Consider the following 121,896-nt stretch of genomic DNA (forward strand, 5'->3'; position numbering starts at 1 on the left):
TTATATATTTTCCTGTATAGAGAATGCTGCACATGTTGGGCATTGGAAAGAACACACAACTAGCCACAGCCCTTGTTGTTCAAGATAGTTGTTGTAAAACCCAGCACATAATAGTTGAAATAAAATAAAACATTATATCTGTACAGTGTTATACACATGGACTCTCATATACATAATATTGAATGAAAGGAACCAGACACAAAAGACTTCATACTCCATGACTTCATATATATGAATACCTAGAGAGGGTGAAGCTAACGAGGACAGAAGTCCAAAGAGAAGTTACCTTTGATGGGGTAGAATTGACTGAGGGGGGAAGCACCGACTGATAGAGGGATAAAGGGTGTCTGGGATGCTGGACCATGACATGGCTGGTGGTTACATGGGGGCAAAGGCATTTAAAAAGTCCTTAGGGGGCTAAACGTAAGAAAGAAAGAAAAAGGGTGTCTTCCTGCTTAGATGGTTGAAAAGCATATTCCAAGGAGAGGGAGTAACGTGAGGTGGGGAGCTACAGGCCTGTAGAGAGTGACAGCAAACCAGTTTGTTGAGGAAAGAGTATGGGTGAACAGCAACAAGCTGCAAAGGAAAATGGAAAGAGCTTTAAGTCTGCTGGAAGAGACTGAGGCGAGGAGACCCAGCCAGAATAATTATCACACAAAGGACTGCACCGAGGCAGGGGGCCTAGCTCCCAACCCAGCTAAGCTGGAGCTAGGACAGGAGGCTAGGGAAGCTTCGGGAAAGGTATCCAGTCATGAGTCAAGGATTCATCTGCCATTTGCTTTCATCTGCACAAATCCCCACGAAATGATTGCGAAGTTTCCTATTAAAGGAAATCCAAAAACCTAGAGACAGGATCCTAAGATCCACTTAGGAGCAAAGAAGGGGTTAACAAAGCAGCCGAAAGCTGCCTGACCCAGGGGGGAAAGAACCATACAGGAAAGTGGAGTTTTGTGTCCTAAAGTTGTCATCCGTTGGTCCTTTGGCATTGGAGCAGTAGGAATGTAAAGGCTTGGGGTCAGGCTTGAAGCTGTCAGAATTTAAACTCTTTAACAAATTTTGTATATTTTTCTTAATGCGGGGCTCTTTATGTGGTGGATCTAAACCTTTGAATGTATTATTTATAAAAATCTATTTTTAAAAAGAGAAAAATGTAAACCCTCGAGATAAGAGCTTAGCTGGAAAGGAAGGAAAACAACCATAAAAAATGAAAGAAGATAAAGAAAGAAGAAAAGGGTGCGGGTGGGGGGACTAGAATAAATGCAAAGGACAGTCATTTGTAGAACTGGGGCCCTTGAAGAAGAAAGCAAACAACGGGACACAGCTCACGTTTGAGTGCTCACTCCAGCAGCACATATACCAAACACTGGAACGGCACAGAGATCAGTATGGCCCCTGCACAAGAATGACACTCAAATTCGTGCAGCCTTCCATGTCTTAGAGAAATACATAAAGCCCTGGCCGGGTGGCTCAGTTGGTTAGAGCGTCATCCCAATGTCAAGGTTGCTGGTTTGATCCCCAGTCAGGGCACATACAAGAAGCAGCCAGTGACGCATAAATAAGTGGGAGAACAAATTGCTGTATCTCTCTCTCTCCTTCCCTCTCTCTCTCCCCCCCTCTCTCCCTTCCTCTTGCTCTCTCTCTTTCAAATCAATAAAAAAAAATTATAAAACTGTAATTCAAGAAACATTTTCAGAAACAAAGGAAGACCTGAATCTACATATTGAAAAGACCTACCGAGTACCTGAGAAAACTAACTGGAAAGGATTAAATCTGAGACGTATCTGGGTAAAACGATCAGATTTTAAAGACAAAAAAAAGAAAATCCTTAAAGCCTCCAGGCAAAAAAGGATTTATAATCCGCAAGTGCAAAACGATGAGGGTAACATCACACTTCTCAAAAGCAACGTCAACGCAAGGCAAAATGGAGCCGCATCTTCTAGAAACTGAATGAAAATAGTGTAATCCAACACAGCCTAACTATTTTTCAAGTGTCAAAAAACACACAATTTTCAGCAGGCAGGGACTAAGGCCCCTTCTTAAGGAATCTCTTGGAGGTTAAGTTTTATCCAACCAAGAGATGACTTGGAGAATTTTAACAAAAGGACTGATGGTAAGTATTTTAATATAGATAATTCACATCAAAGACTGAAAGAAAGGTGAGAATGAGAGTAGAAGACCAATGTACAAATGCAATATATTGTGACAAAGTAGAAATAATGCAACTGAAAAATGGCAGAAGAAATGGGAAAGAGGGAAGTAGAAAAAGTTGATTGTTGCATACGCAACAGGTAGGAGTTAAAGGATGCCATTAAAACTGACGGTCTTACGGATGTATGTGCAACTTTCCACCCTGAATATGCCTTCTTGTGTATTCAAAAAACATTCTTAAAAATTGATCATACAGGCCCGGCCAGTGTGGTTCAGTGGTTGAGCGTCGACCTAAGAACCAGGAGGTCACGGTTCAATTCCCAGTCCAGGCACAGGGGCAGCCAATCAATGACTTCTCATCATTGATGTTTCTATCTCTCCCTCTCCCTTCCTCTCTCTGAAATCAATAAAAACATTTTTTTGAAAAATCGATCACATAGTAGGGCATGAGAAAAACTTCAGTAGGTTCTATGAGATGGACATTTTACAAACAACAGTCTCTGACCACCGTGTGATAAAACTAGAAACTATTAATAAAAAAAATTTAAAGGAACCTATACCCAGAAATTTTAAAAACTTTGTATTAAATAACTTAAAAGTGTAAGAGGAAATGCAACAGGATATATTGAGATATAATTGACAAATAACATTGTGTAAGTTTAAGGTGAACAACATGATGATCTGATACACATATGTTGTGAAATGTTTACCACAACGAGGTTAGTTAACACATCCATAACCTCACATAGTCACTTTTTTTTTTTCTGGTGGAAACATTTAAGATTACTCTCTTAACAAATTTCAAGTAAACAATATAGTATTATTTAGGTGCAAATTATTTTATTCAGATTATATATCAAAGTTGGTTAAAATTAAAAAAGGCAAAAACCTTCCTCAAATGTCTGGTAGCTTCACTATCTGCTCATATCTAAGAAAGGAGCAGCAAGAAATTGCAAGTTCTGTGGTGTGAGGGGAGCTTTTCAACTGGAGGTTTCATTGTAGCATGACCTGGATGGGCTGTTTTGTGGGGAACTCTTGATGTCAATATCTTTAGGTCTTTCTTAAAAAGGAGACAGTAAGGCAGTTATTAAGAGTATAGGCTGAGGCCTGATTACTTAGGTTCAAGTGCAGGGTCTACCATTCATTTGCTAAATGCCTGATCTCTCTGGGCCTTAGTTCCTTTACCTGTAAAGTGAGGAGGATAATAGTGCTTACTCCAGAGTTAATGTGAGAAGTAAATGAATTAATGTATACAAGACAATATCCGGCACATTGTCTTAAGACATAACAAGTACTAAATAAACACTAGCTATTGGTATTATTGTTGTTCAGGCAGGACAATGCCAGTCTCCTGCCTGAAAAACATAATCCTGGCTGTCACTACTCTAGGGGGCGCAAGGGAAGGGAATTAGCTGGACGGGAAAAGGGTTTCACCTGCTCTCTCGGCCCTTTTCTTGGGGGTTAATGCCCTCCCACCCCTTATTGTTTCTTAGTGGGACTGAGGCAGAAGCAGAAACTGGTGTGTGAATTCATCCCACCATCTTTTGGGAAAGATTTGCTAAGCAAAAGAGCAATGGAAAGTCTCAAAAACTGAAGAGTTGAGTAGATCTGATTACATTATATTTTAAACCATATATGTTAAAAAGCATCATAAACAAAATCATAACATCATAAAAAAAAATCAAAGATAAACAATCAAGTGTAAAAGGAATTTGCAACAAATGTGGTGTGGAAATGGACACCTACCCAAACGAGATTTCAGAGCTTGCTCAGCGAGGGAGTTGCCACGGCCACACGCTTTTGGCGGTGATTCAAAGCTTGTCAGCCGGTGGGAAAGCCTTGTGGGGAAAAAATAGGTTTCAGGTGTATTCTGATGGGAGCTTGTTGGCACAGAGGAGCTAGAGGCAGGCTAACTAGAAGCAGGGCATCTTCGGTGATAAGTTTGGGGAGCATATTTGGCTTTCTCTGGTTGGCCCTTAGTTGGAAATTGGGGAGAGGGAGCAAAGAAATAGAGAAAGTGACCGTCGTTGATGAAATCCTGACCATTCCGGGCTGGTTGCTGCAGAGGTGTGTGGGACAGAATTCTATCATGTATGGGCTGGCTGTTGTCTGTTTTTATATATTCGATCTTTCAACAGTGATGGTATATAATGTGAGAAGTTTATACAAAAGCTTAAAACAAAAGGGATAAAAAAAACCTTAGATGTCCTCAACAGATAAAACAGTCAAAGGAAATAAACATACGATTTCTAGATTTGAAATGAGAAGAAGCTAATTCAGTAGATTCAAATCATAGTTAAGTTTGATTTGTGCAAATCTGATTGCAAATGTTCAAGAAAAAAGAGAAAGGTGATTCAAATCTCTTACTCCCCACAGTAAGCACACATCGCAGGTAACGCCGAGCACTGTCCGGATAGTCTTACAAAGCGGGTTGGAAATGACTTTGTCTCCAAGAAACAAACTGCAGAATTAAGTATGATCCACAGAGAAACACTCACTGACTGAGAGTTAGGGGAACTGATAATATCAGCTACAGAAGATACTATTAATATTTTATGAATGATTTAAGGTAATGTTTTCTAATTATGGGTTATGATCCATTAGTGGATTGTGAGATCAATTCACAGGGTAATCAGCATTTTTTAAAAAATAGAATGGTGTCGAATAGAACAGAATATTGTCTTTTGCTTTAGTAGTTAACTTTCAGAGCCCAACATTTGGGTGAAATATGACTCTGGTGTAAAATAATTCAACCTCATAGGAGAAGTAAGTAGGTATAAAACAAGATACCAAGACAGGTTAATAAGCCAGGACAAGTGGAATAGGGAAACTGCGACAGGTAGTTAAACAGCAGAGCAGTTTATAACCATCTAGTAAATCGCAAAATCCTATCTTCCCTAACCAAAGACTCTTCATAGTAAATGGTTTACACTTCTCCTGCCCAACCAGAGGGTAAATAGGTTAAATCACCCTACTCAGGGAGACAGATAAAAGAAATCCAATTAGAGCCATTTGTGCCAACCACACCCAAGGATGGATGAAGTCAGGGAAATAAATCTCACGTTGGCTTATCAGCATAAAGCAGATGACTATTTTATTGAGATCCTCTTCTAAAACCTCCCCTAAAATTCCCACCTTTAGAAAATAGTCCTGGCTGGGTAGCTCAGTTGGTTAGAGCATCAACCCTATACCCAAGTTGTGGGTTCAATCCCTGGTCAGAGCACATATATGAATCAACCAATGAATGTACAAATAAATGAAACAACAAACTGATGTTTCTGTCTCTCTCTTCTTTCCCCTCTCTCTGAAAATCAATAAATAAACATTTAAAAAGAAAACAGATAACCCTCAAGACAAAGACCCATTTTGGGCTCTCTCTGGAGCACACCCACACATTTCTTCCCTTTCAGGTGTGCATCTTTACTTTTCTCTCCTAAACTCTAAGGGTCCCCACAAGACTTGCAACCAGGGGAGCAATGGGCAGCAGCAACTCATTCCAGGCTTACCCCCTGAACCTTCTCCAAGGCCCCCTTTTCTCTGACTTTTCAGTGAGCTAACAGCAGCCCCACTGTGGCTCACTTCTTTCCTATAACATTTCTAGGGAGCCAAAGCAGAGCACTACCTAGGCTCTCTCCTGTTGTTTCTTCTATCCTAAGCCCTTCCTTTGTTTCACTGTCCCCAGCTTTAATAAACGTACTCTCAAAATCACCTGGATCCCTGTTGTGAAATCTTTTCCTGCATGAAGTCAAGAACCCACACACAACCGGTCGCCCAGAGGTACACCTACTCTGGGCTGGTTCCTTTCCCGTGACAATAGATAATAGAGACCACAACTGGACAGAATGAAGCACTGTGGTAGGCGGAATAATGCCTCCCACCCCAAAAGATGTTCACATCCTAACCCCTCAGAATCTGTGAATGTTTCCTTACATGGCAAAAGGGATTTTGTAGATGTGATTAAATTAAGGTTCTTAAGATTAAAAGGTTATCCTGGGCTATCCAGGTGGCCCGATGTAATCACAGGGTCCTTTTACATGAAAGAGGGAGCTGGTGGTGGATCAGAGCCAGAGAGAGATTTGAAAATGCTTCAGTGCTGGTTTTGCAAATGGAAAAAGAGGCCAAGGAATGCAGGCAGCCCCTAGAAGCTGGAAAAGGCATGGGAACAATTCTAGGGATTCTCCCCTGGAGCCTCCAGAAGGAACAGCCATGCGAGCACCTTGATTTTAGTCCAAAAAACAACCACCATTTTGAACCTCTGACCTCCAGGACTGTAAGATAATACATTCTGTTTTATTTTAAGTCACTAAATTTGTAGCAATTTTTTTACAAGAACAATAGGAAACTAATACAGGAACATACAAGAAAGTGGTCCAGTCTAACTGAACCATAGAGTGGAAAGTGGAAAGAAGATTGGAAAGGTCAGCAAAACTGGGCAGAACTTCCTAGGGCTTGTTAAGGGTAAGGCTAACGTCCACTTTATCCTTGGTATGTCCTGAAGGATTTTAAACTGGGGAATGAGAAGATGAGGTCTCATTCCAGGAAATTATATTTGATCTAATCCAGGGGTCGACCAAGTTTTCCTGTAAAAAAACAGATAATAAATACTTTATACTTTGTGGACCATATAGTCTCTGTTGAGTATTCATCTTTGTTTTTTAACAACCCTTCAAAAAATATAAAACCCATTCTTAGTTCAGGGAATATAGCTTGCCCCTGGTCTGAACTAATTGTAGCTTTCTTGTGTCCTATTCTCTCAGCTACCTTTGCAGCTAGGCGTGGTGATGGGAGCGGGGTATCCAGCTCTGGCTCAAGAAACAAGGGACTAGCCCTGGCTGGGTAGCTCAGTTGGTTAGAGTCTCGTTCCGATATGTCAAGGTTGGGGTTTGGTCTCCAGTCAGGACACATACAAGAATCAACCTATGAGTACATAAATAAATGGAACAACAAATCTCTCTCTCTCTCAAATCAATAAATAAAAATAAAAAAATTTTAAAGAAAAAAGAAACAAGGGAAAATCTCCCAAAGAACTTGTGACTTGTGGGAAAACTTTTGCTTTCCTAATAAAAAAATCAGGCACTGTCTTTATGCTTTCTTCCTGATTTAAGCACAGATATAATACCTTATTTTATGAATTGAATGTGACACTTAGGACTGTCTTAACTCTTGTAATTCCTTGGGATTTAAAATATTTTCCCTAAAATTCAAACCTGTATTCAGTTTAACTGTATGTCCTACGGCTAGTTGCTCAGCCACACAAAGACTGAATTTTTTAATATCTAAAATGAAAGTACTAACAATACCTATTCCATAGTGTGTCAAGAACATCAAATGAGAATCTGCATATGAAAGTCCTTTGTAAACTGTAAGAAAACTATGTTAAGGTTAGCTGGGTGTTTATTTACACGTGCTTTTGCATGCACTCACTTTTTGTAGAATGGGTAGAAGTTAAATTGGCAAAGAAGAGAAGATATGAGTCAGTATGTGGCAAATATGGTATCGGATGGTAAAGAGCAATTAATCTAAACTAAATACAATTAAAGGAGAAACATGAGAGGCATTCCTTTCAAAATAATGATGCCACCATTAATATCATTATCTACTAATTTGAAAATTCTTCCTAATGTAGTAAGATATGAAATAGAAATAAAAAGAACATCAAAAGGAAGAGACAAAAATTATTATTTGTAGATGATGCCTTTTTAGTATTAGAAAACTGAAAAGAACTGGTTAAAAGTATTGAAATTAGCCCAGCCGGCGTGACTCAGTGGTTGAGCATTGACCTATGATCCACAAGATCATGGTTAGATTCCCAGTCAGGGAAATGACTGGGTTGCCGCCTCGATCCCCAGTCGGGGGTGTGCAGCAGGCAGCCGATCAATGACTCTCTCATCATTGATGTTTCTATCTCTCTCTCTCCCTCTCCCTTCCTCTCTCTGAAATCAATAAAAACATATTTAAAAAAAAAAAAAAAAGAGCATTGAAATTAGCCCAGTCGGTGCGACTCAGTGGTTGAGCATCAGCCCAGGAACCAAGAAGTCAGGGTTTGATTCCCAGTCAGGGCCCATGCTCAGGTTTCAGGCTTGATCCCCAGTAGGGGGCCTGCAGGAGGCAGCTGATTGATGACGTTTCTCTCTCATCAATGTTTCTATATCTCTATTCCTCTCCCTTCCTCTCTCTCTAAAAATCAATAAAAACATTTTTTAAAAGTAAGCTTTAAAAAAAAAAAGTATTGAAATTAGGAAGTGGATTTGTTAAAGCTAGAAGCACATTAATATATAAAGAAGCAATAGCATTTCTCTAACCAGTTGGAAAGGAATGAAATTTTGCCTACATGTGATTCTTTAAAAAAAAAATACACCTTTTTTTATTGATTTCAGAGAGAGGAAGAGAGATAGAAACATCAATGATGAGAGAGTCATTGATTGGCTGCCTAGCCCACAACTAGGGCATGTGCCCTGACCGGGAATCAAACCCTGATCGTCGGGATCCTAGGTCGACTTTCAACCGCTGAGCCACGCCCAGCCGGGCTACATGTGATTCTAAATACGCTTAGCCTTGACCTCCCAGTCAAGTTCATTGTCCAAACCAGTTCTTCCCAGTGTCCTTCTCCTTCCTTCCCACCACCATCCCCTTCAGCCTACACTGACACTACCCTGGGGACAATCTCATGCATTACTTATATTCATGTTAATTAGTATTAATAAGAATAAATTTTATCTTAAAGATTCTGTGTTAACACTTTGGGTGGACTAGAATTCTCTAGAAATGTGCTTAAGAGAGCCCCTTCGTAAAATGTTTGGGGTTTTTTGGTTGCTTTTGTTGATGCTTATCTCCCTTTCAGTTTCTTTTAGGTCTCGATTTCCTTCCATCCCTCCAATAACTGTTTGCTCTGAAATATAATAACTTGTGGACTTTTGTGATAAGCTGGCAATAAATGCCAGTCTGTCTGCACGTGGAAGTAAGTAGTTACTTCTCTCTCTTCTCCACCCATTTATCACCCAGACACAGGCTCTGGGGAAGGTTAGCAGAATTACAGAACCACAGCCTCTCGGCTGGAACACTCCTCTCCCCAATCTACCTGCCTTGCCCACCAACACCTGCTGAGGATTTTATGGCCTTAACCCGACTGCCTGCAGCTCTCTGCATTCAGATAGGCAGCACGCTCAGGTACTTGGTATGGAAAATTCTACCCTTTCTCGCCCCAGGGGGACTTTGGTCCTAAATTTAATTCAAAGTTGAGGAATGTTACAGGGGCTAAGGTTGTGCCTGAGAGAGCTGAGTAGCCAGAACAGAATGTGGGAGATGAGGGTGAAAATGCCCCTCTGTTTATTGTCCTCAGGGCCTTCTTCCTGGGCCAAATCCAGTACCATCAAAGGTATATGGAAGGGCCTAAGCAAGGTTTTGGTGAGGGAATGTGATTCCTCTTTTTTTTTAATTAAATATATATAGTTTTTACTTCAGAGAGAGGAAGGAAGAGAGAGAGAGAAGTCCTACAACAAGTAAGTTTAATTTGGTTTAACAGAACTTTTCTCAATTTTCAGGGTTTTGTGTACCACCTTCATGCCTTTTGCCACATCTGCAGACAATCTGTGCTATTACTGACTTAATATTTTTCTTTAAATCCAGTCACTTTTTACAAAGAACATTCATTCTTAAAGGTCATCTAATATCAATGGAATATTAGGATCATTTGCCAAAATTAATTAGAATTATAAAAATGTTAATTTCAACTAAGAACTTCCTAAAGTCATCTTATCTAACACCAGTGGTTCAGATATGACAGTTTGGGAAATATGGGTTAATAGAACTCGTTTTTCACTAACACCTGTTAACATCCCAGAGAGACACTGGGGAATGCTGTTCTAGTTGGTCTACCTTTGAGGCCCAGAAGATCAGGAAATGTATGCAGGAAATTAATGGTAAAGCCCAAACTAAAATGGAAGACCCCTACCTCTCTCTTGTGCTCTTCCCACAACCTCTGAAGAGCCTCTGAATTTCAGACATTTCCAGGCATGACTGAAAGAGGTTCCACCAGGGTCAAAGTTTGTAACACAAGCCCTGACCAGAGTTGCGGGTTCCATCTCTGATCAGGGCACATCCAATAAGCAACCAATGAATACACAAATAAGTGGAACAACAAATCAATCTCTCTCAAAAAGAAAGAAAAAAGCTTGTAACACAAAAAGTTGAGGTTCCATGTGGTCATGTTTTGATCCCACAGTTGGGATTTTAAACAGATCCCCACACCCAGTTCTGATGGCTCCCTGTCTTCTACGTCAGGGGGAGAACTTGGATTCGATTTTTGTCAAAGTAAACAGGTACGAAGTGCCTTCTGATTCCCAGCTATCATTGCTGCCTACACTCCAGCTCCCACCCACAACCCAGGTATGTGCACTTTGTACAGCTCTTCCTGAAGTCATGCTATTTTAAAATTTAATAGTGTTTGAACAAAAGGGTGTGGCAAGAGGGGTGCCCGCTGTTAATCAGCAATGGAGAGCAACAGATAAACACGGTGCTTCCAGCTGGGCCGAGCACTGTTTGGCTCTCAGTTCTCCCCAAAGTGGCCTCTAAATGTGAGGACTCGATTCAACTTATGCTCTTAGCTGTCTTCTCATCCCAAAAGGCTAGACCACAAGTGTCACTCTCTTCTTCTCCATTTGGCCAGCTGCTTAATGCCTTGAGTGGAGTATACAACATAGTGCTCACTAATCCCACCCTGGCTGTTTTCCAACATTTGGACCAGACGGAAGCACCACTGGGCTTGATAATGTTCCCTGGAGTCATTCATTCCTTTCCTCATTCAAAATACCGGCTGATGCTCAGTGGTTAGGGCACCGGCCTTTGGACTGAAGGGTCCCAGCTTCGATTCGGCCAAGGGCACATACCTCGGTTGTAGGCTCCATCCCCAGCCCTGGTCCGGGAGCATGTGGGAGACAACCAATCAATGTGTTTCTCACACATGGATGTTTCTCTCTCTCTCTCTCTCTCTCTCTCTCTCTCTCTTTCCCTTCCACTCTCTCTAAAAAGCAATGGAAAAACTATCCTCAGGTGAGGATTAATACACACACATATGACACCTAGAATAAGCTAGTCTATACTGTGTTACGAGTAGTAATACAGAGCTCTTCCTCATGTGTTAGGCACTCCTTGTACATTATCTCACTTAATCACAGGACAACTCTTTGGGGAAGAGATTCTTCTTCCCATTTTAAGGATAAATAAGCCAGCAAATTAAATACCTTTCCAAATTGTGCATAATTATAAAAGGTCAGATCTGAGATTTGTACCCAGGTACTACTTAACACCAGAGCCTATACTCGTAGCCATTACCCTACGTTGCTTCCTTGGAAAAGGGCATGGTTTTTACCCTCAAGAAGTTCATGTGTTTACAATAGCTATTGTGAGGTCCTTTAAAAATCTCTGCCATCTCTGGATATGTTTCTATTTGTTTGTCTTTCCATCCTGATGATTACACATTCTCCTCTTCACATTTAGTAATTTTTATTGAATGTTGTACATTGTGGATGCTACACTGTAGAGCATCTGGATTTTGTTGTCTTCCTTTGAAAAATGTTAAGACTTGGCCTTGGCTGGGTAGCTCAGTGGGTTAAAGTATCATCCTGATATGCCAAGGTTGTGGGTTTGATCCCTGGTTAGGGTACATACGAGAAGCAACCAATGAATGCATAAATAAGTGGAACAACAAATAGATCTTTCTCTCTCTCCTCCACCCCCCCTTCTCTCTTTCTCTCTCTCAACCAATTTTTTAAAAATGTTAAGACTTACTATTTTCTTTCCCTGGAATCAGTTTATTTAATTTGGATTAGACTGATTTTATCAAGCTTTTTTTTTTTTTTTTTTAACTTTTTTAGAGCTAATCTAGAGTTCCTTTATTTGACAACTAAAATAGCTCTGTTCCTAAGTCATGGAACTTTTGGGGTCCAAACTCAAGCCCCAGAGTAAACATCAAGGTCTCTCTACTTCTTCTGGTCAGAACTCTAATATCTCCCAGTACTCTGTGACTCTAGGGATCTCTGTTCTTGCAAGTAGCTGTTTTCTTCCAGGCCTTGTTGGATGTTTTCCTGTGCACATGCAGCTTAGCATTCAGCCAAAGATTGAATTTTCATTAATAGAATCCCTTCGTATACTTTTTGAGCTACTTTTTTGTGCATATCTCTCTCCTGTTCTACCCTGCCTCACAAATTACAGCCAGTACAGTAATCTGGAACTCTGATCTTTGCTTCCTCAGCTCAGCAGGATCTTAAGTTCTGCTTAGAGTCCACCCTTGCTTTTCTCCTTGCATCTTGTCAGCAGGTATATGATATCAACATGACCTATCATAAGGTTATGCTAACTTTGATCACTTCATTAGAATGACATCTGCCAATTTTTAATTATTTTTTTAATATATCTTTATTGATTTCAGAGAGAGGAAAGGAGAGGGAGAGAGAGAGATAGAAACATCAATGATGAGAGAGTCATTGATCCGCTGCAGCCCCAACCAGGGCATGTGCCCTGACCGGGAATCGAACCCTGATCTCCTGGATCCTAGGTCAATGCTTAACCACTGAGCCACGCCCGGCCCGGCCTCCCAATTTTTTAAATTCATTTATCTGTTGATGGACATGTAGGTTATTTCCAGTGTGGGGCTTTTATTCATTGGCTAGGGCTGCCACAGCCCAGGTAGCTTAACTACAGAAATTTATTTTCTCACAGTTCTGGAGGCTTCCCATAAATTTTTGTATGTTGTGTTTTTAGCTTGATTAAGGTCAAAGTTTTCTAATTTCCCTTTTGATTTCTTCTTTGATCCATGAATATTTAAAATGAGGGTCAGAGAACTGAATGATTTGTTGAAGGTCATAAAGCAAATTGATTACCAAAGAAAGTGTCCAATAGATTTCAAAGGTTTAATAATGACTGTGATCCTCAACTTTCTGAAAGGGCGATAGATCAAAGAACTGACCGATAGACTTTTCCAGAATTAATAGTGTCAGACAGTATGAAAGAACACTTGCGCAGCAACATCATTATCTGTTTGGAACACCTAGAGTTTATTGGCATCATTAACACTGCATCTAGGAGAGCGTCTGTCAAGAAGAATCTGACAGAGAGAATAAAAGCTTTCAGAGAGATGTACAGAGTAATTTTCAAGAAGAGTTCTAAGGGGGAATTTTTTTATGCTAAGGTGACATCAACTGTAAGCAACATGTGGAGATTACGTTTTCTTTTTTTAAACTAAATGTGAGAAAAAGATTGACATGTCATTCATCACTTTAGTGCACTTACCCTTCCTCTTCTGAATATGAGATGTCACCCGTTCCATGAATAGATGAACTGTTTTTTGTTTTATGTTGTACACAATCTACAGTATTTCAAGTACTCCACAGTGTGTGCCTTGGAATTTGTTACTTCTGCATTTCAATCGACTTGGGAAGAACTGTTATTGGATCAATAAGACCAATGCTTGAGAAGAAATTATAGACCTGTGCTGCCGGCAAAATAATGAATCATAAGCATATGTAATTATATAAGACATTCAGCATAATACAGCTTTAGTGACAAATAACAGTGCTTGAATTTTTGAAAAGGCATTTACCTTGATCTGTGAGGACAAAAAAGAGAAAAACCAAATTACTACAATCTCTTGAGTTCAAATTCTTCCATCTACCTATTGTGTGAATTTGAGTAAGTTATTTAAACTCTATATGCTTTATTTTCCCCATCTCTAAAATGATATTTTAAAATATCTTACAGAATTGCTTTAAGTATTAAATAATACCAGGAAGGTAAAGTGCAGAGCTCAGAACTTAGTTTGGAGTCCTCACTCAATAATAGTAACTGCTATCATTATTCCATAAATTCATATGTTACTCTGATTTTTTTCCTAAATTGATAGGTACTTAAGATGGCTGTATTACTTTTTACAGTAATAATTACTGTGTTATCTACAAGGAACATAATTAAGATTTACTCACAATGATGAAACTACTCTTTATGATAACCTAGTAGTATATAATATTTAATACTACTAGAAGCCAGTGTTGGATGACCATCCCATTAGGAATGAGCAGATGTGAATTCTATGCCCAGTTCTATCTGTTCTGCTTCTGTCCTTGAAGCTGATCTAAATCTTCTATGACTCTGCACGTGTGTCTTCAGACCCATGAAAATGACTTGGCCTTGGAGTCTTATGTATCGCTTCTGCTCACAATTAGTTCATTGACCAGAACCAGTCACCCATTTGTTTGTGTAGCTGGCACAGAGTAGGCTCTGAATAACCAAGCTTTTAAAAGATTAAATGAAAACAAGTTAGAGTGGTTGCTCAGTCATTTTTGTTAGGTGGGAAAGTTATCAGATTTTTTATAAACTTTGAAATGCCCTTTTTGCTGAAGCTCAACAAAGATATGTAAGTATTCTCTGTGATTTTACTAAACTTTCTTTTACTTATTTAAATTTTTCCTGAGGACTTCCTTTGGTTTTAAACACTCATTTTCCCTAACTCAAATGCATTTTATACCCTTTTGGGGTTCAAAATGAAAACATATTTTCCATGGAAACAACCTTCGTTTGCTGCCTAGTTATATAAATAACTCCTTTCTGGTGACTCTTTTTTTTTTTTTTTTTCCTTACAGTTACCTAACAAAGATAATAGTGAACTGTTTGTTTTTTCCTGAAAACCAGATGAACAAAATACCATGTATTTAGATAAATATGGATCGACACAGAATATGATACCGAGGGCTTATGGAAAAAAATACTTTTAAAAAATCAAAAAATAATGCTAAAGATCTTCAAATTTTAGTCAACTAATATTTTGAAACTGCTAATATTTTAATTTGTCAATTAATGCCATTTGGGAAAATATCTCATAAACTTAAAAATCCCACTTAACAGCAGTGGCATACACCACTCATGCCCGTATTCTGATGGCCAGACTGAAGCAGGATTACCAGGTAGAGCAGATTCTGTTTTAATGCCTCTACTCAGATGACCTTGGAGTTTACAATTTGGTGTAGAGCTGACCAAGACTTACTGCCACTCTGTACCTGAGGGCTTACTCTGGCTCCCGGAGCCTGCTCTGCTTATGAACAGAGTGGGCCGGAGTCTGGACGCAGAGTAGCTCTCAACCAGTGACTGAGGGGACGCAGTTCCCTCTTTCAGGTGGGTTAATCTAAGACACTGTGTTTTAGATTTCCCCACAGAGATGAACTCCAGTTGCCTGCAGTAGTAATTTGCTTAATAATGCACCCTTAATTATCTTCCTTCTCTTCTGTCTCACTTCCTTACTCCCTCCTGATGTTTCTTGGAATGAGCTCCCTAAGAGATGCTCAAATTTAAATTCTTGTTTCAGATTCTAAGATCCTGGATCATGGGATGTATGTAGACCTGTATGGCCAGTTTGCTCTCAGTAGCTGCCATCATTCACACTCTCACATAGGGTTCCTACTTCTCAACAGCCTTGCCCATTTGGGGATTCATCTCACAGTTTTATTTTGTGTTTCTTTGATCGCTAGTGAAACTATTTCTTCATATACTTGTGAGCCATATGGTTTTCTCACCTTTTGATTTCTTGATTATGCTTTTATCATTTTTTAAATTGGGTTACCAATCTACAGGATCATCCTACAGAATAAAAGGCCTGTTTTCAAAAAACTGTCAAGGTCATAAAAAAACAAGGAAAGGCTGAGGAATTGTTCTAGATTCGAGCAGACTGATATATGACAAGTTCAATTGTCATGGGTAGGATTTTGGAGCAGAAAAGAGAAAGAGACATTGTTGGGACAGGTAGTGAAATTTTAATGGGGGTCTGTGTTGTATCAATGTTGATTTCCTGACTTGGAAGGTTATATCATGGTTATAAAGAAGAGTATCTTTGTTTTGTGAACATACACATTGAATATTTAGGGGTAATAGGAAATCAAGTCTGTAGCCTTCTATCAGATTGTTGATAAAAAGACTCGACAACAATAAAACCATATATAGATATATACACAGAGAGAGTAAAAGCAGTTGTGGTGGAACTAACAACTGAAGACTCTGAGTGGAAATATGAAAATTCTTGCAACTTTTTTGTAATTTGAAATCACTTCAAAATAGATACAATACACATTCATATTTATATTTTTTAAAAACCATGAAAATGTATGTTCACATAAAACCTTATACACAGCTATTAATAGCAGCATTACTTATAATATCCTAAGAGTGAAAACAATAAAAATATCCATCAACTGGAATAAACAAAATTTTGTATATGCATATGATGAAATATCATTCAACAATTAAAAAGGAAGTATTGATACATGCTACAACATGGATGAACCTTGAAAACTGTGCTCCGTGCACTCTCCCTCCTGGGAGCAAGCCCACACCTTTCCCCTCCTCCTCTTCTTCCTCCACAGGCAAGCATCTCTTCAACTCTAAGGGACTCCACGAGGCTTGCAACCAGGGCAGCAATGGGCAGCAGCAGTTTGTCCCAAGCAAACCCCCAAGGCCCTCTTTTCTCTGATTTCTCACTGAACCAAAGCAGACCAGTGTAGGCTCATTTCCCCAGCCCTTTCTTATCTCACTGTCCCAGCTTTAATAAACATCCTCTAAAATAAAAAATAATAAATAAATTTTAAAAAGGAAAGAAAGAAAACACTGTGCTCAGCGAAAGCAACCAGTCACAAAAGACCACAAATTTTATTGTTATAGAATAGTAAGAAGCTAGAAAAATTCCAGGATAAGCAGAATAGAGAAACTGAGACAGTTAAACAGCAGGGTTGTTTTTTTAAATTAATCTTTGTTGTTAAAAGTATTACAAATGTCTCCTTTTCCCCCCATTGATCCCCTTCACCCTGTACCCCTCCCCCCAGGCCTTCACCCCACTATTGTATGTGTCCATGGGTTATGCATATATGCATATAAATTCTTATGTTAATCTCTACCCACCCACACACCCACCCCCACCTTCCCTCTAAGATTTGTCAGTCTGTTCCATGCTTCTGTCTCTGGATCTATTTTGTTCATCGGTTTATTTTGTTTATTAGATTCTTACATGTGGAATCTAATGAACAAAACAGCAGCTTTTGACTACCTAGTAAATCCTATCTTCCTAAACTAAGAACACTTAAGAGTAAATGGTTTGCACTTCTCCTCTCCAACCAGAGGGTAAATAGCTTAAATCACCCTACACTGGGAGACATATAACAGAAATACAATTAGTGCCATTTGCCAACCATACCCAAGGACAGACAAATTAAGAGAATAAATTTCATTTTGGCACATCTGCATAAAGCTGATGAATTTTCTGTTGATCCACCTCTAAGACCTCCCCTAAGTGCCCAGCCTTTAAAACCCCTGAAACTGAAGGTTTCAGGATACTCTCAATCCAGGGAGGACGCCCCCGCCATTCCCTCCCCTCTCTCCTTCCCCCAGATCAACTATAACCCATCTGAACTTGGGCAAATTACTTAACCTCTCTGTGCTCTGTTATTAAATGGGGACAATTGATCGGGCTATTGTGAAGAATAAATGACATAATCCATAAGAAGTTCTCTAAAATGTGTCTGTCATTTGTTGGAATTCATTAGAAATTGTTGTTGTTTTAAAGTCTTCTATTAGCACGCTTTTTCCTCCTTAGAAGGCTCCAATTCATTTCATCCCCCCATTTATCTGTGGTCATTTCCCTATTACATGCCACCTCCAACTAATCAGGCACAAGGTTGCTGTAATGTTGGCCAACTATCCCATGGTTCAGAGTTTACTCCCCAGTCTCCAATAGTCCTTCTCTGTGTTCCATTTCTCCCATTGTGAGAACTGCAGTACACGACTCAGACGATGTTTTCACAGGCCATGGTCTCTGCTGTCCTTCCTTCATACAGTCACAGATTGACTCCAAACTGTATAAGCACCTTGGCTTCCTGCAGACTGGTCAAGCAGATGAGAACTTAAAAAGGCCTAATCACAAGAACTGATATTTATTTCTTGCTAACAATGTGCCAGGCACCACACGTGATTGTTTCATTCCATCTTCATATCTATGTGCCCTCAGTGCCTAGGACTTATTATAGAAACTTAAAATGTTTGTCACATTGCTCAACTGTGTGATGAAACTGAATGTGAGAATGGAATTAAATGTGAGAATGAATCGTCTGCATGCAGTGTACTGCTTCTAGTTGCAGAACAACTCAGCAGATTTGGGAGTCAGAGAGATCTTAGTACAAATTCTGCTTCTGCCATTTGGTAGCTTTGTGACCTTTGACAAAGGCACTTAACCTCTCTGAGTCTTGAATCTCTAATATGGAAAATGTAAAAAGTAGGTAAAAATAATACATACTCTGGCATTGTTAGTCAGATGGAATGAAATCAAGTTGCAATGCTAAACATACAGTAGATACTCAATAGATGATAATTATTATTATTGTCCCTTTATTCTTTCTTCCAAATAGGCCTTTGTAAGAAGTCAACTGTATGTTAGTTCCCAAATGAAAATAAGTGAAGCAGTAATTGCAATTGAAAGTGGAGTAGCAGAAACGGCATTGAATTGGGGCATGGGAAACCTGTGTTCTGGCTTCCGTTGCACTCCCTCTGCAGCAGCTATGTAACCTTGGTGAAGGCACTTTAAACTGTCTGGGCAAGTCCATGCTTCAAACGAGAGAACCCATGCCTCACATTTGAGTTGATCCTTGAAGTCTCCAGGATCCTCTTAATCTCTCTGAGACTGAGAGATTATGTTGAGGAAGTATTACCTTTGGTTTGATTATTTTTAAACACAATATATGGGGTCATTGGAAAATATGTTCATTATTAACTTGTTTTATAATTACATGTTGTTCATTTATTTCAAATTTTATGAAACATACTTCCTCCAAAAACCAGAAACTTGGTTAAAAGCTACAAAAGACTCAAACCTACCACCTAGCGGCAAAGAAAGGAAGTTTTCCATCTTTTATCTCATATATGTCCTCTCCCCTCACCACTCAGGACAGCTTTATGTACACAGAAATTCAATACTTCACGACTTAATAGCTTGTTCATTTGAAAGTACTCGTAAGCCAATGAAATATGGTGGACTTTTGAGAAGTGTGGAAAAATCATTGGTTTTTAAGATTGGGGAGCAGAAAGTGCTTTTCTATTCATACATCTCAAACCACTCCTACCCAAGAGGCCCACTCAATCCATCTCTTTATGGACAGACACCCCATTCCACAAGTGCTTGGTTCAGAGAACCAACACCACTGACCTTTGAAAGGCAGAAATCAATACACCAATGGGATCCCTGACACCAAGTACTTACTTAACGAATTTGTTTTACCGACTACAGTAATTAAAATTAAGTCTTCAAATTTAAATTTACATATCTAAAAGCAGGAATGCACCGTCCTTAATCTTAAACCCCAAATGTGAGGAAGAGCCAGCATTCCGGGGTATCCTGGGCCTATTGTTACAGAGGGATCTATTTTCCATCTCCTTTTGGTTTTGTGTGCCCCTCCTCTCCTCTCCTAGCCTTTTCCTTCCCTCTTTCATTCTTTCTTCTCTCTTTTTACTTTCAAGTAACAGTCAAGTAATTAAGATCAGCATTATGTCTGAATGGAACAGGTAGTTCCTTACTCAGAATGATTTTACTGTTCCAGGCTTTCACCTGAAAACCCCCTTCGAAAATACTTTTCTTCCAGTCTTTTTTTGAAATGCGGAATTAAGCCATTTCCAGTACTGTTTTTACGTATTAAGCCTTCTTTTCAACTATCATTCTCACTTCAGCACAGTTTTCTTAAACTCCCTTCCACACAACACAGAAGGGGTTTTGAACCTGTCATCCTGAGATTTTCGCCTCTGGCCAATCTTGCTAATAGGAACTTGGTTTTTTACTTAAGTTAAAACGCTTGGTTTTAATTTTTACCGGATTTACGAATGTTGTCTAAGCCTTCCAACGACTTAGTAAAATGTATCCTTTCACCTTTTAAAACTTTAGGGTTCAGTGCCTCCACGGGCGTCGAGCATGTATTCTTAACTTTGCTTCTTAAACAGGCTCGTGGGAGGAGCAGTTTCGACCGAGAAGTCCAGAGAACCAGTTACCACGAAACTTGCAACAGTTGGTGCCCGGCGATAGGCAGCTTAAAAGTGATAAATGGCTCTGGTTTAAGAAACAAAAAGCCTCGGGGAGGGAAAGGCAGGGGCCGCCGCGGCCTCGGGGGAGAGCGCGGCGGCGGTGCGGGGTCGCCGGGACTGAGCTGCGGCCGCGGGAAGGCGCCTTCCCGGGCTGCCGGCGGCGGCGGCCACGGCTGAGGACGCGGGGACTGCGCCCGCCGCCGCGCCGCGCCGCGCCGCGCGCCGGGCGGGTGCGCACCCAGGTCGTCTCCCGGGCCACGCCGGGGCCACCGCGAGGTGAGACCTGCCCTGCCCCCGCGCCGCCCCCGGCGGGAGGTGCGACGCCCAGGCCGCGGGTGCGTGCGCGGCCCCGGGCGACGCGGCTGGGCGTGCGCGGGGCCGCGGCGGAGGCTGGGCCGGGCGGGCGGCAGAAGATGGCGAGGGTGTGTAGGCGGCAGCAATGCTCCGTTGAGAGACGCGGCTTTCGGCAAGAACTGGACTCGTGGCGCCACAAGCTCCTTCACTGTGTAGGTGAGATCCTGCCCCGGCCACCTCAGGCCCTCGGGTCGCCCCGCCGCCGGCCACCTGGGACGTGGGAGGGAGCCGGGGAGCGGGCAATTGCTGCTCCGGCCCACCCGCCCTCTTTGGCTCGGGCGTCCCCCCTCCCCCACCCCCCGGAGTGCGGGCGCGCGCGACCTCCGGGCGGGCTCTCCTGGGCCCGGGCCCGAGCGCGCGCCGGCCCCTCCCCTCCGCTCCCCCTCCCCGGGGCGGGCTCTCGGGCGGGCGAGCGTGTCCCTCCGTCTCCCCTCCTCGCCCGGCGTCCCGGCGCCGCCGCCGGGTTTTGGTGGAGTCTCTCCCCGCAGCGCTGCCACTTGATGAGAGGCGCCGCCGCGGGTCTCGCGGAGCCCAGCGCGGGGCCCGGCCGGGGGGCGTGCTGGGCCGCCGCTCCGCCTCATCCTCCGCTCCTCGGGGCTCCTTCCCCATCCCGCGCCGCCCCTCCCCCACGCGCACCAGCGGCGCGCGCCCCGGGTCCCACGTGCACGCGCGGCGGGCCGGCGGGCGCTCGGGCGTGTGCGAGGCGTGAGGTGGAGATGGGGGCGGAGGGAGCCGGAGCTGTCACAGGCCCGGGGTCCGCCTGACCGAGCCAAGTGGGGTGTCATGGCCGCGGGGGGCAGCGGCTGCACTTCCTCAGCGGGCGGCGGCGGCGGTGGCGGCCGGGGAGTTAATCCTCGACGCTCGGGTCGGTGTGTGTGTGTATTTGTGTTCGGTGTGTGTATTTGTGTTCGGTGTGTGCGCGGCGGGGAGGAAGGGGGTGGGACCGGGTCTGACCGAGGAGACAAGTCGCTCTTGTCCCCTCCCGGGGGATTTGCCGGAGCCGCCGCCTCTCCTAGAGCCTAGTCCTCCCCGCGCCTCCCGGACCTTGGGCCGCCCCGGGTGGCATTTTCCCCGCGGGCAGGAGGGAGTGTGGACGGGGGCGCCCCGGGAGGGGCCGGGTCGCCGAGCTGCGCCTCTCACACTATGTGTTTTGTCTGTTTTTCTCTCCCAAGGTCCCGTTTCCCTCTGTGCGGCGGCCGGCGGGACCATAAGGGCTTAACTCATATATTTAACCCCCCTCCAAAAAGTAAGTGGCCCGTGTGGTGTCTCCGCTGTGCCCGCCGCCCCCTAGCCCCAGTCCATCCTTGTGTCTGGCTCTCCTGTCCTCCAGTATTGTTATTTCCCCATCTTTTCCTCGGTGCTGCTGATGTGCGGGGAAATGCTCTCTCGCCGCCCTCCGTCGTCCCCCACGCCCAGTCCTCGGGGAGGCCCAGAATTCCAGCCCCCACCCCACCCGTGGGGAATACGCTTAGGAACCAGGTCTTCCCCAACAGAATCCGGGAGATTCTATCCGTTCGATTGGGCCCCTCATCCCCTCCTTCCCGACTGGGTTTCGTTGGAGGAATTATGCAAATCCTGCTTTCTGGTGTCCATTCAGCGGCAATTTCATGCGGTGAGAAGTTCTCTTTGTTGTGCGAGGGGGAGAACAGACACTGATTTAATAGACATATCTGTTGGGGGGAAGGGTGAGGGGGTGTTGGAGAGGCTCAGTTTGGAAGAATTACTGCACTTGGTTCGCTCAATGTCTTTGTGTTTGAGCTTTCTGGCTTGACAGGAGGGTATGCCCTTTACAATGTCCCACAAGGGATGTTTTCTGTTATAGATTATAAAGCAAAACTGAAACTTTAAACAAGCCAAAAATAAGGTAACCTTTACCAAGAGGATATAAGGTTTTCCATTTCTGCAGTGTTTCATTAAGAGAATGTATGTGAATTTTGTTAAAGATTTGGACTGTAACATGAAAATTAATATGAGCAGTGCTTTAACGTATCTGATATCACTTTTGTTGTCCAAAGGTTAAAAGTACATTTTAAAACATATGCTTGTGTAAGTAATAAAGGCATGAATCAGGTTTTTGGTGTAATTTGTCTTGTGGATATATTTTAAAATTTCCCTCCTGCGGGTCCAACCCCAGCTCTGCCTTCCAGGAATCAGCCTTTGGTTCATCAGTTATCATTTGCTCTGCTCTGTTTCTGCTTGTTTTATTAATACTTTCAAACCTACCATACACTTGCTGAAATGTTAAGTCTGCTTAAGCACTTCTAGAGTTATGTATTATTTGTAACCATCATATAAGAGCTTACAAAAGGCATTTAGAAGGCTTTGAGAAGCATGAAATTAAAGAGTTTTCAGAATTGTGAATTAATACAAAATCCTGAAATTTGAAGAATTTTTAATTTGCTTCAGATTTTTAGTGATTGGTTGTTGTCTTTAAGTAGGGCTTTTTTGTTTTTATAAGATTTTGAAATTGATGACTATAATTCTGTAGATTTCTTAAGTTACTGTAGCTTTACTTTAGATGGTTTTAATGAGTTTTTTATCTTATTTTAATTCTCTTTGCTTTGAATCCTAGTCTTTTGCCTCAGGCCTCCTTTTTATCAGTCATTGCTAGTGTTAGTGGTTAGTTACTGCTGCTTGACAAAGCTTTTTAAAAACTGACTAATAAATCCTTCTGTAAATATCTGAATTGATTATCAAATTTTAGATTCATTTTTTGAAGGAGGATATTAATCTGGTGATCAGTTTTCTTAAAGCATACTTTTAAGTCCCAAATTTCCACTTTCGAGGTAGTAAAGTTCAGGAGATACTTAGAGTCCAGAGTGCAAAGCAGTATTTTAATCTGAACAGTAATATGTAGTTGATAGTCTCCCAACTAAAATCATTTGGGTCTCATATTTTCTCTTTTATGATGCAGGGTGTGGCAAAAGTAGGTTTACAGTTGTGAGTATGCAAAATGCAGAGTTTATTCTTGTTTTTTTATTAATGTATTATTTTCAGTATGAACAACTGTAAACCTACTTTTGTCCCACCCTGTATGTAATTTAAGAGGAAAGTTATAAGGAAATCATTTGTAGTGTTAACTTTCTGTATTTAAAAGGACTGGCAGTGATCCTTATGTACAGTCCAAAAGATAACTATGTATGTTGTTTGTCACTAGCAGATGTAATAATCTCTTTTATTTTAGTGGGATTGGTTCTGAACAGTTAACCTTCTGTTTGATTCTCTTGAGTGATTATCGTAATACTTTGGGGTCATTTGGCTTCTATATTTAACTTATAGCAGTTTTAGGATTCAAAATAAATTATCATTTCCAAAATCTAATTCTCCCTTCTACTTTTTTGGCGGGGGAGGAGGACGGGTCTGGATTGTGGAGGTGGAAGTGTTGGTTTTTCCATTAATTATTAGGATTTAGTTGAATTGGGGTTAGTAGCAGGTTCATACAGTGATTATGGTCAAGATGAATATTTGGTCACCAGGTGATTATTGAGGTGTCCTCTGGAATGAAGATAATCAGTTCAGATTCCAGGAAGATTAGGTTCTAGACCTAAGCTGCCCGATCTGATGTAACCTATTGCTTGGCTGCTCCTCATCCTTGCTGTATTCTTGAGAAGCTCTTCCCAATGTAGGGAAAAGTTGTGAAAACCTATTGCTTGGCTGAAGGATAGCAGGATGAAGCTCTTTGACTTACACAGTTATTATTTCAAATTGTCCTAATTCCCTCAGATGTGCTTATAGCTGGAGCAATTCTAGGCAGCATCTGAATAATGCTTTTTTTAGCCTTATGGGACTACACAGGATGACCTGAAATTTTTTACAGAGTGAGAATTAGGTGTTCAGTGTCTATGGGGACTTGCCATTTCTGAGTAATTGCCTAATCACTTAGTTGTTTAGTAGTGCTATTTTTAGGAACCAAAGACAGTTAGGTAAGTATTTCAGTTAAATATTTATTAAACATCTCCTTTGTACCAGGCACTGTGGGCAAGCAAAGATATTGGGGAAGTTGCCCCAACCTTCAGGGACTTTATAGTCCTTAGAGAAAATGTAGTGTATTCAGTTATAGTACAAGGCAAAATGCACCTTACCCTGGTGCAGGCAAGTGCTAGGGGTGTTTAGAAATGAAAGAAATCTCTTAAGGTGATGAAGGAAAACTTCATGAAGAATGTGGCAGATTTTTTGCTTCATTTTGATGAATATGGAAAAGACATTCCTGTCATGAAAAACAAATGAGCAGATGTACAAAAGTACAATAATGTCTATTTAAATTGCAGTCCATGATTCATCTAGGGGACATATAGGGGATATGTTTGCAAAAGTAGGTTGTATGATTTTTTAATGCAGGTTAAAAAATGGAGTCTCTTTGTTAGGCAACTTGCAGTTTGCCATACATTTTGATCCTTAGCTCAGGGAAGGAATGTTTCCTTTATTTAAGGATTCCATTGTAGAACTCTACAATAATGACAGCTTGTTTTTTAAAATCACCTTTACAGGGACAATACTGTCATCCACAACAGTGTCTCTTCTAAGTAAGGTCATTTGGCGGCTATACCTTATTCCCTTGTACAAAACCTATTTTTGAAATTGCCTAAAGTCCGTGACATTAATTCTTTGTATACCCTTATTGTTGACAAATTTTCATCCTTAAAGGTTGGATTTGGTATTTGGAAACACTCAAAAGTTTTTTCTGTGGCAAATAAAGGTATATATAAAATAATGAGATTGTCTTTTTTTTCCTGTTTTCCAAACTGGCCCTGAAAGCCCAGTAAATGGGGCTTGATTTGTTTTGATGTGCCTCAGAACTTCTCTGTTGAATCTTATTTTCTTTATATCTACCCATCTGCTCCATGGAGTCTGAATAATGGGTAGGTATGAATAAAGAAAGCTATTATTTTGTAGTTTCAAGTTAAAAACTTGCTATTACTACTCTCCAAATTATCTGGTACTCTATTTGCCAATATTTTAAAACTATTCCTTACATTTGCCCATTGCTTTTGGGATAATTCCAGTGTGAACTATTAGCTTATTTTATTTACTGTCTTTTGTATATGGGAAGTATCCAAGTACAGTTGTCCATACACTGAATTTTTAAAAGATTGAAATATAATTTACAAACCATAAAATTCACTCTTTTAAAGTGTACAATGAAGTGGTTTTAATTTATTCACAAGGTTGTGCAAACATCACTATCTAAATCCAGAATACTTTCATTACCCCAAAAAGAAACCCATACCCGTTAGCAGTCATTTCCCATTCCTCCTATGACCTAGCCCTTCGCAAGCCCAATCTTTGTTTCTATGGTCTTTCATATAAATATAATCATACCGTATGTGGCCTTTTTTGTCTGGCTTCTTAGCTTGTTTTCAAGATTCATCCATGTTGTACCATGTATCAACATTTTATTGCTTTTGATGGCTAAATAATAACTGTATTCTATGGACATCCTATACGTTGTTTGTTCGTTCATTAGTTGACAGACATTTGGGTGGTTTCTGCTTTTTGCCTATCATGAATAATGCTACTGTGAACATTAGCAGCATTGTTTGTGTAGACATTTGTTTTCATTTCTCTTGGGTATGTGCCTAGGAGTGGAATTGCTGGGTCATTTAATAACTATGTTTTAACTTTTTGAGGAACTGCCAAACTTTTCCAAAGTGGCGACAGTATTTTATATTTCCACCAACAATATGATTCAGTTTTTCCACCCTCTTGCTATCACTTATTGCCTTCTTTTTTTTTTTTTTTAAATTATAGCTATCCAAGTGGATAGGTATGATGTCTCTTTATGGTTTTGACTTGCATTTTCCTAATGGCAGGTGATGTTGAGCATCTTTTCATATGCTTGTTGACCATTTGTGTATCTTGGGAGAAATGTCTATTCAGATCCCTAACTCATTTAAAAAATGAGTTGTCTTTTCATTGTTGAATTTAGGAGTTTATTCTGGATCTTAGACCCACATCAGTGTATGATTTTCAAATTTTTTGTTTTGTTAATCCTCACCCAAGGATATTTTTTCCATTCTATTGATTTTTAGGGAGGGAGGGAGGTAGGGACATTGTGAGAGAGAGGCATTGATGGTTGCCTCCCTCACTTGCTAGGGATTGAACCTGAGACCCTTCCTTGCTTGGGCTGATGCTCTAACCATTTAGTCACACTGGCCAGAGTGATTTGCAAATGTTTGTTCTCATCATATCCTCAATTTGAGAAGATAAACTGCAGTATACAGTAAGCCCATCAGTTAAGGTTGTCAATAAGTTTTTCTGATTTTAAGTGAAACAGTGTATAATGTCACCAATTTTACCATAAGTTAATTGATATAAACAAGAGTTACGTTCCTGTGCCATCTCATCAACATTCTGATGAAATAATGTTGAATGAAACATTATTCAAGGACCTGCAGTATCTGTGAAGGGAATAATAGATAGAGTAGTGGAGTAATTGGAATAAACTAGAATTACTCAGGAAAGGCTTCATTAAACATCCTTTTCTATGAATTATTAAAATTGTTAGTTATTTGATGGAGTGGTGTAACAACTTTGCTATCCAAATCTTCTAAATTCCTGCTTTTCTATAGTGAGGGTTCTTATATCAAGTTCAGATAATAGCATGGTAAATTACATTATTACAATCTGTTCTATGCCTGAATTTTGCATAGGAAATAAAGGTTTGGATAAAGAAGGATACCTTTACACTACATAGACATTTTGTCTGTATCTATCCTGTTTCTAAGTTTGATAATGAGAGAAATCTATATAATAGCAGTATTTTTGAAATTTCAGATTACTTTTTTCTTTGCATTTTATAAAACCCAGGTACCTGACATTATATTTATGGCAAGTTAGTATGTGATTTTATTTTCTGGTGCTAAACTAAATATGCTGTTTTCAAAAGACTTGAATTTTGCCATTAGTCTTAGTTTCTCTGATTTTTGAATTGGTTAGATTTGGTCTGTCACAAAATGTCAGGTGTAGTGATGTCTTAAGGATGAAATTGAAATCTTATGAGGTAGGTGGCAGTAGTCTGAGAATCCTTTACTTATTGGATTGTCTCTGAGGGGCAAGTTAGAAAAGCTATACAGTGATGGTTGACAATGATTTTTGTCTTGTTTTTATTTCTTTGTTCCACATGTTTATGTATATTTATTACAGAGAATTATGGATTCTTTTGGTATATCACTTGATTAATTTTCTCAATTCATTATTACGCAGTCCAAGGAAGTTACATGTGTAAAGTCAGTTTTTGAGGGTTTTTTTTTTTGGTAAAGCCAGTTTTTGTTGAGTGCCTGTATTATAATGAAATTTTTGTAGTCTAGTTTTGTATGATGTGTATTTTTTCAAAGGGAGTAGATAAAAGAAAAAAAATATGATGTAACCAGTGATTTAGACTTACATTTCAAATTTTGGTATTGAGAAACTATTAATGAATATGTTTGAGACATTTCATACTACTAAGGAGAAAAAAGAAATTCTCCTCAGCTGTACGTATTTTACAATTGTATGAAAAACTGTTACTATAACTGTACTTTACCACTTGAAGTAAAGGAGTATGTTTTATATCTTATAACTCATTAAAAGTTTGTCCATCACAGTTGTTTTAAAAAGTTTGAAGGGGATCATTTAGAAACCAAATTGTCTGAGGAGATCTTTGGTTAGCATAACTGGGGAATAAATTCTAAAACTTGACATTTAGAAAACAGGAGGTGTCAGAAAAATGTATTAATTGTGTCACCATTTTATATCTGCATAGCACATTTTATACTTTCTGGAAAACTTTCACGTACATTATTTTGTCTTTATTTAGAAATGTAGAAAGATAAGGATGGGTATTAACAAAACAATTGGCCAGTTAGGAAACATTGAGTAATAACTCTTGTTAAAGCAGTCAGGAGATTTTCCTTAGCATAAATGCTTCCATTTATCCACAGAAATTATTGTTTGATATTTTAATGTTTGAAACATTTACCTAACTTCTCAGGTAAAAGTAAAACATAACAACTCTTCCAGAAACAAACTTAATTTAACTTGCTCCAATTGCTGTATGAAATTACATAGTAATTTTCTCCCTCTTTTAAAGATGATACACTTTGAGACTTACTTTTGGGGTTAGAAGATTTGAACATCAATATTATTTCCCATGGGAATTATTATTATTGGAAAAACTTGTATGAAGAGCATTTTCATTCTCATTGGTAATACTTGATAGTCTCTGACTATTATGCATTCTCACGATTAACTTATTTTTCACAAAGTCTGAATCATTTTATTATGGTCATTATTAATAAAGTATTGTGTACATTTCTCTTACTAGTTGAATCTTTAGAGGTTTCCAAAGGGTGAAGATACATTCTCCCTCTCCTAAATTTACAAAATAAAGGGGAAGAAAAATTAATTTGAAAAGATCTCTAGGTTTTATCTTGCTTGCTAAAAGAAAATCCCACATGTGAAAATACGAATTTACCACAAAGAAATATATTTCATTTTACAATAGAATTCACATCTGATTTAATATAAGTACATGCTATACTAGTACGTTTAGAATTGTTGGTTTATACAAATTTTAGAGGAAGGAGTTGTTGAATTTGTTAAATTAAGACATGCTTACATTCAGTTTGATGCTGTCTTGTATTCCACATTTTTTTTATTGTTCCCAATGCGTGGATATTTGTCAGCTTTTATGTGAATACTTCCCTTCCTCCCAATATAGGTCATTTGTAGGTATTTTCTCTAGACCCACCCATGGATCTTCTTGTGTTCTCTCTTACCTTTCTTTCCATCTTTTAGATTCATTTTAGAGGTAGAAACGATGCTAGAACTTGTTTTCTTGTCCAATCATATTAATTAAAAGGGAAGGAATTTTAAAAAATCTTTCATTTAGGAAAACTTCAAACATACACAAAAATATAATAGTACAGTGAACACCCAACTTTTTTCAACTAAAGGACATTGTTTCATTTCCACTAGATTATTTTGAAGCAAATCCAAGACATAATATTTAGTATTGAATCTTTTTTACAATCTTTTGTATAGTACTGTGTCACTCTTTCTACCTCCCATCCCTATGTAGTGGTTGATAAATTTAAAGGAATGAGATACCTAAGTATGGAAAAGAGAAGTTTTTGTTTTACTAATATTTATTAAAAGCTACCACATATTCAGCATTTACTATGTGCCAGACAAGAGTCCTTTGATATTAATATCTGTTTTACAAGTGGAGAAACAGATTTGGAAAGATGAAGGATTTCATTTATGGTCACTTAGCTAAAGAGTGGTATACCCGAGACTGAAATTCAAAAGCCTGTGCTCTTTAATCTTAAACATTAAAGCAACACCCTTCTTTTAGACTTTCTATTTGGTTTTGCAAAATTGCCTCCCCCCCTTCTTTGTTTCCAACTACTGATTGCTTATTTGATTTATGTTACATTAAGGAATTATGGTTTCTATGCCCATAATCTTACATAAATGGTAGCATAATTAGTCTTTAAATTCTCTGGCCTAGAATGCCTTGTCCCCTTCTCTTGAGCAGCATTATGGTCCTGTTTTGTCTTTTTCTTCTTGATTTTTTTTTTTTTTTAGTTTTGTCAGTAGTATTCAGAGCTAAATGGGTTTCTGAGTTGAATGTTTCCACTGGCTTAGTTTTCCTTCATATGTTGCTAGACTGGCCTTCACCATTAGCTGAGATTTGAGCATAGTTTAGAAGAGGAAAGAGCAAAGAATATCCAAGTGATTCTAGACCTTAAGCTTGATGAACCTTCCATGCAGACCAGATTAGTTCACAGGAGACTTTGAAGTTGGTAACAAAAGCTTTATAGTAACAGTGTGTTACTATATATCCTTCCCAGAGACCTCATGTGGGGGTGAAGGGGGCAACCTGCATAAAGTAGATTGAGGTCAGGATTCAGGATTCCTGGATTTTAGCCAAATGTCTTCGCAGTTCTAACCTAACTGTGACTTAGATTTGGTGCAGTTGGCAATAAATATTTTAAAATGTGTGATGGAAAGGGAAGTTGTCGAGTAGTGTATAATTTCTGAGAAGGGGAAGAAGCAATTTGGTAAATTTAAAAAATTATACCCTGTTTTGGTAATTTCAGACATCATTATCTTAGATAAAATGCTAGTTTTTATTAGTAGATACAGAAGGGTGTTGTGACAAAGGTAATAGAAATTTCCATCAAAATAAAATGGGGCCCGGCCAGTGTAGTTCAGTGGCTGAGCATCCACCCATAAACCAGGAGGTCATGGTTTGATTCCTGGTCAGGGGACATGCTGGGATTGCAGGCTTAATCCCCAGTATGGGGCATGCGGAAGGCAGCCGATCAGTGATTCTCATCATTGATATTTCTATCTCTCCTTCTCCCTTCGTCTCTCTGAAATCAGTAAAAACATATTTAAAAAAAATAAAATGGGAAACTCCTTACCTAAGAATAAAAAGTGACAGAAACATAAATGTTTGTGATTATGTTGCTGTGTTGAAATGTGGCTTTTTTATTGAATGATTAATGATTTAAATACTTATCATATGTGTTAGGTTATGTGAATTTTCATTCCGCTAATAAGGAAGCTGACAGAGTTTAACTTATATAAATGGGCATTGATTAGCTTATCTGATCACAATAAAATGATTAATTATAAAAGGGTATTAAGAAGTTGATAGCCCGGCTGGGCGTGGCTCAGCGGTTAAACGTCGGCCTAGGATCCAGGAGATCACAGTTTGATTTCCGGTCAGGGCACATGCCCGGGTTGCGTGTTCGATCCCGTCAGGGATGTGCAGGAGGCAGCTGATCAGTGACTCTCTTATCATTGATGTTTCTCCCTCTCTCTCCCTTCTTCTCTCTGAAATCAATAAAGATATATTTTAAAAAAATAGTTCATAAATCTTTGGGAATAGTTATTGAAAAAAACCTTTAAGCTGGTCTTTTTTCTATCAATGATTAATATAACTAATACGTCTTTTTAAAATGGTTTAGTTAATATATCACCTATGGTCAGTGGTCAGTATATTAAAATTTTACTTACTGTTTACCTGTTGCAAACCTCACAGTTATCTTTAGCAATAATATTTTTATGATGATATGTTAGATTCTCTATTTGGGTCTGTTTTCTGTATTGGAAAGAGAATACATTAAGATAAAAATAATGAAATAACATGGATTTCTAACAGTTTTTTGAGAGTACTAGAATTTTGCTGTGACTTCTTAAAAGAAAAATGGGTATGATTAAAGTGATAAAGCCTTTTGCCATGTGAGACTTGTACAACCAATTTTTGTGTGTATATACTATATATAGCTTTTCACTGTGGAATATTTATTAAAATAGATTTTGGCATGTTAGAATCAATAGATATATACAGAGAGTCAGAAATCCACATATATCTCCTGAAAGCAATTTCAAGACTCATCGCTTATGGTTACCAATGTACAGTCTTATCTAAAAATAACATTTCTTGCCGGACTGGTGTGGCTCAGTGGTTGAGCATCAACCTATGATCCAGGAGATCGAGGGTTGATTCCCAGTCAGGGCACATGCCTGGGTTTCCGGTTTCGGGCTTGATCCCCACTAGGGGGCATGCAGGAGGCAGCCTATCAGTGATTATCTCTCATCATGAATGTTTCTCTCTCTCTCTCCCTTTCCCTTTCTCTGAAATCAATAAAAAGTCATATTTTTTAAAAATTTCATTAAAACAACATTTCCTTTTGCCCCTTTCTCCTTAGGCAAAGAACTTCCATCTAATTTTCTATAACATGTCCAAATCAAAGATTAGTACATTTTATTGGGGAAAGGTAAGGCTAAATTCGTAAATGGGGGAAAAGTAGAGAAGAAAAACTAGAACTTTCTACATTAGTGAGAAAATTTTAGGTAGGCCTTATCTGGAGCTGCAAATCTGTGTGGGACTTAATTTTTCTAAAAAAAAAAAGTAGGCCGCATAGGTGACAGTCCAACTTGAGTGAGTTGTTTTGGTCAAGACTGTTAAGCTGTTAAGAAAACTGAATTATTCAGAGATTTTGATCTTTTAAAAGCAAGAGAATATAAATTAATGGAGAAGAGTATTCTAATATAGTTACATTGATAATAAATAAATTGACATTATAGGCAAGGACAAGGAAACAGAGATGATCATCCAGGGAATTTTTTTCCTTTTGTTTCTTTTCCTGAGGACTTAAACTTTATTTTGGAAAAAAGTGGAAGGGTTTTTCTTGTTAAATGATTTATTGTTTATTTATTTTCTCTCAGACATTACATGATAGAAATTATTTCTCAGAACTATATGAAGATGTTTAGGTAAAAATATCTTTAGTAATCACTGTACCTAAGTAGCCAGTACATATTTTATCTGATGTTCTTTATCAAGTAATCCAGATGAAACCAATTCATTCAATATTGATGAATATGAATCATCAATCAGTATTGATGAATATGAATATATATATACAGTTACAAATAGGAAAGAAGGTAAAAAATAAAGACTGTATTAAGAAACAGGAAAGTCTGTTGTGAAATTATTCTGCTGCCAGTGTCTGGTTCCTGTGAGTCAAGAACAGAAGCATAAGCAGTGATAGTAATGATATTGGTTGCTGTTATATTTGAGTGGATTATGAAATAAGCAACACCCTTCAAAACCGGATGCTGGCCCAGCCAGGCATGGCTCAGCAGTCGAACATCGACCTAGGATCCAGGAGATCGCGGTTCGATTCCCGGTCAGGGCACATGCCTGGGTTGCGGGCTTGATCCCCATTCGGGGGCCTGCAGGAGTAAGCCGATCAGTGACGACTCTCTCATCATTGATGTTTCTCTCTCTCCCTCTCTCCCTTTCCCTTCCTATCTCTGAAATCAATAAAGATATATTTCAAAACAAAGCAAAACAAAAAACCTAATGCTGAAAGGATCCTTGTTTTCAGATGGCAGAGTATAGAATACACAGGATCTTCAGATGTTTGGTCCAATAATGCAGCCTAGGATTCTGCCAAGAATGTTCTTTCAGTAATGAGTAATTTGCTTATGCATGAGACAGCTTTTCATTCATCATCCTTCTCTACTCTATATCTTCACCTTTTCTTTATATTTTTTCTTTTTGTGCATGTAAAATTTATGTGTTTGGAAATACATTAAGAAGCAAAGTGAATTTTTAAAATAAATGTATATATGTATTTTATTCTGGGGAAACAGATGCCTTCAGAAGCTCATGGAAATAGGCATGACTTTGGAAGTAGAACCAATGGTGGTTATAGTTAAGAAAATGAAATTAATGAGAGTTCAGTAATGAAATATATTCAGTGAAGTTTTTTGTTTTGTTTTTTGATCTTCAGCCGAGAGTATTTTTTCCATTGCTTTTCCAAGAGGGAGGGAGAGAGGGAGGGAGGGAGGGAGGGAGGGAGGGAGGGAGGGAGGGAGGGAGGGAGGGAGGGAGGGAGACATCAATGTGAGAGAGACACATTGATCAGTTGCCTCTTACACATACAAGGATTGAACCTACAAGCTGGGTATGTGCCCTGACTGGGAATCAAACTAGCAACTTTTCAGTGCATGGGACAATGCTTAACCAAGCCACATAGGCTGGGCCAGAGAAGTTGTAAAAAAGGTTTTAAATAGACTGAACACAGTGCAATTTAAGTTCCAGAGAGAAAAATCACTGTTCTATATTATAAAAATATTTAAAAGAATTGTGTTATTATTTAGAAATATATACAAAGAACAAATTTTATGAATCAGCTTCAACAGATACTTTTTCTTGTGACCTATTATTTATTAAGCAAACATGAAGTTCTTTGCCTCTTAAGTCAATTTTTACAACCCTCCTACACAGTATTTACTATTAACACTATTATATAAGAATAAACTAAATTAGTTCTCTATATATACTCCATAGCTGGTGAAATGTCAAGATAAAATTCATACCCAGGTCTGCCTAAATCAGAGCCACATTTTATTGTTGCATTTCCAGAATGGGCCTCAGAATGTGGTAAACTGTTGGAGAACTGATGAAGAGGAACTAAACTTCTGAATGCAGAGTACATTTAGCAGCCTCTTCCATCCTATCAAGATATGATGTTTCCCCAAATATAAACCTTAGAAATTGAGTCTCTAATGAGCTTCCCTGGTAGAGAATACTTCACATGGTTTGTCACAACATTTTCCTGGGGAAATTCAGTATGACCTGGTGACTCCACTGGGAGAGTACTCTTGGGACTTATGCTTGGTTTCCTCTGGACTTTGCCCATGTGCCTTTTTCCTCTGCTTATTTTGCTTTACACCCTTTCACTGTAATAAATCACAGCCATGAATGTAACTTAAAAAGTTTTTTAAAGGGTTCGCTAGTCAGGTTAATATTTGAAAAGCATGCAAATCAGGTCTAAAATTATTTTTGTGCATTATGTGTATTCTCTAGGAGTTCATCAAATGTTCTTCATGTAACCTGGTGTTTTAAAAAAATGGAAATGGAAGAACCAATGCTTAATTTCAAGAAAGGTAGCATCTCAAGTTTTCTTAAAACTCATAGACAAAAGCCAGAAGAGACAAAACCGCTTGTAGTATATAAAAACAAAAATTAATTGCCCATTTATGCATAAGTTTATTTCTGGGCTCTCTGTTCTGTTGATCTGTGTGTCTGTTTTATGCCAGTATCATACTATTTTACTTACTGAAGCTTTGTGATATGGTTTGAAATCAGGAAACATGATGCCCCAATTTTGTTTTTCTTTCACAAGATTGCTTTGGCTATTCACGGTCTTGTATCCGTTCCATAATTTTTTGCTCTATTGTTGTGGAAAATGGTCATTGGAACTTTTTTTTAATCCTCACCCAAGGATATTTTTTTCCATTGCTTTGCAGAGAGTGGAAGGGGGGGAGAGAGAAACATTGACTGGTTGCCTCCCACACGCGCCCCGACCCGGGCTAGGGGTCAGGCCTGCAGCCGAGGTATGTGCCCTTTTCTGTAATTGAACCTGGGACCCTTCAGTCCGCAGACTGATGTTCTAATCACTGAGCAAGACCAGTTAGGGCGCTCATTGGAATTTTGGTAGGGGTTGCATTGAATTGTTAAATAGCTTTGGATGGGCATGGACATTTTAACAATATTAATTCTCCCAATCCATGAGCACAAAATATGTTTATATTTACTTGTGTCTTCAATTTTATTTTTCATTAATGTTTTCAGTTTTAAATATATAGGTTTTTCACCTCCTTGGTTAATTTTCAGGTATTTTGTTCATTTTGATGCAATTGTAAATGGGATTGTTTCTTAATGTCTCTTTCTGATAGTTCTTTATTAGTGTGTAGAAATGCAGCAGAGTTATATTCTGCAACTTTACTGAATTAGTTTATTCTAACAATTTTTTGTTGGACTCTGTGTTATCTGCAAGCAGTGAGAGTTTGACTTCTTTCCAGTTTGGAAGCTTTTTCCCCCCTTGCTCAGAGTAGGGTTAATAATTCAGTCATGTGCTGCAAAATGATGTTTCAGTCAATGAAGGGCTAGCATATGTCACGGTGGTTCCATAAGATTAAAATGGAGCTGAAAATTTTCTGTTGCCTGGTGATGTCCTAGCTGTCATAATGTTGTAGTGAAATGTGTTACTTATGTGTTTGTGGTGATGCTGGTGTAAACAAACTGCTTCACTGCCAATTGTATAAAAGAAAAGCACATATAATTATGTACAGTACATAATACCTAATAAACAACTGTTACTGGTTTATGTATTTATTATGCTATACTTTCTATCATTACTTTAGAATGTACTCTTTCTACTTATAAAAAGTTTGCTGTAAAACAGTGTGCTGCGTTTCACCACCACCATCCTCATACATCTTGTGTTTACTTCATTCTTGATTGCATCATTTTCTCTTGTATTTGATTTAATTGCCTGTTCTTTTGTACAGCGTCATGCTGTACAGGCTTTTAGCCTAGAAACAATAGCTATACCATATTGCTTAGGTGGCAGTAGGCTGTACCACCTAGGTTTGTATAAGTACACTATGATATTTGCCCAATGACGAAATCGCCTAGCGACACATTTCTCAGAACATATCCCCATCATTAAGTGGTACATGACTGTACCATGTTAAGTAAACGTAGTGAGTCTTGTTCTTGATCTTAAAGAAAAGCTTTTAGCTTTTCACCTTTGAGTATGTTAGCTGTGCACTTGTCATATGTGGATGGCCTTTATTTTGAGACACATTCCCTCTATACCCACTGTTCAGAGTTTTTTGGTGTGTTTTTGTTTTTTTTGTTTTTTAAATCATAAATGGATGTTGAATTTTGTCAAGTGCTTTTTCTGCATCTATTGAGATGATCATGATTTGTTATCCTTCATTTTGTTACTGTGGTGTATCACATTGATTTGCTGATTTTTGAGCCATTCTTGCATCACTGGAATAAATCCCACTTGTGATCATGATGTCTGATCCTTTTAATGTATTGTTGAAGTCTGTTTGCTAATACAGTTGACACTTGAAGAATATGAGTATGAACTGCACTCGTCCACTTATACCCAGATTTTTTTCAACATGTTTTCCTTAATGATTTTTTAAATTACATTTTCATTTCTCTAGCTTAACTTTATTGTAAGAATACAATATATAACAACGTAGTACAAAGTATGTGTAAATTGACTATGTTATCAGTAAGGCTTGTGATCAACAAGGGGCTATCAATAAGTTTTGGGGGAGTGAAAAATTATACACGGATTTTCAACTGCATGGGTGGTCAGCATCCCAAGCCCTGTGTTGTTTAAGGGTCAACTGTATTTTGCTGAGGGTTTTTGAATCTGTATTCATCAGGAATATTGGCCTGTAATTTTCTATTCTTGTAGTATTCTGATCTGACTTGGTTTTGGTACCAGGGTGATGCTAGCCTGGTGAAATGAATTTGGAAGAGTTCCTTTCTCTTCTATTTTTTGGAAGTTTGAGAATGATTGGTATTAATTCTTTGAGTGTTTGGTAGAATTTATCAGTGAAGCCATCTGGTCTTAGGCTCTTGTTTGTTGGGAGGTTTTTGATTACTGATTCATTGTCCTTATTAATAATTGGTTTGTCTAGATTTTTTATTTTATGATCCAATCCTGGTAGGTTGTATGTTTGTAGGAATTTATCCATTTATTCCAGGTTGTCCAATTTGTTGGCATATAATTATTGTTCATAGTCTCTTGTGATGATTATTTTTATGGTATTAGTAATGATATCTCTTTTCATTTCTGATTATATTCGAGTCCTCTCTCTTTTTTTCTAGGTGGATCTAACTAAAGGTTTGTCAGTTTTCCTTCTCTTTTCAAAGAACCAGTTCTTCGTTTTATTGAGATTTTCTATTGACTTTTAAGTTTCTATTTCATTTATTTTTGCTCTAATCTTTGATGTATCCTTTCTTCTAATTTAGGGCTTTGTTTGTTCTTTTTCTAGTTCCTTGTGGTGTAGAGTTAGGTTGTTTGAGATTTTTCTTGTTTATTCAGTGTAGGCATTTATCACTATAAATTTCCCTCTTAGAACTGCTTTCCCTGTATCCCGTACATTTTGGTATGTTACGTTTCCATTTTCATTTGTCTCAAGGTATTTTTAAATTTCTTTTGTTATTTGACCCATTGGTTGGTCAGTAGAATGCTGTTTAATTTCCACATATTTGTGAGTTTTCCAGTTTTCTTGTAATTTCTAGTTTTATATCATTGTGGTCAGAAAAGATGCTTGTACAATTTCATTCCTCTTAAATTTATTAAGAATTGTTTTGTGGTCTAAGATATCATCTACTTTGGAGAATGTGCCACATGAACTTGAGAAGAATATGTATTCTGTTGTTTTTGGATGGATTGTTTACCTGTAATTATCTGTTAAGTCCATCTGGTCTAATGGGTTGTTTAAGACCAGTGTTTTCTTAATGACTTTCTTTCTGGATGATCTGTCCATTGATATAAGTGGGATATTAAAGTTTCCTGTTGTTAACATTACTGTCTCTTTTTCCCTTTAGGTCTGTGAATATTTGCTTTATATATTTAGGTGCTCCTATGTTGGGTGCATAAATACTATAAATGTTATACCTTCTTGTTGGATTGATCTTTTTATCATTATGTAATACCTTTCTTTGTCTCTAATTACAGTCTTTTTTAAAGTCTATTTGTCACATGTAAGTATAGTTACACTAGCTTTCCTTTGGTTTTCATTTGCATGGAAGATCTTTTTTGATTGTTTTATTTTCAGTCTGTGTGTGTCCTTACATCTAACGTGAGTTTCTTATAGACAACATATAGATGGATCTTTTTATTTGTGGCCATTAAGCCATGCTATGTGTTTTGATTGGAGAATTTAGTCCATTTACATTTAAACTAATTACTGATATATATGTGCTTATTGCCATTTTGTTAATTGTTTTCTGTCTGTTTTTGTAGTTCTCCTCTTTCTTTGTGATTCTTTAGTACTTACATTCCTTTCTCTTTCTCTTTTCTGTATTTACTGTAGGTTTTTCTTGGTGGTTACCATCAGGCTAACATATAATATATAGCAGTCTCTTTTAAGTTGATAACAATTTAAGTGTGATCCCATTGTAAAGGCCAACATTATTACTCCCATCGGTTTGTGTTTTTATGTCAGATTTTACATCTTTGTATCTTGTGTATCCTTTAATTTTTGCAGTCACAGATATTTTTATGACTTTTGCCTTTTAACCTTCGTACTAGTTTTATAAGTGATTAATCCACCACCTTTACTGTATACAGTACTTACCTTTCCAGTGAGATTTATTCTTTTGTATGTTTTTGTTTCTAATTAGCATTCTTTCTTTTCAGCTTAAAAAGTTCTTTAACATTTTTTATATGGTTGGTTTTATGGTGATTAACTCCTTTAGCTCTTGCTTGTCTCTTTAATCTCCCCACTTCCAAATGATAACTTTGCTGGGTAGAGTATCCTTTGTTGGAAGTTCTTTGTTTTTTCCCCATCACTTTGAATATATTGCGCCACTCCCTTCTGGCCTGCAAAGTTCCTGCTGAAAAATCTGCTTATAGCCTTATAGGGGTTCACTTGTATGTAACAAGTTGGTTTTCTCTTGCTGCTTTTGATATACTCTCATTGTTTTAACTTGACATTTTAATTATAATGTGCCTTGGTGTTGGTCTCTTTGGGTTTCTGTTATTTGGAATTCTCTGGGCTTCCTAGATCTGGATCTGTTTCCTTCCCCAGGTAGGACGTTTTCGGCCATTATTTCTTCAAATAAGCTTTCTGCCCCCCCTTCTCTCTCTCTTCTCCTTCCAGGAGCCCTATGATGTGAATGTTAGTCTGTTGCTGTGCCATAAGTCCCTTAAACTATCTTTGCTTTCTTTTATTCTTATTTCTTTCTGCTGCCCTGAGTTAGTTCTGCTCCCTTTTCTTTGAGATGACTTATCCTTTTTTCTTAAGTTTATTTATTTACTTTTTTTAAAATTACAATTTACATTCAGTATTATTCTGTATTACTTTAAGGTGTTCAAAGTGGTTAGACAATCATATATTTTACTGACTTACCCTTTCTTCTGCTTCATCTAGTATGTTGTTGAACGCTTCTGTTAAATTTTTCAGTTCACTTACTGTATTAAACATGTAATTAAATCTTCATAATAATTGTACTAGGTAGGTATTATTTTATTTTATTTTTTAATCTTCACCTGAGGATATGTTTATTGACTTTAGAGAGAGAGGAAGAGGGAGAGAGAGGAACACATCAATGTGAGAGAGAAACATTGATTGGTTGCCTCCCATACGTGCCCTGACTGGGAATCAAACCTACAACCTTTTTGGTGTACGGGATAACACTCCAACCAACTGAGCCCACCTAGCTGGGCCCTACATAGGTATTATTTTAATTTATAGATAGAAAAATAACTGTGTGGATTGATGCTACTGCAAATTTATGGTGTCCAACCTCAACTAGAGTCTCAGCAGTAGGAATTCTTTTGTGTATTCTTGGTCAGTTCCTGCAGTTTACCATAATGGCTCTCTTTTAATCCTGTGTACTCCTACTTTTCTCTCAGCTGATGATCTTATCACCTACAGAACAGTGAAAATTGAGGCTATTGAAAGGGAATATTTTCCCACAATTCTTCTTTCATCCCAACGACTACTTGGAAAATTTGAGAAAAATATTTACTTCTAAAACATTGTTTCAAATATTGACCACCTGAACAAAACCACTGAAATATTTATAAAAATTGAAAATGTGAGGTCTTACCCCAGGTCTGCTGAATTAGAATCTTCTTAGGTGGGGCATGGAAATCTGTATTTTAAACAGTTATCTCAAGTGATTCTTGTATACACTGAAGTTTGAAAACCACATGCATATAGAACAAAATTACTTTAACCAGCATTTAAGGGCCTCTAAGATATCTGATTCTGGCTGACTTCTTCAGTCTCAGCTCTCTGTGTTTCCTGTCCAATTCTCACTCTGTAATCCCTCAAGTCCTCTACCCACAAAATATAGGTCACTCTTTTTCTAGTGTGCAAGCATTATTATACTACTTTATTTACCTTCCCTTTGTTTCTCCAATTCTACCCCTCTTGCTTTGCAAGACCCTTGAAGTCAATGACCATGTCATGATTTTTAAATTTTTTTTGTTTTTATTTTAAGCACTGGCACACAATGGATGTTCAGTAAATATTTGTAGAAAGGTAGAAAACAGTATTTTAAAATATTACAGACTAAACAAGTGACTGAAATTAAGAAACAGTGTTCTATTTATAGTGACTCAAGTTACTTAAGCAAAACCAAAATTAGTATGAATAAGAGGGAGTGTAGGTATTTTGGTCACAATTTGTGGTATCCTTATGGCTTTAACCTAGTAATTTTTAAGGGAGGTTGGTGGAGCAAGTTGCCCCTTTGAGAACCACTGTATTAGAGATACTAAGAACTAGTTTTCTATGCACATGAATTGTATGGAGACATAAGTGAAACCTGACCTTTAACAGGTAAAACATTATTTATTTTGTCTTGTTTCACCTCAAAATGTAACCTTTTCATTCAGAATGTGTGTATTAATTTGAGGTTTCTGATTTTGCAGAGACAACTGGGTAAAAGTTGAAGGTGGGTGGCAGGTGAAAGAAGTGTTTAGATTGTATGTGAGTCTAAAAATGTTGGTGCTCTTTCCAGAAACCCAGGGACATTTATTGGCATACTGTGTGTGTAGCACAGTTTGCTTGAAGTAGAAACAAATGAACCATGAGCAATGATAGCCATACTAAAGGGCAAGACTGTCATGAATGTTCTTGATATGGAAATTTCAGTGTGACTTTGTCACCACTCTAGACACTGTGTAGTGATGTTGATCTAGGACTGTCATTGCTTTAGGGATGGTGGTGATGTGGCGGCATGTTACTGGGGAGTAAACGATTTTATGGATGCTTTGTTTTTAGGTATTGATACTTAGGTTTTTATAACTCTGAGAGTTCCTTGTTCATAGTTTGCTATCAGGAGCTCAGAGATCCATACTTTAACAAGCATGAATGAATTTGTAAGTTTAGATTCTAAAACCCTTAGTTGCAGATGGCTTGCTGGATAGGGAATAGATATGGATACAAACTATTCTTTTTCTACTGGCTCTTCATTTCTCTTTGCCAAGTTTGGGAGAAAGAACTGAAACAAAAAAGAGGTCCTGTTTCCAATCATATGGCATGTTGCAATATTCCACCTTTATCAGAACTCTTCAGAAACCCCATGCAAATCAACTTAAGTCAAAAAGGTTGTTTTGTAGGTTTCTGAACTTGGAAGTTCACAGAGTAAAAAGCTAAAGCTAGGTTCTGACATGACTGTACTTAGAAGTTTGACTGGTGTCATCAGGAATGTCTCCTGTCTTCATATCTAAGCATTACTTTTATCTTTTGGTTTTGTTCTTCGGCAGATATGATGGTAAAGATGATCAGTGGCAGCTCTAGACTTAGAGGATTCTTAAAGTCCACGTGACTCTTTCTTGTAGTAGAACAAGCCAGATTGGGTGTATGGAAGAACTCATTGACCAGACTTGGGTCATGCAACTTATCCCTGAACCAATCACTAAGGCCAGTGGAGTGTGATTCTTTGGCCCAACCAGGGGTTGGTTTTGGAGAGAGGCTATAAGGAAGGGCAGATTGATTCTTGAAAATTGGATGCTGTTACCTAAGAAAGGGAAATAGATGCTGGTTAGGCAAAATCTATAAATATTCCATATATGAATCTAGGTCTACTTTTGAAGAAATTGACTGATTTGGACCATGTTATGAGTTGTATTATATCCCTCCAAAAGATATGCTGAAGCTCCAACCCCTGGTATCTTTTGTAAGTAACTTTATTTGGAAATAGGGTCTTTGCAGTTGTAGTAAAGTGAAGATGAGGTCCGTACTGGATTAGGGACTCTAATCCAATAACTGATGTCCCTATAGGAAGAGGGAAATTTGAATACAGACAGGGAAGACAGCTGTGTGAAAACAGAGGCAGAGATTGAGGTTATACTGCCACAAGCCAAAGGATGCCAAGAATTGCTAACAACCACCAGAAGCTACAAAGAGGCAAGGAAGGATTCTTCCTTAGAGCCTTTAGAGGGAGCATGGCCTTGCCAATGCCTTGATTTCTGCCTTCTAGTCTCCAGAACTGTGAGCAAATACATTTCTCTTGTTTTAAGCCACCTAGTTAGTGGTAATATGTTAAAACAATTCTAGGAGGAAACTAATACATATAAAATTTATTTTTTCATTCAGTCCATCCTCTTAAAATCCTGAACGTAAGATTTCCCAATGAATATCTTATACACTTTAAATGGATTTTGTGGGGATTTGGGATGTCTTTGGAATTTATGGGTTTGGCATTTAAAAATACAGGGTGGGGCAAAAGTAGGTTTATAGTTGGGAGTACATGAAACACAGTTTATTCTTGTATTTATTAATTATTGTATTATTTTTCATATGAACAACTGTAAACCTACTTTTGCTCCACCCTGTATATACTACTTGGTTAAAATTTCCCCCTAGCCATAATAATATGGCATGATATTTTATGATTGATTATATTTATTGCATTCTACATTTTAGAGTCTGTAGTAAAAGTTTAGCTGAAACCATGGTCCTTGTTGATGAATAGCCGAACATTATTTCTCAGTGTTTGACTCCCAAATAGCACAGTGCCATATGAGAACCAGTGGTAAAAATAATTAACATGAAACACCCAGAGTAAATATATTCCAATAGCCTGAATATATATAAGAAAGAGTATGTCTAGGGCAACTGGCTATTGAGGTGGAACAATTAGTATTTTGGTGAGACTAACCAAAAACAAGAGTAGTTTGGACAGTATTTCTGAGTTCTTACTCATTTTCTGCAAGCTGAGTTGTTTACTACGTTCAAGGTTTGGTTAAACTTTGAAAAATATAATCTTATGAATATTCTTCCAGTTTCTGTTTATAGGAAGTGGATATTTTCTATAGGTACTATAATTCTTACTCAAAACCTTTGTGGTAGAGGACATTTTATTTTTAAGGAGCTTAAGAATTTATTGGAAAATAGTTTGGGGGATCTATGCAAGCACTTTTAAATATACTCCTTCATATTCACTAAAGTAAATAGGAACAATAAGTAAAGAAAATGTCATATCTTGAATTAGTAATGATAAAAGCAATACAATTAATTGTCATAAATATTTTTGATAGTGCTTTTTAAAAAATTTAGTAATATTTTCTCAGTTCAAAACTCAAAATTAATTTAAAAACTAAAATAAAACTCAACATTATATTTAAGTAAGCAGTGAGAAGTCTTGCTTCCACCCATGCCCTCTCTACTCTAGTTTTCTTTTCTTCCTGTAACTATATTTATTATGTATTCTTTCAGTGTTTCTTTATGAAAATAAAAGCAAATGTTAATATTTTTCTTTTTCTTACATAAAACAATACATATAAATTACTTTGTTCTTTTTTTAAGTATGTTTTTATTGATTTCAGAAAGAGGAAGGGAGTGGGGGAGAGAGACATATCAATGATGAGAGTCATTGATTGGCTGCCTCCTGCAAGCCACCTACCTGGGGATTGAGCCCGCAATTCAGGCATGTGCCCTGACCGAGAATTGAACCGTGACCTCCTGGGATTACCTTATTCTTTATCTTGCATTTTTCACTTAATATATCTTAGCTATCTTTCCATATCAGAATATAGAGATAGCATTCTCATTCTTTTTCACAGCTGCATTGCATTCCATTGTGTGGATGGACTGTAATATATTTAACTAGGTGGTTATTGAACATTTGAGTTATTTCACTTTCCACTATCACTAGCTGTGCTGCAGTGAATAATGTTGTACATAAATTATTTTGTACCTGCGCTGGTATCTGTAGGATACATTCCCAGAAATGTTATTTGTATTTGTAATTTTGTAAGATATTGCCAAATTGTCCTCTACATGGGTGATACAATTTTATAGTCCTTCCATCATTGTAGGAGTGTCCATTAGGAGAATGTCTGAATCCCTATAGCCTCACCAATATAGTACTATGTCTGACTACACATTTTTTGCAAGTTTGGTAGGTAAAAAATATTCTCAGTATAGTTTTTATTATCATCTTCTATATGAGTGAGGTTGAGCCTCTTATTTTTAAGGCTATTCCCTTTTGTATTTGATCTTGAATTGACTTTTTTTTCTTCTTTTTCTTTTTTAAATATATCTTTATTGATTTTAGAGAGAGGAAAGGAGAAGGAGCGAGAGAGATAGAAACATCAATGATGAGAGAGTCATTGATCGGCTGCCTAGCCCGCAACCCGGGCATGTGCCCTGACTGGAAATCGAACCCCGATCGCCTGGATCCTAGGCCGACGCTCAACCGCTGAGCCAGGCCCAGCCCGGCTTGAATTGACTTTCTGCAGTGACATTTCCAGTGGTGAAAACAATGTTTTAATAGGGGAGGAAAGGCAGGAGATGATTGTTATTAGAAAAAGGACTTCTGGATTCTCTTCCTCCAATTTATGAATTTTCACATATTTAGAGTTTATTCTTATAGAATTGATTCTGAAAGTTCAGTTGTTTTGTTATTGTGTGTGTGATTGGCACAGCATAGGCATCCAGGTCTTTGTATCCTCATGCCTTTTCCACCTTTTTGAAGAAAGCATAGATTGTTGTTATGCATTCTCTTTAAGCTATTTCAAAGGATTGTAGAAAATTGTTCAAATTTAGCCCAAAGCCCTGGTCTTGTTTTTACCGTAGGAGTTTGTTAAACTAGTCTTTAGTCGCTATAACTTGATTTCTGTAATTGTTTTTACTTTGATTTAGTATGTTCTACAAAATGCTAGACACTTTCTTTCATGGTGCTGTTTTTGTCTCCAACTTGCCTATTGAATCTGTTTTTGGCACTTCATTGTGTTTCAGTAAGCATTCTGTTTATTGAATGTTGAGAGAACTGTTTTGAGCTTTTTGGTAGTAATGTCACTTTGTTTGCATTCTGAACTAAAACCCCTTAAGCAGTTATATTTATACAGCTATGTAATGCCATTAAATATTGTGTTGGCAGTAATTTGTGAACATTATTTATTTATTAAAATCTGGTATCTTGGAAACTTATAGGAGATGCATATAGTAAAATACTCACCAGAGATTAAAAATAAAAATAAACGTGCCTTGCCTGGAAGGTTTTGCCTAGTGGTTAGAGTGCCAGCCCTCAGACTAAGGGGTCCCAGGTTCCATTCTAGCCAAGGACACATACCTCGGTTGCAGGCTCAATCCCTGGCTCCGATGGGGGAGCATGCAGGGGACAGCCAGTCAGTGTCTCTCTCTCATATTGATGTTTCTCTCTCTCTCCCTCTTTCCCCCTCTCCTCCTCCCATTTTCTGAAAAGCAGTGGAAAAAATATCCTCATGTGAGGATTAAAAAAGAAAAAATGTGCTCAGTTAAAGGAACAACAGGTAGAATGAGGGTAGAAACTAATGACTCAGAGGACAGTGCTATATTCTGAGAGCCAAGTTGACAAGGAAGTAGGTACTTAGTGACTCATAAATACTGACCCCAAATGTTTTCTGTCAAATAAAGGTATATTAACTTATAATAGACTTTTCAAGCAAGGAAACATCTTTGCTTTTGGGACAGTCTTTATTTAGATGCTTTGAATTGCATTTTAATTTATTCGTTGAGCTAAATGTTCTGTAGGCATTTAGGTTAGCTACGCAGCATTATGCTAGATGCAGGGATACAGTTATGTGCATAGCAGACTGTTCCTGCTTGCATGGCACTTGGAGTCTAATGGGAGAAATAGGGACATTAATCACATTAGGAACCTATAACTACACAATGAAATAAGAACTCTGAAAGGAGACATTGTTCTCTGTGTGTGTAATTGTGTTTGTGGTGGGAGCAGATTGGAGTAATAGAAATTGAGAAGAATTTCTAAGAGAAATTTTCATTTGAGAGGTGCAAGATGAATGGGAGTTATTTAACCAGGAGAAGGCAGAGGAGAAGAGTGGTAAGTGGAGCGGATTTTTCTAGGCAGGGTATCAGAGTATGTTTTCCGAAGGCAGAGAGAAAAAGAAAAATTAGACCTTGGTTTCCCTCTTAGGGTTCTGATTAATGCAAATATTTATATTTCCTTTTCACCACTTGGTGGCACTTAAAACATGCTTAACTAGGCCCAGTTTGGGCTGTGGAATATTCTCGCACTGTTTTTTTAAAATTAGGGAAACTGATATATGTGAAAATTTGAGGCAAGAGGAGCACTGAATGAGTTTATTATTAAGATGTTATGGGAAGAAAAGACAGTGTACTCAAGCACCTGATATTTCTGTAAATGGACAGCTGTGCAATCATTCCCACTGGGGGAAGCATAAAAGTATTCTTTGGCAGGCACTCTTAGTTCTTACCCTCTTTTCTTCCTAAATTCAAATAGAAGTGTTGTTTTCCTTAAAGATGTCTTTATTGATTTCAAAGAAAGGAAGGGAGAGGGGGAGAGAGAGAAAGAGAGAGGGGGAGAGAAACATCAATGATGAGAGAGTCATTGATCTGCCTCTGGCACGCTCCCTACTGGGGATTGAGCCGGCAACCCGGACATGTGCTTTGATTGGGAATCGAACCTTGATCTCCTGGATCATAGGTCAATGCTCAACCACTAAGCCATGCTGCCCGGGCTGTTTTTTTGTTTTTAATCACCTTTTTTATTGTTAATTAAAATTCACTGTTCTTAAGTTTTGACAGCTCTGCACACCCCTGTGACCTCCACCCAAAACAATATATAGAACATTTCCAGCCTCCTAGAAAGTTCATTCATGCCCTTTTCCAGCCAGTTGCCCACCACCACAATAACTGATTTTTATCACCATACATTAGTTTTGCCTGCATCTGGATTTCATATGAAAGGAGTCATACAGTTTGTACTCTTTGTGTTTGGCTTCTTTTGCTTAAACATGGTGTTTGTGTGTTGTTATATTAATAATAGTTCATTCCTTTTTTTAAGTGCATTTATTGAGATATAATTCATATAGCAAACAATCCTGGTAAACCAAACAATTCAGTGATTTTTTTTTTACTATATTCAGAGTTTTTCCACCATTACCATTCTGGTTTTAGAATATTTTCATCACCCCGATGGGTATCATACTCAGTTTACAGATGAGAACCCATACTCACTTGCAACCCCTCCTTATTCTGTCCCCCTCTCTTTCCACCCTCCAGCCATAGACAATTACTAATTTACTTTGTATAGATTTGTCTACTCTGGACATAAGTTTATTCTCTTTTTTTTCCTTTTAAGAATTATTTTAAAGTATTAGAAAAGTCACCATTTTGTACCCACAAGTCAGTGGATTATGGATCCAGACTTTATTATTATCGTAGGCTAAAATTATTAGGTTAAAGGTGACAAATGACTTTAAAATGGTAGGATCGACTTAATATCCTGAATTCACTGATCAATCTTAGTATCACCAAAAAGTAGACATCATGCCTCGTAATTTTATAAAATAGGCAAGACACAGCATTACTGTGATGTGTTGTATCCTTAAAAAAAAATTAACCTGAATCTAATCAAAAGTAACAAGGCTGATAGATCATATGTATAGACTATATTGTGAGGACTTTGGCTTTTTGGTTGTGAGTGTAGGTGTTGTGGGTGTGGGATATGTTTCTGATGATCCATTTCCCCTGTAATTTACTTAATTCTTTGAGGAAAACTCAGCTGCACTTTAGACAGTTAAACCTTTCTTTCTTCTTTTTAAAATAAGACTTTTTTTTTTTTTTTTTTGAGCAAGTTAAGGTTCACAGCAGAGTTGAGGGGAAGGTAGGGCTTTTGCTTTTACTAAGAAAATAAGGAGCAAAGTAGGCTTTTGAACAGGAGAATGATGTGATGATCTGGCTTAGTTTTAACAAGCTAACTGCCTGCTATTCGAGAATAGGCTGGGAGTAGGGGGAGCAGGAGTATTAGCACAAATACCAAGTTTGAAGCTATTGCGTTAGTCTAGGTGAGAGGTGAAGTTTCTTGTACTGGGTACTAATAAGTAGAGGAAGGGGGAAGTGGTTTGGACTGTGAATGTATTAGATTGGTAGAAGACTGTGTAGGATTGGTAGATCCAACATAATTTTCTGATGGATTAATATGAGGAGTTAGAGAAAGGAGATGAAAACTCTGGAATTTTTTATTCAAGCAACTCAAAGCACAGAGTTAGTTACTTTTACTCAAGATGGGAGAGACTGTGGGTTGAGCTGGTTTGGAGAATATAAAGAATTCAGTTTTTAATATCTTCCACATAGTAGGCTTTTAATATCTTCCACATAGTACTGCTGAATGTTAAGAACCAAGGATATGAGACAGCTGCCATGACAAGACCTTTCAGTCTCACATTGTTTATTAATTGTGTGAGTTCTCACTTCATCAGCTTGATGTTGTTTTTGTGTCGTTTGTGAGTTTTGTTTTTTCCACTTAAGATACACTATAAGACATGTATATAGTACCTACTTTATGCTAGGTACTGTTCTAGCTAATTTTTCAAATACTAGTTTATTTAATTCTCATGAAAACCCTGCGAGGTAAGTATATTAGTTAGTATCATGCATATTTTACAGATGAGGAACTGCCCAAATTAAGGAACTTTCCCAAGGTCACATAGCTAGAAAAGGTAGAATTAGGACTCATTCCCACAGAGTGGTTCCAGAATTTGTGTTCTGTTATGTAATGGTGCTTCCCTTTTTATTATTCCCCATGGATTTATTGTAGTCATAAATGGAGAGAGAGGATTCAAGCAAAGGTCCAGAAGCTTATTTCAAGGCATCTACACAGAGGTTGTAGCTAATGGGTATTTCTGTAGCTTTAAAAATTATGATTATTTTCATAATATAAAATAAAGTGAGTAAATAAAATAAAGTGAAGCTATGAGGCTGTAGGTGCTGATACAAAAGCCCTAGAAATTATATTTCGAAGTACTTTTCATTTAGGCAAGGCTTTATGAGAGGCCTTCTGGACTGTAATGGTTATCTAAGTTGGAAGATACCTATCAATACTGCATCTTTATGATTCTGTTTACATGTCTTCGATGTTGCAAGAAGTATTGGTTTGGGATTTATGGACTGATGGTATTCAGGGTGCTCCATATAGTCTATTTAACATTGCTTGAGCTGCTTGACTGTTAAAGTTGAAAATCCTTAAGGACGTGGCTGGCCTTTTTGCATTCAGGTGTTGGTTTTGCTCCATTTGGCTTAAATTGTTATTGCCCCAAAAGGCAGTGTAGCTTTTTAGTTCAGAGTCCTCTTCAATAATCTCAGTGACCTTTACAGCTGTCATTTTGAAATGATACACCTTTGCAAAGTGTTTTTATCACTTGTTTTCCCCTGAGGGTATAATTAGATTCTACAAGGTGATTATGAGAGTGGCTGGCCTTCAAGCATTGAGAAAATGTATTTTAAGGGTAACTTTTTTAGGTAATCAGTATTCTTGATGAAGACCACATAAATGTAGAACAACACTGTATTTCTGCTTCTCTTTGTTGGCATTTGTGAGCCATCAACACAATTTTCAAAAAAAGCACAGCAGCTCTTACTTTTGCAGATAGATAAGATGTAATGGTTGGTATTCATATTACTGAATACAGGTGAACCAATTGAATGGCAGGCAGACCATTATTTGAGTGACTGTTGTCCCAAATATCATATGTAATAAATACCATTCCAGATATATAGGAGAGAAGTAAATTTATGACATTCAAGGATGCCTTAGGGCATTTGGGCTTAATTCTCTCAGGGAACCTGGTTGAGAAAGGCTGGGCTCTAGTCCGTTTTTGTAGGTCCCAAAAGCTGAAGATACTTTTTTTTGGTAAAAGGTTGTTTAAAAAAAAAAAAGGCAGGGGCAGAGGCTGTATATGGCCTGCAATGCCTAAAATATTTACTGTCTGGCCTTTTACAGAAAAGGTTTGTCCAACTCACTTAAGAGGAGAATACCCAAATTTGAATCTCAGATTCTCTTTTTTGTAGCTATTTGACCTCAGTATCTGACTTTGTAAATGGGGTATAGTAATAGTGCCTATCTCAGAATTATTGTGAAGATTACATATAATAATGTCAAGTTTTAGAATATAGCTTAATGAATGTTATTACAGATTTAATATGCAAAATAAATGATAATGATATTTATATATGTTGTTTATGAATATGGTATATAGCAAATATCAAGTCTGCTGTTCTGTTGTGATGCAAAGCAGTGGAATTTCGATTGAGAATACTAGCTAGTATTTGTAGTACCATAATATTTTATAAACTCTTAGAGTGGGACTGTCCTCTTAAAAACAGTCTAATCTATTACCCATTAAATGTTACTGCATTTCAGTGTTTGGTAAATCATTTCTCAAGGTAGTCTATCTCTTTGGATAGCATTAATTTAATTATTTTTGTTTGGTGTGCTGACTTTTGTCTTCCAATAGAGTTTTCTCTTACTGAGTTTTGATGCCCTAGAGAAGCAGTTCTCAAACTTTTGGTCTTTGAGAACTTTTTGAAGAGCTACTATATTAGTAATTTATTTGAAAATAACAGTAAGTCAACCTATTACATGTTTCATTTATCTTATTTTTTTCAATTAAGTTGACATTCAATATTATATTAGTTTCAGTTGTACAGCATAGTGGCTAGGCATTTTTTATATAATCTATGAAGTCATTCCTCCAGTGAATCTCACACTCACCTGGAACCATACATAGTTATTACAATATTATTGTCTATATTCCCTGTGCTGTGCTTTGTATCTCCATGATGATTTTGTAACTGCCAATTTGTACTTCTTAATCCCTTCACCTTGTTCACCCAGCCTCCCAACCCCCCTCCCATCTGATAATCATCAGTTTGTTCTCTAACCTATTACATATTAAAAAACATTTTAGTGAGAATCATTGTTTTCTAAAACAAAAAAATTAAGTGAGAAAGGAATGTTTTTACATTTTACAAATTTCTTTAATATTTGGGTTAAGAGAAGATAACTGTTTCTTAAAAGGGATCTTAGTCATGAATTTGGGTTGGTTAGGTCCTACTTAAAGTTGTAATATGGAGTATTTTTTAATTTATTTTACATTTTTGTCAAAGGGAATGCCTTGTTCTAATATTTCTTGATATGATATATTCCCCTTAGTGATTTTAAAGACTTTGTCATATATCATTCTAGTCCTTTATGTTTACTGTTCTTGAATGACACAGAATTTCAAGAGTCAATTCATTACTGTGTAGTAGGGATACTATTCAGTGTATAATACTGTTCCCAAAGATATCCAACAGTTTGGTGGTTCTTTTAGCCATAATAACACACTTTTTAGTAATTGTGGAGTCAGAAGATTATACAATGACGTCTAGTACTTACTGATTACTTAGGGTCATATAGATATTTTTTTTTTCCTTAAATGTATTAATTAGTGCTTATTCACTTGAGTGCACTAACATCTATTTTGTACAGCCTTAAGAGATTTTACTGGATTGTTTATGTAGTCTTGTGCCATCTGTAAACTCTCCACTCTGCATCTCTTTCTGAGCACTTGCAATTATTAGACTAAATGCTGAAATATCCTAGTGCTTACACTTCTCCAGTCAAAAATACCCATTTGTTTCCTATCTTTAAGCCAGTGCTGTAGCCATATAACCTTATATTCTTTTCCTCAGCAAACTGAGAACTAAAAAAATGCAGCAGTATTCTGAAAACATAACTATTAATTCCAACTATAATAGACAGGGCAAGAAAACTGTGACAAAGATAGACTGACTTGATCATTCCAGTTCACAGTGTGGTTCACAAACTCCACTGGTGGTTCCTGAGACCCTTTCAGGAATCTGCAAGGTCAAAGCTATTTTCATGATGATATTAAGATGTTATTTACCCTTTACACTGTGTTGACATTTGTACTTATGTTGCAAGAAAGTGGTGGCTCAAACTGGTGCACAGACAGCTGGTGCACAAATCAGTGCAGTGGCACCAAACCACTCGAGTACTCATAGTCTCTCACTGCCACACACAGTAAAAGATACCATTTTTACCTAAGAATGCCCTTGATGAGGCAGTAAGAAGTACTGTTTTTACTAAATCTCGACCATTGAGTACATGTCTTGTTAATATCCTATATGATGAAGTGGAAAGTTTGCATAAAGTACTCATATGATTGAGTGTGGGCTAAACTAGGTGCTTATTTCATGGAATACCATTTTACTTGGAAAAATGTTTTACAAACTATGGTTATTCAAACTTTATTATGATTATCCAACGACATTTTCTCAAGAATGAATGAAATGAGCCTGCCACATCAAAGGGGGAAAATAACAGTATTTGTTGTCAATGAAAATATTCCAGCTGTGAAGAAAAATTAAGATATTGGAAAACGTATCTACCACTCTGCACATGACAACTTCCCTTCAAAAACCTTCTGATGAGACTGGTGATGATATTAACAAATGTGATTTTTTTTTTTAATGGGATTTACATAACTCAGTCAACTTTACAAATACCTGATGTTACAAATCTGACATTGGTCAAGGATCTTTTCCAAGTGCAAAATAGACCAATGGCTTATTTTGTAGCAAAAATTTTACTTTTAAATTAACATAGGAAAATTGACCATTTTGTATACCATTCTAGGAATTTCGCTACATGTATAAACTTGTGTGCCCAGAATAGTTCTGCCCCCAAAAACTCTAGTCATCCCTCTCTTAGCCTCTGGCAACCTCTCATCTTTTCATCATCATTATAGTTTTGTCTTTTTGAGAATGAATATTAATGAATCATATAGAATGTAATCATTTGAGACTGCCTTCATTCCCATAATGCCTTTGAGAGTCGTCCAAGTTGTATCCAACAAATCTATCTTATCTATCTATCTATCCATCCATCCATCCATCCATCCATCCATCCTCACCCGAAGATATTTTTCCATTGATTTTTAGAGAGAGTGGAAGGGAGGAAGGAAGGGTGGACAGAGAGAGAGAGAGAAAACATCGATTTTTGCAAAAAAGACACATTATTGGTTGCCTCCTGCACGTACCCTAACCAGGGCGGGGGATCGAGCCTGCAACCCAGGTACGTGCCCTTGATTGGGAATCAAACCTGAGACTCTTTGGTCTGCAGGCCAATGTTTTAACCACTGAGCCAAACTGGCCAGGGCTATCAATATTTGTTTTTTTTAAAATTAAAGTAAAATGTACTGTTTTAACCATTTTATACTTGATCTTTGTCAAAAGGCCAAGAAGCAATATTTAAACCATTTTAAAGTATGTAATTCAGTAGCTTTTAGAACATTCACAATGTTGTACAATCATTACCACTATCCAGTTTCATGGCATTTCATAACATCTAAGAGATATCCTGTACTCATTACAGGCATACCTTAGAGATGTTGCAGTTTCTGTTCCAGACCACAGCAGTAAAGGGAAAGCAAGCTGTACAAATTTTTGATTTCCCAGTGCCTATAAAAGTTATAAGCTTACTCTATACTATAGCCTGTCAAGTGTGTAATAGCATTAAGTCTTAAAAAAACAATGTACATATCTTAATTATTTAATTAAAAATACTTTATTGCTAAAAAATGCTAGTCATCAACTGAGCCTGTTGGAAGAATGATGCTGATAGACTTGCTTGATGCAGGGCTGCAACAAACCTTTAATTGGTAAAAACAAACATACAAACAAAACCCGAAGTATCTGCGAACACAACTAAGCAAAGTACAATAAAGTGAGGTATGTCTCTACAAAGTCACTTCCTATTTTCTTTCCTTCATCCACTAATATCCTTTCTGTTTCTTTGAATTTACCTGTTCTGGACATTTCATATAAAGAGTCATACAATATGTCGCCTTTTGTATCTGGCTTCTTTCATTTAGCATAGTATTTTTGAGATTCATCCATGTTGTAGTATACGTCAGTATTTCATTCCTGTATTAGCTCAGGCTAATAATTTTTGGAATTGCCCGGCTGGGCGTGGCTCAGCGGTTGAGCGTCAACCTAGGATCCAGGTGATCGGGGTTCGATTCCCAGTTAGGGCACATGCCCCGGTTGCGGGCTTGATCAATGACTCTCTCATCATTGATGTTTCTATCTCTCTCTCTCCCTCTCCTTTCCTCTCTCTGAAATCAATAAAGATATATTTTTTTAAAAAAAAATTTTTTTGAATTGGGATGTGTGAATCTTCTAACACTGTTCTTTTCTTCAAAATAAGACTATTTGAGCTCCCTTGAAATTCCGTATGAATTTTCGGATCAGTCTATCAATTTTTGCAAAAAAGATCGTTAGAACTTTGATAGGGATTGCATTGAATCCATACACCAATTTGGGGAATATTACCATCTGAACAATATTAAGTCTCCTGATCTGGGAATGTGGGGTGTCTTTCCATTTATTTAGGTCTTCTTTTAAAACATTATTCTGTAATTATTAGTGTGCAAGTCTTCCACCTCCTTGGTTAAATTTATTCCTATTTTATTTTTGCTGCTATTTTAAGTGGAATTATTTCCTTAATTTCAGGATTTCATTGTTAGTGTATAGAAATACAACTGATTTTTGTATGTTCTTGTATCCTGCAATCTTGCTGAACTTACTAGGTTTAGTAGTTTTTCTGTGGGCTCCCTAGGATTTTTTTTTTAATCCTCACTCAAGGATATTTGAGGATATGTTTTTATTGATTTTTTCAGAGAGAGAGGGAGGAAGAGAGAGAGAAAAACATTGATCGGTTGCCTCCCCTATGCACCCCGACTGGGAATTGAACCTGAAATCTTTTGGTATTTGGGACAATGATCCAACATACTGAGCCATCCCTCCTGATTTTTTTATGTATAAGATACTGGCATTTGCAAAAAGAGAGATTTACTTCTTCCTTTTCAACTTGGATGCCTTTTCTTTCTTTTTCTCTTACCTAATTGCCCTGGCTAGAACTTCCAGAAAATGTTGAAGAGAAGTGGCAAGAGTAAACACCCTTCTTTTGTTCCTCATCTTAGTAGGAAGCTTTGTGTTTTGCCATTGAGCATGGTAGTTGTTTTTCATAGATGCCCTTTATCAGGTTGTGAAAGCTTTCTATTTCTAAATTGTTGAGTGTTTTTATCATGAAAAGGTGTTAGAATTTGTCATATGCTCTTCTGTCAGGTGAGATGATTATGTTATTTCCCCCCCTTCATTCTGTTAACATGATGATTAATTCTTTTCAATTGAGTGATTTTGTATATTGGACCACCCTTGCATTCCTGGGATAAATCCATGGTGTAGATTCCCCTTAATATGCTACTGAGCCTGTCCGGGCGTGGCTCAGTGGTTGAGCATCGACCTAGGATCCAAGAGATCGAGGTTCAGTTCCCATCTGGGTTGTGGGCTTGGTACCCAGTTAGGGGTGTGCAGGAGGTGGCCTATCAGTGACTCACTCATCATTGATGTTTCTGTCTGTCTCTTTCCTTTTGCCTTCCTCTCTCTGAAATCAGTAAAGATATCTTTAAAAAAAATATATGCTGCTGAATTTGGTTTGCCTAGTATGTTGTTGAAGACTTTTGTATCTATATTAGTGAGGGAGAATGGTATATAGTTTTCTTGTGAATTCTTGGTCTTTGGGATCTGGGTAATTCCACCCTCATTAGTTAGGAAATATTTGTTCCTCTTTATTTTTTGGAAGAGTTTGAGATGCATTTATGTTCTTCTTTAACTGTTTGACAGAATTCATCAGTGAAGCCATATGGCCCTTGGTTTTCTTTGTCTTTTTTTTTATTTTAATTTTTTTTTAATTGATTTTTAGGGATGGAGGGGGAGAGAGAGGGAGAAACATCAATGTGAGCACACTACATTGGCTGCCTCCTGCACGCCCTGTACTGGGGATTGAGCCCGGAACTCCTGGCACATGCCCTGACCAAGAATTGAACAGGCAATCTTTCAGTGCACAGATTGATGCCCAACCAACTGAGCTTCACTGGCCAGGGCTCTTTGTCAGTTTTTAAAAATTAGTTTTAATCTCTACTTGTTACAGGTCCATCAGATTTTTTTTTTACTTCTTGTTGAGTCAGTTTTGGTAGTTTATGTCTAGGAATTTCCATGTCATCCGTGTTACTATTGTTGGGATACACTTGTCTATAGTATTCTTTTGTAATCCATTCTATTTCTGTAAAGTCAGTTGTGATGTCTCCACTTTGATTATTGATTTTAGTAAATTGATTCTTTTAAAAAAATTTTTTGGTTAATCTAGCTAATGGTTTATCAATAGTGTTAATCTTTTCAAAGAAGTTTTGGTTTTACTGATTTTATTTTCTACTCTCTTCTTAAAACCTCTACCCTATCTTTATTGTTTCCTTTTTTTAATTGCTTTGTATTTAGTTTCTTTTTCTAGTTTCTTAGGGTAGATGATTAAGTTATTGATTTGTGATACTCTTTATTTAATATAGGTATTTACAGCTATAAATTTCCCTCTGAGTACTGCTTTTGCTTCATCTTGTACATATGTTTTGGTATATTGTGGGTGTTTTGGGGTTTTTTTACATTCTTCTCAAAGTATTTTCTAATTTCCATTGTGATTATTTTGACTCATTGTTAAGAATGTATTTTTTAATTTCCACATGTTTTTGAATTTTTCAGTTAATTCTAATTTCATTACATTATTGTTGAAGATAGTATAGTTTAAAAAATTTTTTTAATTTATTGAGATTTATGTGATGTAACATGGTCTACCCTGGAAAATGCTACATGTGTACTTGATAAGAATGTATATTCTGCACTTGTTGAGTGGAGTGTTCTACATGTTTGTTAAATCTAATTGATTATAGTGTTCAAGTCTTCTGTTTCCTTTTTATCTTTTACTTAGTTGTTTCATCTGTTATTGAAAATGGGGTGTTGAAGTCTGCAACTCTTATTTATTGTTGAGCATTTCCTTCTTCAGTTGTCTTTTTTTTTTTTTCTTTTTTTTTTCTTTTAGATAGGCTTTTAAATATATCTTTATTGATTTCAGAGAGAGGAAAGGAGATGGAGAGAGAGATATAGAAACATCAGTGATGAGAGTCATTGATCGAGCCCGCAACCAGGCATGGGCCCTGACAGGAATCGAACCCCGATCGCCTGGTTCCTAGGTCCACCCTCAACCTCTGAGCCACGCCCAGCTGGGCTTCAGTTGTCATTTTTGCTTCATATATTTTGGGGGTCTGTTAGGTGTATATATGTTTTTAATTGTTAAATCTTAGTAAATTGACTCTTTATCATGTAATGTTCTTCTTTGTCTATTGTAACAAGTTTTATGTTAACACCTGTTTTGGTTAATATTAGTATATCCACTCAATTTCTCTTTCAGTTGCTGTTTTCATGGACTCTTTTTCTTATCTTTCACTTTGAACCTCTTTGTGTCCTTGGATCTAAAGTGAGTCTGTTGTACACAGCATATAGTAGGATAATGTTTCTTTTTTCCATTCTCCTGATCTCTGCCTTTTAATTGGAAAGTTTAATCCATTTAAATTTAATGTAATTACTGATAAGAAAAGATCTTTGCAACGTTGCTATTTGTTTTTCCTCCATCTTTTGTCAAGTTTGTTCTTTAAGTCCTTCATTACTGCCTTTTTTCTTATATAAATATTTTCTAGTGTATCATTTTGACTTTCTTTTTATTTCTCTTACTATACAACTTTTTAGTTATTTTCCTGGAGTATGGGAATATATAATTAACATCTTAACTTATAAGAATCTATTTCAAATTAATAACTTAGTTTCAATAGTATACAAAGTACTTTGCTTTTATATGTCTGTCCCCTACTTTATGTTGTTATTGTCACAAATTACATCTTTATACATTATATGCTCATCAACATAGATTTATAATTGTTGTTGCATGTAGTTGTCTTTTAAATAATATAGGAAAAGAAGGAGTTACAAACCAAAATACAACCTCCTTCCCTTTTTCCTTTCTCAAACACTTTACAATATAGTGCTTCTATTATGCTTTCAGATATTATTCTAAACAGTTTGCAAGTATTTATTTAATAATCTTAAATTTTTGAGATCAAAATAATTTTATAGCCAAGGAAGATGAAGCATAAAAAACACAAATAACTTGCCCAAAGCCATTGAACTATGAAAAGGCAAAGTCAGAAATTTTAACTGAAGTAGTCTAGCTCCAGAATCAGTTTATGCTCTTAACCACTAGTCTCTTACTTTTCTAGAGTACTAGTGTTTCTTCTCTTTTATTGCAACATTGAGTGTAAAATTCAGTTGGGTACATAAAACATATGCCTTCATGCTTAAAATTCAGAATAGGTGAAGTGAAAGATCTTGGAAGTCAGTTGAGAGGAAACATAACAATCTGAAGGGACTTTTGATCTGTGACTTTGAAGACTAAACAGGATCAAGACTCTTGAGATTTATGAGAAGGACATTTTAGGCAGAAGGAATAGCGTGAGGAGAAGAATCAAGAAGAGCAAAAGCAAGCTATATTCAAGAAACAATAGTTTGAGTTGAGCGTAATTGGAAGAGAGAACGTTGAAAAGGTTCACTTTTGGAAGGATTTAAAAGCCAGACTTCATAGTTTGGATTTTATTCTGCAGGGAGTAGGTAATCATTGAATAGCAGGAAAAAACTATTAATAATTTACTTTATATGTAAGTGTGTATATAAATCTGAAGGCTAACTCAAGCTTTGGTGTAATTTAAATATTTCTAAGCATGCTGAAGCTTATTCTAATGGGAGCCAGATTGAAGTTTGTTCACTTGCCATATACAGTAGTTCAGATCAACTAGTAATTTTTGCGTGCTTACAGCCAAGTTGTTTGCCAGATGCAAAATAATACCTGATCATATTTTCAGTCTCTTTTTTCCCCTAATTGGTATACATTGGAATGCTCCAGTATTAAGTCCTCTACCCTCCTCTACTTTTTATCTTCTTTCATTAATTGAATATGATCTCTTCTAGTTCTAAGGCTTTATTTTATCTCTATTTGATGATTTCTAGTTTTATATCACTGATCCCAGTGTCTCCTTTTAACTTCAAACTCATCTATCCAATTGGCTTCACTTTGATTTCTAAGAGGCATGTCAACTGAACTAGATCTCTCTCTGCCAAATCCATTTCTCCTCTAGTCTTCTCTGTCTTAGAAAGTTACATTACCATTCACCCATTTCTCAGACCAAAAGCCTAAGTATTACTTTCAGCTCCTTTCCCTCACATTCCACATTTAGAGCATCGCCAAACAAGTTGGTTTTATCTTCAAAATATACTCTATATCCAACCACCACTCTCTACCACTCCAGTTCAAGCCACCATTATCGCTTGCTAAAGCTGTTATAATAGTCTCCTAATAATGCTTTCCTCATAATCAGTTATCCATGCAGCCACCTGGAAATCTTAACCGATTTAAATCTGATCATGTTACCTCCACCACTACCTAAATGTAAACCTAGAGGATTTCTACTAAATTCACAATCCAGTCTCGCCATGATGTTGCCTCTAGATCTCTGACCTCATCTCCTACTTTCCTTCTTAGTTACTTTGCTCAGACCATACCAATTTTCTTGCTGTTTCTCAGATATACCATACTTCATACTATATATTGCTTTAGTGTTTTCCCCTCTGCCTTGCATGTTCCTGTCCTATATGCCTTGTTTCCTCACTTCATTCAGTACCCAAAAATGTTGCCCCCTAAAATCTTTTTCTGACCTCTCTAAAAATTCTCCTTACTCTGTACCTCCCCGGCAAGTCTCAGAGTTTATCAGGGTTTGTTTGTTATCCCCCTACTCTGCTATATTCTTCTTTGATCATTACTACTTCTGCTTATCCTTATCACACATTCATCATCATCATTATTATTTATATCATTTCTCTGCCCTGCCATAAAGTTCCAAGATAGGGACTTTTGTCTGTGTTGTTCATAGCTGCATCTCTAGTGCCTGACTCATAGTAAACACTCAGTATCTATAGTCCACCAAGGAAAAGAGTCTCAGAAACAACAGAAATTCCTTTTGCTTCATTAATCTTAAAAAAAGGCAAAAGAAATTGCTGGTCTCCCACGTTGTATTGCATATTTAGTATCTTTGAAAAATATATAATAACAAGGCTATTATGAATTCAGTAATGCTTTAAAAAGAAATAATGTATTTTGTTCACAGCAAAAGTATTGAGTAGTGGCTGTGAAGGCAAGCACATTTTTATTTAATTTACTAACAGTACTCATATGGATTTACTGACCTTGTAATGACTGAGTTCCTCTAAGGAATTGTGGCCCATAGATTGTGAACTCCTGGTGTAATTGACTCATTCCTAATCAACTTTAGATTTGCATTTAAATGGCTTTTTAGCATAATTACTCTACCGAAGACAGTTTGATATCACCAGAAAAATGAACCAAACTGCCCTTGGATTTCCAAAGAACTAAATTCATTTGACCTAGCTATTTACTGTTTTTATGTTTTTGGTTACTTAACATCTTAGAACCTCATTTATGGCATTAGGTATGTAGGTATAATTATATGAAATTATTTTGGTAATGTTCCAGCTACTCAATATATATCCCTATTTCTCCTTAATGTATTAATTAATACCACTATTTTTTCGGACTTCATCTTTCTTAAATTATTTCTGTCTTTGCTGTGGTTACAGCTTTGTACACACACAAAAAAGTGTTCTGTCATCTCTGTTCATGGGCCAGCAAAGCAAGCCATTAATTATGTTCTGTTTTTAGTTTATAGATACAGGGAATTTGGTTGAGCTGGAGCAGAAAACCATCCTTTCTCTATCAGATATCAATTACCCTTCTGTTTTATTTACTTTATTTCTATTTCTGCGAGCCTTCAACATGACAGACCCACAAAATGGAGTCATTATGAAATTTCAAACCACTCAAGTAAATACAAGGATATAGGAATTAAGAAAGTTGTGTTTGTATTCATCCAACAAATATTATCGACTGCAGTTTAAGACACAGGCTGATGTTAAGAAAAAAGATGAATAGGTTTCATTTATTTGTTCAAAATCTAGTGGATAAAATGCCAAAAAAATTATCGTTTATAAGCAGTGCAACTTCAGCACTGATGGCAATGTTCCTACCTTTGCCTGGGGCTTGTGGGGTGAGATAAGGGATGCCTTAGAAAGAATTAACTAGATTGAGGGTTATAGGAGAACATCTAGGCAGAGGGCATACTGTGCTTAAAAAGCTTGGAAGCATTGATATATATGTAATGATTGATCAATCAGTCTGGCCAGAGCATAGTTTTTGTGACAGAAAATGATGTCTGGGTAGACAGTAGTTTGGGACTAGACAGACTCTCAGTGATCTTGCATATTATCCAGGAATTGGAAGTCTTCAGTATTGTCAGTGGAAAGTCATCAAGGGTTTTGAAACCAAGAAAAAGTGGAGGAAGTTTGGCAGCAGTGTGAAGGATGGATTCTGGTGGAGATAGGGGGATGTTGAAATAGTAAGATGAGTTAAAACATTTTGATTTTCAGTTTCTTAAATATACTAGGTAGCAATAATACTTGCTTTACAGTGTTTATCTGAAGATTTTGTTATAATGAGCATGAAGTACCTGATTAGTTTAACTTCTTAAAACATTTTAATATATAGTTAAAAAATAAAATTTTTATATTTTCTCTTTAAATTTGGTTTAACAAAATCTTTCCAAATAGCTAAGTAAATATTGTAAATTTAATCATTTAAACTTATAAATGTGATTATTCCTAAGTTGTATAAATATTCTAATATAGTATGCAAACTTAATAAGTCTTCAGCCTAAAACCACAAGTCTAAATCAGCTATTAAACTCTATATTTTAAATTAGAATACAAGGCTAACTCTCTAATAAGCCAAATTTTCTTAAAACATTACAAATATTTACCAAATATGCATAGATTATTTTGTTAACAGTCTTATTGAGAAATAATTTACATATCTTACAATCCACATATTTACAGAGTTGTGCAACCATCACCAAAATCTAATTTTAGGATATTTCCATCACCTCAAAAAGAAATGTGTCCATTTGTAATCATTCCTCTTTTTACTCTGAGCCCTAGGAAACCTACTAATCTACTTTCTGTCTCTATAGATTTGTCTTTTCTGGATATTTTCTATAAATGGAATCATGTACTATGTGGTCTTTTATTTCTGACCTTTTTCATTTAGCATAATGTTTTCAAGTTTGGTCTTTTATATTGTAATAATATTCCATTATTTGCATATATTACATTTTACTTATCCTAGATTACTTCTTAATATAAAATAATTAAAAGTTAGTTCTCTTTAATCTTTCCTATACTTCATTCTTTGTTAAAAATAAAAGAAGAAATAAATGAACTTAAGCTATCATAACTTAGAAAAAAGAATAACAGAATTAATCCAAAGAGAATATAAAGATAATGAAACTTAGTGTGAAAATTAATGAACCGGAAAACAAAGATATGATAGAGAAGAAAATTCATAAGTGGATTTTTGTGGGGAAAAATAAAACCTTAGAAAACAAACTGGCAAGATTGATCAAGGGATAAAAACACACAAGTAATATTACCAAAATGAAGACTATAACTATAGGTAAAGGAGATTTAAAAAATAAGAGATTTAGATAGAGGTCTGGTTCTCGGGTTAGTTTGAGTATCAAAAGATAAGGGATTTATAGCAGCATTATTTACAATAGCCAGGTGGGAAGCAACACAAATGTCCATCAGTGGATGAATGGAGAAACAAAATAGGATGTATGCATCAAAGGAATATTATTCAGCCTTAAAAAGGAAGGATATCCTTTCACATGCTACAGCATGGATAAACCTTGAGGACATTTTGCTAAGTGAAATCCAGTCACCAAATGACAAATACTGTATGATTCTACTTAAGAGGTACTTAGAGCAGTCACTTTCACAGAGATGAGAAGTAGAACTGTGGTTGGCAGGGCTAGGTGTCCGGGGAGAATAGAGAGAATTATTGTCTAATGGGTATAGAGTTTCAATTCTGCAAAATGAAGAAAGTTCTGGAGATGGTACAGTGTATACAGTGTAAATACAGGGTGTCCCTTCAAAAATGTGTACACACTTCAACAGCTGATAGCTGAATTTTGAAAATGAAATGTATTTTAATCAACACTGCCTTTATAATTATGTGTATATTTTTTGGGATACCCTATAGTTTATTTAATGGTGCACTTAAAATGATATGTTTTATATTATGTGTATTTTACCACAATTAAAAGTAAAAGTACTATCAACCACCATATACCATCGATTTTGAAAATCAAGAAATAAATTGCCTACAAAAAGTTTTGTGATTTTTTTTTTTTAAACCCTCAGAATTTTGTAAACATAGCTCCATTGGCTTTTGGCATTTTCTTTTACTGATGAAATAACTGGCAGTATAAATCTCTTTTCTTTATTCCAAGTAAAATTAAGTAAAAATTTCCCTCTTTTGGAGCTTTTAAACTTTTATTCTTTTTTTTTTTTTTTTCCTGAGAGAGGAAAGGAGAGGGAGAGAGATAGAACATCAATGATGAGAGAGTCATTGATCAGCTGCCTCCTGCACACCCCCAACTGGGGATCGAGCCCACAACCCGGGCATGTGCCCTGACCAGGAATCGAACCCTGATAGCCTCGATCCTAGGTCGATGCTCAACCGCTGAGCCACGCCCGGCCGGGCTTAAACTTTTATTCTTGAAATTGAGTTATTTTACCAGGACAGTTCTATATGTATGTGCTTTCCCCCCAAGTATCCTGCATCGGTACTTCCCAGAGGCCATTAGATAATGAAGACTCAAGACACTATTCAAATTAGGAAGTTTTATTTTACTTTTTCCTTCTCCTCCCACCCATTTCCCCCCCTCAAATATATCTTTGTTGACTTCAGAGAGAGAAAGGGAGAGGGAGAGATAGAAACATCAATGATGAGAAATTCGTCATTGATTGGCTGCCTCCTGCACGCCCCCGCCCAGAATCAAACAACGATCCCCCGGATCCTAGACTGATGCTCATCCGCTGAGTCACACCCAGCTGGGCCCATCCATTTTTTTAAAATTTAAGTTTCTTTCATTTTTATGTGTTGCCTTTTGCCTTTTCTTGTTCTGGAAATCCTGTTTTACAGATATTGAATGTCCTGGCAACTTCTTCATCTCTAATGGTTTTCTCGTGATTTCTGTGTCCTCATATTCAATATATATTATGAAGACATTTCTTTAAGTTGGTTTTCTAAATCACTAATTGGTTGTATATTTTCCTACTCAGTACCTCTGTTTGGTTGTTTTGGCAGTTTTGTTTTTCTTTTTCCCCCTCAAACATATTTCTCACTCTCTTTTTCAGAGCAGATTGCTCTTTTTTAAAAAAAAAAAAAAATGCTATTCCTCCCTGGTAGAGTTTTTCTTCAAGTTCTAGTTCTAGTATTTTTCTTCTTCACTAATTCTGTTTCAGTTTGGGCCATTAGTTATAATTAAATTATTGTTTCTCTTCAGTATATCTGGTCGGTTTTTTCCCCAATCATTTCTTGTGTTGCATTATTCTGAGGGTGATAAGTGGGCCAGCAAATGGGCTCAAAGTGCATTGTCCAGGAACAGATGCTCAGAGAGGGATGAGGAACTCTCAAGGAATGTAGTTGTCCAGTAGTGGGATGGATTATCTGGAGTATTAAATCTCCTTGAGAAGAGAAGCCTGGCTTTTGTTCATTACCTGTAGATGTTCATCCATCCAGATTTCTTTAGTTGTTTGACACACTGAGATAGCTGGAACATTAATGAAGAGTGATTAGTTACCTTATATTACCTTGGGTAGAATATAAAAGATTATAAAATCTGGTGCTTTTTAATTACTTTCACTCTGGGGCTCACTTGGAGTTCAGTGTGATTTCGGAAAGTAATACACCCTTGAGTTTTAAGCAGAGAACTTGAGATAGTGCCTTCTTTGTTTATTAGGACATTAGTTGGTGATTGTTACCAGCAGGCACCTTTGAACTGATGTTTTATAAAATAATAATACTCAGTTGAAAATTGAGCTCTTTTATTCCAGGCATCAAGTTTTACAAGATATCCAAGGGACCTTGATATAAAAATTGGTGACTTTCTGATATGCTTCTAGTTTTTCTTAAGTACCTCTTTGTGTCTCAAATTGTTGACCTGGTTATCTCAGAGGAGAGGTTCCTAAGACCCAGGAACCATTTTTTTTATTCCATAACATTTTTCTTCATTTCAAAAGTACAGGCTGTATTGCTTACCTTAGTTAGCTCTGTATTTGATATGTTCCTATCCTGTTACTTTTCATGACCTGCCTTTCCCCCTTTAGATAGAAATGGAAAAGAGATTGTGATTTAGATTGAAGAGGGAAATTGTGAGAAATTCTAGTCTTCTATCTTTTGTTTTTGAGAGCTTTACGATTAAATCAGAAGCTGAGTATCAGGCGTGTAGAGTCCTACTAAAAGAGACACATTGTGGGAAACAGGAAGTTTCCCATCCTTTCTGGAGCATTAAATCTCCTTGAGAGAATATAGAAACATGAAAAAAAAAATCGGGTTTAGAAAGCCTATAACAAATTTTATTTTACAGAATACTTACATAGACAGTGCTTTGCACATGACAGAAAACATAAGGCAGCTGACATTTATTTAAAAGGGGAAAATGATATGTGAATTCTGAGCAGGATAAAACAGGAAACCAAAGCTCCATGAGGGCAGGCACCATGTCTGCTTGCCACTGCCTACTCAGTGCTATCCACTGTCCCTGGTTGGAAGGCAGGCTCTCAGTTATTATATGTTGAATAAGCGAATATGTATTTTTTAACAAATTGAAGAGTGACTTAAGATAATTTATTTGGGCAGAGATGAGATGCAGAAGCTTGAGAAAATATTAGGAGGTAGAAATGATAACTGAATACATTAGAACACTAACCTGACTGGAGCTGTGAGAATGAGCAGGAAGGTTCTATGAAATAATGCTGCTCTTTAACAGTAGGTTGGGGTCAAATTATAAGCTGCTTTGATTGCTGAATTTAGGAATTTGGGATTTGTTTTTTAAACTGTTTAATTTTTCTGAACAATGGTAGCATTGTTAAAGCAGTGCTTTGGGAATACAGTCTGAAGACACATTGAAGGCTGCAGTGAGGAAGAATCTGGAAACCAGCTGAAACCAGTTGTAATGTTGGATAGTAATTCTTGGAAAGTGGTCATGTCCAGTAAAATTATTAATATTTCTTTATATGTAATATATTACATAAAAGTGCTTTTTAAGCCCTAGTGATTGAACATAATGACCTGGCTGTCTTTTTCAGTATTTATTTAATTTTCCATGGCATTTTGTTATTGATCTTCATGGCTTTTCTATGAGATCATGGTATAAATTTTGAATAATTTGTTCTTCCCTTATTTGCCTTTTGTTAATGTCAAGCATGGCACATGAGACAGTCCTTGTTGCTATGCAACTGCTAAATTCAATATTTAATATTAATAAAACTGAGTGGCATTAAATTCAGTTAACAGAGGGTAGAAAATATGGTTTTACAGTGTCAAATCAATAATACTTGTGAAGTTTAATGTATTATTGCAGATATGTGCAAAAGAAGAGTGACTTGTTTACAGTTAGTATTTTGATAAAAATTAGTTGTGGTTAAATCTTCACATTTATTACCAGATTTTTTTCTTGTTTCATTTTGGTCTTTTCCTTTCACTGCTTTTTGTTCTGTGATTTGGTTTTTGTTACTGTGTGTGTGTGTTATTGATGGAGTTTTTATTCTATTTTCTTACTCTTTCAGGTTCCATTATCCTTTGTAATTTTTAAAATTTTATCTTCCAAAGCTTTTTAGTTTATATTTGTTTGTTTCCTAGTATTATTTCTTGCTGTATTTACATTTTCCCTTTCAATTTATGCTTAGCATACAAGTTTGGAATTTGTTATAAGTTCTTATAAACCCAGATGAAAGCGTATTAGATTTGCTCTTCAGGATAAGAGCTACCTGTATAATCTCCTTTAGCTATTTGCACTGTGTACTTGATACTTTAAAGATATTAAAATATTTGTAAAATCAATTCCTTTGGGGGGTGGTGTAGGAGGGCTTTAGAGTTGGAGGTAGCCTGTGGGATTTTTTTTTTTTTAAGGCTTTTGTTGAGAATATCTAGTTTGCAGAGGTAGACAATATCTAGCAATTCCTTCTCATTCTCTTACACACCACCACCTCCCCACCCTCAAAACCGCCAGTGCGACCCTTTCTCCTTCCTAGTGTGGGGAAGAAAGGCCATAGTAATTTAGTAGAAAATGTTTAAATTATAGTAGGGAAATAATGAACAGGCATAGATACCGCCCATTTTCTGAATGGGTAGTTTGATCTTGCTAATATTCTTGGAATAACTTTGATGGGAAGAACTAAGGAGAATTGAAAAACAATTGCTCCTTAATAATAAGTGAGAAGTTTAGAATCTAGAAAATAGTGTAGAAAAATCAACTCTAACTACAATGTAGATAACACAAACTCTAGAGATTACTCTATTAAATTATGGCTTAATACTAAGGACAAAGAAATCCCTAAAATTACAATGTTCTTCTTATAGCCAGATAAAACACTGTTTCCAGGGACCATCTTATCTGACCCATTGCCTTCCAAACCTTTTATGGTGATTGAATTTCTGGTAAGGAAATGCTACCTATGTATAGTTTCCTCTCCCTCTCCCTCTCCCTCCTTCCCTCCTTCCCTCCCCCATCTCCCCCCCTTTTGGTGCATAGGCTAACACTCAAACCACTTAGCCACACCTGCAAGGGCTCTCATATTTTTGTATGTATAATTAGCGGGTTCTAACTTTAGAAAAGAACCAGTAAGTAGTTAATTGTGGCAATGTGAAATAATCACAAAGGTGTTTTTCTGTTAAAATATTATGTAATGACTTTTTTCTATAGCCATATAGATATTCTCAGTAAGGATTTTCCTTCCTCAAAAAACTATTAGCTTGAAAATCTGTTGTCTTAGTTGATATTTAGAAACATGCTATTTTGATTAATCTGGAATGTTGTGGAAATCTTGAAGCAGTTTGACTTATTGGCAAAGGCGCCTTTTAAAATGGAGTTTGAATATTTATGTAAAGAGATTATTTGGGATTTGGGAAGGTGATAAGAGAACCCATGAGTTTCCATTCCTTCATTTTTTCTAGCATTGTTTTGTATTGTTCTTGAATGTGTTCTGAATTTGTATTGAATGTTAATCATTGACAAAAATGCAAAGCCTTTTTTTTAGATTTGTCACTGACAGTCTTGCCTTAGCATCTCTTCAATAATAATCTGGGGATCCTTGAGAACTGGAGGAAAGCACCATTTTTTCATGTAACAGATTAATATTAAATTACCATAGGGAATTTTATATTAATGGATTTTTTTTCATCCTTTCAGGGTTTGAAAGTATTCTTGAAGGGCTGTTTGGACCTGCATTTTTAAAAGATCTCAGTTTATTTAAAGGTATTCAAAATCTTTTTTTGGTACTTAAAAATCATCCTGGTGACAGTGATACCTTGGTGATTTAAGCCTCTGTCTCCTTTTTATTCACAGTTTATGTGAGTTAAAGCTATATCCATGTAAGCATCTTTTTGTTTAGTTGATAATGCAAATAAATATGTGTATGAATAAGATATATTAACTGGTGAAGTTATTAAGATTTTTAACACAAACAGGAACCTGTCTACCACTAAGTAAGGATGTTTTTTGTTGTGAAAATAGTATTTTTGACATTCTCATTTGTTTTCTGAAAAATCCTCATTTGTGACTATTAATTTGTTATTCCTACTATTTTTGCAGACTGTGAACCTGAAAGCATTTCTGATTGGACTTTTGATGAAAATTGTCTATTCTGTTGCTTGAGAAGAGATAAAGTAAAGGTAACCAAGAAACTCATGAAACTTGTCTAGTGTGGTATTTCATAGTTTTGGGGTTTTTTTTTTTCAAAATTTGATTACTTTGTTGGAGACTTGTAGGAAAAGAAAGGTTTGAATCTATAAGGATTTGATAGTAACTCATTTGCAATTTAGTATTTCTAGTCTGTTGATTAGCCTATTGAGAAATCTATATTCCAATGTGCATTAGCTTTTATTCATATAGTTCCTTAGGCAGAATAATTAACTGGATCTCAAACCATTGTTTATTTTAAATATGAAATGTATGGTAATTCAAGTAATGGGAGTCATTTGGACAAAAGGAACAGCAGTATGGATCTCGATCAAGTAATTTGTGTAGATTTATGATAGACTGGTTTATGCTTTAGTATGAGATGTTTCTTCATAATATTTGAGTATGAATGCTGTTTGTATTCAGTTGTAGAAATTGGCTATACCTTTGGGTTTGTGTTTTTTTATTGCTTTGTGTTAAATAAAAACAAATAGAATTTTGGTTTAGAAACATTTCAGTTGTTGGAAAAATTTATTAATGGTTTTCTGTCTTATGTTTCTTTTTGTGGTACTTCTGTTCCCAGTTTTAAAGTTTTGGAAACATTTTGAATTCCTTCCTCTGCCTTGTACTTGTCTAACTTTTTAAGTCATTGACCAGGTTCCTATCTGTTGTTCCCTCAGACTGAATTTCATTCTTTTTCAAACCTTAAGCATTATTTCTGAACTACTGGAGTAACATGATTGGTCTCTCAGTTTTCTTCAGTCTGTTAAACACTGCTACAGGGTTAAACTCCTTCCCCCTGACCCTCACCCCTCCATAGTGTGGGAATGTTACCCTATACTGAGTCTCCAGTGACTTTCTCATTGTCTTCTGAATTCATTAGCCTAACGCTCAGTGACTCAGTACCCTCCACAGTTCAGTCTATTTCTCTTTCTAATGCTGTCCTACTAGTTTCTATATATTTTTCTTTTAGTTAACCTTGTCTGATCATTTGTATTAAACAACATGCTTTTACTATTTGGACTACAGCATTGCATTCCCATTATTCTCAATAGCTTGAATTCCCTTGCTTTTACTGTTGCTTGAGCCCCTCCTTTCCTATAAATGGCATACCTTTGCTCTTATTGCTGTTTCAACCCTTCATACTGTTGTAGTAAATATTATCTATATCAATTGTTTGTCATTTAATACTCAGTATTATTTCGTCCATCCTTTTCTGTGTTTGAATCTTGTATTACTGACTACATTGTCAACCTCTGAAGGCTGTGAACCATGTTGTATGCTTCTTTGTACCTTTGCATGTAGCTATTGTATCACCATTTACCTTTGTTGGCAAGTTGCATTAAAAACTGAAAACAAGTTTAAGAACTTCTTACTGTTCTTCTTTTGTAGCATCTTTCCTGCTTACTACATGAAAAAGTTGTATCTAGTCATGGTGGGCTGTTTTCATTGAATTAATGAGGAAAATGTTACAAAATTTAGTGTGGTTTTTGAAAAAGAGAGACCAGAAAATTAAGCAACCGCCAATAAAATTGAAGTTCGTCATTTTAAACTCTGTTCATCATTTAAAACTCTGTTGTTCCCTAGCCAGTTTGACTCAGTGGTTAGAGTGTCAGCCTGAAGACTGAAGGGTCTCGTGTTTGATTCTGGTCAAGGGCACATAACCTCGGTTGCAGGCTTGATCCCCAGCCCTGGTTGGGGTGCGTGCAGGAGTCAGTCAATCTCTCTCTCTCCATTTCTCTCTCTCTTCCACTCTCTCTGAAAAAGCAATGGAAAAAATTCCTTGGGTGAGGATTAAAAATAGTGATAATAAAATAATAATAAAAAACTCTGTTGTGTGTGTGTTTGTGTTGGCATGTTGTGACCATTTATTAAGTCATTTAATAAGTGTTTTGGTAGAATAGAAGGAGCAACTATTAGTTACCTTTTTTTCAGGGTAGTATTAGGCAGAAAGCCCTTCTATGTTCGGTAGTTGAGTACAGTACATTCCTGTAATGTGATTGAGTTTTCCATTGCTATATGAGGGTAAAATATTGTATGAATATTTTCAGATGAAAATACATAAATAGCAAGGCATGGAATCAGGTAGCATTTAAAACAACTCTTCTTACTGTTTATAGTTCTACAATTTTTAGTTGGTTTTCTAATTAGAAAGAATATTTCTATTTTACAGCACATTTAGTTCTGGGAAAGCTGTTTTTCTCCATTAGACACTTCACTACCTATACTTCGTGTTTATTTTTTTCAGAGCCAGCCATAACATTTATAATGGAAAATAGGAAAAGAAAGAGCCTAAAAAATGTAAATTGTCAAGTATATATCTTCAGTTGTGTTAATTTAAAGTGATTGTGCTAGAACTCTTTGCAGGCACTTGGAGCATCTCATCAGAGAAGGACTGGAGTCCACTGTGTTGAGGCTTGCACTTTAAGGCTGGCTTAGGATTCTAAAAACAGAAGGAAATATCTGGAGAGTATGGTAACAGCCAATAGGTGGCAGCAGAGCATGATTTTGGGATCTCGTTTGAGGTTGGCATGATGAGAAAATCTAGATAATGTTTGGAAAAGCTGTTAGAAATAGTTGTCTGATATTTGGGAAAGAGGGGGGAAGTTATTCATTTTTTTAGTTATTTGGATTTTTAGTGGATACCGAAGCTGTTAAAATGGATAAAAATAAATATACTAGGTTTATTTTTTAAAATATGGAGGTGAAAAATACAAAGTAACTTCTTAGAACCAGGGATTCACCTAGAGATTAGTAACACAATTGATGATCTGTACTTCAGGATCCTACAGTAGTTAGAAAATACAGTTGATCCTTGAACCACATGGGTTTGAATTACATGAGTCTACTTATACGTGTATTTTTTTCAGCAAGTACCTATAGTGTTTTTGATCTGTGGTTGGGTGTCTACTGACTATATGCCTTGATCTACACCATTTTATATAGAGGACTTAAACATCTGTGGATTTTGATACTCATTGTAGGGGCCAGGGAGGTTCCAAAAACCAGTCCCTTGCAGATACCAAAGGACACCTTAAGTTTTGGGGGAGTTGAAAGTTATACATGGCAGATCTTTTACTCTGCCAGTGGGTTGGTACCCCTAACCCCCTGTGTTGTTCAAGGGTCAAATGTATAACTTGTAAGGGAAAGGTAACATTTTTTTGAGCATCTACTATGTGCCTCTTACTTGCATTTGTTCCCATTTGATTCTCACAACAACCCTATAAAGTTGGTTAAAGGCATCCCAGTGTTATAAAGAAAGAAATAGAAAGGGTCAGAGAGACTTAAGTTATGGGCAAAGTCATATAGCTGGGATTTGATCCATGTTTTTAGAATACATGCATTTCGATAACAAAGCTAGGAACAGGAATATGGAAAGTGGAGAGCAAGTATTAAGTAGAACTTGGAATTACTCAGTTTGAAAGAAGGAGAGAATAAGAGTGTAAATGGACATGAGTTTATTTGAAATGGACATTCATCTGTGCTAGGAATCTCTTAGTAAGTGAATACTTGACTGCCTGCCTGCCTGACTGCTTGCTTGCTTCTTTCCTTCCTTTTCTGTTTGTTGAGCATGTAGTAGTCACTCATTAAAATATTTACTAAATGAGGAACAAAAATATCAGGAGGCTTAATATACTGGAGAATTATAATATTAATAGCTAACTGTTTTGAGTGCTTACATGTTTACTAATGGGCCTTTATACTTTTCCTAGCTTTTTACAAAATAATTTTAGACTTACAGAACAGTTGTAAAACTAATTTCTGTATACCCTTTACTTAGATTCCCCAAATGTTAATATCTTATGTAAACAGAGTACAATTATAAAAATAAGGAAATGAACATTGATGCAATACTATTACCTAATCTGCAAACCTTTTGATATTCACCAATATCCCAGCAAATGTCACTTTTCTGATCCAGGACCTAATCTAGCTCGCACTTTGTATTTAGTGGTCATGTCTCCTTAATCTCCTTTAGTTTGGAATGGTTCTGTTTTTCTTTGCCTTTCATAATGTTGGCACTTTTGAGGAATACTGGCAAAATGATTTGTAGAATGCCCCTCAATTTAGGTTTGTCTGATGATTTCTCATTATTAAATTCAAGTTATGCATTTTTGGCAAGAAATCCACAGAATTGATGTTGTGTCATCCTTAGTGCACCATATTAGGAAGCATATGGTTGATGTTTACTTTGATCACTTAGTTAAGATGGTGTCTTGCCAGTTTTTCCTGGTGTAAGGTTTCTGTTTTTCCCATTCTACTTAATAGGTATCTTGTGGAGAGGTACTTTGAGATTTTGTAAATATCTTTTTGTCATCTTACTAGGTTCTCATCCATCATACAGTAATTTTAGCATCCGATGAATCTTGCTTGAAAAACTTACTGCTGTGGTAATGATGATTAATGATGATTTTTTATTTCTATTATTTCTTCTGTCTTTATTAGTTGCAATTCTATTATAAGGAAGAACTTTCTCTTCTCCATTTATGTATTTATTTGTTTACCTACCAGTATAGACTCATGGACGCTTATTTCATTCTATGGACTATAATTCATTACAATTATTGTTTATTTTTTTAGTTGAAATTGTCCTAGATTTGGCTGTTGAGAGACCTTTCAGGTTGGCTCCTTATCTTTTTTTTTTTATTACTGATTTCAGAGAGAGGGAGAGAGACACACAAACGTCATTCTGTTGATTGTGTTCTTTTATGCACAGAAGCTTTTCAAAAAAATTTCCAGTTTTATCAATTTTTTAATCCTCACCCGAGGACATGCTTACTGATTTTTAATTTTTTAATTTTTCATTGATATTATTTTTAGAGAGAGGAATGGAGAAGGAGAGAGAGAGAAAGAGAAATATCCATGTGAGAGGGTAACATCAATTGGCTGCCTCTTTCACGCCCCCTACTAAGGATCTAGCTGCAACCTAGGCATGTGCCCTGATTAGGAATCGAACTGGCAACTTTTCAGTATATGGGACAACGCCCAACCGAGTCACACCGGCCAGGGTGCTTATTGATGTTCTTAGAGAGAGGAGAAGGGGGAGAGAGAGAGAGAGATGGAGAGACAGACAGACAGACAGAAACAAACACACACTGGCCAAGGCCAGTTTATTTTTAATTTTGTTGCATGTTCTTTTGGTGTCAAATCCACTGTAATTCTCCCCCCCCTCCCCCCCCCCCGCCACCCCCTGTGTTTTCTTCTAAGGGTTTTATAGTTTTAGGTCTTTCATCCATTTTGAGTTGATTTTTATATATGGTATAAGTAAAAATCTAACTTCATGCTTATGCATATTGATACTCAGTTTTCCCAGCACCATTTGTTGAAAAGAATGTCTTCCCCCTCATTGATGGCCTTGGCACCCTTGTCAAAAATCATTTGACCATTTATGTGGGGATTTATTTCTGGGCTCTCTATTTTTTATTCTATGTGTCTGTCTTTATGCAGGTATCATATTGTTTTGATTACTGTAGTTTTATAATTAGGAAGTGTGGTATCTCCAGCTTTGTTTACTTTTTCAATATTGTTTTAGCTCTTTGAGGTCCCTTGAAATTCCATATGAATTTTAGCATGGATTATTTTTTTTAATATCTGCAAAAAAGTGCCATTGGGATTTTGATAGGGGTTACATTAGTATTGAACATCTTAACAAAATTAAGTCTTTGCTTGTTTGTTCCTTATATTTTTTCTTTAAAAAAATTTCTTCAGTTCCTTATTTCTAAAGTTAAAATCAGTAACTATGTATTTCACTGTTAGTAGTATGTCAAAAGTGGCAGCCACTGTGGTTGAAATACTTTGAGTGATTAAAAAGAAATTTTAGCCACAGATGCTATTTTCAAAAAATTTACACTCTAGTGGAGGAGGTAAGAAATACATACATATATAAGTAAATATAATAAGGGTTATAAAACCAGTGCTGTCAGAGCAGTAAAAAGTGCTGTAGGAGTTTAGAAAAAGGCAAGATTACCCTAAGCCAGGCTCTATAATACTGTTGCCTCAAACATGCAGTTGGATATCCTTGTGTTTATAATGGTCTTGGGCATCTATGGACATCCACAGTAATTATGGGGAGCAGATAGAAATTCAGGAAGTCTTCTGATTGAGATTGGGTTGTGAATGAGAATTGAGATAGTACAAACTTTTAATTTCCAACCTCTGGAAGGATGTAAGAAACCATTGCTTTTGGGTGTGGGGGTGACTTGTATTTGTCTTTTAATGTTTATAATAACTTGTACATGTATAATGGAAGAAAAACTATAACAGCAAATGCTGATGATAGATACTGGCAAATTAAGTATAATGGTAGTAGGAGTCACTTGCCACTTAAACTCTAGGCTTTATTTCCATGAACAGTAATAGCAGTTAGATATACTGATGAGTCAGATATACTGATGAGTCATTCGTGGTCGATTTGTTGTGCATTTTTAATACCATATTTAATTCTTGATGTGTATTCAGGCTTCAACCTTTGTTATTTTCTTATTCTTGAACTTGATGGCTTGCTTAACAAATTAAAGATAACAACATACAGTAAAAATTGCGTTGAGGACAATTCATATTTTGTTAATGTAAAAAGCAGTAATTTACATGGAGCAAAAAGGTTTCTTTTTACATAAGCGACCTTAAAGAGTGTGAGCCATTAAATGGTGGAGCCATTTTTCCTAAGATTTGCTGGCATTTAAAATAAAAAGATGTAGGAGAGTGGCATTTAAATCAATGAGTTGGACCTTGTCTGTTCTTGTTAGTTCATTGCTTGAAATGTCAGTAAACCATGGGTAGCAGACTTGGCTGTAGCTGTAGGCCTATGATCTACTCAGGTAGACCTTTCTAACAGAATTATTATAAATCCTGTATGTACACACATGCTTCTGATTCCCAGATTTTCTATGCCATATAGTATGAATTTTTAAATACCATTTAAATCCAGGCACAGAGTGGGCATGGTCTTGAATTTTGACAGGAATGGCTCTAAAATATCACCCCTTAAGTTTTGTGTCATTCTTCTGAAATCTAGGCCATTTTACCTTTCCTAAGTGAAACTTGTCATTACTTCCTCCATTTCCTTTCCTAAGGTGTTATCTCTCAAAAAGAAAATAAATCAACTATGTAAGCATCCTCCCCCATCCCTTTCCTCCACAACACCCAACTCATAAGTTGACAAATATTAGAGTTACAAAAGAAACTTTTTAAAGTTTAACTTTTTTTAACTGTTTATTGCCTGAGGACTAACTTCCATGCCAACACAATTTTGTTACTTTATTCAATAATGTCCTTGCTATTTCAGGAACCACTAGAATTACTTTTGTTATAGATCTTGGAGAAATTTAATAATTATCTTTCTCAGGGGTCAGCAAACCACGGTCTGTCCCCAAGTCTAGCTCACAGCATGTTTTCATAATACCTGCAAGATAAAAACTTTTTTTTTTTTTTTTTTAAAGAAAAGGAGAGATGCAACAGAGACTGTATGTGGTCTATAAAGCCTAAAATATTTACTGTCCTACCCTTGACAGAAATGTCTTACTCTTTTTTGGCTATCTTCATCAGGTCATTGAGATAATAAGAGAAGCCTGAAAGTTAACTTCCATATCCTACTTATTATTCTCTTTCCTCCTCTTCATCTTTCTCAAACTGTATCAGAGCAACCCATAACACAAGCAAATATAATTTAATGGCAAGACAGCTGGGATTGTGGAGGAGACAATGAAGAGAGACAACAGAGATCTGACTTGTGGGAGAAAAGTGTAGGATGCAGCATTTATCCACCATACTTTTTTTTTAGCTTTTTACATTGAGATAATTTCACATTTATAGAAAAGTTATAAGAATAGTACAAAAACGTTATGTACCCTTCACCTAGATTCACCAGTTGTTAACTGTTTGCCAAATTTGCCTTATTATTCATACTCTCTCATAGATATTACATGTAGCACACACATTTTCCTGAACCAAATGACAATAAGTTATACACATCATATTCTTAAGTATTTTCATGTCTATTTCCCTATGTCTTAAGAATAAGGATATCCACTTCCTTAACTACACAGTACAGTTACCAAAAATCAGGAAAGTTAACTTTGATATATTATTATCTACGAATCTCATTCAAATTTTACCAGTTGTCCCAAAGACCTTGTAGTTTTTTACCTCTTCCTTTAGTTCAAAATCCAATTAAAGGTCATTCATTGAATTTTATTTTCACTACTTTTTAGTCTCCTTCAATCTAAAATGATTTCTTAGCCATTTGTTTGTTTGTTTATAATAACATTGACATTTTAGAAGAGTACAGGCCCTTTGTTTTATAGAATGCCTCTCAGTTTAAGTTTTGTGATGTTTCTTTGTGATTAAATTCAAGTTATGATCTTTTAGCAGAATATTAAATAAGGTGTATTCTTGTCAGTGCACCACATCGTGAAGCACACAGTGTCAGTTCAGTAGGTGACATTAACTATTGAGCAACAGTCAACCTCCTTATCTTGATTTATATCTAAGGCTATAGCAAGAATTGTGAAATGCCATAAATGTCTGGTCTCTGACAGTTTATCTGTTCATAATACTATGCAAAGAAGTTCTTGGCAAGTAAAAGATACTGGAGTTTTTTAGCCTAAAAATATGCTTGCTTGAAGAAAAAGATGCCACATGAGGTTTTCAAAAAAATAAGTGTCACATTTCTTTGTAGCTGTGAAATGTAAGTAATAGATCATTTCTTTGATTTCATGTGGTTAATTGAAGAGTCAAAATTCAGTGATACATTCAGTATCTAGTATCTTTAATACCCTGAGCCCTATTTTTTAATGATTTCTTTATTGAGGTATATTTATGTATATACAATAAAATTTATCTATTTAAGAGTACAGATTAATGGATTTTGATAAATGTATAATTTATAACTACCACAGCAGTCAAGGTGTGGGACAGTTCCTTCACCCTAAAAAGTTTTCATGTGCCCCTTTGTAGTCAGTCGATTAGTCCATTTCCCAGACCCCCAGACCCAAGCTATCACTGTAGTTTTACCTTTTCTAGAATTTTGTATGTTAGGATCATACAATATATAGTCCTTTATATTTCACCTCTGTCACTAGCATAATTTTTGATATTCATTCTTGTATTTCTTTATAATCTTTTGTTTTTATTGCTGAGTAGGTCTCTATAGCATGGTGATGCCACTGTTTGTTTACTCATTCATTTTTTTATAGAGTTTTGAATTTTTCCAGGTGTCGACTATTAGACTTATTTACATAAAAGTCTTTGAGCATATATTTTCATTTCTCTGGGATATATACCTAGAGTTGGAATTACTAGATAGTATTATAATTGTATATTTAACCTAAGATACTACCATGATGTTCACCAAAGTGACTGAACCATTTTGTGGTCCATCAGCAATGTCAGCGTTTTGATGCTGGGTCCGGCTGGCATGGCTCAGAGGTTGATCATTGAGCTGTGTTCTAGGAGATCGATTCCCAGTCAGAACACATGCCCAGATTGCAGGCTCGATCCCCAGCAGGGGACGTGCAGGAGGCAGCCGATCAATGACTCTCTCCTCATTGATGTTTCTACCTCTCTCTCTTCTTCTCCCCTTCCTCTCTCTGAAGTCAATAAGAACACATAAAAGAAACTTTAAAAAAACAACATTCAATGCTAGTCTTTTTAACATTAGGCAGTCTGGTGGATCTGTAGTGTTATCTCATTAATTTTCATTTTCCTGATGAGTAAAGATGTTGAGCATCCTTCTATATACATATCCTATGTGAAACATTTGTTTAAATCTTTTGCCCATTTTTAAAAACATATTAAGCTGTAATAGTTTTCATGTAATCTGCACAAAACTCTTTGTCAATATTTTCTCTTAAAATTTCTGTTTTCTATGTCCTATTTAAGAAATCTTTGCCTAATTCAATGTCAAACACAAGAAAATCACATGTTTTCTTCTAGTTTAGTAGTGTTAATTCATATTTTGATACCTGATTCATTTCTAGTTAATTTTTTTATACGGTGTGAGTTAAGTGTTGAGATTTATTATAATCCATAAAATATTCCAGCTGTTTCTAGCACCATTTGTTGAAAAGACCTTCCTTTCCCACCATTGAATTATCTTTGTTAAGTTAGTTGACTGTATACATGTGGGTGTATTTCTGGACTCTGTTCTGTGTCATTGTATATGTCTATTCTTATTCGGTACCACAGTGTCTTGATTATTTTATCTTTATATCTGGAAATCAAGTAGTATGAGTCCTCCAACTTTGTTTTTCAAACTTGTTTTGCTAATCTAGCTCTTTGACTTTTCTGTATAAATTTTTAAATCAACTTACCAGTTCTTCAAAAAGACTTTTAGAATTTTAATTAGGATTGCTTGAATCAGTAGATCAATTTAGAGAGAATGGCTACATTAACAATATTGAGTCTTCCAATTCCTGATGATGGTTTAATCTCATCTTTATTTGTTGCCTTTAAGTTCTCTCAGCAGTGTTTTGTAATGTCATTTCCCTTCAGCTTGAATAATTTCCTTTAGCATTTCTAGTACTACAGAGAGGTAAATATTTTAAGTTGTAGAGAAAAGTATAAACTCTTTATTTGAAAACATCTTTTGGATATTTGTTTTATTGTTCATCCTAAAATGGTTGTAAAGGATGATAAAAGAGTATATTATATGAAGTTTATAGGTAGAGATAACGAAAAGCTTAGTAAAGAATTTGAGGTCTTTTTAAAACCATTTAGTATTATATCTCCTCTGCTTTGGGTGATGGATCATCAGACCACAAAGTGTTGGAGACTTCTGCACTTCTCTTTACTTCTGTCTCTTTCTGCTACCCTCACAGTTCCCTTGAAAGAAATTACCTTAAAAGGATATTGGAAAATTACACAAACTGGTGAGGCTTAGCAAGTGAATACAGCAAGTGAAGATAGATGACCTACTCTTTCCCTTGAAAACTGTGTACAAAATGAAGTTTTACACACACACACAGTTTCTTTATGCCAGCGCTAGCTGTTAGAAAATAAAGAAAACATGCTTTTTACCATGAAAAATATGTAAAATAAATATATGGGAATTATATGACAACAGAATTTTAATTGATATTCATTAAAGCCCACTTGGATAAATATAAAGCAGTTCCTACAAGAGAAGACAATATTTTTAAGGATGTTACTTATTCCTGAATTACTTTGTAAGTATAACTCTAGATAAAAAACACACTGTCTTCTTTGGGGAGCTGGTGGTGGTAGGAACAGAATTGACTAAGCGATTTGAAGTATAACCTGAAAGAATAAAGCTAGAATTAAAATGGCCAGGACATTTTGGAAAATTTAATAAGTGGGGATTTGCCTTCCCAAGTACTAAGACTTATTGTAAATATAAAATAATTTTTAAAGTGTGATACTGATGATGTGCTTTTCAGTTCTGTATTAAGGAAAGAGCTTTTTAAAAAACATAATGACTATTCTCTATCCCAGAGCTGCAGAATCAAGGCTCTGGGAGTATGTTTCAGGTGTATATGTTTTTAATCTCATAGTAGATTCTCATATGACAGAAATCACCTCTAGCTATGAATCAGCCAGTCTAGGTGGACCAATTCCTGAATCCCAAAGAAAACAACTTCTCAGAGATTTCAATTCAAATCTCCAATTTTAATCCTGTTTAGTTTTGGATAATAAGTGAAAAAAACAACAATTGTTTTTTATTATGTCATGTCATTGTTATTTTTTGCCATACCATATATAATGATTAATTCTGGAATTTAGATGTAGAGGACAAGAACTGACATTGAATCGTTTTCTTTAACTTCCTGTCTCCTAGTGATTGTTTTAGCTCTATAGCTCTTTGTCATATGAACTGTTTTTTTCTTCTTGGTTCATTGAATTTTGGTCCATGCATGTATAGTGAGGGAGAGTGAGCTATACTTTGTTTATTCGCTATAAATTTTTAACATGGTGAACAGTTGCAGTTGAAAAATGTATATGATTTTGTGTTATTTTTTTCTCTTTGGTTATTCTGGATAAAAAAGCTAAATAATCATTTAACTGGTGAAAATTATTGTAAAACAGCCATTTAAACTCTGGAAATAGCAATCTTAAGAGCATATTAGCAAATGGAAAATCACTTTTTTTTTTTTAAATCTAAATCTCAGAACACCATCTGTGGGATTTGAACCATGATTCACTCCCACCCACCTATCTGAGCTCAGCTTGTGGGAAGCTCCTCTAAGCAGGAGGGGCCGACTGGAGGCATTTCTCATACCTTCTAGCTTCTTGTTGCAAATGCTTTCTTTTCGGGCTTCTTTTCAGCACTCAGCCTTTACTCAGAGAGTTTTTTCTGGAAGCAGCAGGCTGAGAATACTGGGTCCCAGTTGCTGTGGGTCATGCCTTATTCACAAGGCAAAAGTTCCATGCTAGGAGGGTCAAGTCATCCAGCAGCCCCACTTATAGAGCACAGATCTCACTCAGATAAGTGAGACACTGTGCCAGCCCCCAGTTTGTGCAGTGGTGCAAAGGTTCTTCTGAAGGGAGAGGCAGGCCTTGAGAACAGAAAACTCTGTAGCTTTCCCAGGAGAACTGACTTTATTTGGAATAGAGCTGGCAAAAAGTTGATGAAAATCTTTGTGGTGAACAATTAAGAGGATACTGGTAGTCCCACAATGCTAGACAACAAGTGATGTAGTAAACACATTAAACGTTTAACAGAATCAGAAAAAAAGACAGCGAAGAAGAGCCCTCCTGGGGTGGGAGCAAGCCTCAAAAGACTGGCAACACCCTGTCCTTGCAAAGAGGCCCTACTTTTATTGGATCAGACTGTGGTTCAGTGTATGCCCCAGAGTGTGACAAAAACAGTAGAACATTGAGTAGAAGCTAATAGCTGGGTATGTGATACCACTGCAGGTAGAGCAGCCAGAAGCTTAAGAGAAGACTGGAGGAAGAATTTGCCAGAGTCTAACTAAACCCTGTCATTTCTGGTGGACAGAGACTGCATCCTCAAAGGCTGCACACTGCTGGACAAGTAGACTTGAATGAACTAGAGATAAAAAGGGACATTTTCTAATGGTAAAAGGATCAGTTTATCAGGAAGACATAATTAAATCCTCAACAACAGAGCCCCAAAATGCATGAAGCAAAATGTGACAGAATTGAAGGGGGAAATAGATAATTCAACAATAATAGTTGGGCACATCAACACCCCACTTTCAATAATGGATAGAGCATCTAAGCAGAAGATCAACAGAGATGGAAGACTTGAGCCCCGCCAGGCGTGACTCAGAGGTTGAGCATTGATCTAGGATCCAGGAGGTCACAGTTTGATTCCCGGCCAGGGCACATACGGGGTTGCAGGATCGATCCCAGTCGGGGGCGTGCAGGAGGCAGCCAATCAATGACTCTCTCATCAGTGATGTTTCTATCTGTCTCTCCTTTCCTCTCTCTGAAATCAATAAAGATATATTTATTTTTTTAAAAAGGAAGATTTGAACAACATTGTGAATCAACTAGACGTAAGAAACATCTCTAGAACACTTTATCCAGCAAGAGCAAGATTGCTGAATAAAGCATTCTTTAAAAATTAGTTTTCTGTAAACTAGCAGTAAACAATCTGAACATGAAATTAAAACAGTTCAGTTTACAGTAGCATCAAAAAAATTAAATACTTAAGAATAAATTTAACAGCTGTTAACATACACTGTAAATTATAAAACACTGTTGAAAGAAAGAAGATCTAAGTACAATAAATGGGAAAACATCTCGTATTTATGGATTGGAAGACTTATTACAACAATGGCATTACACCCCAAAATGATCTGCAGAGTCTATGCATTCCCATCAATGCACCCACCCCCCAGCTGGCCTCTTTCATATGAAAACTCAACGGGCACCAGCTAGCCAAAAACAGTCATAAAAGAACAAATTGGGAGGACTCACACTTTGCAATTTCAGAACTTACTATAAAACAACAGTGATCAACAGTGTTACTGGCATAAGGCTTAGATAGATAGAAAGATCAATGAAATAGAATTGGATGTCCAGAAGTAAAATTACAGCCAGCGACTTTTCACAAAGAAAGTTGGACACTTTCTTATACCCTACACAAAAATGTACTGAATGGATCATAGACCTAAAAGACAGTCCTAAAACTAGAAAACTTTTAGAAGAAAATAGAAGTAAATCTTCATGGCCTTGATTTAGCCACCTATTTTTCAGATATAATACCAAAAGCACAAATGATAAGAGAATATAGATAAATTGTAACTCATTAAAATTAAAAACTTTTGTATTGCCAACAGTAGCATACGTGAAACAATAGAAAGCTCACAGGTGGGAGAAAATATTTTCAGATCATATATCTGATAATAGAGTTGTATCCAGAATCAGTCAAGAATTCTTAAAATTCAACAATAAAAAGGTAAATAGCCCAGTTAAAAACTGGGCAAAGCATATGAATAGGCATTTCTCCAAAGAAGGTATATTTTAATGGCCAATAAGCACATGAAAAGATGCTCATTTCCCTTAGTCATTAGGGGAATGCAAATCTAAACCATGAGATACAACTTCTCATGTGCTAGGATGGTGTAATAAAAAAGGTAACAAGTGTGTGGATCAATGGAACTCTTATTATTGCTGTAGGGGATATAAAATGGAGCAGCTGCCTTGGATAATGGTTTTGGCACTTCTTCAAAATGGTAAACATAGTTAACATATGATCTAGAAGTATATATCCAAGAGAAATGAAAATTTACATCTACACAAAAACTTACACACAAATATTAAAAGTAGTTTTATTCATATCATAGTAGCCAAAAAGTAGAAATAACCCCAATGTTTATCAGCTGGTAAATGGATAAAATGTTGTCTATTCATACAACAGTATATTGCTTGGGAATAAAAAGGGAGGAAGTACTACATGCTACCACTTGGATGACCTTTAAAACATACTCTAGGAGAAAGAAATCAGTTACCAAAAAACCCCAAATAGTATGTGATTTCATTTATATGAAATGTCCAGAATAGGTAAGTATAATAGAGACAAAAAGTTGTATAGTGGTTGCATAGGGCTGGGGCAAGTGGGAGAATGTGAAGTGACTGTGCATGGGTTCACGGTATTTGGGAGTGGGGAATACAAAAATGTTCTAAAATTAGATTGTGGCAGTGGTTCCCACACTGTTGAATATACTAAAAAACATATATTGAATTTTATACTTTAAAAATGGGTGAATTTTATGTCATGTATTATATCTCAATAAAACTGTTTAAAAACAAAACAAATAGATGTGACCATAATTGCTAGGCACCAACTAAAAGTAATCTGTTTATTTCAGAATCCAGGTTGATAAAATTGTTAATTGTTTGATTCAGAGATTCAGGAAGAACATGTACCACCTGCCTTACTAAATGAATTCAGTTAGTAGTTCTGTGTTGATTTAGATTAGAAAGTAGCTTGAGTGCTACATAAAACATAGTTTAAGTATAGATATTTTGTTCAAAGTCTGACTGAATTGACTGAATGTAGAACTAGGGAGTTAAGTCTAAGGACAGTTTATGTCATGTAATGGCTGTATTTTAAAAATCGCTACACAATGAAGTGGCATCAACAGTTGATTTTATTGGACTATTTAATTAATACAGACATACCTTGTTTTATTGTACTTTGCTTTATTGTGGTTTATGGATGTTGCGTTTTTCACAAATGGAAGGCAAAGCCACCCACCAACAGAAAGATTATGAGTTACTTTATTGTGGTGGTGTGGAACCAAGGCTGCAGTATATTCAAGGTATGGCTGTACCTTTTAGATGTTAAATATATATCAAAACCAAATTATTTGTGATTCATTTTTAAGTCACTTTCTTAATAATTTTTTTGATCCAAGAGAGAGAATGCTGGGAAATGCAACTATAATAAAGGTTTTTGTAATGATGTATAACACAAGATATTTTGTTTAAAAAGTTTAAACAATGTGGCAAACTTAGCTTGTCTTTTATGGAAATATTAAGGGAACACTGTTTAAGTTTGAGTATGCAACAGGGTTCTACATATTAAACTATTTGTTTACAATATATAATTGATGCTAAATGTCTTTGCAAAATATATATTTTGGTTGTGCTGTTGACAGTTGGGTGATGGGGAAATCATAGCTGGTTGCAAATATCACTGGATGTATTTAAAATCTTTTGAGGAAACCATTTGTGAATTACAACATGCCTTCAGTGTCTTGTTTGACATTATGCCAAGGTATTTCCCCATTTTCTTATTTAGAGCACTTCAAAATTTTCCATTATATAACTAAACACATGTGTTGATACATTGCAGTAATTTGATAAATTACATGCACTGGGACTTAAGGACACTTAGAAGATAAAAACTTTGCTTTTCTTTATACTCTTTTTTTTCTGTTATCATAGTTTCCTCTTTATTTGTTAGCTACAAGAGTAGAAATGCAAAGCATTGTTAACCTAGTCCAGTACTCCTGCATTCTGAGAGCAGGTTCTGACAGTCTCCGGGATGAGTTTAGTGCAGCATTTTGAAACTTTTGATCAGGCCCCACATTTTTATATTGCAAACATATTCAAGCATATATATGATATTGAAATGTTTCCCCTTAAGATACTGAAATGTTTCACCTTAAAATGTGATGCACTCTATTTTTCAGGGTTTTTTTCCTAGTGCTAGTTTGACCTGTTAATTCTAGGGACAGAATTGTGAATTCAAATATAATCTTTTTGAGTTTTTCCTCCTAATGGCCCTTTACAAATGTTTATTTAGTATCTGCCGAAAAAAGATCTTGTACTAGGAAGGTAAATGTGATTCACAAATGAGGCTTGGGGTTTAAGGTATCTTTTTTTTTTTACTGAGTTGTCTGTGAATTATTGTTATAGTTTACTAAAACCAATATACTTGAATGCTCAAGGAGATTTTTCCTTTAATAATTATAGATTAATTAGAGTTTACTTGTAAGTTTTAAACAAAACCCATAAAAAATGGATAAAAACCACACAAAGTAAATATTTTTATATTCACTTTGCTGTTATACTTTTGTGGAGATAAATTTTATCCTGATTTGAAGTTTTAAAATATTTTAATTGTATTAAGCTGATTTGTCTTATCTGTCGTTAATGTTTGTGTTTTTCACATCTATGCTTTTGATATTGAATGGGGAAAGATACTTGTGCAACTATTTCACCAAATATTTTTGCAGGGACACTTAGTCGGTCTGGATGAACCAGCTTCGGGAGCTGGGCGGGAAGCTCTGCTTAAACAAGAGCAAGCAAAAATCATTCGATTCGAGAGACAAGCAGAAGAGTTCCTCAATGCAGTCTTTTATAGAAAAGGTTGGTTCCAGTAAAGAATGGCATTTAGCATCTGCTTGTCTTGTATTAATCTTCTTAATTTCAATGTAATTTTTAAAAAGAATTACTTTAAAAATATTTTTTTATTGATAATACACTTTATAATTCTCTGTTTCTTTATGTTTCTTTGATCAAGTTAAATTTGAAATAGGGTAAGACAGCCCCACTCCGTCCTTTTACTCTGAAGTGATGGTGCCATGTAAGTTTTAGTTAAATAATTTTTAAAATTGTTATGAAAGTCTGAAAATTGTAAGGTTTCAGTAGTTCTATATATTGTTAGTCAGATTTTCTTACATAAACAGTTACTGTTTTTATCACTGATAACCATAAAACTGTAAAACTTTAGTAATTTCTCACTGAAATATCATTTGCAGAGAAAATGTAAAGTTATATCTTAAAATTAGATTTGCAAGCAGTTTTTTCTCCTTGACATAGTACAATTTTGCTAAATTTTTAAAATTATTAAAATTAGAGAAATAAATTTGTTATTATAAAGTAAAGCATTCCCCTATACATTTGAGGTGGCATTTAATAGCTTTACCTCTTGTATTTTTCAGTTTACCTTTTTTAATTTTTTTTTTTAATATATCTTTATTGATTTCAGAGAGAGGAAAGGAAAGGGAGAGAAAGAGATAGAAATAGAAACATCAATGATGAGAGAGTCATTGATCGAGCCTGCAACCCGGGCATGTGCCCTGACTGGGAATCGAACCCCTACCGCCTGGATCCCAGGTTGATGCTCAACCACTGAGCCACACCCGGCCAGGCAGTTTACCTTTTGTAGGCTTGTTTTACATTTCTCTATCCTGAAAGCATAACTGCTACCAGCCAAGACCTTCAGGAAGTTTCCATTCATGATCCGTTTCAGTCAAGAGTCTTTACCTTCAAGATATTCTTTCTAAATAGATTTTTAATCTTCAGCAGACTCAGTGATTCCATTTTCTTTAATATTTCTTCAGTGTTCTAGTTTATACCTCTCATTCCTCTGGAAATTCCCTTCTTCCCTCTGAAACTTGAAAGCTGATGTTTGCCTGTACACTAGCTAAAAGTCTGAAAAGTGCTGATTCTAATGGGTTGGTTACAGTTGGAGACCAGATGGGCTTCTGCATAAAGTAATCAATATTTTCAAAAGGGCGTATGAGGTGAAGTGTAATAGAAAATTAAGGAATGAAAAAAGAAAAAGGAATGCACTAGATTATTTTCAGTGGCATTTAAATTTCTGTCTGTTCCCTAGATAAAATTAAATCTTTAATACTTCCTCTTCTCTTTTAATAATACCTTCTTGCACTTTCTGACCTAACGCTCCCAACTGAGGCTCTTGCACTCATCTCATTGTCTCAATAAAGAACCCTGAATTCCAAAAGTATGTTCAACATAGTAATATTCTTAGTTCATTTTATGAACGTTTGATTGTTATATTAAAGTAATTCACATTTAAAGTATAAATGATGCCCTGGCCACTGTGACTCAGTGGTGTGAGCGATGGCCTGTGCCCCAAAGAGTAGTGGATTTGATTCTTGGTCACGGGCATGTACCTGGGTTGCAGGTTCAATCCCCGGCCCTAGTCGGGGCACATGTGGGAGGCAACCAATCAATGTGAGACACATCAGTGTTTCTCTCCCTCCCTCTCTCTCTGTCTCCTTCTCTCTCTATCTCTTCTCCCCCCTTCCTCCCTCCCTTCCACTGTCTCTAAAAATTAATGGAAAAAAATATCCTGTAGTGAGGATTAACAATAAAGGGAAGGAAGGGAGGGAGGGAGGGAGGGAGGGAGGGAGGGAGGGAGGGAGGGAGGGAGGGAGGGAGGGAGGGAGGGAGGGAGGGAGGGAAAGAGGAAGGAGGAAGAAAAGAAGACTATTTTGTCAGTTTATTAACTAAATAAAATATCTTGACAGTTCTCTGCTATGTACTGAATCATGCGTCTAATGCCACAGCAAACGTCATTATCTGAAAAGAGGAACTTCTCTCCCTAATGTACATGGAGGAACCACTTTTCATCCACTCTTTACTTGGAGTTAACTTACTTTTCTTCTAGTCCCATTTCATTGTCATATAGGGATGACTTAACGTTGAAGTTCATGTAATTTTATTTAGAAATTAAACTTTTGGGAACATAACCTTTAGGGGAGGAATTGTTACCTTAGGATCAGTCTTAGAATAAACTTCAAGAGATGAGAATTCCTTGAATTTGTATGTAAAGTTAAATTTGTGTATTTGTATACTGGCATATGATGCTCAGAAAAAGAACTATTGCTTTGCAATTGGAAGTTCCTCCCGCCTTGCTTTATGCATTAATACTGTTATTTTGAGATATTTTATTAATCCTCTTGGAAATGTCTCAAAGATGAGCATTAATAGTCTTCAAATTAATATCTAAAATGTTTATTATCCAGAGATATGACAGGCAATTTAGTCTGAAGAGAGTATTTTGTTTTTACTAAATAATTCAGATATTTGGATTTAGTCCTTTGTTTCCAAGTATTGCAGATTATATGTTATAAATAATTATGAAAAGGTTATATCACTAGATAGAAACATTAATGCAATAAAAGTATGCTTTTGAAGCATGGACTTTATAATAAATTCCAATTTAAGGACAGTATATCCTTTATAATTGTCATGATCATATTTCTTTTCAGCTTTTTTGTCACTTGTGTTAAGGAAATATTACACTTTTCTAAAAGTTAGATTTCCACTTTTGAAACATACAGGTGGCTGTGAGGCAGCATTTACATGTGTTTCTGCAGTTTTAATTTTGATCAGATTTGCTGTTTTTTATTTGACTCAATTGTGCATGTTCCCTGAGGCATGGCTAGGTTTATAGAAGTTGTGTTTTAAGTAAGTGAAAAGTCTTCTGGAAACTTTCAAAAGACATAGAAATTCAAATGGCAAAGACGTCATCAAATCGTAACATGAATTGTGGTTTATGACTGTTATTCAACAAAAAGGCAAAATACGCTGCAACCATTTAAAGTTCAAATCTGTGGTGTTTATCCTAAAACCTTTAACTCTCAAGAATCTCTAATTATATTTATTAATTAGTTAAACACAGAGACTTCTCATAAATTACTTCATTTTGCTTCCTATTTGGAAACTTTTTTGTGTGTTACATATTCTCCAACTTTTCAGGGGGAAAGAGATACACTGATACATTAAAACCTGGAATTACATATAGTCTTTATTTGGAGGATCGTAACATGCTATGTAAAAAAAAAAAGGATCTTAAGTGGGAAGTTAAATGAGTATTAATAAGAAAACCCATTCGATAAATTTTAAAAGCAATGTATGGCTAAAATGTTTATTAAAACATTTAAAGAAACATTGTTAGTGATTGTGTTAACTTTTACCTAATTGAGTACCTTTATTCCTATACCCTCTAGCACACTCAAAATCTCTATTTATAGAAAGGAAACTTAGGGTGGAAAATACTTCTCAGAACAGAAATGTTATGGGTAGAACAAACCTTGTTAAACTCCAGAGAATTAAATAAATATTCTGACTTTATAATCATCTTCTTTGTATTGAATATTGTCCTTCAGGAAAAAAATTGTTTGTTTTTAGGAATTCTGTGAGTTCTTGAGGGGCGTGTGTGTGTTGTGACGTTACTAGATTTCAGTAATGTGTCCGTTTTTTCTAAATTTGTAAATCAATCTAAGTTCCTTACAGCTCTAAAATATTATGGGGAAAGTAATTTACCTTTTATAGTTAATCTTGAAAAGATCAAGGAAACTAGAGAACCATCTTCTAAAGCCTCAGAAGTATGATGGGGAAGTAAAGATCACGGGGGAGAGTTTTAATCAAGGGCCTACCACTAACCATCTATAAGATTTGAAGAAGCCGTTTACTTTTTAGATCACATTCCCTTCATTTGTTAAAAAAACAACTATTGAATGGTAATTGATTTGATTGATCCATTTATTACTTAACTAATATGAATGCATATGTACTTTACAGCAGGCATGCATATTAGGTGCTGACTATACATGGTAAACAATCTTTGTGGAAGCTCAGACTCCCTGATGATGTGATAACGATAGAGATGTAATGATAATATATTTATACAAAACATTTTCCTTTTTGTTTTACCCCATTTGACTTTCAAGATCTTATTCCAGTGCTGAAAATTCTGAGAGGTTTTTTTTTATTAACATTGATTACAAATTGATAACTTAGATGTTTATTTTTTTGCTTCCCAAGCTGTTATGTTATAGTGGTTGGCTGAGTATATTTAAAGAACTCATGGAAAATATATGGTCTTAGGGTTTTGAGGTTTAGCATTTAAACTTCTAGCCCAAAGGTTCTAAAGTTGTGGTCCCTCCACCAGCAGTATCGAGAAACCTGTTAGAAATGCCTTAACCTCACCCTAGAACTGCTGAATTAGGACCCAGCAATCTGTTTCTACAAGCCCTCAAAGTGATTGTGATGAATATTAAAGTGTGAGAATTATTGCTGTCACTTGTCATGGGTCTTAATATTAAGTATCTCATTTTATAATCTTGGTATGCCTTCAGTCTTTAACAGAAAGTAAATGCTCATTGAGTAATCTATTCTTCAGCAAACTGAGAACAACAGATATGATCTATAGGTGGTAAATAGGGGAGTAATTATTTTATAAAAGAAGTGTTTGGGGATTTCTGTATCAGGTAAGTGATTCTTGCCCAAAAGGTATACTATTTGTTGTCCCTTTATTTGATTTTATAATTCTAGGGGGATGTTTAGCACTAATTTTATGAAAATTTTATTTTTTAAAATCTGCAGCTCATAAGTTTAGAGATTAAAAATATAACTATGAGGAAATTCTATTAGGGTATTTCATTTTAAGAAAAAAATAAAATGAAATTTTGTTTGCTTGAAAGCTGTCTTTTTTTTTTTTTTTAGTACATTGTCCCACTTTAAAAGTAAATAAATCTTTGTTTACAGACAGTCCCTGGGTCTCCGACCCCAATATTCCCCTAGTGGCCCGTGAGATCATGCAGCGAATGATCCAACAATTTGCTGCTGAATATACCTCAAAAAATAGCTCTACTCAGGACCCCAGCCAGCCCAATAGCACAAAGAACCAAAGCCTGCCGAAAGCATCTCCAGTCACCACCTCTCCCACGGCTGCAACTACTCAGAACCCTGTGCTCAGCAAACTTCTCATGGCTGACCAAGACTCACCTCTGGACCTTACTGTCAGAAAGTCTCAGTCAGAACCTAGCGAACAAGGTATGGTTTGATGTCAAGGTCTCCTCTTTCCAATCAGAATATTTTAATTTGGGGAGAAAAATATTATTGGCAAGTAGGGCACCAGTAGCAATAATAGAATAAAAACTAATGTGATTCTTAAATAATTGCTGACTATGCAGTGATAGAGAAGTTCAGACAAAGTGGCTTCCTTACCCATCAGGAATCCACGGTCATGACCTATGTACCACCCAGGAAAGTTAGGTGGTTACAATTGTTACTGATCTTTAAGTTACTTATATTTATATAAGCATTTTATACTTTCCAAAACATTGTCATATCCATTGTTTTTAAAACCCCTATGAAAAATTAAGTTTTTTCCCTTACCCATCAATGTTCTAGGATTAGTACCTATCTGAGCACTAAACTTGTTAGGTAGAAGTTGTTATACTCTGCAGATGAGATCATAAGGCAAAACTGTATTCTCAGTTTTAAAAAAGAAGCTCTTAGGGTTAGAAATAATGAGAAAACAGTAGACACATTTCAGGTTGTTAGGTATATTAATTATTTTATAAATACACAAAAGCATTCATTCATACATGCACTGTATTGTGAACTAACCCACAAGTATATCCTAATTAAGTTGTAGGTTATCAGTTTTGCTTAGCAAATATTTCTTTAGTTTTTGAAAAGTTTACTTTCTTAAATAGATTAAGTATTTCTGTTGCTTTGTGATCTCATTTTACCTTTAATTTCACAAAGATGAAGTGAGCATTTCAACTCTCCCATTGCTTAAACAACTAAAAATTTCAAATTGGTAATGTCTGTACTGATGAGATTTTTGTCATAGAAATCTCATAAGAGTGTGCAGAAAGGTTATCAGATGTGTAGATTTATTGGTGAGAAATACACATTTGTTTTGCAGAGTAAATAAGTTTAATTCTTATAAAAACCTGTTTTAAAAGACTTTCTTTTGCTTATTGTAAATAATTTATGAAGGATTTGCACTTAATAGATTGGCTTTAGTTGCTTTTTAAAGAATTTTTAAAATAATTTATCTTTGCGTTTTCTTCTGTTTTTGTGTAGTGAATAGCAATCAGAATGTCTATGTTCTAAGAGATTTCCCAGCACAAGACCTCATAGTTGTTCTGTGTTCACATTGATCAGTGTACCTTTGATTACCATATTTGCAAAGCTGTTTTTTTCTATTTTATTGAGGATTTTTTTCTTTACCAAAATTGGTAGCTTTCATTAAAATTGGTTTGCTCAAAATATTGCACTAGAAGCTTCAGGTTTACAGTGGGAGAATGACAGCATAGAGGTTGTATTTAAAGTATTAATAATGGAGATTAACATACAAAGGTACCACTTAGTCTAACTTAACTTCTTATAGCTAGTGTTATGCTTAATAGGTGTGTTGTTTTGACAGCATGCACTTATGAAGAAAAGTTTGAACTAGATGATAGGATTATAGTATACAGACTTCATTTTAAAATTATATTTCCTAAGTGAATTTTAGTGTTTTCAACTTACATTATACTTTTAGTGGTAGACTTAAAATATGGTGCCCATTTGATTACACAGACTTAGAGGTCTTTAAATAATGTTGTCTTTGGTTGGAAATACTTTAATTAGTGTATTTGCTTCTTAGATATTTAATTGAGTTAGATGTGTAATAGAATACTGGTTCTATAAAATCACAATTATATATTTAGACATATTAGTGACAGAAAGGACAACATTTACTCTGTATGAGTGTTGGCTTTTTTGGTTTATAAACTCAATTGCAAATTTATTTCTTAATACCCTGAAATAGGGAAATACAGTGTCTTCAGACACAAGTTCTAAGTGGGTTTAATATTGGGGTGGTTTTTAACATAACTAGATAGCAAAGCCTCTCTGCTGGCCAACTGGAAAATCAGAGGCGCATTGAGTATTATCTGCTCTGTTAATTTTGGACAGAATGGCAGCTTTAAAAGTTGTTCGTACTGTGAGTTTTCTTTCCTAGACATGTCTATGAGGAGAATAAAAATCTTTGTGGGAAAAGAACGTTGTCTAATTTTATGCTCTAGAAACATGAATTTGGGATTTGGTCTAGCTTCTAAGACATTAAAACTCTAGGGTCCAGTCATTATTAAGACTCTTATTCTTCTTTCTTTCCTTAAACTTTGCCCATCAATTTATAATAGCTTATTAACAACAACAAAAAAGAAAGCTCTTTGCCTTTATAAATATCAGCAACTGAATTTTGAATCTCTGCAAATATTTTCCAAAAGATTGACAACAAATGTACAGTTTTTTACATATGTATTCAAAGCGTAATTAAGGTACATGCACATTATAAACAGTTAACAACTGATTGATCTTACAGACTTTCTCATATAGTGTATATGTATAATTTTGCCATATAAACTTGTATTTTAAAATGACTTTTGTATTACTTAAAGTTTCCTAAATCCAATTTTTATGTACTCTTAAGTGCTTTGATAAGGTGGTAAATTTAGAAAATGAAGTCTAATAGTTCTATTGCTGAATCTCATACTGTGTAAACTGCTAATTCTCGTATCTCACTGTGTTTTAACATGTTAGTAGGCCTACTGCTTTTTCATTTTGGCCTATTCAGATCACATTTGCTGCTAGTTTTTAATATCCTCAGGTGTTTCTTTGTGTCTCTACAGACGGTGTACTTGACCTATCCACTAAGAAAAGTCCATGTGCTGGCAGCACTTCCTTGACCCATTCTCCAGGCTGCTCCGGTACTCAAGGGAACGGGTAAGGGAAAATATATGTAGCCTTCCACAGCTTTATAGGGGACAGTTTATCAAAGATTGATGCCAATTTCTTTTTTATGTTTTAAAAATTAATCCTTTAGAGTAATATTCTTCTAGGTACACCTTTAGTAAAATTACTTTTAGTCCATCAACCAGGTAAAATCACAGTCTGTGAAATCTAGAATTGACTGGTATAGATCAGTTGTGCCAGTTTACCACAAATAGTAAATAATCAGAAACACGGCAGGAATGTCTTTGGACTTTTTGTTGTTGAGTATTTGGGAGTGTGAACCCCAACCTAAATAATTTCAGAGTTCAGATGTAAAGGCAGTACTGTATTATGTGTGCTGAAGTTATTGAATAAAAATTGGGCTCCAGTATTTTACTTGGTATCTGTAATGTAGTGTGTGGGTGTGTGTCAGCTGTTTGGGGTTTTTTGTTTGTTTTTGGTTGGTTTGTTGATTTGAACTGCAATTTTAACTCTTTGTGGCAGTTCAGAAAGTCTAATTGTATTTTTTGTTTTTAAGTAGACAAGACTGGTTGTGAATGTTGAGAAATAACTATCTTATGCTGCCAAGACATTATTATGTGCACAATTTTGATAACTCTTCAGATTAAAGTGAATTTTCTGACCTCCTAATTTTACAGTGTTAAGAATGTCTAATTCTCCCTCTGTGTGTATGTATTAACCACTTAGGGAAAAGTCAGGTATTAATAAAGATATTTAGATGTCGTATTGGGAAGGCATTTCCATAAAACTGTTGTGACCAAAAAATAACTTCATCTAGATATGAAAAATAACTTCAATAAGTTAAATTAGTTAATATTTAGGTTTAACTTTTAGAATATTAAACATGGGGAGTTGTTTAGACGGTAAAGGAATAAAGTAGACACTAAATGGACTAACTGTTCCAATTACATTGAATTTTCTTCAAATTGAAGGATTTTTATGGGGACTTCTAAAATGCACCTTTTATTTTCTCTAAAATTCCATCATTTTCCTTCTTCTTTCCTCCTTCATTGAATCTAAAAATAACTTATTAATTTAATTCATTTTGCATAGTTTACTAATCTTTTCCCTTAAGCCCTTCTTTTCACTGTAGTTTGTATGTACTGGATAGAAGTTATCCTGGTCCCAAATCATTGGATTCCATTTATATATAAAAAAACTTGAGTTGTATAATTCAGGACACATGTAGAAGCCTAAGTGCGGTTTGCATAAATGAATCCCTTGCTTATGATTTACTTTAAACTTAGCCATCAGGTTCATGTATATGGTTGAAGTTGCTGTGTTTATCCTTGTAAATGGAAAGTTTTCTACATGGTATTGTTTTCTGGAAGACAAAAGCACCGACAGTACTGCCATCTTTTAGTTGAATATTCATTGTTATCCTTATTATGTTATTTACTGATAACAGCACAGAGTCCCGGTAGACTTTTGAAGAACATAGCTGGTTTATCATTATTTCTGCAAAGTTCCACTTTTGTGCCTACTTAATATAATTCCCTTTGGGCATGCTTTATCAGTTGCCACTTTTATCATTGATAATCTTTCTCTGTTGTGAAAATGAAAACCTTATGAATTAACTTTGTGTAAGTAGTTGACTTTTTAAACATTATTCAAAAGCTATTTACTTAAAATTTCAAAATTGATGTTTGGTATTTTAAGGGAAGTTTTTTTAAAGAAGACTACAAAATTGCTTATATACCTGTGACAATTATTACTTTGACTAGAACTTAAGGAACAAAATTTGGGGGAAAATAAAGTACAGTTTCCTTAAAGCTTGGATTATTTCAAATGGAGAATCAGTGGTACTCATGTATCTGCAACTAATAGTGTTTTAAAATGAAGAAGTGTGGTAAGTTATAATGCAATGGGTATTTTGGTTTGTTTTGGTTTGGGGTATTTTTCCCTCGTGGGGCTAGTAGCCATATATTTTTTTCCAAGCAAAATAAGAAATGTTATTTGGAGTTGTTTGATTTTTGATAATGAACGCCAACTTGTTTGTGGGATAGATGAGCAATTATCTATGGGTTCCACCAATGTAAATGGTTCCAGTTTTATGACTGGTTGTCATGAATGTTGGATATGTTGCATTAAAATAAATAATTTGGCTTACTCTTTTATTACTGTACTTGTTTAGTGGTAACGTCACATTGGTAACACAATTCTGTGTAGATCTATGGAGACTTGATGATTACTTTGTCATTAATAATTAAGGTGCTATTTTCAGACAGTTGCGCGAAACTTTTTCTCCGAAAATTTGTGAACCCAACCAGAGACCAGCTGACAGGTTTAATTTTTCTTTGCCCAAAAAGCTCCTGTTTTTTTTTTCTTTTTTCCTTTTTCTTTTTTTGTGAACACATTTTAAAACTAACTGCTGAGACCATTTTTTTTTTAATTTTAGAGAAAAATAAATAAATAACACAAAGTGATGTTACCCAAGCAAGGCCTTCTAATAAAGGAGTGGTCCCCTCACCCATCCCTCCCTACCTGTGCAAGTCCTGCTCACATCAGTTTCCTTCCATCCAATTAGGCGACCTGGGAGACCCAGCCAGTACCGCCCAGACGGACTTCGGAGTGGTGATGGGGTACCTCCAAGAAGCTTACAGGATGGAACCAGGGAAGGTTTTGGACACTCTACATCACTCAAAGTTCCATTGGCTCGATCCCTGCAGATTAGTGAAGAACTACTGAGCAGAAACCAATTGTCCACAGCTGCCAGCCTTGGGCCATCTGGATTACAGAATCATGGACAGCACTTAATATTATCCAGGGAAGCCTCTTGGGCAAAACCACATTATGAGTTCAACCTCAGTCGTATGAAGTTCAGGGGAAATGGTGCACTCAGCAACATCAGTGACCTTCCTTTTCTTGCAGAGAACTCTGCCTTTCCAAAAATGGCACTTCAAGCAAAACAAGATGGAAAAAAGGATGTGAGCCATTCATCTCCTGTTGATTTAAAGATACCACAAGTTCGAGGAATGGATCTTTCTTGGGAATCTCGTACTGGTGATCAGTATAGCTATAGCTCTTTGGTAATGGGTTCACAAACGGAGAGCGCGCTTAGTAAAAAATTGAGGGCTATTCTTCCAAAACAAAATAGAAAAAGCATGTTAGATGCTGGACCCGATTCTTGGGGCTCAGATGCTGAGCAGTCTACCTCTGGACAGCCATATCCCACATCGGATCAAGAAGGAGACCCTGGCTCCAAGCAGCCTCGGAAGAAAAGAGGGCGTTACAGACAGTACAACAGTGAGATACTGGAGGAAGCAATCTCAGTGGTTATGAGTGGAAAAATGAGTGTTTCCAAAGCTCAGAGTATTTATGGGATTCCCCACAGTACACTGGAGTACAAAGTAAAAGAGAGGCTGGGCACTTTGAAAAACCCTCCAAAGAAAAAGATGAAATTAATGAGGTCGGAGGGGCCAGATGTTTCTGTAAAAATTGAATTAGATCCCCAGGGAGAGGCAGCACAAAGTGCAAATGAATCAAAAAACGAGTAGGAATACTGTAGAGTGCCAATTACTGTACAAACTGGGTGAGCACTACTGCTGTCATTGCTTGCACCTAACTTCATTTACTGTGACACCTGTCTCTCTGCAGATTTTGCATTGACTTGTGTGTACAGAGGTGAAAGGTGCGTTCTGAATGTTGCATATTTAAAATTTTTCATGTGCAGTATGGCTCGGGATATTGTTTGGCCTTTTGCATGTTTCTCTACAAGAGAATTGAGTTACCTCACAGAGAACAGATACATGGAAGTGGACTCCTTGCCTGTCGAGCCTGCATGCTTTTCTTTCTTTCTTTTAAGTTATATTTGCCTTTATTTAAAAAAGAAAAAGACAAAAAGCCCCCTTTTAGAAACCACCTCTGTATACGGGGAGCTTTATCACTGCAAATTGGAAAGCCATCTTATAAAATTATTCATTTTTTCTTCTACGATTCAGCTAATTGAAGGATTAAACTAAAGAAAAATCTCTTAACATGAACCTTTGAATTTAAGAAATTTGTTTATTCGATGATACATAATTATTTGGGTCAATTTTACATTTTATGATTTTCTCACTGTTAGAGTTACTTAACAAATTAGCAATCTGTTTAGTGCTCACCCAGAGGGGAAGGAGGTGGAAAATGTGCACACACACTACCTTCAGAAATGCTTCAGTTAATTACTTTGTAACACTACCTTTGCTGTAATTTCATTTGGGATATTCTAAGGGTAGAATTTGGTCTCACCAACAAGTGAGGATATAGCCTTATCTCATGGAGGACGAGCTCCGTTCTTACTCAGGAGCAGTCAGGGTACATTACATAAAACAATAGAGGATGCCTCATTTTAGCAAACTCAGTTTCTTTGTTTTCTTAAATCCTTTTATGGATTTGATCCTGTGCTAACTAACGACTGAATGTCATTGCAGCAACTAGTTTAAAATAATCAAGATCTGTTTATTGGGGAATGGGAGAAATAGGAAAAGAAATGTGTATAAGTAATTATAATATTGTAAAAGTGGTATCTAGAAATTACAGCCTCAGTAGTCTGCCCCAGTATCCACATGAATGAAGGATACATGTTTGTGGTAAGAGAAAAAACACAACCCCAAGGTAACCTAATATGATTTAGGTTGCATTTCAATTCTAATAATAATTCAATCAGAAATTAAGCTCATTAGAGTTATTTTTTAATAATCCAGATACTAGTACAAGGAGGGGGGGGCTGTTTTAGTTTTTATTTAATTCATTGCTTTACATCTTTTTTTGGCATCCTACATAATATCCCCTTCATAACTTATTCTGATATTTTCTTATTTTTATGGTTGTTCAGCGCACAGTTCAGGACCTTTCAGATCATGTTTATACAAGCACTCCTTGAAGAACATCTAAGGTTTTTGCTTTTTTTTGAGATGGGCTTTTAAAATTACACTAATTAAGTTGGGAACATTTATTTTCCACAATTGTTTGCAAGAATGATAAATAAAGCCCATGAAATTTAATTTTGCACTGTGGCAAAATTAAAATTACTGTTTGTGCAAAACAAAATCATACCACATTCACCCTGTATTCTAATCTGATGAGAAGGTGGTCAGGCTCTTCTAAACATTTAACTAAAAATAAAAAATTCATTGGAGTTTTTGTATAAAATGAAGTCAAACTTGGAGCATTAAAATTGAGGCTGATGATTTCAGGTGGATACTAACAGTTTGAGGAGAAGTAGGTCCAGATATTCCCAAGGCATAAATTCTTGCCTGGAAACATCAGAGCAGTTAACTAGGTTAAGAATAGTTTTCCCTCAGCAACCTATGTTTTCAAAGGTTAGGCACACCATTGCTGTTATTAAAATACATGCACTGCTCATTCTTGACATAGCCTGGGCTTGGGTTCCTCTTTCGGTTTGGTTATTTTGTGTAGCAGTTTTTAATCGGTGGATGACTAAGCCTGTTTCCTCTTAGCTTTCTGGTCTTCTCAACAGAAAAGGCAGTTTGGGTTCAGAGCAGTATATGACTCTGCAGTATTTTCTAGCCTAGCTAGAAGTTGCAATAAAAATACTCTGAAACGTATGGTTTTCACCTGCAGTTGAAGGAAGTTGTTGAAAGTTTGCTGAAAGCAAAGGGCTAAGCTTATGAAGGAAAGCCTCCTTTGTTCCACACTCAATTTGTCACACGCAATTAATTGTAGACCTGGTACCTTTTCGCATGATGTTTGGGGTATTCAGTAGTCCAAGATTACTGCAAAAAAGTACTTTGAGCAATTAATTTGTGCTTGCTTTTATCCTCAGAAAGTCATCACTAAAGGCCCATTTAAAAATTTGGCCCTAAAAGTTCAACTTTTGTAGTTTTACTGTTCAGAGAGGTTTAATCCTGTGTGGTAGTCTATAAAGTGATGTATGAGTTGAGTTATGTAAATTTTGTCATTGTAGTGTACATGGAGTGATCATTTTACTAACATAAATATTTTCTATGTGTGTTTCAGTGGATGACAATCGAGCAGCAGAAGAATGGTGTGCCTACCCTTTAATGCTGCAGTTTAAATAAGAGAACTTGTATTATGTCGTTTCAGATTGTAGGCTGAGAGTTGTAAATAGTGAAAATTTGAGTACTTCTATTATTTGTTTTGGTTAGAAAGTGAATTTTAAAAATGAACCAAACTCTAAACTTTCTCAGATTAAAAGTCCTGAGACCTGAAGATTGTAATATTCATGTCTGTGAAGCTTTTAAACATTACACTTGAGATCAGTCATGACTCGATATTCAGGTAAATTTTCTTTTCCAAGAAGCTTTTGAATAAGTGTATTTCCTCCAAAGGTCGGTCGGTCTCTTTTTCTCTTTTGTAGATTATTTTAAAGCACTAATTGCATTACATTGGTAACTGCAATATAAAATAGCCATTATTGTTTTGTGAAGCATGGTTGAAATTAGATAGTGGTCCCTTTTAAATTTCATGAGCCTCTCAAAAAAAAAACTTTAAAAAAATACAGAAAGCTGCTGAAAATTCAAAAGATATATATTTTACCTTATTGTAGGTTTTGTAAAGTTAGTTTGTAATATTCAGGTGCACTTTTAATGTTAAATTTTGTGTTCAGAGTTCCATTATACCATGTATTTCTCGGAGGTGGCTCATCATATGGCTGGCTTTCGGTCTTGGTGCCGCAGTGATCCCTTAATGTTTGAGTTCTCTCTCGATTTGCCACTATTCAGTATTGGCACTTTCAGTGTAGATATTCTAGTTTGGGGACGTCCTCATGAATGTGTCATAGAGATTGGTCTGCTCGCATGCTTAATTTCTGCTAATCAGAGTTTTGCATGGTCCAAACAACAGTTGACCATTTTTATGGTATGGGAAAGTATAGTTCACAACTGTCTTTGTCACAAAAGCCTTTTCTTCTCAAGTTTTCCGGTAGGCAGATGATATTACTCAGATATGATAGTATTCAGACTAATGTTAGGAGATAATGTATTTAGGTTCAGTTCTTGCATTTTTTATGAGAGAGCATTGACATTATAGAGTAGATAAGCTATTATGCTTTAAAATCAAAAACACTAATTCTGTGGAAGGTTATCTTGTTGGTATTTTTATCATTAGCTTTCTCATTTCTGAGACAGTCATCAAAGTTGACAGTAAAGTAAGATAGTACTTTGTTTAGTAGGCTTATAAGTGACTCTGAACTGTTTGTGTTGAGCTATATACTTATTTCTGTTCCTCAAATACCATGAAGGACAAGGTCTCTCTTTCAGGAAGAATAATTTATATTTGTGTATAATACTTTTTAATATTAAGTTTGTTGTTATTCTGAAGTTTAGATGTTGCTTGATAAACCTTTACTGCAGCAGATCATGAATATGAGTAAGGCTTTGTGTGATAATAGGGGTCCTTATGTGAAGTTAATTACTGTTCAGTTCTGGTGAGCAAGCTTAACAAGTGTGAAGTGTGTAATTAGCTTTATTTGGTACACTTTTACTTTGCAATATTGAAGTGCTTTTAGAACTCTGGTTATCTTATATAAACCATTACCTCAACCAATTGGCATTTCCATTCTCCAACATTTTACCTGAGCTATAAGATGAGCTATATGGGATCAGATAGTGAAACAGTAAGGCACAATGAGAAGTTTAGTTCCCAATTTTCTGGAGAGAACTCTAAATTAGATGAAAAATTACTACCTGCAAAGGCCCATATCATACATAACTACCTTCTCTCATTAGGCAGTAGTACCTAGCAGCCTTGGAGCTGCTAGTGAGCTGTGTTTTCTCCCTGCCCCAAGTAAGCACATGGTGCAAGGCCTGGTTCTAAGCCTTTGTGATTCTCTTACATTTCATTGACCTATGATAGTGAAGCTTGGATTCAGTTATTTTTATAAAACAAATTAATGAGTCAGCCTAGTGTCAGAACCTGAAATTATTTTTCGTTGTCGCAAATAGATGACAGCTTTTCTTTAACAGGTATTATCCCTGTAGATTTAATTTTAAAACCACATATTTTTGCTTTTGTAATTATTCTTTCTTTAAATTCCAGAGGTGGCTTTCGTATGAACCACGCTTTTCTACATATTCAGGTTGCTGTCATTGGTAATGGAATATGGCAATAGACTGAATTGTTCTACTTAATCTTTTATAGGAAACATTGAAAGTTATAGGTTAAGTTTTGACCTTCATGAAGATAGAAGAGATGATTTTCCTTGTTACTATTCCATTATAATTAGGTCTTCATTAATACTACGGTCAGGCCAATGTTATTAAAAACGTAATGGCTTCAGCCAAACAACCCATTTAGGAGACTATTAAGCTATATGGGGATTTTTTTTATTTTACGTAATTGCTTTGACACTCTACTGAAAAGGAAAAAATTATAATTGTGGTACATGGAATGCAGACCTCCAAAGTCGTCTTATGATTTTTTGTTTGCTTGCTTGTTTGGGTTCATTCTTCCCCTGAGACTAGAGTAGGATTTGTGAACATGGTGACTGAAGAGAAAATAGAGGAAATTCTTTGCATATCCTCTCTTACTCCCAAATAAACTCTCAGTTGCCTTTTAAAGTAGCAGATATTAGCCCTGTAGCTGTATACCCTCAGTATTCTGGAGTTTGGGGGAAAGGGTAGAAAAAAAGTAGGATGGGAAAGTATGTAGACTGGAGAAAAGGCTAAAGATTCTGTCCTACAATACTAAAAATGAGTCGCAGGATAGATAATGTGGTAAAGTTGGGCCATGTTCATTTGATAGTCAGAAAAATCTTCTAGATTGTTTGAAAATGAGAATCAAGGCTAATGTTGATTTGACAAAACCTAAGTTAATTCTGCAAGTATTTGGGGGGTAATTTTAAGGTTTCCAGTTCATTTAGATCTGTATCAATAAAAGCTGAAAAGCAAGCACTTTTAGTTAATCATAGATTTATTGGATATAGCAAATATTATAATTATAATATTTAATCTTTATTGTTTGAATATGGAAATGAACTCTTTACCCTATCTTGAACTGTCATTGAACAGGCTCAAGATGATCTTTTCAACACTGGAAATGACCCTACACACATACCAAAAAAATATAAAGCAGTAAGACGTATTTGAAGATCCATACCTCTTAGACTTGAGACTTGTCTTGGGAAAGAATTTATGAGCTTATAACCAGTATTAGTACAGTCTTGGGTTCCTTGTTCTGCATAATTGCACCCTTTCTCAGGTATGTCCTGAAAACATAAATTTTAAAATAATCTCTTTAGAGATTAGATTCTCAGTGGATAGTGTGTAAGGGGACTAGGGGAGGGGGCAGGGAGGGGGGTTGGACACAGGACACTGACACAGTAGAGCAGGGATTTTTAACATTCGCTAGCCAAATAGAATTTCAGTCTAGAATATTTTTACCCCCTCCATATGAGTGAAACAACATCTGTTAACTTGGTGAATACCCGGTGCTACACTCCTAAAAATCTTTTCTTTCATCCAGGTGACATTTTTTTTCCTGCTTGGTGGAAGGGTATATATAAACTTCACTGTCACTAGGAAAGCACTTGTTTGAAATATTTAAAGTACTAGAAAAGGGATAATTTAGCACTTTTTCAGTTACAACACTAAAGTCTTAATTTATCTTCAGTCTTAGATACTGTTTTAGGGTGATTACTTAAAAATATAAAACATACTACATAATATGGGGTCAAATCACATTTATATAAATCTTGTCTTATTAAAAAAAAAGTAACATTTTGTACCTTTCAAGCAATTCCAAGTGATTGCCTCATTTTCCCTATTTTATGAAGCATTTCAGGCTTAAGAATTTGAGAGGAGGTGCGGGGAAAATTCCCCAAAGTGAAAAATTGTGTCAGACCATTTTAGAAAAATAAATCACTAGGAAACTGGGTAGGGATTCTCTCTCCCTTTAAGTCTTCAGGGAATGAGCAGTATTTAGAATCTTTGGCTGAAATTCAAGCCTTTTTACTGTGTAAATTTTTAATATTAATTCACTGACATGCTTTTTACATCAGAGGACTGAAAATGGATCTTAATGTTTTTAAGTTGTGGAAGGGTATATTTCTAAAATGGGGGTGGGGGATGATTAACTAGGTTAGTATACCAGCATTAGTAAGTTTAAGGAATTTTAGTATGTAATAGCAAAGTGTTTGATTAAAAGTCTAATCCTATATTGCTAGTCGAAATTAGTTACATTCAGATCTAGGAAAGATATAGTCATTGGATATTGATATGCTGTGCTGTCAGAAAACCAGACTAAGATAGAAACCTTTATCTGACTCCCACGATGTTGCTTGTTCTAATGGGATGTATACGTTACAGCAGCTTACTGCTGCTTTGCTAAGAAATGTATAAACTATCCATTTGGAGTGTTTGCATATAATTCTTTATAACCTCCACTTTAAACTGTCAGACATTGGTATTTTATCAGTCCACACTGTTGATTAAAACTAATGTTCTTAGGAATCCAGCTTGTACACACTGTTTAAAAACCCTCAGGGACAGTTTACACACTATTCTCACTCAATTCAGGTACTTTGATGCTATTCTTAAACCTAACAGTGACTTGTATTTTTCTGTTTTACTTTTATTTCGACGTGCTGGTAGCACATCCTTGATGAATGTCAACTTAAAAACTCAGTTCAGGTATCCAGGTATAACTCAGCCAAACATTTTAAAGCTGCATATAACTCTCCAGCACACGGTGCCTCACACTCTTATAGTGGCATTCTATATATTCAGTTATTACTACTGAGCAGATAATATGGGGGTTCCTGTTAACAGTGTATTTAAAAAAACAATGTGCATAAATGTATAGCGAGCACATGGAACACACACATAGTTAAACTATATATTTCTAAATGCCACTAAATAGCCAGCACAATTAAACAACATTCCTTGCTGCTTCTGAAACAATTGCAGATGCAGTTCCTTCTTGATGTGGCTCTTGGTTCTTCACCATACTACTACTAAATTCAAGCACTGGTCCTTGGGTGTCTGACCTCTACATTCTAGTTTATGCAATGTCTTTAGAGAATTCTGTGCACTGGCCACTGTGATGGAACCATTGGGCCAGGAGTGCTCTGAGTTTATTAGTAGTGATTCTGCCAAAGTTGGTGTTGTAACATGAGTATGTAAATGTCAAAAAGTTAGCAGAGGTCTGAGTCTGCATATCAGCAGACAATTTTGTAAAAGTATTTTGTAGCCTTGAAGTCCTCAGTGACAAGTTTCTGTGATGTGAAGTTCTAATTCCAGTGTTTTAGCCCTTTGCATCTTTAATGTTAACACTTGTCTACTAGAGGTTTTTATTCATCAATATTTCTTTTGTTTTCTGCAGTACTATCTGTGGTTAACAAAATAGGTTATTCCTCTGCTTTGATATTTGATATCTTACATCTAAAAGAAATTCTCCATGTATAAAACCTATAGCCTTTTGAAGATAAGGAAAATGGCATCTTTCAGATTTCTAGAAGTTTAAGTGTCATGCAACAAAACAGGAACCCCCTTTACTCTTATGGACCTCATTTCAATATACTGTTTACAGTTTGACGGAATTGTATAATTTAATATTTCTCTTGTACTGTAGTTTATATTTATTTACAGATTTTTTTGTACTGTGTGATTTGAACTTTTTGTTCCTTGCTATGATCAATGTTTATGTAGTAGAGCACTTATGATCACAAATTAAGTTTTTTTGGTTTGATTGCACTACATTAAATTTTTTAATGCAGTTCTGATTTTTGACTGGACTAAAAATAAGCTGTGTCTTAATGTATGTGATGAGTACTTAAAACTTTAATCCATGTGGTCCCCTTTTTTTTGCATTGTATGTCAAAAGCTCTAGTTCTTTCGTGCATGTGTAAGATTTAATGGTTCCATTGTATTATTTGACCATGACATTTTGGAGAAACATTCCCAGCTGTAATGTTGTGTATGGTAGTTCTCACTGGATGCTAGACTTTTCAAAACCACTATTCTTCTAATAAATTTGTTGTGAAAACTGTTTTAAAAGCTTGTTATCTGCTTCTTAAGATTTTAATGCTATTTAAAAATCCACGAAAGGGGTAAAATTTCAGAGTGTACCGTAAATGCACATGGTAATCGAAGTTGGTAATTTTTATGATAAATTCTTTCCAAATGAAATATCTTAGATAACTAGAAGTTGCTGCTTCAAAACCATGCTTCAGTATTTGGATGCAATACTGCCTTGTAACTTTTGGACTTTATTAATTTGAAACTCCCCTGCCTCAGTTTTCTTCATTGGATTATTCACTTTAAAAATATTTTCAGCTAAACAAGATACATTGATATTCATAATACCTGTTTGCTGGACTTAGTTTTTCATAATTTTTTTAGAGTAAAACTTTGTATTGAGATTGCTTGCTAATAACTTGCTATTTTTTGTTTGCTCTTCTCTTGAGACATAAGTATGAAAGTAACAGTAAATGAAGGCTATCATAGTATTTCTTGTTCTTGGAAAGTTGCTAGTACAGTATTTTCCTTTTACCATGACAGAGAACAGCATAAAAGTAGGTTTACAGTTGTGAGTACGGGAAACACACTTTTCTTGTACTATTATTTATTAATTATTGTATTTTCCATACAAACAACTATAAACCTACTTTTGCCCCACCCTGTATGTTGCTCAACATTTATATTGTGGTTTTTAGAAACTAGGTATGTAAAGTTTCATATTATAAATTGATTCCTGTTTTGGATAGGGGAATAGCTGGATTATAATGATAAAGATAAGAAATGATATCAATATATTTTAGAAAGCTGCTTTTTCAAGCTCATAATATGCATGTAATTAAAAGTGATTTCTGATCATTTCCAATGACATTTTATATTTAAAAAAAATAATGCTTTTGATAGTTGGTCTAGATTAGTTAATTTTTTTTCTAATTTCTTTGGCTATCTAGCTATTTCTGTCTTTTGGTCTGATGTTTATAAAATTGGGAAATTACTGTTACGCCACCTGTTTGTAGAACATTTTTTCTGGAAAACTATTATTTCTTAGTAAATTTCAAAGCTATAACTACTTATTTCTTGTCATTATCTATTTTAAACTGGTAGCTTGATCAGTATAGTAGATATATAATCTAGCATCTCATAAATGAATTCATTTTAGTGCTCCTTTCCTCAAGTTGACATTTAGCTCTTCAATTGTTATGACCTTATTTTTAAGGAGTTACTTCTACCCTCGCCAGGTGGCTCCTCAATTGGTTGGAACGTTGTCCCTTACACCAAAAGTTGCAAATTCGATTCCCATTCAGGGCACATAGAGGAGGTAAATGATTGATGTTTCTCTCTTACATCAATGTTTCTATCTCTTAAAAAATCAATAAAAAAATATCCTCTGATGAGGATTTTTTAAAAAAACCAACTTTATAAAAAGGAGTTCTTTCAACCCAGAATTTTCTTCTCTGATTCTCCTGATATTCTCAGATTATTTCAGGCACCCTGATATGTTAAGGTGTAGGAATCAGAGAAATTGCATACGGGAAATGGAGTGGAAAAAATTGGAAAATGGCATTGCTTTCTGCCATATTCTGAGTTGTGGAATTATTTTTTCCCCAAGGACTGAATTTTTCTCACCAGACATTTGTATTCAAATGTAAAACCATATACCCAAGTCATGTGATGTTAGATTTTGTAGCTGAAATAAGTGGAAAAATCCTTTCTTTAATAGGACATATTTATTTAACATAGTAGATAACCTTTTTGTATTGAGTGTCCACTTTATCATTATTTGCTTCCAAATGGTAAGCGTTTAAACACAGAATTTTATCATACTCAATTTTAAGTTGTTGGACTTTCTGTTGTTTTGAGGGGAAGTGGTAGTGAGTAGCAAACTGCATTTACAACTAAAGTAGACGGCTTGTTTTCAGAAGTTTGGAAAGGAAGTGTTCTCAAGACATTATTTTAAAAGGTTGATCAGTATGTAATTAATAGTTTAAGCCATGATTTGGTTGGAGTTACTTGGAAGTTAAGAACTTGGAAAATAAGCAAAAATATATAAAAATTCATAAGTATTAAAATTTTGAATCTGGAGCTTTTTATAGGCCTGTAAGAATACTATAGTTTGTTGACTAGTAGTTTTAAAATGTTAATTGTACTCTTTTTGCCAGCTTTATTTGATCAGCAATATGGGATGATAGGGATTATTTGGTACTTGAAATTTCTTCCAACTTGGTATGTACTAGAAGGATCACTTAAGTGTGGGAGTGTGAGGATTTGTGCATGCATAGTGTTTAGTTATCAGAGCTTTAGTTTTACAGTGAAAGAATTTGAGGGATCTTCTGCATATTTAATGTGATTTTTGAAACACTCTTATCTAATGGGAGCTCTGCACATTTCAAACAGATAATTCAGATCCTAGCTAGCACAGTTTAAGGCATTCATTTCAGTTTCTATTAAGTTGACCTGAGACAGTTTCCATGGAAAACCTGGCACTGTAACTAGCTAGACAGAGATGGATTAAGAAAGTAACCAGAATAGCAGATTCTTATGAGGTCCTGGGAATTGGTGAGTGTGTGTAGGCCAGTTTTTCAAACTGGATCAACTAGTTGCAACCTATTAGTTGTAAGATCAGTTTAGTGGGTCCTAACCATTTTTTAAAAAAGAGATCAGAGTACGTAGTGTATAATAAGGATAAATATGATTTCATTGAAAGTTGTGTGTCATCATATACAAACAAACTTGGATATATGTGCGGGGTCACTTTGTAAAAAGTATTTCTTGTTCTGGGTTGCAGTCAAAATCAGATGACTTTTGAAAGCCATATGTAAACCATACCTTTCATCCCAGTTTTTCTGGTACCTTGGAGAACATAGTAGCAGCCTCTTGTGTGCTTACAGTTAGGACTGTCGGACCTTCAAAATTCCCTTTTCCTTTTCCCTGCCTCATTGATTTGAACTCATTTTCATTGAAAGTTTATTCTTTTCTCTTCTGTTGATGTTCAGAATGTTTCCTTTGCCCTTTTCAGTTGAAATGTGTCTTGGGAAAATTATTTTCACTACGTAGTAATTTATTGGGTTAGTTTATTCATTACTTATAGTTGAGCTGAGCCTCAAGTTTTAGGCAGTGAAGATAACCAGGTTTAAAAGGACAAAGTCCTGGACCAACCTAGAGATGGTTCACAGTCCAGTGGAGGAGACAGCCAATCAGCCATTATGGTGCAGCTATTGAATAAAAGAAACAAACCGTGAGAGCAGAGTAAGAAACACCTAGCAGCCCCCAGGGAAAAGGTGCTAAGGAGGACAGAGTGTGAGCAGTAGGAAGTTGACAAGTTTTATGCAAAATAAAAAAAGTGACAAGATCAGATTTTAATCTGAAAAGATGGCAGTTCTGGATAATATGAAACGAAATCTAAAAAGAGGGAAAACTAGTGACAGGGAGCTTAGAATATAGTATTCTCCAAGGGAAGTTGAATTAGTGTAGTTCAACTGGGAGCAAGAGAGGTCACGAACTAGGGGTAATAATGAGGTAGAATAAATACCTGAATTGAGTACATATGTATGTAAGAATGTGAGTGTGTATGTGTGTACATTTAGTTAAATTTTGTCTTCCAATATTCCTGAGTAAAACTTGAATATGCAGATGATTCTGCTTGGTTCACCCCACTCCAGTACATCTTGAGTGTTTCCAGGGAGAGGTGGGTAGTATTGTTATAAAGGACTGTTAATTTCGAGAGCACCCGAGAGAGAATGGTAGATATAAAAGTACTTTGTTTATCCCTACATTTTAAATTTTAAAGTACATACATAAACATATATACATATATATGTATATATACACACGTACATATACCTCCTCTAACATTCATGAGGTGAGCAAGTGAGAAATAACATTAAATTTGTATAAGGTATCTAAGGAATCCTTTTTAAATGCTTTACATTTTACGAAGTGGTGATCTAGGTCCTTTAATTATAGTTATTTCTTATGAATGCCGTCAGCTGTCTATTTTAAGTGATTTACTATATGACAACACCAGTAGAAATTGCCACTTTTAAGGATCATGCCACAGATTAGTATGTTTTCAAGAATGGAGATTAAGAGCCTTAAGAAGATCCCATAAAATCCCAGAAAACTCAGGATACTATCAAATATCTGCTTATTTAGATGAATAATCTGCTAGCTTCCCTGTTTATTTCACCCAGAAAGAAACTAGGAATATTTGACTACTAAATGTCTTTTTGTTGATTTATGTCAGTTCTCTATGCCTCCTTTAGATGTCCCTCTATATACATGCTGCCCTGCAAGGTGGAGGTATGGGTTTTTGTTTGAGTTTATTTTTATTGTTACCATCATCATCATCATTACAAAAGAAGTGCATTCCCATTGCAATGGGAATCCTTTCTGGATGCTGACTTCTCTCAGCCCCACTCCAGGGAAACTGCGGTCCTTGGCCTCTATTGGGCCTTGACAAATGTTTCTTTCCCTCCATGCCCTTTAAAAGAGCATCGTGATACTGTGTGTCTTCTTTCAGTGAGTGAGCACCTCTGTATTCTGCTCAAGCAGTAGTATTATTTTAGTCCATCATGGTCCTCGTCATTTAAATTGGGAATTAAAGGGAAATTTCCCCCAAAGAACAACATAGATTTTTTTTTAATTCCCTTCCTAACAAACATACACACATACATACACCATACATATTCCTTAGACCTTGGAATATTCCTGTATCCCGGTATGGAAGATACGCAGATGTGAAATAGCCAAGGGTAGATGCATTTCCCAGCGTTAGGGCAAAGAGTTGTCAGCAGACTTACTCAGACCCTTGATTATAGTTACATTTTTGGTGCTGATTTAAAAGAACCAGAAGTAAGGAATTAGGGAATATAATTTCAGATTACTGTTTGGCAAAAAACAAAAATACAAAAACAAAAAAGACAACGCTTATTGCCTTGAAGGGGAGCTGAAAATGCATTTTTATGTTTTCTTGTATTTAAAGAGAATTAAGCCAAATTAATTTACAGCTCTTGACTATTTGGCCTACTCTGTCTAATGTGTTCTCTGGCTTTCTCTCGCCTTCTGTTCTCTTGCACCTACTTTTGCTGCTACTAAGGTTAGTTCCCATCCAAACATCATTCACTGTCTCTAATGATCTTTTTTAATCAAGAAGAATATATCTTGGTTATCAGTGATGTTGAACTTGCCATCAAGCAGTTTTATTGGTAGAGAACAGATACTGAGTACCTGAATCCCAAATGATAGACTCTTCAAATTGTCATTTCAGCTATCTGCCACATCTCTATTTGATCTCTGTTTTATCCTAAAATAGCATAAGCGTTGACCATCCACCATTTATATTAACCACAGGAATGCTTTCCTTGGGGAATTTGAGTATTGCAGTATTGACAAAGGAGGCGAGTTCTGTGTCTAACCTCTGGTCTAGAAAAACATCATTGAGTAAATCATTAAAGATAAGATTGTGAAATAACATCATTCTTAAACTATGCCTTTCAAAGTTTTTATGAATATTATCTTATCCTTTACCACACCCTTAAGAATTAGACATTTAGGGTCATGAAGGCCATTACTCACCATAAGAAACTCAAAACTAGTCCAGGTAGTTGAAAATCAAGTTTCCCTCTTTCCACAGCCCTTTCTCCCAAATACCAGTGTCTAAAATCTTACTGCTCTTCAGTGGTGGTGGTGGGGTATTTCTGCCTGATAAATAATCCACTTAACTATTACAGAGAGTCTCATTGTTGAGAGGAAGAAACGTGAAATCAAACAAGCAACTTCAAAATCTGTGATGAACTATTGTTCTTAAAAAGATCTATATAGTCAGATGTGAGGGACATACCATAGTACTGACTATAATCCCTGAACTAAAACATAGGGTTTCCCCTTTGGTCAAGTTCAGCAAATGGTCTGTGGGACAGAAACTCGCCCCTCTCTGGTTTCCCTTCTTATTGCTGGAGAGGGTTGAAAATCAGGGTAAATGATATATTCAGGCTCTATTAAAGGCCTAAGGCTATTGGAAAAATCGAATAACTAGAAGGAAAGGTAAAGACTAGCTATTTAAAACTCAGGCAAAACTGGCTAGCACCGTCTTTTTAATATTAAAAAAATTATAATTAAATTTCAGGAAGTTGGTTAATTTTTAAAATTAAATATTCAAATAATATGACATTAAAATTCATCTAAACTTAGGTCGTATTGAGAAAATTTGTAGAGAAAAATCAAACAAGGTAGGAAGCTGGATAATTTAGAGGCACAGTCAAAGTGATTTTATTACTGTAGTTATAAAGTTAGCTATTATGACAGGGCCATTGAATTACACCTGGACAAAGGTTAGTGTTAATGTCAGGGTTCTCAGGCCCAAGTGAAACTGCTGGTGGACTCATGCCTGTGTGTCCAGGTGCTTACCAGACAACTCAGATTCAGAATCTTCTAAACACTTCAACTCAGTGTATACAGCAAGAACAGAACTCATCAGACACAAACACACCCCAGCAATCACCAGCTGCCAGCTTCATTGCCTGTGTCCCTATCTCACTAAATGGTGCTGCCCAGGAAGAAAACGCGGAGGCGTCCTTAATGCTCCCTTTCCCTCCCCTCTTTTTTGCTAAGAGAAAACAGGAAAACCTGAAATGTGGTTCCTACACACATGCAAATAGCTTCACCATCTGCTTGGAAAGCTAAGACAAAGATGAGACAAACAGCGTGTAAAGTTCACCATCCCCTATACCTGTTACAATATTCCTGTAATAATCTTTTTTCTTGGTTTTTTCACAATCAGTGATCAGTTTCAAGTTAGAGGTAGGCATTTTCTAAGACATGCCTATCGAATCCGTAGTCTAGTGTAGGCCCGTTCAAGTATCGTAGCACTGCTGAGGAAAAGTGCTCTCTTGCTAGTTGTGAACATAAAAATACAGTATAATCTTCTCGTAGAACAGTTTTAACAACAGATTTCACTAGTAGTTTCTTGATTTTATTTTTTTCTGTATTTAGACATGTTTCAGCAACTTTACTCACCACTTGGTCTTAAAATCTCCCTGAGTCAGGAACAGAGAACTGAATTTGGGCACCTGCTTTTTGTACTTTATTTTTTATGTATATTATCTAATATTTCACAGCAGTCCTTTGAAATACTGATACTCAGCTCCAGTTTACCGATGAGGAAACCGGGGTTCAGAAAAGGTTAAATAATTTGCCTCAGATCCTGTAGATAGTAAATATCAGAGCAAGAAACAGAATATAGCTTTTTCAGATTTCACAATCTGTGCTCTTTCTGCTAACACCCAGCTGCTTCAGAGGCCAGAGGAGGGTGGGGAGGTCGGAGGCTGACTAGGGTAAGCCTTCCTCTAAGGCACCTTATGGCTGGGAGATAGCGTCACAGATTGAAGGAAAGAAGAGTTAGCTGGGAGATACTATCAAACAGCATCTATTCACATTTATTAAGCTGCCCTCATGGCTCTGCCGTGTTACGTAAAGAGTCAGATAATAGGCTCCTGAGGAAATGCAATCCAGAGAGAGAGATTGAGAGATTTGTATAAAACTCCAGAACACTGGGGCACTTGAGCTCCACAGGCTTAGTAAGACCCAACATCCAGAAACACTAAGCTGCCCTTGCATACTCTTGACTGTGTAGCCAGGAATTGCCTTTAGCCTGTTTTGAATCTTGTGTCATCCTTTCCTGCTGTCCCCACTGTCCAGGTTAAACCCTAAAAGTTGTCTTGGATGACTTATAGAAGTGGTTGAAAGAGGTTCTCTAATGTAGAATGACTTCCTGTGGATTATTATAAAATGTTTATTGGAGGTCTAAGAGAATGCCACGGGTGGGGTATGACTGAAGACATAATACGACCTTGCACTGACAAAGCCTTACAACTTACAATGTCATTTCATGTCTGTTTCCTTACTCAGAGGCTAGGAATCAGAAATTGTTTGTCATTCCATTTTTCAGTGTGTTTGAAATGTGAAATCATTGATCTCTGTTCCTCCATGCCCCAGGAAGGGGATAGGAGGATTCCTGCATTATTTGCAGAATTAAAAAGTCTAGCTATTGGTCATGCTGAGAAACCATATTAAAACTATAATTTCTCTAAGTATTTCTAAACCAAGATTTATAATATAATGTGTCTGAATTTTTGTCAGTGTTGTGGACTAATAAACCAATAATTAACAGGAATACCTAGGCCTAAACAAAAGTATATGTTGACCAACTGGAGTTAATAATGTGGCCAAAATTTAATTTTTTGGAAAAAAATTAATTTCAGTATTTCTTCTTTAAGAAGATAAAAATTATTTGTGAATCATCACTTAAAAAGTGTGAAGGATGTTGTCACTAAAAATGGAGAATAGAACAGCCTTATATTTTTATTAGGTAAATATTCATTTATTGAATCAAAGTATATGGGCATTTAGAAGCAGTTTTGGCCAGAGTGTTCACTTTCTTTACAACATGAGTAACATCTGGTGAATTTCATAATGTAAAAATGGTTCTTTGGAAAATGACCATGCTAATTCCTGCTTTCTCTTTGTCTGTCTAGTGAGAACTCAACAGAGGCAATAGCAGTAGATTCTAACAATCAGTCGAAGTCCCCCCTGGAGAAGTTCATGGTCAAACTGTGCACTCATCATCAGAAGCAGTTTATTCGTGTTCTGAACGATCTGTACACTGAATCTCAGCCAGGCACCGAGGACCCGCGACCTTCTGACTCTGGAGCAATGGATGCATCTACTTGCAATGCTGGCTGTGCCCAGCCAGGCACCAGACACAAGGAAAACGATGCTCTGTGTCTCGATATGAAGTCTTCTCCTCCTGTAGATGTGATAGACTCATCAGGATCTCACAGTCCTCTTCACTTGGTAGAAAAGGCCCCGAAGGAGCCTCCTCCTGAGACAAACTCTGTAGATGGAAGAGAGAATGCCTTGACTGTTGTGCAGAAAGATTCCTCTGAACTTCCAACCACTAAACCGAATTCTGGGAGTTCAATGGATAGTTCCACTCTGGGATACCTCAGTGCATCTTCCTCGTTCAACTTCCATCACATCTCTAAGAGCTTAGAGGGGCAAACCACTGGACAGGAGCAAGACACAAATGTGAAAGTATGTGAGGACGGTAAAGACCACGCGCAGAGTTCAGCTTTAGTAGAAAGTCTAATTGCAGGAAAAGCGGCAACTGAGAATAGTGGGGAGAACAGCAGCTGTATTTCTCAAAGACATTCATTCAGAGCTTTATCAGAAGAGGCTTGGGACTCAGGGTTTATGGGGAATTCATCTAGAACTGCTGACAAAGAGAATACTTTACAGTGTGGTTCAAAAACGCCGTTGCGCCAAGATTTAGAGGCAAGTGAACAAGATTCAAGGCCAAAGCAAGAAAACCACCTTCACTCGCTAGGCAGAAATAAGGTGGGTTACCATTTGCATGCCAGCGACAAGGGCCAGTTTGAGCATTCCAAAGATGGTTGGTTAGCCCCCAGCCCCACGCCCACTGTGCACAAAGCATCGAATGGACACTCGCGAACCAAGATGTTATCAGCCTCCATCAAGACAGCTCGCAAGAGCAAAAGGGCATCAGGGCTGAGGATAAATGATTATGATAACCAGTGTGATGTTGTTTATATCAGCCAGCCAATAACAGAATGCCACTTTGAGAATCAAAGATCAATGTTTTCTTCTCGGAAAACGGCCAGGAAAAGTACTCGAGGATACTTCTTCAATGGTGATTGTTGTGAGCTGCCGACTGTTCGCACGCTGGCCAGAAACTTACACTCCCAAGAAAAACCAAGCTGCTCAGCACTGGCGTCAGAGGCAGTGGTCTCTCCCAAGCAGACCCTCATCATTTCCACACCAAGACCTACAGTGGATGTGCAGCTTCCCAGAGAGGACACCGCTGAGGAGCCCAGCGAAGAAATAACCTCCCCCAAGGAAGGAGACAGATATGCTTCATCTGAAAAGGAATCTCAAGAGTCTGAGATCTGCCCCGAGGTGAAAAAAACCAATCCAAGCAGCATCCCGAGGTCAGAGGAGATGCCAGACGCCAGCCTGGTGTGGCCTCCCCCTGCTCACCTTCCTGAAGACGACATGCCCGAAGGCAGCTCCCCGGCCTCAGGTCCCACAGCAAGTGGGGTAGCTTCCCCTGAACCAGACCAACACCCAGCTGAACTGCCTGGTGCAAAGGGGATGAGTGAGCCCGAAGACTATCACCTGGTTCCCTCTACTGAGAGCATTTCTGAGGGAGGCGGTGAAGGTGTTTCTAGGCCTTGTTCTTCTCCTGAAACAGTCAGTAGGACAGAAGATCCTCTGTCCTCAGGAAATCAAAGTCCCCCCATGAGCTTAGAGCCTCCCATGAGCTTGGAGCCTCTGGCGAGCCTGGGAAAGGCTGTGGATGAACAAAGCATCAGTACTGAGGCCAAGACTGAGGACACTCAGGAGCTGGATACTGACCCTCTCTTGAAGGAAAGCAGCACTTTGACTAAGGAAAACCCCATTGAAGAAAGTGAGGCAGCAGGTGGTACAGGGAAATTAGAGGAAGAAGGCAGTGATAGAAAACAACCTTCAGAAAAAGATATGTGTGAACAAAGCATTGACTCACCCGAGGAGAATTCAGACAAGAAGAAAAAAGGTAAAAAATTCCCTGAGGCCTCGGATAGGTGCCTAAGAAGTCAACTTTCAGATTCTTCCTCTGCCGATAAGGGCCTAAGAAATCAAAGTTCAGATTCCCCCTCTGTTTGCCCTGAGGTCAAGGTTCCTAAAAATCCTGGTGCAAAACGTTCTAAAAAAGAAGAGTACCCTGGTGGGACAACACCCGAGGGCGTTCTGACCGAGAGTCTCCATCCAAAAGCTCTGGAGGACACTGAAAACCCAAATGCCAATGAAAATCCCTCTGAGAAGGATGCTGAGCAGGAGGGTGAAGGAGGCGGGATCGTCACCAGGCAGACTTTTAAAAACATGCTGGCAAAAGAGGTCCCAGGAGAAGAAGGAGATAGTTTCCCCAGGAATGATCCCGTAACCACAGTTGGCCAGCCCCTGCCTGGAGAGAGACTGGAAATCTATGTCCAGTCTAAGTTAGGTGAGATAAATGATCACAACCCCTTAGAATGTGTCCCGTGTCCTTTCCCAGAGCAATCAGAAGAGAAGCCAGGACCTGTTCCTGCACAGGCTGTAGAGGAGGTTGCAGATGAGGTGGCCAGTGCAAGCCCCCAGCATGAAGATGATGATTGCGACGAGCCATCCAGTGTGCCCAGGTTGTCAAGTAGTGGAAGTGGTGATGCCATCAGACCCCCAAAATGGGTACCAAGGCTCACGAGACTGACCTCTTCGACCTACAACCTAAGACATTCGCATTCTCTGGACTCATTGGATACTACAAAAGTGACTTTAGAAAAAGAAGCAGCACAAGAAAACCCAGCACCAGAGGACGATGAAGCTTCGGAGAGTGGAGATCCCGTAGGTGAGGATGACGGGGAAGCTGTGGTTGATGACCAGCCCAGGTTTATGGAGTGGTGTGCCGAGGAGGAAAACCAAGAGCTTATCGCCAACTTCAATGCCCAGTATATGAAAGTTCAAAAGGGCTGGATCCAGCTGGAGAAAGAAGGCCAGCCAGCCCCAAGAGCAAGGAACAAGTCGGATAAGCTGAAGGAGATTTGGAAAAGCAAGAAAAGGTCACGGAAATGTAAGGGTTCATTGGAGGCTCAGAAGTTTTCTCCTGTTCAGATGCTGTTTATGACAAACTTTAAATTATCTAATATTTGTAAATGGTTCTTAGAGACCACTGAAACCCGGTCTCTGGTCATCGTGAAGAAGCTCAACACTCGTCTTCCAGGAGACATCCCCCCCGTCAAGCATCCTCTTCAGAAGTACTCACCTTCCAGCCTGTACCCCAGTTCGCTGCAGGCTGAACGCTTGAAAAAACACTTGAAGAAATTTCCTGGAGCTACTCCTGCTAAGAACAACTGGAAAACGCAGAAGCTCTGGGCTAAATTTCGAGAGAATCCTGACCAAGTGGAGCCAGAGAATGGCAGTGACATCAGCCCGGGCCCCAGTTCTGAAGACAGCAAAGAGGAAGTCAAGGAAGGTAGAAACAGCCATCCTCCCACAAGTTCACCTACTCCAGCCAGTACGCGGATCCTTAGAAAGTATTCCAATATGCGAGGGAAGCTCAGAGCCCAGCAGCGCTTCATCAAGAACGAGAAAAAGGAAAGCCCTTTGGGTCTGTTCGTGGAAGGTAAACAGAGTTGTAAAAGTGTATGCATCAACCCTCTGATGTCCCCCAGGCATGCCCTGCAGGTGGATGCCAATGGCTTTCCCATTAAGCCCAAGATTACCGATGGAGCCAAGGGAAGGAAGGGGAAGCAGATGTCTGAAATCTTGCCGAAAGCTGAAGTTCAGAATAAACGCAAGAGGACTGAAGGCAGCAGCGCTCAGGACAGGAAGGACAGGGGACCAGTGATGAAAGCCAGCAGAGAAAAGCATATTGATGGAGCCACCAAAACCTCTGCTGCCAAGAAGCCAGCTGCAAGGGACAGAGTCAGCCAACTGCCCAGAAAGATATCTTTGAAAGAGAATAAAGTGAAGATCCCTAAAAAGCCCTCTGGGAAGAGCTGCCCTCCTTCCAAGAAAGAAAAAGAGAATACGAACAAAAGACCGACCCAGTCTGCCGCCTCGGAGACAGTGGCGAAACCTGCAAAGCAAAGGGGCGCAAGTGAGTCCTCTTCAAGGCCGCAGAAAGCTGCGAGCAGGAAGCAGAGCAGTGGAAAGTCTCGGGCCAGACCCTTGACGAAAACCCCAGAGCACAGTGCAGCCCAGAGAAAGAGAAAGCTGAAGGCAAAGCTGGACTCTTCCCACAGCAAAAGGCGGCGGCTGGATACAAAGTGATCCGAAGGGTGGTAGCCAGGAGTAAAACTGTTATATAGAATTAACCCTTTATTTTGCATTAACGAAATCTGCTTTTATAAGCTTATCAAGCCTTTCAAATCTGCAGTTAATGGAGAACACCGCAATTTTAAGATGTCAGAAAATGCATCTCGGAGAAGGGAACTTGCAGAGTCTTTCTCTGAGGCTGAGTAAGGGAAGTTATATATTATATTCTGGTTGTTCCTTGGGTTTTAAACTTGGAACCAAGCAGTTTTAGTTTTAAAAGTACAGTGCCTTATTTATCCTTTTTGTGTTTAAAATTTACAGAAGCTAAAAAGCTGATCTATGTGAGAAAGGCTTGTATTTTATACTTGATGCACAAGCACTTGTACTGTAGCCGAGAAGACCACCATCATGCACATAAAGTAGCTTTCCAGCCGCTCCCTGCAGTCTGTACATGAGCAGATGCTCCTCTCTGCAAACCCCAGCAGCGACCTTCCCTCTCTGCCTGGTTTGTCTGTTTAAATGATATTTGAAAGCTAAACCAAATCACTTTTATGGTATGTGGAGAATGCAGAGCGCATTTATAATTGTTGTAAAAGAATATTTCTGTTAACCCTTTTTAAAAAATCATATTCACTGTTGGTCACTCCTCCTACCTTTGATCTTTTGTCATTTGGAAAAAATAGATTTTAAACTATGTGCCCATAAGACAAAAGGTGTGTTACCGGGTGTTAATTTTGGTTTATAACCTCTAAAGATTATTTGCATTACTTATTCTTACCATCCTTTTTGTTTTGGGCCTTGTAAGCTTGCTAGCACTCTAACAAGGTGCCCCCCCCCCCCCCCGTAGCTGTAATTTGCCAATTAGGATGAGAGTGACTATTCTAATTTTCTTTTTTACCCTGAGTACTTCCATATTCAAAGAAAACCAAAATGCTATTTCCAGTAATAGAAAAGTTTAAGAGTGTGTGTGTGCATGTGTGTTCGGGTGCATTTGCCTCTGGCTATTGGCCACAAATGTCTCCCAACCCCAGTTCCACAGTAAAATTCTCTCTTCCCCATCCACTGTGCTAGGGGGTTCATGAGCTGGGTAATCAGCACAGGCCATATGGTTAAATGTGGCCTAGGGTTTCTATGAGCATCCCGCAAACCACTTTGGCATCAGACTCAGAAAGGCCAAAAGAGCACAGTTCTGTAAAGGGCACAGCAGACTTGGAGTTGGAGGAAGCAGCTCCAGTATCCCATAGTGGGCCCACACGCCCTGCGCCTGGAGCTGATGTTCATGTGGATGTACGTGTTTAGACTGAGGTCCATTCTGATTGGTTAGCACCATTCTCGTAGTTCATGCTTGTAGTATCACTCTTGCCTCTGCCATGTCAGGCTCAAAAGTAAGAGCTGCAGTATTTGTAACTGATAATGTTTGCCTTTCCTGGGTGAAGCCTGAGACAGGTGCATGGCTTTACCTTGGTGCCTATAACATTGCTCCATTATAACACAGTGTGTTCTCAACATTTCCATTGGGCCACTCTACAAAAAAGGCTTGGTTGTTAGAACCTCAACTAGCTTCCCTAACATGCTCTGTCACCAAAATAGGCTTGTATGGACAGCTGCTACTCTGTCCTTTCTATTAAAAATTGTTCCATTCAGATTTTTTCAGACCAGTTTAGATAAACCCAGATGGATGTTTTTCATGCTTTAGTTCATTTAGATCATGATAAAGCAGGCCTTCTACCCAATCTGTAAAAGGCTTGCTGTATATATACAATGGAAACTTTTGATGATTGGATAGGACTGGAGAAAAGCATTTGATTCATGGGAAATTGAGAATTGTGTTGAATTTCAGAGATAGTGAAGCATACTATCTTCAGTGAAGCCTTGACTTTTGTTTTTTCCTAATGTCTCCTCTGTCCCACAACTCTTTTTTTTTTCTTTTTAATATCTTTGACTATGGCCATTGAAGAGCTACCTATGTTAATGAAACTGCTGAGTGTGTATGTTGGCAACCTTTTCTCAGCATTAAGTTGCACAAAAGCATTAATATGTTTTGAGTAGATACACTTAATCTTTAAAAAGTGATTTTAAAGTTT

At 36.6% G+C, this 121,896-nt stretch overlaps 1 protein-coding gene across 14 annotated transcripts; it reads left to right on the forward strand.

Moving 5' to 3' along the window:
* Nucleotides 1-20,605: 20,605 nt before the first annotated feature.
* LCOR (ligand dependent nuclear receptor corepressor) lies at nucleotides 20,606-120,717 on the forward strand. Of its 14 annotated transcripts, none has more exons than XM_081157536.1 (9): nucleotides 20,618-20,751; nucleotides 21,768-21,841; nucleotides 69,294-69,359; nucleotides 69,696-69,775; nucleotides 86,954-87,086; nucleotides 87,241-87,303; nucleotides 92,022-92,309; nucleotides 94,946-95,039; nucleotides 97,576-101,488. In XM_081157536.1, exons 6-9 carry the CDS (start codon nucleotides 87,294-87,296, stop codon nucleotides 98,543-98,545), a joined length of 1,362 nt encoding a protein of 453 aa, XP_081013662.1. In that variant the 5' UTR covers nucleotides 20,618-20,751; nucleotides 21,768-21,841; nucleotides 69,294-69,359; nucleotides 69,696-69,775; nucleotides 86,954-87,086; nucleotides 87,241-87,293; the 3' UTR covers nucleotides 98,546-101,488. The 14 variants fall into 14 exon arrangements, with proteins under 14 accessions (XP_081013663.1, XP_081013669.1, XP_081013667.1 ...); XM_081157535.1 differs by lacking the exon at nucleotides 87,241-87,303 and adding an exon at nucleotides 22,089-22,207 and having other exon boundaries at nucleotides 20,639-20,751; XM_081157537.1 differs by lacking the exon at nucleotides 87,241-87,303 and having other exon boundaries at nucleotides 20,606-20,751.
* The last annotated feature ends 1,179 nt before the right edge of the window (nucleotides 120,718-121,896 follow it).

Source organism: Miniopterus schreibersii, assembly GCF_964146895.1.
Source record: "Miniopterus schreibersii genome assembly, chromosome: 14".
NCBI lineage: Eukaryota > Metazoa > Chordata > Mammalia > Chiroptera > Miniopteridae > Miniopterus > Miniopterus schreibersii.

Excerpts from the sequence above, each read along its gene's own strand:
- LCOR (XM_081157533.1), top strand. The coding sequence starts at position 21,379 with ATGGCCGCGGGGGGCAGCGGCTGCACTTCCTCAGCGGGCGGCGGCGGC. Across the intron at positions 69,360-69,695 it reads AGATCTCAGTTTATTTAAAG|ACTGTGAACCTGAAAGCATT; the intron begins GTATTCAAAATC and ends CTATTTTTGCAG. Across the intron at positions 69,776-86,953 it reads TGAGAAGAGATAAAGTAAAG|GGACACTTAGTCGGTCTGGA; the intron begins GTAACCAAGAAA and ends ATATTTTTGCAG.